General features: G+C 31.8%; 12 protein-coding genes and 2 long non-coding RNA genes across 21 annotated transcripts; 6 read left to right on the forward strand and 8 right to left on the reverse strand.

The window, feature by feature from the left end:
- Nucleotides 1-1,018: 1,018 nt before the first annotated feature.
- Nucleotides 1,019-9,375, reverse strand: LOC130451568 (uncharacterized). Its single transcript, XM_056790667.1, has 7 exons — nucleotides 9,335-9,375; nucleotides 8,935-9,091; nucleotides 7,551-7,643; nucleotides 6,254-6,603; nucleotides 6,013-6,111; nucleotides 3,195-5,955; nucleotides 1,019-1,225 (listed from the first exon to the last, which is right to left on the reverse strand). Exons 1-6 carry the CDS (start codon nucleotides 9,356-9,358, stop codon nucleotides 5,506-5,508), a joined length of 1,173 nt encoding a protein of 390 aa, XP_056646645.1. The 5' UTR covers nucleotides 9,359-9,375; the 3' UTR covers nucleotides 1,019-1,225; nucleotides 3,195-5,505.
- A 2,367-nt stretch (nucleotides 9,376-11,742) lies between these two features.
- Nucleotides 11,743-15,242, reverse strand: LOC130451569 (elongation factor G, mitochondrial). The gene is made up of 6 exons (XM_056790668.1): nucleotides 14,856-15,242; nucleotides 14,450-14,804; nucleotides 13,680-14,384; nucleotides 13,219-13,622; nucleotides 12,795-13,158; nucleotides 11,743-12,242 (listed from the first exon to the last, which is right to left on the reverse strand). Exons 1-6 carry the CDS (start codon nucleotides 14,907-14,909, stop codon nucleotides 11,893-11,895), a joined length of 2,232 nt encoding a protein of 743 aa, XP_056646646.1. The 5' UTR covers nucleotides 14,910-15,242; the 3' UTR covers nucleotides 11,743-11,892.
- Nucleotides 15,243-15,686: 444 nt separating this feature from the next.
- On the forward strand, nucleotides 15,687-20,560 carry LOC130451570 (uncharacterized). Its single transcript, XR_008910754.1, has 2 exons — nucleotides 15,687-15,833; nucleotides 18,315-20,560. It is a non-coding gene; the product is annotated as an uncharacterized LOC130451570 (long non-coding RNA).
- Nucleotides 20,561-22,649: 2,089 nt separating this feature from the next.
- On the reverse strand, nucleotides 22,650-45,727 carry LOC130451573 (serine/threonine-protein kinase 26). Of its 2 annotated transcripts, none has more exons than XM_056790671.1 (9): nucleotides 45,308-45,727; nucleotides 30,056-30,280; nucleotides 29,778-29,994; nucleotides 27,981-28,273; nucleotides 27,784-27,929; nucleotides 27,526-27,727; nucleotides 27,184-27,471; nucleotides 24,667-24,872; nucleotides 22,650-24,568 (listed from the first exon to the last, which is right to left on the reverse strand). In XM_056790671.1, exons 1-9 carry the CDS (start codon nucleotides 45,320-45,322, stop codon nucleotides 24,556-24,558), a joined length of 1,605 nt encoding a protein of 534 aa, XP_056646649.1. In that variant the 5' UTR covers nucleotides 45,323-45,727; the 3' UTR covers nucleotides 22,650-24,555. The 2 variants fall into 2 exon arrangements, with proteins under 2 accessions (XP_056646649.1, XP_056646648.1); XM_056790670.1 differs by lacking the exon at nucleotides 45,308-45,727 and adding an exon at nucleotides 43,078-43,503.
- A 120-nt stretch (nucleotides 45,728-45,847) lies between these two features.
- On the forward strand, nucleotides 45,848-46,870 carry LOC130451575 (pre-mRNA-splicing factor SPF27). The gene is made up of 2 exons (XM_056790673.1): nucleotides 45,848-46,141; nucleotides 46,204-46,870. The coding sequence occupies exons 1-2, from the start codon at nucleotides 46,067-46,069 to the stop codon at nucleotides 46,786-46,788; spliced, it is 660 nt and encodes a 219-aa protein (XP_056646651.1). The 5' UTR covers nucleotides 45,848-46,066; the 3' UTR covers nucleotides 46,789-46,870.
- On the reverse strand, nucleotides 46,862-55,742 carry LOC130451574 (mRNA cap guanine-N7 methyltransferase). The gene is made up of 4 exons (XM_056790672.1): nucleotides 55,162-55,742; nucleotides 54,822-55,109; nucleotides 53,276-53,737; nucleotides 46,862-47,022 (listed from the first exon to the last, which is right to left on the reverse strand). Exons 1-4 carry the CDS (start codon nucleotides 55,640-55,642, stop codon nucleotides 46,946-46,948), a joined length of 1,308 nt encoding a protein of 435 aa, XP_056646650.1. The 5' UTR covers nucleotides 55,643-55,742; the 3' UTR covers nucleotides 46,862-46,945.
- On the forward strand, nucleotides 55,736-59,587 carry LOC130451571 (nonsense-mediated mRNA decay factor SMG8). The gene is made up of 10 exons (XM_056790669.1): nucleotides 55,736-55,833; nucleotides 55,891-56,089; nucleotides 56,143-56,278; nucleotides 56,324-56,610; nucleotides 56,662-56,874; nucleotides 56,930-57,206; nucleotides 57,340-57,736; nucleotides 57,790-58,110; nucleotides 58,174-58,580; nucleotides 59,263-59,587. The coding sequence occupies exons 2-10, from the start codon at nucleotides 56,049-56,051 to the stop codon at nucleotides 59,446-59,448; spliced, it is 2,265 nt and encodes a 754-aa protein (XP_056646647.1). The 5' UTR covers nucleotides 55,736-55,833; nucleotides 55,891-56,048; the 3' UTR covers nucleotides 59,449-59,587.
- A 585-nt stretch (nucleotides 59,588-60,172) lies between these two features.
- On the forward strand, nucleotides 60,173-76,060 carry LOC130451576 (putative sodium-dependent multivitamin transporter). 3 transcript variants are annotated; one of them, XM_056790675.1, is made up of 10 exons: nucleotides 60,173-60,495; nucleotides 64,828-64,972; nucleotides 65,026-65,247; nucleotides 65,456-65,612; nucleotides 67,216-67,399; nucleotides 69,834-70,104; nucleotides 71,837-71,983; nucleotides 73,105-73,329; nucleotides 73,386-73,543; nucleotides 75,404-76,060. In XM_056790675.1, the coding sequence occupies exons 2-10, from the start codon at nucleotides 64,853-64,855 to the stop codon at nucleotides 75,669-75,671; spliced, it is 1,752 nt and encodes a 583-aa protein (XP_056646653.1). In that variant the 5' UTR covers nucleotides 60,173-60,495; nucleotides 64,828-64,852; the 3' UTR covers nucleotides 75,672-76,060. The 3 variants fall into 3 exon arrangements, with proteins under 3 accessions (XP_056646653.1, XP_056646654.1, XP_056646655.1); XM_056790676.1 differs by lacking the exon at nucleotides 60,173-60,495 and adding an exon at nucleotides 60,551-60,581; XM_056790677.1 differs by lacking the exons at nucleotides 60,173-60,495; nucleotides 64,828-64,972 and having other exon boundaries at nucleotides 65,443-65,612.
- Nucleotides 76,061-86,753: 10,693 nt separating this feature from the next.
- On the forward strand, nucleotides 86,754-91,632 carry LOC130451577 (uncharacterized). Of its 2 annotated transcripts, XR_008910756.1 has the most exons (4): nucleotides 86,770-87,315; nucleotides 87,375-88,000; nucleotides 88,350-88,548; nucleotides 88,602-88,920. It is a non-coding gene; the product is annotated as an uncharacterized LOC130451577 (long non-coding RNA). The 2 variants fall into 2 exon arrangements; XR_008910755.1 differs by having other exon boundaries at nucleotides 86,754-88,000; nucleotides 88,350-91,632.
- A 20,549-nt stretch (nucleotides 91,633-112,181) lies between these two features.
- Nucleotides 112,182-115,425, reverse strand: LOC130450904 (45 kDa calcium-binding protein). Its single transcript, XM_056789614.1, has 4 exons — nucleotides 114,667-115,425; nucleotides 113,725-113,981; nucleotides 113,468-113,674; nucleotides 112,182-112,654 (listed from the first exon to the last, which is right to left on the reverse strand). Exons 1-4 carry the CDS (start codon nucleotides 114,978-114,980, stop codon nucleotides 112,365-112,367), a joined length of 1,068 nt encoding a protein of 355 aa, XP_056645592.1. The 5' UTR covers nucleotides 114,981-115,425; the 3' UTR covers nucleotides 112,182-112,364.
- Nucleotides 115,426-118,649: 3,224 nt separating this feature from the next.
- Nucleotides 118,650-120,323, reverse strand: LOC130450830 (inhibitor of growth protein 5). Of its 4 annotated transcripts, none has more exons than XM_056789480.1 (6): nucleotides 120,184-120,323; nucleotides 119,943-120,133; nucleotides 119,735-119,891; nucleotides 119,510-119,683; nucleotides 119,232-119,380; nucleotides 118,650-118,995 (listed from the first exon to the last, which is right to left on the reverse strand). In XM_056789480.1, exons 1-6 carry the CDS (start codon nucleotides 120,218-120,220, stop codon nucleotides 118,894-118,896), a joined length of 810 nt encoding a protein of 269 aa, XP_056645458.1. In that variant the 5' UTR covers nucleotides 120,221-120,323; the 3' UTR covers nucleotides 118,650-118,893. The 4 variants fall into 4 exon arrangements, with proteins under 4 accessions (XP_056645458.1, XP_056645457.1, XP_056645456.1 ...); XM_056789479.1 differs by having other exon boundaries at nucleotides 119,232-119,383; XM_056789478.1 differs by having other exon boundaries at nucleotides 119,504-119,683.
- A 308-nt stretch (nucleotides 120,324-120,631) lies between these two features.
- Nucleotides 120,632-125,796, forward strand: LOC130450829 (protein DDI1 homolog 2). Its single transcript, XM_056789476.1, has 5 exons — nucleotides 120,632-121,446; nucleotides 121,860-122,027; nucleotides 122,084-122,338; nucleotides 122,393-122,815; nucleotides 124,953-125,796. The coding sequence occupies exons 1-5, from the start codon at nucleotides 121,194-121,196 to the stop codon at nucleotides 125,135-125,137; spliced, it is 1,284 nt and encodes a 427-aa protein (XP_056645454.1). The 5' UTR covers nucleotides 120,632-121,193; the 3' UTR covers nucleotides 125,138-125,796.
- A 10,591-nt stretch (nucleotides 125,797-136,387) lies between these two features.
- On the reverse strand, nucleotides 136,388-138,415 carry LOC130450621 (uncharacterized). The gene has a single exon (XM_056789113.1). The coding sequence runs from the start codon at nucleotides 138,413-138,415 to the stop codon at nucleotides 136,388-136,390; it is 2,028 nt and encodes a 675-aa protein (XP_056645091.1).
- A 1-nt stretch (nucleotide 138,416) lies between these two features.
- Nucleotides 138,417-140,152, reverse strand: LOC130450622 (phosphatidylinositol 3-kinase 3-like). Its single transcript, XM_056789114.1, has 2 exons — nucleotides 139,464-140,152; nucleotides 138,417-138,867 (listed from the first exon to the last, which is right to left on the reverse strand). The coding sequence occupies exons 1-2, from the start codon at nucleotides 140,150-140,152 to the stop codon at nucleotides 138,417-138,419; spliced, it is 1,140 nt and encodes a 379-aa protein (XP_056645092.1).
- Nucleotides 140,153-144,179: the final 4,027 nt, after the last annotated feature.

Below are 144,179 nucleotides of genomic sequence, written 5' to 3' on the forward strand. Positions count from 1 at the left end.
AGCAAAATTAAGTCTTTGAACCATAATGAACAATTTTGTATTTCATGTGAACTTCTAATTCATTCCAAGAATTTAGCATTATGATATGCCCTAATAGTCCAAACATACTTTATATTATCAGCAAAACGTAAAATTATATCCAGGACTAGAGTGATTTCCGAATCTGCTTTTACTAATATTTTTTTTCATCCCTTCCTCTTATCCTTTTGCAATTTTGAGAACAACTTGATTTTGATCTCCGTCTTTCTTTATTCAACTGATCCCATTCGTAATACTGTTGCGATAATGCTTCAGCAACTCTTCTAGCGGCACATTCAGGTTTTTTCAGCTTCTGTTGCAATTGCTCTTTACCTGTTTAACAAAAATATTTTAAAACTACTACTACAGTGTCATTGACTGTAGGTAAAGAAAAAATTAGTTACTTAAAAAAGCAATTTATGGTATTAAAATTTGAGAAATAAGTTAACAATCTTCATTAGGTCTGATTTTCTTTAAACTTTGTAAAAAATTATTCGGAATAATTTACATTAATGTTTACAGCTGACTGTATGTCCAGAAGTCAAGATATTTCTTTATATAGACTTTTTTAGTCTAAAAATTGAATCTTTGAAGGGGTAAATTGAGAAATTTGTTTTAAATCTACTAACCGGTTTGATTAATGATATATTTTGAGAGTGATTATAAGACATTTTATCTTAACCCTCGCCCACTTTCCAAAACTATCCCTTGTGTATAGGAAAATATTCATACATACATACATGAAATGAATATATAAACAAATATAATCATTTTTTAGATATTAATATGTGTATAAATAAAAAAATCGAAATAATTTATTATACTGAGATATAGATGTTGAGTTACCTATTAAAACAGCCATTTCATTAGCAATTTCTTGCAATGTTTCATTTTCCCTGTTTGCTTCCTTCAATTCTTTTCTCATCAAACGTATAGCTGCCAATTCACAGACCTTTGATTTTTTTATATCATTATATTTTTCTTTAGAAATTCTTTCTAGGCGTGCGATGTGTTCTCTTGCTGCATTCAATTCATTCTGTAAGTCTTTAACTTTCGCCTTGTAACAACTAGTTTCGCAAAATACACCTTCTATGGAATTCTTCAATTCCGATTGCATTTTATTTAATCTAATATCCGCAGAAGCTATTAGGTTGTCCTTTTTTTGTATCTCAGCTCTCATAGTTGCCAAAGCTTTGTTCATATTTGACTAAAAGGAAGTTTAAAACATCAGAATTTAATTCTCTTTGAATTGAGCTTTGTTTGAATTGAGTTTGTGGTAAAAATTAATTCAAAATTTTTGAAAAATAAATTGTTTTTTGTTTCGATTAAAACACACTTCGTTACTACTTGAGAATAGGAGATAAAGCAAAATATTCCCACTTCTGTTATGGAAATATATTGTAAACTGATTAAAGAGAAGTAATTTTTTCTTAAAATACTTATAGTTTATATAAACTGTTCATAAATCTCCTTGTACAGGATGATTAATTAGTGTGATAAAGTTCAATGCCTCCTTTTATCCTTGCATATTTGGAATCAGCTTGAATTCACCATTATAATAATTTGAGGTTGTGTTGTGTTTTACGGGGTATTTGAAAAGTTATAACCAATCGGATCTTGCATGGTTTGAGAAAAAAAATAGTTCTTAATAGTTTATACACAACTTTTATTATAATTTTTTTCAATTCTTTGATTATTATTTATTTACGATTCAAAGTAATTCAAATATACAACAAAAATGGTTTGATAGTTTTGATGATCCTGCGAGATGTAATTTTTTTTATTGTCAGGATCATTTTAATGTAAGTAAGATTCAAATTTAACTCATTTTAATAATTTATAGAAATAAAATTTATTATGCTTTCAATTTTCAACGTGATCATTTAATAATGTTAGAACTTTACCTATAAAAAGTTTATTCACCAACTAATAAAAAAAACTGTATTATAACAGCTCACGCTACGTTGCCGGCAACGATAACCTCGTGATTATCAAGCAGACAACTGCTCAATGTTTTGATTAAACCTATGACGTTACAACTAAAAACGAATAAGACTGATTTCCTTATGTAGTTAAAAATTTGGAATTTTTGCGATTTTCAATAAAATATTGGAATATTATTTTTTCACTATTAATTAAATATTCTATTTTCTCACATTATTTCATATCATTATAAAATAAACAATGTGATATAAATTCAAAAATGAAGATCTGTTGCGATCAAAGCATTTAAATAGTAGTAAAAATTATGGAAAATTATTTATATCGTTAATATTCATTGCATCTGATACAGGGTGAATCAAAATACTAATACATTACTTTCTTGGTTTTCATAAATCACCCTGTATTTTATCTGAGTATCGAAAAATACTACCAACATACTTCTTTTTTATCAATAATTCCCTATAGATACATAAAATTATCAGAGATATTGAAATATTTTTCTTTTTCTATTCGAATTCAATTATATGCTATTCGAATGCTTTGGCCGCAACAGATCTTCATTTTTTAATTTCTCTTACATCGTACAGGGTTTTGAAATTGTTACGATTTTTATGGAAAATGGGTTTTCAAATACCCGGTAGAACATAACACAACCCCATATTATTATAATGGGAAAGTCAAGCTGATTCCAAATTTGCAATAAAATATAGGATGATTCATTTAAAAAAATGTAACTTTGATAAGGTAGTAAGTATGTAAGTAATAAGTAATTTAAATTTATTTTAGACTGTTACATTATTAACAAGGTTGTTTAAAGTAGGACATGTTCGTATTTAAGTAACAAATATAGGTACTAATCAGAATCATGTTGAATGCACAATATATCCTAGATAGATATATAACGACAAAAATCATACTTCGTTCGAAAAAGGATAGTTTGGGTCTCTGTGTAATAAGTATTTGAAGAAACAGGGTATCTAAAAGCCTCGAAAACCGAGAAAAAGTCGGGAATTTGGCAGAGCCGAAAAAAACCGGGGAGTAAGCCAACAAGACATGGCAAACTGGTGTTGGTATAGCTCAAAAACCTTCCGACTAATGTCGAAAATCGTATTATCCAATCGAAACATATTGAACCTCGTAACTGTACCCTTACATACATAAGATTGTATATATGACTCACGTTGTTACTTCAGGTATAAATTATAAATTACTAGTTTTTGTATCAAACTTACTTGGATCTCATCTTTGTTCTTTATTAGACCATCTATTTGTTTAAGAAGCATCTTGGCATTGTTTTCTTGGTCAATTATATAAGACTGTAGATCCATCACTTGCTTTTTCAGCAAATCTTTTTCTTTTTGTATCACCGATGCTGCTTCTACTTGGGCTTTTAAAGACTCATTTTCGCATTTAACATTTAACTGTGATTCATACTGTTGTTTATACATGTTTCTTTCTTTCGCTAAATTTTCCAAATATTTGCATTTAAGCTGAAGGTTTTCGTAGTCGATCTGTACATGAATTAAATCGTTCAATTTTATTTGTAATTTATCTCTTTCCACCAATAAAACTTCTACTTCTTTAGCTTGCGCTCTTAAGCTGTCCATCTCATCTTGCATAATATCTAAAAATAAGGTATATGAAAATAATGAATACTTCTTAAAGGTTAATTCCCACTCCATTTACTGTAGATGTGACAAAAATGACAGCATTTAATCAATCAATCAAAACTCCTTTTGCAGTAGGACAATGCAAGCATGCACACATTAACCAAGAACTTACACCTTCACATATTCCGATGACCTTGATACATTATATTCTTTAAAAAGCAACTATATACTGTAGTTGAACTTTTTTTGATTAAATTATTCCAATTTTTCAGTTATCTATGTTCATAAAGTAATTATGATATATCTACATATATGCTTACAAATATTCTAGACAAGTCTAGCAAATAGTTTATGTTACAAAATTAATGAGCTAGCGCGTGAAGGCTGTGAATCTACCTCGCTAAAACTTTGACCTATTGATCTATTGTATACCCCAGACTATTCGCCAGTCAGATAGCAACGACTTTGCAAAGGGAGCTACCTGTCTGAGGGATGCTTGAATTAACAACCGTAGTCTTTGTTTATGCCTCGCACTCCAAAAAAAGTCGGCGGTTTCCTTTAGTTCCTTAGAGAAACGACTCCCGGCTTCGGGAGTTTCTCCGATGTTTTTCAGACAGTAGTTCACTGAGCTTACGGTGCAAGTCCAATTAGTGGAATAGGAAAGAAATCTCTTCGTTTGTTTAAGACCTCGGGTGCATGTTTTTGGTTTCTTCTCGATTTCTCACTTTTGCATGACCATGACTTAAAAGCTTTTTGGGTTGTGGGACTATGAAAGGAGTTGTCTCGCCTTTCTTTGCCAGGTGATCACACCTACGTTAGAGTAAATTTGTTGTTTGCTTCTAGTGAGTTCAAAGATTGAATGCTCTGCTATCTGATAGGATGAATATCTTTGCATTGCGGTAGTTACGTTGCGCCCAACGAGCCGCGCATGTAAGAATAGCGTATGTTTCCACATGTAAAATGAAAGGTTCTGATCTCATTGGAATAACTTCCTGGACCATATATTCCTGCCCCTGCTTGTCCACTTTCCATTTTCGAACCATCAGTTCCAATATTAATGATCCTCGTGGGAATGCAATCTCTGCAATTGTCTATTGCTGTCGACTTGTAAAACATAGTTTCACATAGACTTCTTACATTTCTTCCGAACGCTGAGGTGCTCAGTCAGGTCTCCTAGCTTCATGTTCTGTTTCTTGTATGCCTTTATTGTCCACTTTATGGCTTCACTTTATATGAAGATCTTCAAAAGAAACAAATCTAAAATGATTCGTAGTTCTGCCGTGGAACATGACCGTGTAGCGCCTGTTACCTCAAGGCAGGTTACCCTATGCTACTTATCTATGATTTTTTCCCTAATTTTGGTTTTCATTCTTGAATGAAAACTCTCCTATGAAAGCTACATATCTTATGATAGGTCGCACAATGAATTCGTACATTTAGTTCAACATTTTGGTTTTAAGCCCCTCGTTCTCCTCTGACAATTACGCAGCAGTTGTATAAAGCACTTCATGCCTTATGTCTTACTGCTTGAAGATATTGTCTCCATGTTGGTCGCTGATCGTAGGTTACTTCGAGAAATTAAATAAATATTTGAATTAAGAGCTAATTCTACCACGTCCATTCTAGTGAATGGAACTAAGGTGATCTTTGAGGGGTTTATGGTCAAACCTTCATTGACATACCAAATCGATTGCAATTGTAAGATTGCAGTTGATATCATCATGTTTACCCCACACAATTAACGCTAGGTCATCGGCGTATCCCCAGACTGCATGTTCTTTTTTGATTAGATTTTTGAGCAGATGATTGACTACTAATATCAAAAAGATGATATTCACCATAATTGTCCAGCCTTTTACATCCAGCTAGAAGGACTATATAATGTTAATATAAAATAGCAGTAAACAGTGTGTTCAATCATCAATATCAAATTCTAAAAGTAGAAGAGGTATTGATTAAACAAAATTAAATTTTTCGATTGTTTGCTGATAATTTGAAGTAAACTTTTACCAAATTTCTTCTGTAAAGCATCTCTCTCCGCAGTTACACTTTCTAATTCACTTTCAAGTACAACACATCTCGATTGGATTTTTTTGGTATCATAATATGGGGAATTCTCTTTTTGTAACATCCTTAGCTGTCCTCTCAGCTCTTCTGCTTTAGTTGCTTTCTTTTTATATTCAACTAGTTGAGTTTCCAGTTCATTAATTTGTTCCATCTTTTTCTGTACTTCTTCTCGTTCTGCTAACATGTTATCGATCAACAATGAGTTGTTTTTAGAAGTTTCTAGATCTTTGGCTGCAATATCGCTATATTTTGCCAATCGCCTTTCGAGTATTTTCACTTTATTTGCTAAAGCTCCACATGTTTCCCTTTGTTGATCCTGTAAATATAATAAACTAAATAAATGCACAACATTTTTGGCATTTCAATATCTCACTGATCTAGTGGTTTCCTGAATTTGTCTCTCTAAAGCAGCTTGCTCCTTTTGGAAGTTTTTTATATTGTCTTTTTGTTCTTGGCACACATATTCCAAAGCCTAGAAAAAAATCAGAACTTACTATGTATATTTAAAGCAAAAAAAATCATACTAATTGACAAACATTTAGGATATTACCAATATCTGAGGTCCTTTTTTTACTAAAAATTATGATAAACATTATTATGGATAGGATGCAAACCTTTAACTTATCCTGAATATCTCTATATACTTCAGATGTGTTCTTAGTATCCTGAGATATTGCCTCCACTTTAACAGATCTTGTATATCCTAGAGGTAGAGGGGAAGTTGATGTTCCTTTAACAACATATTTGCTGATGGGTTCACTTCTTCTAGTCGCCTTATTCACCAGATCAGATTCAGTTTGAAAAGCTGTACATTTAACCGAATTCATATCATACTGACAAACTATGTTAGTTTTGGGTATCGCTGTTATTAGACCTTTTTCAGCTGTAGTCACTTCAAATCCTTCATTTTTGTCAGCATATTCAAATTCTTTAGCTTTTATTCTTGGATGGACTACAAGTGAACCTAGAGATAATGTAAGTTAATTGAAGAAATTGAAAATCATGTGAATAAATGAAAAATGTAGACTTAAGTGAAAAGAATTAGGAAAATGTGATAACCTAAAAAGGAATCAGGACAATGTTTTTTCAATTGCTTATTGTTGATATTTCAACATCAACATATCTTGGCTTCTGGTGCTACTTCCTCAATGTTGCTTTTTCCTGTTTCTTTTAAGGTAACTGAAGAAGAGGTCGTTCTTCTAACAATCTAATTTACTGTCCAAAAATTATTTAGTTTCTTTTTATAAAAAAATTCAAGAAATTTTGATAGGCAATAAAACAAATAAAAAGTTGAGAAAAACTAGTAAAGGAGTAAACTGAATTGGTAGGAAACAGAAAAAAACATTGACGTGAAAACCCAAAAGAAAAATCTGAATAATTTGAAATTATTTTTGTTCTTAATGATATTGTGTAACATGTTAGATAGGGAAAGCTTCCTTAAATAAAAATATTCATTTTAAAAACAACAAAATAAAGAGACCAGATAGGATTCTATGAAGGAAGGAAGTATCAAGAACCAGAAAATATCTAGCAAGAGTAGAAAGTCAAAAAATACCCAGTTTACAAGTCCAAAACCCACAAAAAAAACAAAGGTGACAAAATTAAACCACAAATAGTGATGGAGCTGGTAAAAATAAGAAGCAGGCAATATGAAGAAAGCCCCAAAGAAAATAGATTCTACAGAAAGAAAAAATAAGAGTTGTAATTACAGATATATATTCAGAAAGCACAGAAATGCGGTGTAGAGCCTTAAAAGTATCAAATATCTAAAAAAATAAAGAGAATTCTCGCTTTATATTCTCATTTCATTAAATATTAATGTTTTACTATTAGTGAATATTATTTTCATTTAATTATTCAAAATTGAAGACATAAATTATCAGAAAATGAAAAAGATTATAACTAATTTACCTTCATAACTGGAATCAGGAAGGGTAGCTGCTCTTGGGCTAATTTTAGAATGTTGAACACCATCTGAAGTAGTGCAAGCACAAGGTTTCTTGTCTGAAGTAAAAAATTCAATCAGTTATGCGAGTTAGCAATAAATTACTCAATTTCAATACAAATAGTTTATTTGGAGTATACTACATTTTTGATACTTCAGCTGGAATTTCTGGAACCGTTGATGACATTCATACCAAACACACTTCCTACTACAGTAGCGTTGCCAGGATTTTGAAATGGGGGAAGTTGACCAGAGATTATGGGGCTCTGCCTATTCTAAGTGGCAGTAAAAGAGGAATAAGGGAACACAGGAAAATGCCAGCTAGAGGGTAATGGGAGCGATGCGATTAAAGACAAAACTAAAGCTTCTATTTACACGGGCACTTTCTGCACGCTGCCATCATATTTCTCTGCAGCGCTAATCTCACAAGTGCCACGTGTTGTGTGACTACGGAATTTTGTCGATTTTTTGATCCGCGCTTAGAAAAAATACGAAATTTTGTGGACCAGCTATATGTGAAGTCATACGTATCAATTTTGAGTCTATGTGCGTATAATTTCGTTACAAGCAGATTCAGTATATCATTTCATTAAATTTAAAAATGGTAGAAGTCAGATGATCAAAGCTTATTAAGCTCTGATTACTGTAGGTCCAATTACCCTATGATTTTAATTTTTTTTAGGTGCCAAAATGACAAGAAAAAGGAAACACGCTATTACGAAAACGTCTTGGACCACTGAATCCTCAGAAAATTCTGTCAAAAAAACTTCGGCGTGGCGATACATCAGTATGAGATTAAGATTAATTAAATCCATCGATACTAGCTACAAATGCCCGCCAAAGCTAGGAAAGCCTTATTTGTTACACCATGGCTGAAACATACTTGGATTCAATAAAACCGAAGTGAATCGGTTCATTGAAAATTCGAAAAATGTCTTTTCGTCGTCTAGTATTTACAATATGGATGAAACTGGCGTAACGACGGTCCAAGAAAAAATTGGTGCTCCGCGGCACACTGGGCTTCTTCTTCTTCAACTGCCTGCTTTACTAGCTTCGATCCAATTCTAAACAGCGGTGTTTTTCGAGAACTGCAGTCGGCTGTCTCCGATGAAAGAATGGTGCTCACCAAGGTCTCTGGATGAAGCTTCTGCTTCAACACAATTTCCCAAGTACTGCGGGATTACTCGAAACGAGGAGGAGGGCACTCAAAAAAATATATGCTCAGCATCTTTGTTCACGGCACTAGACGGGCACTCGGGAAACGTGTCGTACAAGTATTCCTTGAAGCACCCATGCCCTGATATCATCTGAGTCAAGTAATAATTAATAAAATAATAAAAAATATTTTACCTTCGGGCAATTTATCTTCAAAAAAATGTTCATTCTTATCAAGCTTGTCCTGCATAGTCTGAGTCATTTCTAATAAATTATTTCTATGTTTAAAGTAATTCTCATCATCACATACACATACTAAGTCGTAGTATCCAACACACATACAGCCCTGAATCTGTAAATATATTTAAATATAATGGCAATTAAGGGAAAAGATACCTTGAAAAAAACGGAAACAGTTCATATGATTAATTGAGAACCGAGGACATGGGTTGAGACATCATAATAATAATAATAAATTAGAAATAGAAAAAAAATTATTAACAAAAGACTAATCCAGACAAATAATGTCCATATGGAGTGATAGATTGAATAAAAAAATATATTCTGAAAATATTATATAAACAAAATTACTTACAGCTTTTATACTAACATAACCCATTTGTTTTTGCTGGAATAGAAAACTACATGTTAGTAATGATCAACATAAATCAAATAGGACATCACCAATTGTAAAAACTGTTTCATCTTTTGAGGAGTTTGATTCCTTGACATAAAAAAATTCCATAGCTTCTTCAGATTTCTGGCTAATTCTGTTTTTGATTGAAGAGATAGAGCTTGTAATATTGCCGCGCTCAATTGCCCGCACTAAAATATAACCATAATAGAACTTTTCTAGAAATTAATCAAAATAAAAAACTTACTTTTTCTATATCGCTTTTAACAACATCTAAAATTTGTCGCCTTCTATCTTCAACAATGAAATTCCAACTTCTTAAGTCTTCACTGGAGTTATATGTTTTGAGTCTTCCCTCTGATCGCCTTTTCAATGTTTTTGGGGGAATTTTATTCAAAATATAATTTAAATTTTGATCAACATAAGACATACTGTAATTTATATTTTGCACTGTACAATTTAAATTTCTAAAGCAATACTCTGCAATTAGGAACAATTACTTAAGCCCGGATGTATGAAAGATATTATTTGACATATTTGGTAATAACATTATCTCACACATATGTCAAATATTCCAAAGTCGAATATTAAATTTTCCATTGTATTGATCTATTATTGAAATGATCGATTTTTCTTATTATGCGCCACCATTAATTTTGAAGAATATTCACATACTCCACCACTGCTCTATGAATAATAAAATAAATACCAACATTTGATATAAAGTCCTAACCTAATTCAATTTGTTTGTATTTTACAACTGAAACGTGACGTCACGGCCGTCATATTGTTATAGTTCACTTTCCAAAAAAAGTTTGTGAGGTTTATGTATTCTTTAAAGTTATTTAAAAAGTGTTTAATTAGCTTACTGTTTACTGTATGAGATGGTAATGTGTTTTGTGCGAGAAGGTATTTTTTTGAAAAATTTATCAAAGAAAATACGAAAAATTCACAATTCGCTAAACATATATAACATCGTCAACGCAGTTAAGACTGTTTGGAAAGTTATCCCTGACCTGCACTAACAATGGCGGTGTGTGACAACACTCCTGTAGTCAATTTCCACCATATATGTTATACTTCTATATGGACAATTTAAACGGCAAGGAATATCCTACTATCAAGGTGATGACAATATACTATTTTCTCTCTCGTTCCAGATACATGGCTCAGGTTGCGCATGCATGAAAATGCGCAGAACCGAGCTGGAACCTTCTGTATACAGTTTTTATGAGTGGAAGCTGTTCCGATTAAGGAAGACAGAATGGTAACGATTTTTCTAAGGGAGGGTTGGATAATACCGCGCCCTTAAAAGCATATAGCTATAATTTTCGACTAGTGCATATCAGATCAACTCAGGCTAAAATTTTATTATAAGAGGTTACCTGGCAATCAATTTTAAATACAGTATTTATTTTGTACAACACCTATATAAAAATAAAGGAAGAAAAATAAAATTTATGAGAGCAGGGCATTACCAAACTGGTTTGAGAATAGCGTGCCCCGGTTTGATAATACCGCGATACATAGGTCAATCAACATTTATTTCGGCATAATTCACAGCCATTGTAGGTACATAACTAGGTATAATGCTTATCTTAACATTAATCGTAACAGAAGTCGCAAATATAATTTTCTGCCGTTTCTTTTCCACTGCATTCTTTGTGGATCCAGATTGAACAAGAGCAGCAACGAAACCAGACTTCATTATTACGTTCAAATTCACCACATAATTTACATATGTCATTAGTATTCTCATTTTCTTTGTCTGAACTTATCTCATCTTCATCGTCGTCATTACATAATTGTGCAAGGGGAATATCCTCGCTGCTTTCTTCACTGCTAGAAATTAACACTCTTCTCTTCACAGATTTTTTGACACGAGCAAAAAACACATTCGTTTTAAACCGCTACTGCACAATACTATAATAGTGAAAGAAAAGTGTTTTGGAACGTGCATAGACAAGATCTAGATACCCAACTACTCGTTTTTTACCCCACCCGTCAATGGCGCCCTATAAACGCGCAGTCTCGTTATTTAATAGCCAGACCTCGTAGTTTGCACTTCCAGATAGTCCATTTTTGTGTTCTAGTTTTTTTATTAAACCTTTGAAGCTATCTTTTTTATAAATTTTGGTTTCACTGCAACTATACTTGAATATTCTTAAATTTCATGTAGTTCCTTTTTTCCACATATTTTATCTATTTTTGTACATATTTTCCTCTTTATATTCCATTTAATATTGTTGCACCCATGCTATTCTTTTTCCCTTTTTAGTGAAGATCTTAGGTTCACATATTTTGTCTGGTTCCCATTAATTTTCATACTTTTCTGCAATCAGTTTGACATAAGCCATAAAAAACAAAGATGTGTAATTTTTTATCAAATAGTGTATTTTATATCACATTATTTACAAATAACAGTTTAAAAAAAATTCAATCGAAGAATTGCTATATAGAATTTCTTCTATATTTTCACAACATTACAATAAATAATTTTTGCCAGATTCACACTACCATTAGTTCTTTTTCTTCTTCTTATCTTTCTCTGGTGATAAACCCATAGAGTTCTGATATTCTGCTATGATACTTTCCTGCACTTCTGGTAAACAAGGGGAATACCTACAGTACTCCATGGTGAACTCCCCTTTTCCTTGTGTACTAGATCTTAATTCTCCAGCATAACCAAACATATCATTTAAGGGAACTTCAGCGTGTAGAATAAACCAACCCTCAGTTCCTTCGGTACTTGTTACTATACCATGTCTTTTGTTTATTTGAGCTATCACTGCTCCTTGAAATTCTTCAGGAGCAGTAATTTCAACTGACATAATCGGCTCCAATATTTGCCAAGTGCCTTTATCAAAAGCTGAAGTTCAAAAAGAAACAATCAAATTTTCATTTGAAATTGTCATCACCAAGAAATTACATTATAAATGGTTTTCAGAATTATGTACGTTAATTTCTGTAGTTAGAGTAAATATCAAAAGTTTATTTACTAAACATTATGGGAGATATAATCCGGTAGAAGGAATTGAGAGTCTGATTTTCCTCAACTGTTGTAGATATAAAATAGTTTTCATTGAACTAATCAAAAGGTACACATGTACCTACTTAGTAGAAAATGTGATGTGATAACCTTCATTTACCAAACAGAATTTCCCCTCATATAGCCTGAATTAGAATGGATAGATAATGAAATGAAATTAATTATTCTAATTCCTTATAATCACTCCCAAAATATAAAGTTAATTAAATAAAACTATTAGGTATATATTTGACAAAATCATTTAACCACTTTGTATTGTATTTTCAGTACATATTTCAGTAATAAAAGTTAATATACATAATTCTGAACCATGTTGTATGAAATATTAAACAAACATTGTTATAATTTATAAAAACAAATTCAAATACATACTATCTCTTATGGCTCCTTGAGCTGCTAAGAAAAACGAATATTCACTAGAATCCACCATGTGATGGGCTCCATCTATTAGCCTAAATTTCAAACCAGATAGTTTCTGACCAGCCAGCAACCCTTTCTCAGCCATGGATAAGAAACCTCTTTTAACTCCAGGAACATACTGTTTAGGAATATTAGTACCGACTGTCTCGTCAACGAATTCTAGTAGTGTATTTTTGTGTGGAGGAAGTGGTTCTAGTACACCTATAACTTTGGCATATTGTCCTTGACCACCAGATTGCTTCTTATGAAAATAATCAAATTCGCAGGGAAATATAAGAGTTTCTCTAAAAGCTACCTTTGGTTTTCCCAGAGTAACCTGAAATAAAAGATTACTTTATAGAAAATATCCAATAAAACAGTTTATATAAACACTTACAGGGCAGTTGTACTCCCGTTCCATTCTCTGGGCATAAATTTCCAAATGCAATTCTCCCATACCAGATACAATTGTTTCTCTACTGTCGTCATCATAATAATAGTGAAAAGTAGGATCTTCCTTTGTGAACCTACCTATAGCTTTTGAAAAATTATCCCTATCCTTGGAATTTGTTGGATTAATAGACATGGAAACAACAGGTTCAGGTACGTAAATAGATTCAAGAGCAAGGTTCAGTTTAAGGTCTGTCACAAATGTATCTCCACTTGCACAATCCACTCCAAACAAAGCAAAAATATCTCCAGCATAAACTTCATTAACATCTTCCATATTGTTGGAATGTAAACGTATCAAACGAGCAACTCTTACTTTCTTTTGAGTTCGTACATTATAGATATTATCACCTAGAATGCAAATAAAACATTTACTAAGAAATATTATCTCTCAAATGAAAATCCTACCCTTCTGAAGTTTTCCTTGATAACACCTCATGTAAGTTAGTTGTCCAAAACGACCTGCTTCTAATTTGAATGCCAAGGAAACAAAAGGTTTGTTGCCATTTCTTGAAGAATCTAACAAAATTTTTTGGGATTCTTCCCCTTCTTTTTCTTTGAGAGCATAATTTTCAACTTCTCCAGGGTTAGGTAAAAAGTCAACAACCCCATCTAACAAAGGCTGTACTCCTTTATTTTTTAAAGCTGTGCCCACAAAAACAGGAGTAAAAGTTCTTTTAAGACAAGATCTACGTATAGCTGCTTTAATATCATCTTGTTTGAAAGGTTTTTCTTCTAAATATAGTTCTCCAAAAGCATCGTCACAATTGGATAAATGTTCTATCAACTCATGTCTTCTTTCATCACTTTCAACTCTCATATCTTTAGGTATTTCATCATAACAAACTTGTTCTCCAAATTTTCCATCAAAATAGATTGATTTTTCACCAACTAAATCAATGATACCTTTACAATTTGTTTCCACACCTATTGGGAGTTGAACAAAAGCAGCATGATGATTCATTTTTGATCTCATTTGAGAAAGAACTCTATAAGGATTTGCCCCTAATCGGTCTAATTTATTAATGAATGCTAAACAAGGTACATTGTAACGTTTCATTTGTCTATTCACAGTTAAAGATTGACTTTGTACTCCTCCTACTGCACATAAAACTAAAATAGAAAAAAAAACATATAAATGGACATATAAGGACAAAGATGATTATATAAATGTCTACCTAAAATAGCACCATCTAATACTCTTAATGCTCTTTCTACTTCTACGGTGAAGTCAACATGACCTGGAGTGTCTATTATATTAATATTATGATCTTTCCATAATGTATAAGTAGCAGCTGACTGAATCGTAATTCCTCTCTGCCTTTCTAATTCCATAGAGTCCATTGTAGCGCCTACATTATCTTTTCCTTTAACTTCATGCATGGTTTCAATTCGCCCAGTATAGTAAAGTATACGTTCGGTTAAAGTTGTTTTACCAGAATCTATGTGAGCCGAAATACCTATGTTTCTAATTCTTTCCAGTGATTTCTGTTCTGCATATTTAGCGTACTTACACATACATTTATGATTGTTCTAAAATGTGATTTTGTAATGAAAGGTTCAATAGTTCAATACAATACTTACCTTGATTGATTTTGAAATGCTTTTTAAAACGTGGCTATGTGTTATCCGATTCATTTTCAAGAAATTTATGTGGCTATGTTATTTAATATTATGTTGGAAATAATTTTATTTTGGACACATTTAGTTTTACTCCTTACTTACTAAAGGAGCGATTACACTACCGAATTTGCCGTCAAGCTTACATGCGAGCAAGCCAGCTAGTTGTACAATAATGAAGACCCGAAATAAGTTTACTTGCGGATTATTTAAAATCTGCTCTTCAGCTAGCCAACATGATGACATTGGGAAAGTTTACTATCTGATACTAATCAAGACAGCTGATAGAACGTAAAATCGTTTAATGTAATCGACCCTTTAGTAATCAGTGCCGGTTGTCAGTTGTCATCTAAATTGAGGTTGATATTTTCTTCTTCTATTTTTTAAATGGTAATGCCTCTACATAATCAACTAATAAATATCTCACTTTAACCATTGTTTTTAAACCTCATATTATGTTTTTATTAATTGAGTATCAACATAAAAACAGTCAAACATTAAACGTGTTCGTAGTATGTAAGTTTATAATTATTACAGCAGAATAACGTAACTTTTGGTTTGGTTTGCTAAGCAACGTCTGGACTTCAATGAACCAAATTCATAGCCATGTCGTCTTCTGTAGAGATTCTTAATAAGGGGCCATATTTTTATACTAAGCCCATTGTATAAAGAATAGGATAGTACGTTAACCTTATAAGGATATCATTTGACGAGGTGGACGCCACCAATAGATGGCAGTGGAGAGTGGGCGTCCACAGCACATCTTTTCTTACTGTACGTCGTAGCTTGAATTACGTGTTTTCTTAGCTTTGGTTGCCCCAAAAAACATATGGCGCCAAAATGATTTAAAATATTACATTCAACCCTTAAGTTGTGTTGTAAAGTTTCTTATTTTGGGTTGCAAGTTGCAATTTGAGTTCAATGTTGTACCGTGTTCGTTGTGTTAGTATTGAGTTTCGTTGGTTGTGCATTTAGATTATTTCGGGTGTTTTTTCTGATGAGTTTATTTGTATTATGGTCGCATTGCATATTATACGAGTACAATGATTTACTACAAATTCCAAATCTATTCAATCTTATAAATTTATCAAAAGTACTTGAATCATACCTAAATTTAAACTTAGGAAGTCATCTTTATAGTAAAGACAAACAGAATAGAATAAAACATTTTTGAAAATATTCACAAAATAAACACAACTAACTAACCGAATACAGAGGACTGCACTTTAATATTTCACAAAAATTGAAATAGTATTTTTTGTTATTTTTTTATGTTTATGAACAAAGCACATAATAAAAAGGTAATGCGTCTGTGTGTTTATATTTGGAAATTATCCTGTCAATGAGGCAAAAATTTTACCTGTTCAATGGTATATAGACTGTTTTTTTATCACATATTATAATATGGTTATAATACTATATTCTATGCCATAACAGATTGACAAAATAGTAATAATTAGGGAGACAATTATAATTTCCTCCATTCTCAAGTTATACATGAAAATTATGCTTTTGTTTTATCCAGCATAGAATTTTTGAATGAAATAATATCAAATACTAGTTTTATTTGAATACAAATTTACTATAGACATGTACCAACAAATCTTCGATACGACGTTTCGTGCCTTCACGAGGCAAACATATAGGTTTTTAATGAGGATATGCTTAGTTATTTAATTATTAGTCAATTTAAGCGAAATAGCACACTTTTATCTCGAATAACTAACATCACTAATGATTATTCTTAAATACATTTTTGTCGTAGATACTCATTTTGATTTTATCAAAAAATGTACTGAGAGCTTTACTTTAAACATTACCTGGTGTTTTCGATAAAAAAAGAACTTTTTTAACCAATGTAATGTCCCTCCATAATATAATCACCATTTTTGTCCTCGTATCTATTAAGGGTAAGAATATAGTAATGCCATATACCATCTTACCATTGTTCAATATTTTCAATAAAAATGAATTTTAGTTTCAATTTTATTATATATATTGCAAAAAACACATTTAACAACAGATAATTTTATTTGCTAGTAAGTACCCGCTTTTATGACCATACATACTTGGCTCAGATAAGTAGACCTTTGCCTGCTTATACCATTAAACAAACAGATGGTTTTGTAAGCATTTATGGTCTATGGTCTCATTGTAAAATATAATTTCTGAAAGTTGAAGGTAGTAACAAGTTCCATAAGTATATTTTTCCATTCGCACATTATGAATGAATTTATGATCCCAACAAATATTGATGTTAGTTATTTATTCCATGATTTACCTATCTATAACTTCCTACAGTGATAATAGAAACAGCCTATTTAAAACTATAGAACAAATTAATTATTTTTAAAAAATGTTACGTATAAAAAATCCTGGAGAAGAGCAATTTACATTTTCAACTGTAGTAGTTGGTGTTTGTTTTGTAACGTTATAACTATATTAAATATGACACCTTGGGTATATTTTTTAATGGTATATATTTTTTGTATTGCACTTTAATAGGTTATAATTTCAAAAATATATGACTCATGCTTGATTTACCTATAACAGATTTGTGAATAAAATCATATTGTTAAATTATACCAGTAGTAATATAAATATATTTAACTCAAGAATGAGGACAGCTTCAACATTTCTATATTATTTTGTGGTCAATCTAAAAAATATAAATAGATAATACAATAAATAGTATTAATATATTAATAATAATATTAATAAATAATATTTTCGATTATTATAACTTTTGGCTCACCAATGTGAAACCAAGATCGGTCCTGGGTTAGTTGGTACACTTATCAATAAGGATGAGGCTATTGTATACATATCTTTACACAATGATAAAACTGACAAAACGATTATAAGTAGGTATTTTAGTAGTAGGTGATAGGACAATTTTTTTCTTTATTAGAAAGTTTTTTCATTTATTGGTCTTATCCAAATTTTCGCATTGATCCGTAACTTTCTATACAGAGCCAATGAATATAATATTTCTAATAAAATCAGATTATTTAAATATCTTTGGTACGTATATACTTATTTGCATATTTTTTATTTCTGGTTTTGTTACAATTCTTTGGAATGGTCTTTTTTGTTTGATTTTAAAAACCCTTATTAAAAATAAGTATGAGAGTGTTTTTACCGTTGTTGTGAGCATACCAAGAAATTTCAATGATGTGTAGTTGTTTTTGAGAATGATACACAGGTATGGAATTGTCTTAACACAATTCGGGAAAATTCTGTCATTCTGACGATGATATGACACAATTAGGGGAATTCCAAATAAGGGTACTACTAGTCGTTATTCCATTTATGCCCGTTATTGAAATGAAATAAATTCAAGTTTTTGAACATAAAAAAATACTACTTTACCATAACCATTACAATAAATATGTATGTTAACATTGATGTTCCTTATTTCAGGTAATGCTGTTTTGGCGGTAGGAAGCAGTCATTGCAAGAAAAAAATGAACGGTTGAGAAAGGAACTAACCAATGCTAGGAAAAAAGTCAATAACCTGAATACTCAATTGAGGGCTACAACAAAAGGAATATGAAAACGCAACTCTCTGCGAACGTTTTGTTTGGAGAAGGAACGAATTTTAGAAAATCTCTTGTGAATATGCAATTGCGACATAAGATGAAATCCCCATGGTTACTATCTGAAAAGAAAACAATTTCCGTTGCAAACGTGGATTTAGTAAAAAAATTTTTATCCACCTTACTTTAAAGGCGGATACGATGCGGCTTACGAGAAGAAATGTATTCTGGTGTTCGAGAAATGTCTATTAAGAGGAATCTTGAGTACAACATGAAAACAGATTTAATTGAGGGTTTCGAAGATCTGGGTGAGTTTGGAAGAAAGCCTTTTCCTGTCAGTGAAGCTCTAGTTCTCATGATCTGAGGAATCTATAGCAACTGGAAAATTCCTTTTGCCTTTTTTGTATCGAATGGTGATGTGTCATATGCTTCTTTATGGTGTATAATTACCAAGGCATTGGAAAAACTTAAGTGAGACAAAACTAGACACTATATGCATAGATGTGATTTATCAACTACCAATCAGAAACTCGTAAAGCATTTGGGGGTTAACAAAAACCAACCTTATTTTTTTCATAATGAGAAAAAATATTATGCTTTTTTGATGCTCCCCATCTGTTGAAATACGTTAGAAACAGTTTTTTGAACAATAGTTTCATGTTTAATGGGCAGTTCATATGTTTTTCTGACATTCGAAAAGTTTATGATCTTGATAAAAGGAGCAAAACAGGAGAGGCCTTATTAAAACTGACTGATAAGCACATCAATTCGAATTCTTTCGAAAAAATGAAGGTTAAATTAGCTGCCCAATTGTTGAGTCACAGTGTTTATTCTGCCATAATGACATCTTTGGAAACTGGTGAACTTATTTCAAGTACAGCTAAAAACACTGCTAACTTTGTTCTAACCATGAACAATTTATTCGATGCCCTGAATAGTACACGTTTACATTCAACAAAGCCCTGTAATCCGTGTTCTGAGCGATATGAATCCAGAAGTGCTAGCAGCTTTAAGCTCAGGATATGATTTATTGGAAAATCTATACAAAGCTGGAAAAAAGGTAATTTGACCAGACCTGATAGCTTTGATGATATTCTTCTCACCAATAACTCCGTTAAATAATTTGCAAGTGATCAAAAAAGTGAAGGTTTCAATTATTTATTCACAGGTAGACTAATTCAAGATCCACTTGAAAATCACTTTTCTGATTTTCGTCAAAGAGTAGGGTATAACAGAAACCCAACAGTGAAAGCATTTCAAGCTGTATTTAAAATAAATATTGTCGCCAATTTAATGAGGCCACCTAGAAGTGCTACTGCAGACAGTCAACTGGATGATGATGATGATAATATACTGCTTTTACCAACAGATGACAATGAAGCACTCGCTTCATTAAATTTTGAAGAAGAATCATCATCTGAACAAACGGATTCATCCACCAATTCAATTTCTTCCGAGGTACATTCAAATGATATTGCGACGTTAGAAATTTGTTCTGTAATATATTTTGGGGGTTATTTAATTAAAAAATATTTAGATCACTTCGATTGCAAAGACTGTAAAGTCAGTTTAGAAGCTTCTGATGACATAAACAGTGGACAAGAGCTTCTATATTCTATAAGAATAGATTCTACATGTAATACATTTTTGGGGTTTTACAGTCTTCTTAACGGTGATTCTGGTTGTTTAGTGGATTTTGTCCATTTCTTTCTGTGGTCAAAAGAGCTACTTTGTATATATTTTCTTGATAACACATAGTCGAAATGGGTCGAGTACTGGTTATAAAAAAAATAATTTCCAGAAAACAAAAATATTAGAATGTGAATAATGTTCCGAAGCAACACTATCATACTTTTTAACAAACATTTTGAGAATTTGAAAAAGTTTTTAAATTACAATAAATTTACTTAATTTGTTAGCCAATCGAATTTCCCACTAACAATGTTGTAGCTGTAAAATGCACAAGGAATATATACAGGACCGTACTACTTGTAGTTTCTGATAATTTTTTCAAACGCTCAGTCTATAATTATTATTTTATATCAACAATTTCATAAAAAGTGTAGTTATTATTGTTACTTTATTTAATATTTCTGTTCGATATTTTCTAATAAATTCATTTACTAAAAATTTTAGTGTTTTATTTAGTTATCTAATATGAAGGATGCAATTACCTTAGAGCAAAAATCCGTGATTCCTGACGTTTATGCCAAAATCTAACATTTTTTTTTATTTACATTCATTTATTTCAATTTATTCATAATGTACTTCATAATTTCACATTGTATTGAAAATACAAAATTTGAACTCATCCTAATCTATTTATATTGAAATCCGTCTGTTTACAATTTAACTGAAAGTCCAAGCATTAGGCAATGCCATAAAATGTTTATTGCCCAACCGAGCTCTGACCTGTTAGAACCTTCATGCTAAAAAATTATCATCTAGGTATCTTTAGAATTATAAGCAACAAATAGATTTAGTAAGTTCCGAATATCGACAACAGCATTTCTTCAAGAAAGGACATATTGCACAATTTAAGAATTCTACAAAGTCATTAATTGAATTATTAGTACGATATTGTATTATGATACATTTAGTATATTTAATCTCGTTACGTTTAAAATATTAGTATAGTTAGAACTTTTTACAAGTTATTGTTTTTGATTTTATCAAATATATTAATACAGTAGGTACGAAAGCGGAACATAATCAAAAATATTTTTTCCAGGAAGAAAGGGGAAAATGGCTAAATCACATAAATTAACTGAAAGTTAAAAAAAACATACAAAATAGCCAGGATTTATTTTTTCGCCTCTACAAAATATCATCAAAATATGAATGTTTCAAAAATACATTCATGACTGAGGTTCTGAAATCGCAAATTCATATTATTTCAGTCACCAAAGGAAAGTATATATATTTTATATACCTTCGTGCAAGGATCCTTCTTTCTAACCCAAATTTAAGAGATTAACAAATTAATAAAAAATTATTTGTTTCATTTGCTAGTGCTACACGAACTCATTACAAAAATCTTTTTTTTATACATTGAAATAGGTGACAAATAAATAGTACCGAGATTAAGTTTCACTTCACATTTAGTTGAGATCTTTCCAAAAAAAAATTATTTGTTGAAAATAGTGCTGTTTTATTTCAGATGGCACTAAACTACGGGTCATTTTTATAAAGAACGGGCGTAAAGCAACTACATGGCATGCAAAATTGCCTCAAATGGTTTTAACATTGTCACTGTTCTACTATCCTATTCTTTATACAATGCTGAAACTGTTTACATTTTTTTACTGTTTCATCTTTGAAAAAAATAGCTGGTTTAGAAAGTAATGACGGATAATAAAAGAGATATTTATTAAACTGCATCTGCACTCGCGCAAAAAGCACCCGCGAAGCATGAGTGTGGATCCGATTCGCGTATTCTTCGCGGCTCGTTCCCCGAAAATTGTCGGTTTTTGTCCCGCGAAAGAGTTCGCAGGAGCGAAGCACGCTCAAACATGACAAGAATCCACATTCGCGGGTTACTTAATCGCAATTGCAACAGACGGTTGTGTTTTCGACACTACAGATAAACTTGGAATGAGAAAATTACAAGACGAGCATACGCGTCAAAAGCGCGAACTATATTGTGAGCCCGGCGCAAACCTGTGAGTGTAGATTGTTCTGCGCTGTTATTCCCGCGATGATTCGCTTGCTAGTGTTAATGAGCTATTATAATGAAACTATTTACATTTTTTTATCGTTTCATTTAAAATAAGACTTGATTGAGAAAGAAGTGATGGATAATTAAAAACGTGAATTTCATGAAAACATCAAGTTTAGAGGCTTGTACTATCTCGCTGTTTCGTTTTACGGCTTGGCCGCAATGGATACTTTTTTATATGTCCATGATCGAAGTGATGGCTGATGCCTATAGCTAAATGCCATTGAGCTATAGAAATTTAGAAATACAATATCAGAGTTTTTTTTTTAATGGAAAATCTTTGTACCCCTCGGTGGAGGGCCCAAACTTTCAGGGAACTCTTTTTGGACACTAGCAACAAAATGGGACAGAAAAAAATCACCCTATATCTTCTGGTGTAGTGATAGAGCCTTTCGAGTGGTAGTTGAATTTAGGAATAAATAAATATTTGTTAAACAGTGTAACTATTTATTGATATATATATATATATATATATATATATATATATATATATATATATTTACACATCTAAAAAAATACATTGCAAGAAAAAATATTATCTTAATAATAGAATATAGTTCAATCTAGATATACATATATACAATGGATCCCAAGAGGACATGGCATAACTTTTTACTCCATCATGAAAAACATTATTTCTATAATAATTGTTATTAAACTAAAAGAATCATGAAAATTCGAAAACTTACCGAGGAAAATTCTAATTAAAAATTTGAAACTTTTAAAATTTTTTTCTAGTTACTAAATCCAAGTGAACAAGAAACATCTTCAACTATGGAAAGTTTTCAAGTTTGTGCTCTAAAATTGGAACGTTTTCAACTATTTTTATTAAAAGATTGTAATATTATCAAGAGTTTTGGTAATCAGGCAGTTTTTCGTAATACAACGTTTGTCATTATTACTTTCTTTATAGATATTGTGGATAGAATGTTTTAACAATATTTTTTACTTATCCATTACAGTACGCGTACACCAAATCCGTCATCGACCGAAGTATGGTCGGGCGTCGTCGGCCGATTAAACCAAACCTATGTAAAAGTTGCATGAAAGTTCAGTTACCACGGATAAGTAAAAGTTATACTTGAAAAAGGAATTTTCGATGTGCAACGAATTAAAGCCATCTATTATTATACCTCAAATGAATTACATTTAATAATTTGGACGGCAGTAAGGACGACATATCATGGAAGGACGTGCAGGTGTCATCAGATGAGGATGATGACATATACAACGACTGCACTAATAATAGATGAAATGCATAATTTTAAAAAATTTTAGTATTACAATATTGTGCATTTATTTTCAATGGAATACTGAAAATTATGGAGGCAGAATTAGAAATTTATGCAATTTTTCTTAATTAGTAATTATAACAAAATAGAAATCTGCTAGTAGATGTTGTTACGAAAAATTTCCTATGTTTAAAAGTCAAATAAAATCCGTAATGGAAGTGAAATACCTGTTACTACCATTGGTAAACTGAATACACTGTTTTACTATCCCACTAAACCAGCACTCACAATTACACTGCTTGGTCCTTCGAGCCGGATATGAAGGACTCGAAAGACCAAACAGTGTTATTGTAAGTGTTAAGTGGACTGGTGTAAAAAGTGTGTTCAAAGTAAATATATGAATGTATTATAGAGCATATGAAAATTATTTAAAATTGAAAAATTTACAATTGCTAAGAAATGTTATGAAAAGTTTCCTATTTCAGAAATCAAATAAAATAACATTCATAATAAATAATCAATAATCTGCAATAAAGTTGAGCTACTGCTAGTACTGTTGGTATACTGAAAACATTGTTTTACTACTCCACTACACCAACCCTCATTATTATTATACTGTCTGGTCCTTGGAGCCGGATATGAAGGACTTGAAGGATCAGTGTAAATCTGTAATTGTTCCATACAACATAACAAAACTGTTTAATATTGAAGAATTAACAACATAACACATATTACATAAAGTAATGTTTTTGAGAGAATTTAGTATTATGAGATGCAAATGACATTATCGACATATTTGACTTTTATAAAAATGTACCAAAACATCAAATACTGTAAGTGATTATAGTGAAACACTGCGAATAATACTCAAAAAATTATGTAAGTAGATTTAGACATCAAGTAAAAGTGATTGACAAGATAGAATTGTCTATGAAAAGTGAACAATCGTGGCGGTGGTTGTAGGACTAAGAGGTGGGTGTTAATATTCATTCAACTATTTTTCTATATGAAAGTTTCGCTTAAAATTTACCAGTAATAAGCTCAATAGGTATAAGATATTGTCATGTAAATGGTAAGTATTTATTTTTCTTAACGACGTGGAATAACAAGAGAATTTACTTTCCAAATCAACAAATACAAATTTATCAAATTGCAACTTCAACAAAACTCCCTTCCTACAAAGTATCCCTGAAACAAAAGGAAATGTCAAATGGTCTCTAATTAGTGAAATTACTGAATTATGATATTTTGTTAAATGAACTTCTAATTTCGGAAATTCAAATTACCTAACAACTTTATCTAACACCCCCTTAAGCCTTTGTTCAGAAATTGATGGCACCAACTTTTGCACCAATTCACAGATGAATACTTCACTTATACCAGGACTTGTTTTTTCAGCTATTTCAAAGGCATTTTCTAGTTCTTCTATTGCATCACTAGATTTGTGAGACGCCTCTGCTGATCGTCTATTGTATTGATGCTTCCTCTGCAACTAAAAACAAATAAGCAAATATAAATCGGTTTAATTGAAAAGGTGTTTTCTTAACCATTCAGTTCAATGCTTGAAATTTAACATTTAATATTTCCAAAAGCGAATAACAATCGATATTATGAAAAAGAATAAAATTAACACATAATTAGTTACTTTATTAATACTTTTACGGCTGGTTTCATAATCCCACCCTAACTGGCACTTTAGCTGAAAGTTCCTTTACGGTCGGTTTCATAATCCCATTCTAATTGGCACTTTAACTAAAGGCTCCTTTAGATTAAAGGGCTCTTTAACTTAGTTGTTAAAGTGGTCCCATAATCGATTTTTAACGGTCTGTCATATAAAGGCTCCTTTAAGATGTTAAAAGAAAATTGTATTTTTAAATTTTCTGACAGGTACCTTTTCCAATATGTGTTGTTAAAAAAAGAAACAAAATGAAACGTGGAAGTGTGATGCATTTGGATATACATTGGGCTCAATTGTGCCACTGCTTTACATACTCTTGCGACACCTACTAAATCTCCAGTTATTAATATTCATAAGTCAGTAGAAGTTGTATAATAGGTTAAATACTGCCACCCCTTAAATAACATAGTACAATAAAATAACAATTTATTAATTGTGGGAATCATATATGGTGTGTTACCTATTTGTAGTGGGCATAGTTAATCGAAATTTTTGCTATGTCTATTCATTTTTCGTTTTCGGACAATTATATTTTTCTTTTCGGATAAGCTTGAGCTAAAACTGAACATAATATCTAGCCATTGTGCCATAAACCTTTTATTTAAAAAAAAACGCCTGATTGAGCTTAGAATTCAAATATATGTTTGCATTTGACGTTTGCCGCTTAAGGAGATTGTAATGTGCTAAAGTGGATCATTTCCGACTTTACCTTAAAGTGCAAATTAAAAGAACATTTAAGCTAAACAGCAATCAATACTATGTAGAACATAAATCTTCAAAACAATAAAGAGACAAATTAAAGAAAAATTTGAGGCTTTTAGTGTCTACAATTGAGTCTACATGCTTATCTAAACACATTAAAAAGCATGACTGCAAATTGCTAGAGATTTTGACTTGGCATATTTTACTATACAACCAAGAGGCCATTTCTAAATTATTATGAGTTCATGATTTTTTTACTACAACCTCTCTCCTGTCAACACGTTGTCAAGTTTGTAATATTCCCTCTAGCGAATTTTTCCACATTTTTAATTTTTACATCTAAAAATAATCAAACTAAACATCACTCCACCCTTTTTTTAAAATTTTCATTAAGCATGAACTGGCCGACGAATATATACTTTATGTTTACTTTGAGGTTTTGTATATGTGATAGTAGAAACAGAAAAAAATATGGGAAATCATGAGGAATAGAAAAGTTAGTGAATAATTGATAAGCATAGTTAAGAATATACATAAGGAAACAGAGAATGTAGTACGAGTATTCAGGAAGATGACACAAGTAATTTTGTAATTGATGGAGACAAAGGGACGTTTTAAGCCCGTTATTGTTTCTCTTAATTATGTACGAAATATCTAAAGAATTCAACGAAGAAAAGAAAAAAAGATATAAGATATAACAGACTAAGACCAATCTGAATAAACTAACCTATTAACCTAATAATATACAAAAAAAGCGACAGAATACAGAAGAACAAATCAGAAAAAAAATGTGCAAATACAAGAGCTGGAAAAGAAGAGTGTTAACAATCTAAAGTATCTAGGGGCAAAGGTAAGACCAAATGGAAGAATTGACGAAGAGGTAGCCAAAAGGGCAAATAAGACAATAACCACACATGTAGAGTATTTTTCAGGAAAAAAGTGATAAAACGTACAAAAACGGAAATCTACGATCAGTACTACTGCCATTGATGATGTATGATTGCAAATCGTGGGTTTCAACCAACAAACTTAAACAGAAAATAACGTGCTAAATTAAATGTCCGAGAAAAATAGTGGGGGTGGTAAGACTAGATAAAATAAGGAAAGAAATAATTAGACGTGAATTAAATGTACTGAGCGCACTGCAAAAAATCAAACAAAAGTTGAGATTTAGACATATAGAGAATGAAGGAAAACAAGAGAGTAAAGGTGATAAGGGAAACTGAAAAAAAATTAGGTAGACCTAGAAGGAAATAGAATACTGAAATAGCAAACAACATAGTAAAAAGAGAACTGAATTTGAAATGTGCTAAACATGAAGCAAATGGATAAGAAATATCACCTCTACACCTCACAGTGCCAATTTATGAATGACCTTTTCTAGTTATCTTATAACACATTTGGGACAGTATGCTAGACTTACTTCTGATATAATTGGATAAATGAATGCGCCCAATACTGGCGCCCTACTCTCGATCTTTCCGCTATAATTTGAATGTTCTCTCGAGCCGGGTTTTCTGTTAACCTTCTTTTCTGCAGATATACTGTCTCCTCGATGATCTAATGGACTCAATTCCCGAGATATTCTCTTCTCCTTCTCTTTGATGTCAGTCCTTTCACGTTCTTTTTCTCTTTCGCTCTCCTTTTCTCTATCTCTGTCCTTGTCTTTTCTATTGTCTAACGAGGATTGTACTACAGGCGATTTTAAGGACTAAAAAGAAATTGAAATAAGAAAAATCTTAATGGATTACTAATAGGGTCTCACCAGGTTGGCTTTTTCTGGTTTATAATGATTGAGATTAGAGTCAGTCGGTGGAGATTTGCTTAACATGGGTCCTGAACCGTTTTGAACTTTGTTACCAGATTTGTGGTTTGGAGACGGTATTTCATCCAAAGGCAATTTCATGTTTCCTTTTACTGTCATTATCCACGGATCGTCTAGATCGCCATCTTGTTTTGGCTCCTCTCTGTAACAGAACAATAATTAACATATTTTCGAGTATGGATAAAAATTATTACTTACGAATCAGAATTCTCGGATTCAGTCTCAGATTCTTCATTTCTTGTACACCTCCACTTCTTATATCTGTCAATTAGATCTATTAAGTAAGAATTTTTCTTAGCTTTCCTGATAAATGGGTATTTTAGTAATTCTTTTGCAGTTGGTCTCTAAAAAAAATTAATATTAAAAAAGGTACTACTGAATTAAATTAAACTTACATTTTCAGGATCCTTATTTAAGCACGCTTCCACGAAATCCTTGAACTGTTTACTGTAACTGCCGGTCAATTGAGGTGGATTATTTTTCGGGATAAGGAAGAGAACCCTCATTGGATGCAATTCGGAATTGGGCGGTTCACCTTTTGCAAGTTCTATGGCTGTGATACCCAAACTCCATATATCGGCTTTGGAATCATATGCAGACTGTTTAATCACCTCTGGAGCCATCCAAAAGGGAGTACCGACGAAAGTGTTCCGTTTACTTGTTGTGTTAGTTAGTTGACCAGCCACACCTACAAAAATATAATAATAGTAATAAGACGACCGAAATAAAAACATATTACCAAAATCATGAGGTATAACAAATAAATCTAAAGCAGTTAAAAAAATTAATTGAAGTGAAAACTTTTTAATCCTGTTGACAAGGAAATCTAAAATTGTTTTTTGTAATACTATAATTAAAACAGAGCAGGAACAAGAAATAATTTATAATATTGAAATAAAATTTGTCACAGAAGCTAAAATAGAAATACATATTAGAAAAAAAAACTAGTAATGTAAAAATAACCCAAAGAATAAGTAAGGTAACAATGGATAAATAATTCCAATATAGAATCGGGACACAATTAATTCAATAAAGACAACAGTACTAAGCACGAGTGGAAAATTGTATCCAAGGGTAATAATGAAACCAGATTCAGATATAAGTCAAATAGACATGGACACAATCATTATAATGAGATAAATATTAGGAAAAGGATAGAAAAGGCAGAGAATAAAAAAATAGATCATTTAGTAATACCTGTCATTTTTCAGATAAAAATCCTGTATAAAGTTAGGTGTTACACAACTAATGTCAAATCGTTATTCAAATGTATTTCTAAATATTCAAAAACATTTCTCAGGGTTGGTTGTTGTCAAGATATGATCTATATAAATAAACGAGTCCATCCTCTTCCAATTATGTACATAAATGAGTAAATTTTATATTTTTAGACCTATTTGACTGAGTAAAATGAGGAACTCTACATGTGGCATCAAAAAATATGATTCATTCTTTAAAAAACAAAATGTAATGTAATGGAAAACTGAATTTAAGTTGGATGTGAATACATAAAAATACTTTAAGAGGTCAAATCTCAAATTTAGAAAGTCATTAGTACTTTGGGTCTCTTCTCACATACATTTTGATAACTTTTTGAAAAATTTGGAGATTATAGTTGACTTTGAAGTAAGCTCAAACGAATTATCATGATCTTGATTGACTAGCCTTTTTAGAATAAGGTGAGCCATAAAGACTCAAATGTTTGTTTCAGTGTCAGTCGTAGTTCCAAGTTTCAACGTCATTATCAATTCTGTATGAAGATTTCCTTTTCGTATTGGTCAAACATGTGTACAGTAAATTTCTTTTGTTTTTGAGTTAGCAAGACATCCTTAACTAATCACTTTTCAGTTTTAAATTACTCATAGGGTTTGTAAATCTTTTTAAAGGTGATATATTGTCACCATAAACAGATTTCACTATTTCGTAAGCTCTTTCGCACTTTTTTAACTAGTCTTTCGCACTTTTTAACTCAAAAAAAGCTTAATGTCTCACAACAGACACTATAAACAGGATGCAACTAAAGCGGTTATAGTAGCAAACTGGTTCAAATTTGTCACTGCTTATCTCAAGACATGGGGGTACGAGTTATACTAGTTGCAATAAAAATAATATTAATAATTATTGCTAAGGAAATTTGATCGTTTTATTTTTTGTTCACACCTCGTTAGTTATCAAAAATGAAAAATATCTACCAAAATCGGCAAGTTTGACATCTCCCATCTCGCTCAATAGTACATTGGCAGCTTTAATGTCTCTATGTAGTTTCCTTTCGCTGTGTAAATAGTCCAGCCCTTTTAAAACTTCTCTTAAAATAATGGCTATGTGCATCTCTTCAAAATTTCCTGCTTTCATCAGATCTAATGCCGAACCACCGCCCAAGTATTCCATTATAATCCAAAGTTTTGTACCCTAAAACAAAATAACATCAGTGATGTCACAAAAATTATTATTAAAAAAGTTGGGCGTTTACCTTCAGGTAAGATCCATAATATTTTGTAACGAATGGACTATCGCACTGCGACAGTACCATAATCTCTTGCTGTATGTCTTCGATTTCATCTTCAGCTTCTTCCAAGTCGATGATTTTGATAGCAACAACTTGCGTAGTTCGATTGTCAATACCTTTGAAAACTTCTCCAAAAGAACCTTTTCCGATTCTCTCTTGTTTTGTGAATATCAATTCTGGATCGACCTTCTGCAATAAAAAAACAGGAAGATAATATTTTATAATCAATATATAATATATATTATATTATATATAATAAATAACATCTATTGGAGTTGCCTGTAAAATGTCCGTCCTCATGCTGAAGATGTTGGGAAATATATTTCAGCCATTTTGGATGTTTAGTTTCTGTTTGGCCATCATATAAGTGAGTCGTTGCTACTGGACGACCATCAGATCAAGGTTAGCGAGATAAAAGAGGCTATTGGCATATTAGAAGAAGGCATTTGCCATATACTGACTGAAAAATCAAGCGTAAACTGTCTGCGCTTTTGCTCACTTTGGACCAAAAGCACATTCGAATGAACATTGCATAGGCGACGAAGTTTAAGAAAAATAAGTCGGATAACTCTGAAACTAACAAATATGGAGATTAATTAGGAAAATTCATGGAGCAGTGAAAGTTGGGAATAATGAGAACTATGAAATTAAGAATATATTAGAAAATGAGGATATAGTAAACACAAAACACACAAAAGAATGAAAAAACGACGACAGGGAATAAGAATTGCAGAATGGAGATCGAACGAAAAAATATTGCCAGGAAAAAATAGATATGTCTCTACATATCTATTTTTCTATGTCTAAGTACGTGACTGGAACAAACGTATGCAGAACATAAAAAAATGGAGAACAATAGATACGGTATAAACGTAATAAACTGTAAATAAGTAGTTATAAATTGTGGACCGACTTTCCACAGAATACAGACTCAAAAGAGCTCAATTTGAGCGGCTACAATTATAAATAGAATGAATAATCTTATATATATTATCAAGTTAATGTTTTACATTTTTGAGTCACTCACAGATAAGGGAAATAATCATTTATGTTAATTAACAAAAGAGTCTAAGCGATTGAAGTTTTAGATTGCACGCTATTGAAAATATTAGTAAACATTTCTGAGTAGACAGCTTTGTTAATGGTAGTAAGTTATATAGGTTGATGAGGGGTAGTTTTTAGTTCTTTATACATTTTATTGGGCTGTATTTAGTTTATATTTTGTTTTTTGAAAGAATAGTTCTAATCGTCTTAACAACTACCCTGACTGAATGAGATCCCCTCTTATATCTAAAGGTGGGAGATGCATTCACCACTTGTTCTATATTGAGAACATTTTTTCTCTGTTCTAGGAATATGCCTCACATCCATGTTGGTTATTTATCTAAGCCTTATTAAGTATAGATTTGAATAAATTTGGAGACGCACTGTATAAGTACAATGACATCATTACTCGATCACATAAACTAAAAGATATACGTTTATCAATCAAAATAGATATCAACAATTTGTTGAACTATCAGATATTTCGTAAAAAAATAACAATTTGTTTACGTTGTTCGATATAGTAAAATCGGCAAACTTTTCGAAAGTTGGTTACTAGTAAACAGCATCCTTATAAAGGTAAATATTTATACTACTGGTTATTAGATATTTAAAGTTTACGTTGAATCTATTAGTCATCAAATTTATATTTATTATTTTTTTATACACAAATTGACGTAAGATATAGGAAAGTGTGACATCCGCACAACAGGTTTACACAATATAAAGTAGCAAAATAAATTAGCTAACAAAAAATTATTAAATCATTCTTAATATTCCATCACATAGCAAGATCGCCGTGTGATGGGTTCACTATAACTTCTTTTGTTTAACAGGCGGCGGTAGTTGTTTTTAAAATACCACTGTATTAAGTTTCAAGTTTGGAGACGACATGTTGTTTAGTATTTGTTTGGCGGCCAACAATGGTGAACATTTTCTGTGAATTTGTAAACATGGGAAAAATTGGTCATCGTTTTTTGACGCAATACTTTTATTTGAAAGAAACAAAAGAACAAGGAAAAGGACAAAACTACAAAAAAAAAACGTTGCCCCTGTATAATATGGAAATAGATTCCAAAGAAGACGTAGAAGATGTGAAAAGTAATAGAAAAATGTGATAAGAAAGAAGAAATTTTAATAAAAAGATTCAAATATTGATAGGAATAGACAGAACGAATAAAAATTATCATAACTACAAAAAAAACGTTACCCCCTGTATAATATAAGAAAAAAGAAATTGTAACAAAAATGCAGATATTGATAGGAATAGACAAAAATGTGCGCGATTTTCATGCTGATTTTTTCCTCGAATGTACACCTAAAAAGGAGAAACTTAGAGGCCTCTATCTAGCGGTATTCTTATCAGTAGACCATCGTTTTTCAATAAAATAGATATTTTTTCTTAGAAAACATATATTATAGTGTTTTATAAAATATCTAAGTTGAGTTAATAGATAAATATAAGTTAAGACCAAATAACTTTTTTTCTCTTAAATATGTATAGGGTTTCTATTGAAAAAAAATGCCGTTATGTAGAGGTTTCTAAGTTACATTGAGATACAAATTATTGAAAATAACATTGGTAACATTTTTTCCCGAGGCTGGATTTGGTCATCATCAAATATTTAGAACCGTCTCCTTTTTAGATGTATTTTTGAGGAAAAAATCTGCCCAATAATTGTTTCTCCACGTAAAGAATAAAGTCGTTTCATAAATACTCAAAATTCTTTTTCATCTATATTTGTCTTTATATGAGTATTAAAACTGATCAGATTTTGAAAAATTTTGACATCAGAAACATATGGTCACTGCAACGAACTTTTTGTAAAACTCAAATTTCCTCGTTTAAGATTGAGTATCCAAAATTATACTGATTGAATTTTTAAAATTAAATTATTACTATACTATTATCTCGGTTGTGTATAGCAAAAATATTAAATCAATAAACATTTCAAATTTAATATTACAAAATTATAAAATACTTAAAGCTATGTCAAAAAATGTTAGAAAACAATGAGTAACTTGATAAGATATCATTCATATGAAGGCTTATATTAAAAATGATGACATTCCTGATTTCCAAGGATATAATACAATGTGTCGAAAATGATATATTATGAATGTTTTTGTGGGTCCACGTGTAAGTGAAATATGAACGAATTGTCCAGATCTTTTTCTCGTCTGTTTAAAGTCCAACTAATATGTTCAAAAAAACGACAGTGTCATTATAACATTATAACATTATAACATTATAACAGTAGTTTACACATTTTGACTTTTATCTATCGTAATTAAACCTAACACTACTTTTTTCCCTTTAATCAAATAATTCTCTCAACTACCCTACGTCTCCAAAGGACGGCTCATTTTTATTATGGACTTAATCCAAGGCGGAAGAAATCGAGGCGAGGGATGAGATGAATGAAACAAATTTTTCTCCCGAGAACTCTGAGCAAACAGGGACTTTGAACCTACTATAGTCTATTTTTATATACGAGAGAGTAATAAAACCTACTTCCTAATCCAAAACGTAGTACAGTCATTTGAAATATTACAAAATAATCTAAATATTTCTAAAAATTTTCATAAATGTACTTGAGCTCATACGAATTTTCGGGATTTTATTGGTATTTTATAACCATAAGCTGTACAGAATAAAAGAAAAAGGTTTGGAATGATCAAAAGCCCTGTCTATTAAAGATTAAATAACCTTATCATAAGATCTATAAATATCTATTTGCTAATAAAAGCGACAAATTTCATCGAAAATACGTTTTTAGGATTTTTCTTACAGTAAGGTTGTCTATTCTTAAAAACCGCTTGACATGATACAAGGCGCAATATTCCTTGATGAAGGCATGCGCAGATGAAGTTCAGTTGATTGTTTCATGCAAGATCTCGCACTTGCAATTTTATCGATTTGGTGCCATTTTTATTGCATGCAAGCTGCAATTCTAGGGAAAATCTAGTTCCTTTTGGCTTAGCAACCAACCTGTCTATCCGGCTCTAGAAGTAATACAACGGCAGATATATTGACAGTGATCCTCTCTCTGACCACTTTTCCACTTCGTTACTTTCTCATTATTATTTTATTTTTATTCTCATTTGAAATCAGCCACAAAATATTGAACAAAAATTTAGATTAGGAATATGTTTACTTTTATTAATGGAATTTTTGTTAGTGGCAGCCATAATGCAATAGCAAGAGACTTAAATAATGTGAAGCGACGTGCAATATTCACCTATGCAATATTTTGACCCTGCATGAAATGGCATGCAATTCTTCAAAGTGAGTTGAATTTAGCACGTGATTTGGGGTTATCAAAGCAACAGTCTGAACTTCTTGAGACAAAAATTACGACCTTTAGAAAAAGAAATGCTACATTTTCTGCATTTTACAGTATGGAAAATTCTTTGTCTGCTTGTACGGATATTGATGGTCTAATAAAGGAACTTGATATTGAGCATAATCCCAGTAAGTGGCGCCTATTTATTGACTTCTCTACATACAGTTTGAAAGCAGTGTTCTTACACAATGGAAATTTAAAACCGTCTATACCGGTCGCTCATTCTGTGAAGAAGAAGAAGAAAGTTATGAAAATATTCACTCGCTTTTAGACAAAATTAACTACAACAAGACAGTTTAAGTGGCAGGTATGTGCTGAAGGTGATTGGAATTTTAATTGCACTTTAGGGAGGGTTTACGAAACAGCTATTTTCTCTGTCCATGGGGCAGTTGGTCAGTAGATCAACAGTATGTGAAAAAAAGCTCACCAGACAGGAAAATAGAGCATGGAAGGCATTTGTTAGTGTAGTGAGGGGATTTTTGGGCAACAATATGGATCCAAACTACCAACAGTTAGTTGATGAACTTCTAGACGCCTACAAATCCCTTGGTACTCGAATGTAATTGAAAAATCATTCTTTCCATTCCTATCTGACATTTTTTCTCGAAAATTTGGGAGCTGTCAGTGATGAGCAGGGTAAAAGATGTCACCAAAATATTAGAACAATGGAAATTCGGTATCAAGGACGATGGGATTCGGCCATGATGGGTGATTACTGTTGGTTTTTAAAAAGAGAAAGTGCAACCCCTCATAAAAGGAAAAAGTAGAGCTGATTGAAATTTAAAGTGATTTTTTGTTTTTAATAGATGTGAGGCATGTTTATTAGATGTAAACTATAAATATTGTTAATATACACGATTTAAAAATTATTTTTTTAATAAATATTAAATATTCTACCAATGAATATGGTTCTATGAATGTAACTTAAAAACCTTATGTGTTACAATTATTTTTATCATATTTTGTATTTGTATAGGTCCATTTTATCACAATTTATGCTATTCATTCTTGTGTTACTACAAAAAAATTTTTTTGTCAACACGTGTAATTAATAAATTTCAGTATACACAAGAAAACTGTGTATACTAGTGTAATTAGAAGATTACCATCCCGAAACCTATCGTTATACCGTATATGTTCTAGTTGTAAAAATTCTCAAATACTATTAGGACATTTTGTTAGCAATAATATAAATAAAAAACTAATTCAAAATATTACGGTATATAGAAGTTTCGTGATAATCGCAATAACCTTCGCAATCCAAATGACTTTCTCTGTAAACGACACCAGTAGAACACCATCGCTTCCTTCGGATAGCTGAGGGTGTTTAAATTATAAAATATGCAATGTCAACAACTATGACATTTACAACCGTGTATATATAATCGTGAATAAATTAAATTCATTACGCCACGATTTTTGAAGTATAAGCTACACTTTTATATAGATTTAACCTTTCTAGTTTTTGAAACGTGAGGTTTATCTAAAAAATATTTGCAATATTCGAGGCGGATTCATGTAACCTTCACGTATCGCAATAAATTAAAAATTAAATATAATAAAATAATGATATGAAAAAATATTTTTATATATAAGATCAGTATACAGCATCAAAAAAATTCAAAGTATATACAATACGGTTCAATTTTAGAATGTATTTTCAATAACTTTTAACAATTAAATAAAATGTTCAAAATGACCACCATTCACTTCTTGACAATGACCGAGGCTATTTTGGAATTCTCGTTCATTTTGTATGATCTCAAGGGTTATTTTGTTAATTTTTTCCGTTATCCTAACTTTTATATCAACAATATTGTCTAGTCTATTAAAATATACTTTAGAAATAATCAGGTAGGTATTTTCGTATCTGTTCGGCTAAACATCAGGAAGAAATCTTTGAAAATACCAAAATATTAATCAAAAAGCCAAATAAATAATTGATATGAATTTAATTATTCAAAGTTACTAAAAGACGTCAACACAATATTTGTCCGAGACTCAAAGAATATGTTGTGGTAATAAAACAAGAACTCAAAAGGAGGTTTGTGAAATTTTTAATAATAAATACCCTGATCAACACGTTAGCAAAATGCAAAAAGTTTTGTGAAATTAGACATGTAAAAAATATTGAAAAACCAGGTAGAAATATTCAATTTACTGATTAAAAAAAGTTAGATGTATTTCTAGAGATTGAGGAAAAGTAAACTCGAGAACTTGACGCCGACAATGATGTAAGTCATCTATTTTGAGAGGAAAAAAATACTACCCCTACAAAGTTCTATTGGTTCAGGATTTGAATGAAGATAATCCTGGTATAAGGCAAGAATTCTGTGAATTGATAGTGGACAGAATGAAAGCAGATTTGCAGTTCATAAACAAAATAGTTTTTTCTGATGAAGCGATGTTTCATTTGAACGGAACAGTTAACAAACACAACTATAGATATGGGATCAGAGAAAACCCTCACTGGATGTGTGAGGCTCAAACTCAATATTCTAAAAAAGTGAGTGTTTGGGCTGATATCATTAATAATAAAATTACTAGCCCTTATTTTTTGAGGGCACAGTTAAATGGTGAGGTTTATCTAGATTTTTTTATTAACTTCTTAGTGCCTACATTACAAAAACTTAATCATCCAAATGAGATAGATCTATTTACTACCAATAAGACGGAGCTCCGCCGCATTTTGCACGTACAGTTAGAAATTATTTAAACGAGGTTTTTCCCAATAGATGGATTGGAAAACGTGGAACGATCGAATAGCCGGCTAGATCCCCCGATTTGACTCGTCTCGATTACTTTTTATCGGGCTATTCTAAAGTATATTTTAATAGAACAGACAATATTGCTGATTTGAAAGTTAGAATAATGGAAAAAATTAACAAAATAACCCTTGAGGTCATCCAAAATGTTGTACGAGAATTCCAAAATCGCCTCGGTTATTGTCAGTTATGATTGTAACAAATTTAAGAAACTATATATTGCTGAACAGAAAACTAACATCCCTTTTCAACAAGATGCCACACCCCTCTCTTTCTTATTTAAAATTTTATTCAGAAGGGGTGCTGGAGGGGGATAATATTTGCATACTGTAAATTGTCAATTTAAAAATAAAAATCGACCTATTCTAGGTTTTTTTCACATAGTACAACGACCGAATTGTATATATGAAGCATTTAAAATGCAAAACAAAAAACATACACACAATGGTCGACGGATCGGATAAGACAGTTAACTAAAGATAAAAACAAAAATACATGAATACAAAATTTAAAGAGATCGTGAAAGCTTCGAATCAATGAATTTCAAATTTATAGAAAAGAAATCAACGAAAAATCATGGAAAATGGACTACCTCATAGCAAACTTCAGGGAAAAGCCAAAATTATTTTATGGAGCACTGAAACAAATAAAAAAAAGGAGGCGGTGGTAAACTCGTCGCCAAGATTACTTGCTCGACGAATCCGATATGTAAATTGGTCACCCAAATTTAAAGTTTCATTCAATCCCTCCAGGTTTTTCTATCGGAACCAAAAAGATATTTTTGCAGAAGGAACATTTATATAATAGTACCTAAATAGTTGGTTTAGTTTATTGTTACTAATATTAAAACTTGTAAGTGGATAGTTTTTTACCTTTTCAAGGAGAACATATTTTGGTCTATACCTGCAGCAGGTGGGTAGTCTGGAAAACGCCGGCGACGAATTTAATTGTCATTAGTAGCAATCCTTTTCGAATTGTAGTGAAGGGATTACACCTTGGCGACCAATTTAAATCCGTCGGAAAAAGAAATACAATTGATGAATACGAAAGACAAGGATGGAAATATAGTCACTAAGAAAGTTAAAATAATGGAGAAATGGAGGATTTTTAACGTTGTGTATAGAAAATATCCTTTTATAGGGGGTCATATCTTCAACCAGCATCATGGCTGGTTGAAGCTGACCTAACCATTGCCGTTGGTCCGAATTTCCATTGTTCTGGTGTCTGGCGGAACCTTTCACCGTGCTCATCACTGACAGGAAAAACTAATATATGTCATGATATTCGGCAAACAAGCCTAGGAATCTTAAACTTCTCTTCGTAGTTTGCATCTATATTGTTACACAAAAATCCTATCACGGTTTTTGGTTCTAGAGTTTGGGATTCTCACTGTTTCAATAGCAAATACAAACCTATTGATATAGAAATGGGTCCAATGAGAGAAAGGATAGAAAATTGAAAAATCGATTGATCATTTCGATAGCAAATGCGAAACATTCTTTCAATTCTTGTGTTAATTGTAGCTTGTATGGATGCAGTTTCAGATTAAAGCTCAAAATTCGTTATAAACATTGTTGTGACAACTGTAAGACAGTCATGTCAAAGTTCGGCCCGCGGGCCGCTTCCGGCTCCTGGGCATTATCAATTAGGCCCGCGATCGCAATGGGACACAGAAAAAAGAATCGTACTCTCAAGTCTACGGATGTTTATAAGTAATTTCAAGGGCAGCGCGTGCCTATACAAGCGAGAGAGAAAGACAGTATCGCCATCTCTTAGCAGCAAGCGGAAATATCCCATTATTTTTGTCGAGAACGATAGAATCTTCCACACGCTTCGAGCCTAGACTAGAACCTTCCTTAACCATATAAAACGAGTGCGTCGGCGCGACGTAAGTCAATTCAGTCGGATAATCGAAGCGATACGGTTGGAGGATTTTAATTGTACTGCAAAGTAGTGATGAATCGATGTTTACTAAAGCTTATACAGAGAGAAGATGCCCTGAAATCAAGTTTTATTATTGCATTAGAAATCGCGAAAAGATCAAAACCTTTCACTGATGATGATTTTATTAAAGACTGTATGTTGAAAGTTGTTGATGTTTCATTTCCATCTCGAAAGTCAATAATTCAAATTATTTCGCTCTCAAGAAACACTGTTGCTTCAAGAATAAATGATTTATCTCAAAATTTAGTTCTTCAACTGAAGGAGAAAATTGACGAATTTACAAACTGGCTGTTGACGAGAGCACTGATACTGTCGATACAGCTCAACTTGCTGTTTTTATACGAGACATTAACAGTAACTTTGAAATAACCGAAGAACTATTAAAGTGCGTCCCATCGACAGGTACTACAACAGCAAATGATATTTATTCTGCAATTGAGCATTAAAATTGTAAATTTTATAAGGAGCAGAGGACTAAATCACCGACAGTTCAGGCAATGATTACAAGATTTGGACGAAAAGTTTTCTGATGTCCCTTATTTCACCGAAGTTCGTTGGCTCAATCGAGGAGTAATCTTAGAAAGATTTTTTGCATTACGTAATACTATTCAAGCTTTCGTGTTAGAAAAAGGCAAACCAATTGATTATGACAATGGCTGGTGGATTGATTGTGCCTTTTTGGTAGATATGAATAAACACTTGACTGATCTGAATATAAAGTTACAGGGTAAAAACCAGATTCGATACTCAAATGTATTCATATATTCAAGCTTTTGAAACAAAGTTGAGGCTGTTGGAAAATCAGGTAAAAAATCAAACTTTGGACCATTTCCCTCCTTTAAAATCATTTGACACAGTGAACCAAAAAAAATTGAATGAATATTCTCAACTTTTGCAAAATTTGATTATGGAATTCAACAATCGTTTTGAACACTTTCACAAAATGAATTAAATGGAATTCTTAATTTTCAACAATCCATTATTTTGAAGTTTCACAGGCACCACTTCATTTGCAAATGGAGTTGATAGATCTTCAATCGGAGAGTATTTTGAAAGAAAAATTTAATGAGATTAACGCTCTTATATTTTATACACAATATTTCAAGAGTTTGGATAATTACCCGAAATTAAAAAAGCATACAGCACGCATTCTCTGCATGTTTGGTAGCATCTATTTATTTGAGCAGATGTCATGGAAATAAATAAGAACAAATATCGCACAAGACTTACGAACAAACATCTCCAATCAATTCTTAAAATAATTACAACGAATATGATACCTGACATCAATGAGCTTGTCAAAAACAAAAGAAGTCAGTCAGGTATCTGGATCCTCCAGCTCAACATAATTACCTACCACTTTTATAACTTTGATATGATTTTTAACAACCGTATATTATATCCTTATATAATTTAATAAATAAAATGTTATAATAATTCAGTTCATTTTTTTTATTTTCAATCTGGCCCCCCTACGAATTCAAAATTTAATATATGGCCCCCTGCAAAATTGATTTTGACACCTCTGTTGTAAGACAGACAATTTCTTTTAAGTTGGAATTTTTGGAACCAAGTTATCGTCGTCAGAGACTTAAGGTGAAACAGTGTTAGGGTGAATTTTGCTGGCCCAAAGATTGGTTTCAACCAAGATCTCAAAGAGCTTGCTGAACGTTTAAAACCATAAAATATTAGAATATTGAAGCTTCAATAAACAAAGTGAACATTGGAAACCGACATTATTTATGAGACACCCTCTATATTTGGAAGATATTAGCATTATAAAAATCATTGTTTAAACTGTGTTACAGAAATCGTGTAGGCCAGTGTTATTACTGTCACCATGTCAGCAGACTTTCCATTCATCACGTTTTACCATTAGACCGTTACACAAAGCTATCTAATAGAAAAAAGGCCATAAATAAAGCAATACATACCACAATACCGTAGGTACTTATTATGATTCATTTTACCATTGAAACCACAATAGTATGTTCCGTTATATAACGATTTCGTTGAATCAGGAACTATTTTTAAATAATATGATCAATGAAGAGTTAATTGAGATATAATAATATCTCTTTTTATTGACATCAGTTTATTTTATTCTATTTGTAAATTGATAAAACCTATATATCTCAGTAAACTGAGAAACTATTATGAAGGAATGTATACTACTGGTCAAAAGTTTTTACCCATCTCATAATAAATTGATCCCGCGGTCAACTGGACCTGTAAAGGTCTATACTAGTTGCGTCCGGTTTGAACATTTTCTCATCTACGGGCTAAGGTTAGGTCATATAATTTCAATCAATTACTTTAAATTTATCTCCATCCATGGTAGTTATCCTAATATGATTAATAAGTTAGTTATGTGTATTTTACTTAAGCTCCAGGTAAGAAAGTGGTTAACCATATTTAGATATCGATAATCCTTGGAGTTATAATTAGTTTACAAAAGTATTCAGTACCACGATTCTTGAAAGGTTTTCTTTATACGTGGGACAAGTTAAAACTGGCTGTCTGATTTGTTTATTATTCTTCAATTGTAAATTATTTCTTCGGTGTTTATGATTATAACTTACTCCCAGTTAGCTCTGTTAGACTCAAGAACGTGCTGTGATTTATACTTTTTAGACTAAGACATCTTTTTGTGTAGTTTGTATTCAATGATTTTCAAACTTCTCGACCCATTTTCCAATCGAGTGCTTGGCGCATCATTTAAGTGACGAAATTAGCGAATATTGCAGAACATACCTCCCGTGTCCCTCCGAATAGTTGTGTTCACATAATAAGAAATACGAAGGTGACATTTTTTTTGAGACAGCTTGTATATTTAGTTTTCAGAGGAATTAGTAAAGCGAGTGTGTTCGTATTTAGTGCGCAATTATGTAACTCAAATAATTTGATGATGATTGAACATGTTAAAAATATAAACAAAATTAGATTTGTCATTATTTCTCAATAAAATTAGCTAAAGACCGCCCCTGCCTCTTCATAATACTTATACCAGATAGATATTTCCTCTAGAGGAAAAAAATACAAGTTGTTCTTGTTCCTACCGATTGTTTGAATTTGGAAATTCTGGTTAATTGAATCTATGTATATAATATTAAATCCGTTTGTCTTGCCGGAAATCGCGACTTACGACGATACTATAATTGTTGATTGACTAAGATCCGGCTTACATATATATTAATTGGTAAGAGAAGATAAGGTTTATCAAGATTATTTGGATATAAGGAATTATAACAAGTTAGATAAGACTAAAATAAAACTAAACTAAATATTTGACAGAACAGCAAATTAAACATCAATTTCATAATATCTGTTTTATTCCAAATATTACCACATACTTTATGCTTAGTAAGCATGTTTTTACAAACAAATTTGTTATACGAATATTGGGAAGTAGCTTGTTTGGATAATTTAGTCCTGTGGAAAAAATATAAGTTTTCAGTGTATTATAATAATGAATATAAAGGGTAATTCATAAAAAATATAATGCACAACATACTTATATCCTATTGTTTGTAGCAGTAAAATATTCTGCATAGTATGTATCACAATAATTCAATGTACAATATAAAAACCAGAAATATGATGAGAAGATGAAAGCAATGCCAACAGAAATGAACTAACGTGAGGAAAATGCCTACAAAACTATCCAGGAAAATAGATCATAGAATCCAAAGTCTGCTGCTGTTAAATAAATCATTATTACAGAATACGGTATGAAAATTAAAATGAAAAACGTGTGGGGAAAGAAAGAGATAAACCAGGAAATATCTTTATCTCACATAAATGTATAAGCTGCTACTTTGATAGTTTGCATAGATAAACGAGATAAAATAATATGGAGAAAGAATACAAATTGTGAACAACTTACTCTTGATATCCGACGTGTCCTATTTGCAGCTGTTCGTAAAGCAGATAATTCCACAATTCCGTTAAAAGACCATGAAACTGGTCTTGCTATGGTCTTACCATTGCTTCGAAAATATTCTATTGGTCCATTCGTGGCAACTTTAATGGAGTGATTTTGAGGACGTACCGGATTATTGAACATTGGATATATTTTACAGTCAAAAACACTATGGATCGAAAATATCAACTAATTTTAGAAAAACAGCGACGCATATCTTAGTATAGTCACACTTTTACTATCACCACCAATAATCTATCTACCAAAACTAAACAAAGCTAATACAGTGGAAAAACGATCAACACAGTCAAAATTTTAAACAAGATTATATGTAACTTATCACTTAAATGTGCAAAAAACTTCTAATGTATGAGAAAAGTATGTAGAATATCAGTTTTAAGTGATACATATGTAGGTAATTAAAAAATGAGATTAAGTAGATTATTATCAGAAAGTCCTCACATCATTATCAGACTAGATTACACTATAAACAACTATGGCGACAAAAAAGTTATGAATACAATAAAGTAACATCGTTTGTGATTTCTAAAACTTTGCACATGAATCATATGTTTTGAAACTTTAACAGCAACAAGAAGCAGTACATATTCAAACCATATTTTAGCATCTAACATTAGAAACAATCCAAAAACCATATTAACAAGAAAACTCATTGCGACATGTTGATAGATTCATATTCCAAATCATCATACCACTAATTTCAATTATTTGAGAGAATATTCATGTTTATTAAATCATGAGTGCTTCATGTCAAGTATTGTTATCAGTTACGCATTTCAGGGACTATACTATATGTCATTTAGCTATGATTGAAACAATAATTATTTTGTTAGTGTCACTTCAGTTTGGTGTGTGCACTGCTAAATTTTTTTTCCAATGATTATTTGTTTTATTTATAAGTGCATTAGATAAATATTTAACATATTGATGATGAATGTGTCAGAGTTGCTCTTACAAGGGAGAAGAAGTATGTATTACATGGCGAATTTGATTCTTGTGCATCAGTTGTTAATTAATCCCATAGTTTTAATGTTTATAGAAACTATATTGCAGGTACAAGAGACATTAAACACAATAGTCAACAAAAACAAAGTTATCAATTGAAAATTTTCAGAAATAATTAATTTGTTTTATTTGACCAATAAAAACTTGTGATCCATATTCACATAATAATCCTAATGATGATAAAGAAAAACTTAGAGCATATTGTTCTATCAGAATGATTCCAAAACTTGAAAACAAGCATACCCAGATAAATGCAAGCAGTTATAAAAATATGATTAACTCAAAGTAACAATAGTAAGGGCCGATCAATCTGTCATTTAGACAACCGTGATATATGAATGTAAAACATGGATACCTGCAAAAATAGTAGAGAACTGGAAAGCAAAAATTATTTTTTGAGAAATTCAATTGCAAAAACTAGGTATGAGATGAATAATAAATAGGGGAAAAGGTGAGAATTAAATAGGAAACCTAACACAGTAAATGTAGTTGTACTACGAAGTCTACTATTTTAACTTCAAATTAAAAATAGAATATGAATATTTATGGTGGTGAGATAATTATTAGGAATTTTCAATATTCGCAACCATTGTGTATTACAAATTTGTTGAAACTTATAAACTTGAATCAGAATCAAATATCAAAATTTTAGTAAATTATTACTGCCGAGGTTAAGTGTGGAAATGTTAAATATATTGAAAAATCTCAATGTTAAAAAGTAATAAACTAAAATGAATATAATTATCAAAAGCCAAAGGTTATTTTTCACTATATAGGTATCTGTCTGGTTTATTCACTAACTCTATAAATATTTTTTTAATATTAATGACCTTATATCGTTTTTAGCTGTATCCATAGAGTTGCAGAAGAAATTTAATTTTATATTAAAAATAAATTAATCATGCCAATAAGATTCGATTTTTTTCTTTGCATTTTCTTTTTTACAGATTTCTCAGAATGTAGATTTCCTCTTATAACTATTTTACTTATTACCAAATCATAATTTTAATGTTAAATGAAGGATTGAATTGAAAGTGGGACATGAAGATGGGATTTGAAAATATCTTGAGTTATAAGAATTATTATGGTTGCTTAAAGGATTTAATAATGCAATTTATGTTCAGAAACGATGTGACACGCATCTAGTAAATAATAATTTATCACTTACCTCATTAAAGGCCATATCTGAAGGTAGGTAGCTCGGTAGTTCGATGGCCTTTCACCCAAAAGATGTCAAACACAATATTTTTTTCTTTATGAAATATTTATAGAAAAGATCGAACTACTTATATAAGTCAACACTCATCCCTCGAACAGATCCTAATTTCTATGCGATTCATTTGGCAAAAGACCCATTTGTAAACAACAAAAAATTTACATTCCTCAGGTGAGCTAAGTGAACACACCTTTTGACTAATCACAACGGAATTAAACACTATAATAGTACTCAGGAATGTATGAATGTTAATGAGATAAGGAACTTAATTATTTAATAATGAGATTTACGACGATTTTCACTTATTTTCCAGAAACATTTGACATTTCACACATAACACTTGTCAGAAGAAGCCATATGCATTTTGCATTCTATGACATTACGAGATGTCATAACATAACATGACAAGAACTTTAGATTTCTGTAGTCAGTCATGGTAGATAAACATAATACAAGAAACAATGACGTCATTATATTAATATATATAAAAATAATTCGGTAAAAAAATGATTTGTTTCAAAAATGAAAACTAATTTGATAAATTCTAGACTAGAAGATGAAAAGTTTCTATTTTTATACTTAATTCATAATTACACAAGAAATTTTGGAATATTTGTGAAAGAAGAAGATAACCTTTTTTCTCTATGTTAATTATGAATATTTGGAAAATTAACAAACTTAAATCTTGTAAGACTAATTTTATCCCAAAAAATGGCTGGAGAAGTTGTAGTAGATGCTTTACCATATATTGATCAAGGTTATGATGAACCAGGAGTCAGAGAAGCGGTAAGTTATAAGAAATAGAAATATTGTAAACTACTACATTTTGTTTCCCTCTTAATTTCAAGGCATTTGCTATGGTTGAAGAGGAATGTCGAAGATATCGACCAACAAAAAATTACTTGGAACATTTACCTCCTCTCAACATATCCTCTTTCGAAACACCAATCATGCATAATGAATTTGAAAGGTTACAGAACAGATTACCAATGGAAACACTATCTATGAAACGTTATGAACTACCACCACCACCAAGTGGAAAATTAAATGAAGTAGGAGCTTGGAATGAATGTGTTGATAATTCCCAAGCACAGTTGGAGCACCAAGCAGTTAGAATTTTAAACTTGGAACTTATGTTAGAATATTGTTGTCCAGCCTGGAAAAGGTATCTACAAACTCTAGCTGACTCAGAGAAAATAGCTTCCAAGAAGTTGATGGAATTAAGACGACAATTACAACAAGTAAATTGGCAGAGAAAATCGTTGCAAACAAAAGGTGGAGATCAATTAAAGGCGCTAGAAGCTAAATGGGTGGCTCTGGTGTCTCATAATTATGAAATAGAGCAAGCGTGTGTCATGACTGAAGAGTATTTAGCTCAAATCAAACAAAATCCTAATATTCACTGTAAACTTCACGAATCAATCAGTAATTGATACTATTTTTTTTATTCTCAAATAATTGTGTGTCTAAATGTATAATTTGGAGATATGATAGAAAATAAAAGAATTTATTTTACTTTTTTATATATTTTATTTCAAAATCTATAAACCAACAAATGATAATTCAAATTATAAAATAGTATATAATCTATCAGATGTTGTAAACAGGAGTACCATCTTTATTCCAAGTATGTTTCACTTTTTCAAATGCCATTGTAATGTAAAGAGCTGAAATACAACATATATAAGAAATATTTGTATAAAAATGGATTGAAGATATATCAAATTCTCCATAATGTATGTTTTATCGAAAAAAATTTAATCTTATTCTTGACATATTTTGGAATTTATCGTAATTCCACACTGATACTATTAAATGTAATAATACATACAAAATAATAAATAAATAAATATCTCTATTTAGCACTTGGCAACTTATAACTAAATTAGAAACATTACAAAATCAACTTTGATTGCATAAATATGTAAACAGCTGTTTACTAAATTTATATACATTTGGTACATTTTTAACATAATCACTCAATTCATTAAAAGAGCGAAGCCCTTCATAAAACAGTGTTTTTTGCAATGCTGAGGTTCGTACAATGTCGTGATTATAGTTTTGTTTGGATCCAACATAATTATGAAACTGCAGTCGTTTCTTTATGTATGCATTTAAATACTCTAGCATTAGGTTATGTTCAATATTATATATTAAAAGGAGATTCGCTGTTTTATTGTTCTGCTCAACAGTTAGCCAATTTAGAGTTTCAAGCATGTAGTCAATTGGTGTATATTTATTAGAATTTAACAAAATGCGCATGATTTTGTTCTGTTGTATTTGTAATTAACGCACCTCCTCCGTGTTGCAAGAAATTAATACTTAGCTACAATATGTAAAGTGATGCAAAATTATCGTTTTATATATCATCATTCTAGTCCATTCAGAAACACAATAAGATATTCTACTGAAAAACCCTATTTTTTACCTAATTTCTTACATAAATAATCAACATGAATTGAAAAATTTAATTGTGGATCTAAAATGACACCCAAATATTTAATTTCGTTAACAAATTCAAATTCTATAGGATAAAGACAAATTTAGATTATAAAATTTTTTACAATTTATAGCTGAGCCCACCACCATACATTTTGATTTTGAGGAGTTTACTTTTAATCTATTCTGACACAACAATTTATACAATATCTTAAGTTCATCATTTAAAATATTTACAATTTCTAAGTAGTTTTGCCCAAACACTGATATAAGGGTATCATCAGCAAATAAATTAAGGAAACAATTTTTTAAAGCCATATGAAGATCATTAATATATATTATAAACAAAAATGGTCCCAGGACACTTCCCTGGGGTTTGTTTTATGAAATCTGTTTTCTAAGTAGTTATTCACACCATAGTGTTCCAGTTTTCTTATAAAAATTCGATGGTCAATTGTCTCAAAAGCACGCTGATGTCAACAAAAACAGCAATCACTAAATCACCCATGTTTATTTTTTCTCGCCAATTTGCACACACGTACTGAATCGCTGACTCACAGGAATGCTGACTCCTAAAACCTGACTGTCTCATAAACAACCAGTTACTTTTTTCGAAGTACTCCCTAAGTTGATTAAAGATGATGTTTCAATGATCTTATCTACAGCTGGTAAAAGATTAATAGGCCTAAACTCTGAAGGTTTCTTTGGTTTATTTACTTTTGGGATAAGTGTTATCACACTAGTTTTTAGGTCATGTGGTATTTTTCCGGTGGTGATTGAGACATTAATCAAGTATAAAAGGGGATATCCAATTACACAGAATAATTGCTTTACTAGTTTAATATTCAAGCTGTCATCGCTCGAACCTTTATTTTTTAAGCCATATATAACTTTTCTTAACAGAGACAAATTTATGGTCTCCAAATGGGAAAAGTATGTTTCGGTATTAAAATCTTGGCTTTCCCAATTTTCATACTCTATACTCTCTGAAACTTCATGCAACGAGTGAAAAGAATTCATTGAAGTTTTCATCTACATAGCTGTTGTACTGTTCAAAATCTATTTCCATGAAATCAGTAGATTGTTTCTTTGTTCCAGTTAATTCCTTCAGCGTTCTCCACAACCTTTTGCTGTCCCCTTTACAGTTGTCAATATTTTGTTCATAATGTGGTGTTTTGTTTTTTCTAATCGCTGACACAACTTCATTTCTATATTTTTATGTTGTATCTGTTTAGTATCATGTGTCATCCAAGTGCACTTTTTAGGGTTAATTTTATTTACTGGTGCAATTTTATCTAAAACCTCTTCAATATTTTTCATAAAGTCTGCATAGATGACATCTACATCTACAGCGGTGTAGTTCCACATTTTTCCTATTAGTTCATTGATAACATTGAATATATTATCGTCATTCAGATTTCTACTGTAATATGGCTGTTTCTCCTCTGACCTTCTATTTACCTCAATATTTACTCCAATAATTTCATGATCACTTATGCTAGGGAAATTTCTCTGAACCTCCTGCATATTAAAGTCATTGGTTATTATATAATCAATTAACAAAGACGAGGTATTTGTTCTCCTAGTCTCCTTGGTTACTACTTGTTTAAATCCTGAACTTTGAATAATGTTTCACACTCTTCTTGTGTCACTGTTGTTTTTTTGCCATTCAATGTTTATGTCTCCCAGAAATACTGCTATTTGCTTATGTAATAATTCATCACCCAATTTATCTTCTAAATATTATAGGAAAACAGCCGAACTTGCGTTTGGGTACCTGTAGAATGCACCAATTAAAACAATTTTTTGTAACAGTTTCAATTCCACCACAAGTGACCAAAAACTATAGTCAACAGAGTCATTAAGCACAACAAATAATCCAAAACAGTTCATTGCATAAATAACCACTCCGCCAGTATGCCTAATGTTAGATCTACTGCATGATGCAGTATATCCTTCGGTATTAAATTCATTTTCCTCAATATCTGGAGTCAAATGTGTTTCACTTACACAACACACTATAGACTTTCTATCATCCAGCAACTGGCGCAGTTCGTCGAGGTACGACATGAGACCCTGTATGTTTATGTGCAAAATTAAGCCTTCTTTTTTTGAGTATCATCTGTTTTTAAGTTTAGCTGCTAGATATACTGTGTTTTTGTTTTGAGTATGTCTATTGCCTTTTTATGCGATAAACACCGGTTATCAAAAACTGTGTGATCATATTTAATATCCTTGATATTCAGAACATCACAAGCATATCTACAGTTTGTACATTCTTTTATTTCTGACTGGCATTCATCACTTTTATGAGTTTTGTTACCCAGTGGACAGACAACGGCTTCTTGACGACAAACATCAGCTTTATGTCCATATTTCCAGCATTTATAGCATCTAAGAACTCCCAGATGCTCATAAACTCAACAAGAATCCCAATCCAAATACACTCTTCTGCACTTTAACAGGATTTTAAAAACTTCCGGCGACACTTCCAATAAAACATTAAGCTTATTGGCGCTTTTCGATTTAAATTTTTTTAAGAGCTCTACTTCCACGTTTAGAGCATTTTTAAGGCTATTTTGGCTTTTTATTTTCTGACTAAATACATCTTTTTCCTTAATATATTCATCTCGAACACCAACAATTGTAATTTTCGGATTTATCATTTTAGGAATTTCAACATCATAATTTGCCGAAAGTTCCGCCACTGCTTTATTTTGAAGTATTTACAAAGATTTGTTATCACCGCATTCCACAACAATACACCCATTGCCGGCAGTTTTCACCTTGTTTACTTCAATTGATAAGTCTGAAGGCTTTATTTTTTTCTCCAAAACATTTTTTGTTGTAGCACTATCCTGATTTGCATTTTTTGGTCGAATTATTAATGACGGATTCCTTTTTACCACGTTCGACCATTGTTCATTCCTGTTAACTGAAGTCGGATTTCCCATGTTTTTTATAATTTCTTTTGTGTTTTCCCTGCATTCTTCGATTTGTTATTCCAATCTCGACAAATTTTTAGTAACATCCAGGTTAATTTTAACTCTGTCAACGCACTCATCACAAAACCAAAAGAGTTATCTGCACTCGTTTATTATTTTTAAAAACTGATCTTTTATTCTAGCACAATGTACATGATAATTTTTACTACACAACTTACACGCAATCTGTTTATTATTCACGATAAAATTATCTCCGCAGGACGCACAGACGTGCGTACCGCTCGACTGCATGTCTTATGTACCACTGTATATAATATAATACTATTGTTTATACTAAAGTGATAGATAATCTTCGATTCGATTAATGAAATAACGTGAATCAGCAATAGTCGCTATCAACAAAGTTATATATGTATAAATTATATGACGGCTACAACTGCTAATAAAGGAGTCATCAGAAGGTTAAAAATGCTAGTTCAAGTAGAATAAGGAAAAAATATACAGGGATAAGTATGTTAAAATTGGTATTGAACTGAATATTTATTTAGAACTGACTATTAGATAATACTTAAAGACCTCTTGAGCCAAATTTTTATACCCCTAAATTTAATTCTAAACTTGAAAATGTGTTTTTTGAAACTGTTGTGTTTCACGGTTTGCTATAAAAATTGAGGAAAGTGTCTGTTGTAAAAAAAAAACCGATTTTCTTCAGATTTTAGATATTATTTTTATTTTTCAATAATTTTTAGGTTATGAAATCATCAGATTTCTAAAACTTTTCTGCTCTATTTTGAAACTTTAGAGTTTCCCATGTTCAAGTTAACGTATTCTGACAACAAAGTGTAAATGAAATTAATACAATAATTATTAATTTATTATTATATGGCCCAAAATTACAATAATTGAAGTTCTTATAGTTCTTAATATAATATTATCAATCTTCGACGCCATCTTTAGATCATCATCAGATAGTAAAAGCTTTTTATACATAAGATGAAATCCTAGAGTCTCTTTGGACCTTTTGGTGCGGTTTGAACTCTTTTGTTCAGGTAATGTACCAGAAACATGAGAAAATGGTTCATTCAACTTTTGAAAAAGTTCTAGTTTGAAACTGACAAGGCATTTGAAAAAAAAAATATGGATAAATAGAGGTTATTGGAGATCTGCCAAATATGACTTTCATAATATAAAGTATTATCGAGAAATAGAAAAAATTCTAGGCCCAATTTTGATACCCAAAATCAGATATAAAACAGGGTGGTTTTCTAATAAAAAAGGCACCTCCATAAATTTTTAAAATTTTTTTGGCACAAACCGTAAAGTAAGAAAGTTTTTTGAGTTTAGGGGTCTAAAAATTTGGCTCCAGAGGTCTTTACATGTGTCCTTTTTGATAGCTTAATACGCATAAATATAGAGACAATTTTAACACATTCATCCCGCTATATCCTTTATTCAAAATTTCATTTAAAAGTTTTGTCAGGTAATCTGTTATATACATAAGACAAATACATTCTTGGGGGAACTGGGCCGATCCTTGGAGCTCTTAGATTCTCTTATTACAGTATATCACTTTTTATGGTCTCTAATGATCTTTTTTCTACATATTTTTATAAATCTTGATAACATTTAGTTTCTTTCATTCTGGTCTATTCTCTTATATTGTTGACCTTGTATATAACATTGATTATTCAATTTTTTAATGTCTCACTTGGTCTTCCTCCATTATTCTTAGTCATATTCTTGGTAAACTTTCCTTTATCTCTTTTAGTTTCTAATTCACTACCTTTTTATATTCATTTTTATCTTTCAACTTCTATTAAAAATACCAAAAATAATTTTAGAAAAATATACATTCATTTTATTCTCCTCCATTTGTTTATAGTATTTGATAACATAAGCAGTGTGATAAATTAATTATGATTAAGCATGTATCAAGTTTAAATTTGATAAAGTAAATAAAGTAGACACCAATAGAGTTAAGTAGTATTAAGTCGATACCACACGATGCGTCCGAAGCTTCCAACGTTGAACACTGGAATGATTGGATGCTTCATGCAGTTGTAGTGTGCATATCATTTGACGGATGTTTTGCTTCCAACTATGGCATTTGGAACGTTGGCCAAGGAAAGTCGGTTTTTCTGACCTATGACAAAGGAGTTCCCAAATTGGAACACTTTTGGTACAACTACACACACTTCTTGTCCTCTTTTGTGAGAATGCTATGTGTTTTGTATGAAAAACTGAAGTTGTCAGTATCATCCAGTATATTTTAGAAGAATTTATATCTGTTGTGTGCCGCTCATCACATTTTTGCCACATTTTCGTAAGTTTAGATAAGGATTCAGCCTTCGAACAATGTTCAGCCAACTTTGGAAGGTGAATGTTGACAGCCTTCCTTCCAATGTTCAGCAATATGTTGAAAGGTGAATGTTGGCACAAACATTGGACGCATCATGTAGTACCAGCTTTAGATGTTCTCTTTCAACTCATGTATGCATACTTTATTTATTAAATTATATATTAATGAAACACTTACACGTGACTTCCCATTCTGATTTAGATAAGGTTCCAATTGTTATGTCATCTCTTCTATGTTGTTTAAGAAATTCCTCGGCATGTTGATAATCTGAAGGATCTGTTCCAACCAAATTTGAGTTATTTGTAAACGGATAAATTTGTAAACTTCTCATATTACTTAACAAATGTCTTCCTTCATCTTTCCATCTTTGGAAATAATCATGAAATTTTTCAGCTTTCACTAGTTTTAAACCAAACCTTTTTGCTAGTTTAACTAGGGTAGGAAAATGAACTAAAAATTCTGGACAATTTACAACACCGTCAAGTTGGAAATTGTATTTAGCACCAAATAAAGGAGGCTTGTTAATGTCAAAATCAATTGAAACTTCGTAAACATTGTTTCCAAAAGTATTGCTTTGGGCCCTCTTGGCCCTAGCAACAATTTCATTAGCATCAGGTATTGTGGCTATGAAATATCCGCCTAAAAAGTAATTTAATTTTGTTCTATATAAATAATAAAAACAGGAGAATGAAAAATGTACAGTGTAACCACAATGTGCTGAGTTGACAAGTGTAAAACTAAAAGAAATTGTAGATCTGAGTTTTCTGAAACCATTTTAGTAAATAATCTGTTTTTAACTCTTCCTTTTATACTGGAAATAGATCTCTTTTCTATTAAAATGGAATAACAAGAGACATAAATATGTCTAAAGGGTTTCAGTTATCAGTATTATGATTTTTTTAAGGGAAACCAAAATTTGTGTAAATAGCACCAGAAGCTTCCTAAATCTTTTCAAATTTTACAAATTAAAATGGAGTGCTCAGAAATGGCATTGGATGTGGTTATCTCAAAAAAGTGTTTAACTCACTTTTTAAGCCCTGTTTGTTGTCATTTCCAGTAGATTCTAGGCTAAGGATTGAACTACCTGGGTTAAGACATTCTACTGCATTTTGCAATATGCACTCTGCATATTGGGAAAGGCTTTCAAAACTGCAATGGAAAGCAAACTGGCAGCTAACTACAACAACTTTATGTTAACCAACCCTAGAGAGGAATCAGTGGGCTTTCTAAAAAGAAGGGACACACATTTTTTTTAATAAATGAAAAAACTGATAGAAATATATAATTTTGGATAAAAGGTAAGATCTACTATAAACCCCATTATAATATTTTATACAATAGATCATTTTACAAGTGGCACTTTTTTTATAATAACAAATAAAAAATATTTTCTTAAAAATTATCAATCTGGCTATATACTAAGTGACAAAACTGTAGAATTACAGTCAAAATGAGTTCCAAGCAGGATTAAACCTGTCAAATCAGACACATATTTAAATAGAAAATTTTCACAGAATAATCACGAGAAATTTAATTTCATTAAGAAAACCATATAATAAATATTTTATTTGTTGACGTTCAGTTCCAAAATATGAAAACACAAGTCAACTAAATTTCTGTTGTGAATCTACAGAAAATAAAATTACCAAAATCTCTTAAATCTTGTGAGGTTTGAGATCATCTGTAAAAATAGTAAATTATTTCTTGCAAAGGATTGAACTACCTGGGTTAAGACATTCTGCTGCATTTCGCAACATGCACTCTGCTTGGGGAAGGCTTTCAAAACTGTAATGGAAAGCGAACTGGCAGCTAACTAAATCAACTTTTGTTGATGGATCTGAATACTTTTCACGTAGTCTCATTCTAGTGCTATCACCAGCTATATATTCAATAGAATAAATACTTGGACCCCTCTCCCTACTGAAACGACTTTTCATATCAGTGTATCTAGCTTTACACTGCTCAAGTGACACATCGGCTATATCACTGCAAATAAGATGAGTTATACTCCCTAAAATAAAATTTCATTCATATAATATTTATTTCATTTTAATCCAATCTACCTTTTTTCCATTTTAGTAAGTCTCCTCCTTTACCGCAACACATATCGTGTACTCTGATAGGTGCATTGTGTTTCTTGGTATCCTTAATTTTCGTTAAATATTCATTAATAAGCATACTTTTTATCCAATTATGGAAATTTCTCAAGTAGACAATACGAGACTTTAACCTTTCTTGTATTCCCTTTTCTTCCAGCTTATTGTAATGATTTGCTACAACGTCTGCATAACCTTTATGCAGTTTAGGCTTGATAATTTCTTCATCTTCCAGTTTCCTCTTAAGGGTCTTAATTGGAGTGGTTTCTTTATCAACTGATTTTGAAGATTCACCCTCCATTTCCTCATTTTTGTAAAATTCTGGTTCCTTACACACTTCTTTATCATTTTCAGAAGTTTGGTAATTATTTATTTCTTGATAATTTCGTGAATCCGCATCAGCAGCTACAATCACTAAGGCCTGTTCCAATTCATTAATTTCAGTCATATTTCTATTTATAAGTTATTATATAAACTAAAATATTTATAGTGAATACGTTTTTATTCGAACAGTTTACGTACTTATATAAAAAGCTACTAAATAGGTTATATCTTATGTCATTTATATAGCGTTATTTCTTGAGGTGCGTTTTAATGTTAATAAATTTATGGTTATAAGAAATATTATTTCAATTCAAGGTAGTACGTAACTCAGTCAGTTTCGATGATCTTATTAATTTTATAGATTTTTTTCAGATTTTATCACTTTATAAAATGTGATTTTATATTACTTTAATCAACAGAAACCAAAAAAACGCGCTTATTTGACAAAACTGTCAGACAGTTTTATTTGGAGGTTATAATTTAGTATCAACATTAGAAAAGTTTACAATTATTAAAATTATACATCGAAAATGCGAAACACATTTTTTCTTCCAAATTTAGATCAACTTTTGTAAGTATTATATAACTTTTAACTCAATTATTTCAATCCAGCTCTGTCTTCAGTGATGTTTCCGGCATCTCGTGTGATAAAATTGTTGTCGTTTCAATAATTGGAAAATCTTCCTACAACTCTTTGGGATTAAAAGTTAAATCAATTGGACGGGTGATTTCTTCTAAGGAATATGCTAATGGACAAGAGGTACGTTCAACTATTAGAAAATAGTGTTTTTATTGTTTTTTTTAGTGTGTTATCGAGGGTTCTTATGATGAAGAAAATCAAATAGTTTACCTGCATATGTGTACTCCCCTGGATGCAGATTATTTTGTAAAGGAATATTCTAATATATCAAAGAAATGTGAAATATTGTGCGGCTGTGATGATTTCTTAGCAGTATATGATGAAATTAAAAGTATATTTGCTAGATATTTAGTTCTGCTGTTTCACATTAGTCACATTGTTATATTATCTCATCCAGTATGCAATGTAGATACCAATTATATTCAGTATTTTAAAGCTGTAGATTTATTGAGGTAAGTAATACTTCTAGATTTTAAATTTCAAATTTAATTAGTCATTTTTAGTCAAAAAGTATTCGAGAAGATAGTGGATATTTTAAAATCTATAGATACAATAAGTCAAGAATGGGTATCTGCTGGTAGATTCTGTACTCCTAGGTTAATATTCTATTTTGAAAAATGTCCTTCAAACATTACCAATATCAAAAAATTAGAACATAATTTGGAAGACAAAATTTATTTTGTACTAAAGAAAACTAGGATTATAAGCACTTCAGGGTAAAATATAAGAAACTATATAGTTTGATTATTCTATATTGAGGTGTGATTTAAGGTGTTCCTTGTTTTCGATTCCACCCAATAACGAATTTGTCTATATAGAAGAGGAATTAGGACCTTATGATAAACTAGGAAATATGGTTAGAAACCTCCTAATGGATTGTCAACCTGGCGGCGCTTTGCAACTCGAAGTTCCATATTCTAGTCAGCCAAATGGAGGTAAAAATTTCAAAAAATTCATGCACGTACACATACAACAAGCAAGAACTAAAGGTTTTGACGATACAGTCAGTTCTGGCAGACATCAGCATTCACAAAATACTCATTTTGAGGTTTGATACATTTTTATTAAAAATAAAATGATTTAAAAAGAAATATTTTGTTTTTATCATTTCAAATAACATTTAATTTTTTCCTTAAATATCTAATAAATTAGTGATAATCATTATTTTTAAACTGTTTCAGCTTCCAGTCTTGAAACAATGGATAGAAGCTACAAAAGCAATTTACAAATTCATGTCAAAATGTAAATTAGTGAATTCGCTATGTACTGATACTCGTTTTTCAGAACAACGTTGTTTGAAAGTCCTTCCGCTAGCACTAGCACGATATCAAGAAGGCTTACCATCTCATTATGCCAAAGCAGAACATAAAGCTCGATTGTCAGTGGCATTGTCTTTATTTAAAGCACAAGCACGTGGTCCTGTTTTTGACAGATATGCTGCACAGCTAGAAATGGATTGTAAAATTCATTGGAAAAATGGTAGGCAGCAGTGCGAAGTTGCTTCTCTAACTGGTAATCCCTGTAAACTCATAAAACATTCCAGTGATCAGGAACATATGAGTGGATTCATATATAAAGGTAGCTCCATCAAACTGTTTCAGTCAAAAAATTTTTGTTATGGTTGATTTCAGCTATTTGTGATTGTGGTCGCAAAGTAGGGGCCCGTGAAGATCCTTATAAGGAAAAACAAGCCAACTACACATTTTACCAACAAATTTCAAAAGAATGTCAGTGTTCAAAATTAGAAAGAATCCAGTTTCCAGTACTTCAATCGACTTCAAAATTTGCTTCTGAAACTGATGAAATTTCATCATCATCAGAAAAATGTCTAGATGATTCTGAAAGTTCATCTAAAATGTTAACATTAAATTCCCCTATTGGAATGTTACCTTCATATTCTTCATGGTCTTTGGTATGCTTAGGAGCATCCTCTTTATATAGTCACAATTTAGGTAGGAAGATTATAAAACAAAACAATAAAACAAAACTATAAATGAAAATCTTCTCTGTTTTAGGTCTGTCGGAATCGCATCATCCAGGTTTTCTTAGTTCCACAAACTACCTACTACCGTGGGATGTTACTGTATTCTCGGAATCAAAACAAAATTGGCCACATGTCAACAAATATACAATAAGAGGAAGAAGAGGGCGTTCATCTGGCAGCTTACCCCAATTTACTGTTAAAGTATTTATTGGTGTTGAATACGAATGTTCATCAGGACACAGATTTATGTTGTCAAGTCCAGACAGGATGTTAAAAGCAATGTCTGGGGGTATAGTAAAAGATACAGGATACAAAGTGGCTGAAAGTGATATGCCCCTTTATTTCCCATGTGCCTGTAGAGCTGGTAAATTGGCTCAGTTGATGAGGTTGCATGTTGTAACACCAAAGGCTCCTGTACATTGTACTTTGAATCCAAAGGTAGTACTTTTACTTTTAAAACTAGGTTAGAAATAGTGAGGGACATGCTTTCTTTTTGCATTTTCTTATTTAATTGCTTTAGTTTTTGTTTCCCTTCTCCTAACTTTGTGATTCTTTATTTTTACACCTGTTTAATCTCACAAACAACTAGTTTTAAGGGAAACGTTACTACATATATGAATTTCTTTCAAAGTGCCTTATAATTGTTTACAGATGGTGTTATTCAAAATAATCCACAAAAAGCATGTCCAAATAAAATGGCTGTAGTAATGAAATAATTAAGAAAACTGTAAATCTACTTGAATAGTTTGTATTATGAATTTACTATTATAATTATTGTGATTATTTATCAATATTCAATGGAAAATTGGTATTAAAATACTACATTAAAATAATTTAAACAACTTATTTTTACAATAACTGGGATGACTTTGCAGTTAAAATATGTTGATATATAAATAAAAAGATCTAATACAAGGACTATACAACCTCCTACAAGAAAGAAAAACCAAATTCTCCTTCTGTACTTCCCAGAGTTATCGACCAACATTTTCCCACTTCCTATCAACCTCAACATCAATATCGTGATGTTGAAAATATATAATACAAGTAAAATTGATGATAGCAATAGCAAAGAAAAAAGCTCGAAGCTATTTACCTAATGTGATGTTCATGAATGTAGGTTCAACCTGCGACTGGTGCTCCTGTTTTCATACCTACCCTTAATGGTCCAACGAAATTGACACAATCCGCTTACTGGATCATGCGACTTCCTTATGTCTACATCTCAGAAAAAGAACATTATGGTGTGAATCCAGCTGCTAGATTATTACAAGGAGTTTTCGGAGTAACTGAAATGGATCAATGAATTAATAGAATCATAAAAAATAACGTATGAAATTGTGGACTTAATTGTGTATTTAAATTGATAAATTTAATTGTTGTTTTTATTAGTTCTCTCCGTGGGACTCTTTATTAAAAATATAATATACAATAGTTAATCTAAATTATACTTACTTTATTTAACAGTCTATTTACACTAATCTTGTACGCCATATTTAAGCATGTAAATATTCTTCTTAATAAAAATTTTTACTCCAATTTTCTTCAAAACCTTGTACAACTTCAGTTACCGATGTCTTGTATCTTGATTTTTTTCATTATTAGCTGTCAAAATTTGTTTTTACTGTCCTTTTAAACTTAACCTTCAAATGTTTTTCATTCGCGACCATAAAGACACTAAATCCCTTGTAAATCTGTAGTCTACAAATCTAATCAATTTCCACCCAAAATACACGGTATAATGAAAAAATTAGTAAATTGTTTTAACAATTGCCTCGTAGCTATAAATTTTAAATGTATCTGTAACAGTTTCTTATTCAAAATAACTGAATTTTCCTTTTCAATTCATTTTTGCTGACAATACATTAAACATTTTTCTGAGTAATTTCATTTAATCGGGTAATTTATGAAATTTCACTCAATTCCCATACTATGCTAACGATTTGGCAACTCAGTCAAATTATAACAAAATATATCATACTACCTATAAAAACTTTATTGTTTGTTAAAATGATATTCTCAAATTTTCATTTAGTTATTATTTGACGTACCCTGTACAATGAAAAAATTAATTATTTGATTTATTAACCCAACCCAAGATATTTCATTTTTGCGAACAAATTTTACGGGGCGTATATTGTAAACGTGAGTGCGTCCCTGTGCTCGAGCACATGGTAGAATGACCCACATTTATAGTGGTTGTAATTCCTAATCAATTCATTGTGGTTCGTTCTGTGATGTGTATTGTTTTAATCGAAAAATTTTTAGTATAATTGTAGACAAGGAGAAATTTAGAAATGTATTTTATATTTAAAAATTTTTAAAATATTTATTCATCTTATTTATAATATAAGTAAGTATGTTTAGAATCTTCAAAAATAGAATAGCGGCAAATATAACCTCAAAATAAAAGGTGTTATCGACGTTGTCACGTTTCAGGTAAACTGGTTCCTATTTATTAGTGCATTTAATTGTAAAAACGGTTGATGAGAGAAAATGAACAGTATCGTAATTTAAACTATTTATTTTTTTCATAATACATATGTTGAAATGTCAAAAAACATGAAAATGATGTTCAAAATATTAGCCCGCCTTTTGCAGTTGAAATTATATCCCTTTTTTACATTTGATGGCCAAATTTATCTTGAAAATAATCATTTTTATATTTTCTTTAGTTCGTGGTTCATTTACTACCTTCAAATTTGTTTCTAAAGAGGTTTTCAATTTATTAGATTTCTTATTAATCTTTTTCAGATTCTATTTAACATGTTTACATTTTCCGACTACAAATAGACCAGTTTTTTTACTTTTTAATGTTGATTGTCGGCGTCAAAATTCTATATTTTCAACCTTGGAGCATGTAATTATAATGTTTATTGAATATTATTTGCATCATAATTTGAAGACGAAGCGCGGGGTGTTACAAATAAAAATTTGAAAAATTTAATGGATAACCATAAAATAAAAACAATTATAAATAAATGAAAATAAATCAGTTACGATTTTTTCCCCAGACGTTTATTTTTGTTATTGATCCCACTCGACCACCAAAACCTAACCTTGAAAACTTCATACTTTAACATTGTTATTAACAACGAAACGTTTTAAGAAATTCATATCTTTATTTTAAAACCGATTTCATAAACACAATTTACGTTAATAATGTTTCCTAATCATTTTATGATTTCATATTAGATTTTAAAGTGTATACAAATCGTCTGAAACAATTGTATGTTTGACATAAATTGTAACAATGAGCAATAAAGTTTAATTTGGTGGATAACGGTAATCCTAGAATATAAATCTTAATTTAAATACTACTTTATTTTTTTCCACATAGAGACCTTTTTTTTCTTGTTGATCTCATTGTATTTATTAGTAAAAATGTGGCCTCCTTAGATTATTATTTCACCCTCTCAGTATCTATGTATATATCTACCTATGTAACGGAAAATTTGAAATAGATTTTACCCCACTTTCAAACGTCAGATTAAATTAAAATTTGCACACTTATAAAGGACCGATGATATGATAATTTAATAAATTATTACCACTACCAAATACCGTTTATTACTTCACAAATATTCCTCCTAATCATTCTTAATTTTATTTTAGTTTCAATTATGGTTTTGTTTTTATAATCCACATTATATGCGTTAGTTATTTTGCCAAATAACCTTTTATTTTTATTATAACTTTGTTCAAATAAAGCAACATTTAAGGAAGAAGATTGTTAAACAGTTTCAACAAATTTATTTATATAGTGTCTATAAAGTTGATTATTCTAATTTTTTATCTTTAATTTAAATCGCAATTAGCATATTATAGTAATTATAATCGTATTATATATTTAATAAGATAAGTTTAGGTTACTAAAAATTACATGAATCACTTCCACCATATTCTCCAGATATGGAGTCTAGTTGCTGTTTTCTATTACTAAAGTTTATAAAAAACAGATATTATGAAAAAACGAATTATCTAATTCCATTAACGTTTAAATATGTGTTTTGAAAATTCTGGTACGGAAACGCAAAAAAATAATGAAAAAGAAAAATAAATTTTTGTATATTTATGACTTGATAATCATGTTTATTTACACTATAAGTAGTAGTAAAACAATTTATAAATCTGGTACGAGTGGCAAGGTCAGTTTAATCATTTTTATTAGATACTATTTATACAGGAAAGTAATCAAGGCCATCGAGATTTTGATGCGGTATAGGTTAAAATGGTGATGTCTTTCAGCAAACTCCTCGTAATGTTGTTCAAGGTCTCCAAATATTTTCCTTTTACCCATCTCGGAAGTCGGGGCTGTATACCGAGTGAATGAGCATATTGTCGTGGTGAAGCCTCCAAGAATCCTTGATCTCAGCTTGAAGTGGTTGACTCTTTGTTACCGTACAGGATGAATAAGAAAAATGCATCCTTGAGGATAAAAAGTCACGCGAAAAGGTGATGTCTAATAATAATAATTTGCTGTTTCCTCTTGCCAGAGATTAATGATAATCTGATGGCTAACAAAGATTGAGTTTTGAACTTTAAAAACTACAAGAAGAATGTGAATAAGGATCCGAACCCTCGGTGCGACAATTGCAAAAAGTATCAGTAAACATCAGAGACAATACTGTTTATCTGCACAATAATAATCAAGTGCGCCACATCATTCATCAGAAAATGGCAAACAAGTTCGGTTTTCTCAATACCTATATACCGTATTACAAGTACCAGTCGGAGAAGCTTGAAAATCAAAACTTTGGGTCCATTATCACCGATAGACAGTGAATAAATAACAGACTTGATATAGTTGATGATCGCGGATCTTACAATGAGCTTAGAAACGACATTTGAATTATTGTGTTATAGAAAACTCAAATTTAGCAATATATTTGGTTTCTCTGGCATTTATAGTTACTTCACAATTCATTATCATAATTCGAATAAATAGGACACTCCACTCGTTTTCCTCGTGGTGACTCGGTAAGATACGTCATCAGCGCGAATCGCCTGGCTAGAGAATTAGTTCGTTCAAATAACTACACCAAATAAAGTCTGCCAAAAGGAGAGAAAATACGGAAACAGTAGTGTATTGCAGTAGAATTTGACCTCCCTGCGATACCTTTGATTTTCAAAAACTTAACGACACTGTTGATTTCGACCTATAGCATTTTACAGAAATCAAAGCTGGTCCTTCGCTTCGTAGATGCATCCAATAGCTTGCAGCCTCAAGCATTTGCAACACAATGGTGACATTAGACACTTTGTACCACAGATATCTTTTCGTTACAAATGAAAGTAATATGGCACGATGTCTGATGAACCTTATGTTCAGTGTAAATCCGACTTTCACTTCCTTCTTCAGCTGCACGTATCCTATTGAATTATCGCCATAAGTATAAACACATTTTCAACTAAAAAATTGTTTTTCTTATATATACTGGTTTATCGCATTTAACGATATTGTACAGTATAAAATTTATGGGCTAAAGATAAAAAAGGCGTATTATTACTATTAATAATAATGAACAACACCTTGAAAATAATTGATAAAAAATTGAAACTCATTACAAATCGTAAATAACTACTATAATCAACTATTTGTCGTAAAAATAGCGAATAGTCACCCTATCCAGCAGTATTTTGTAAAACCGGTCGGCCGCTCTTCTACACAATCGATGCTGATGACGTAGTAACTATTTCGAACGTATCTTGGGCGGAATAAAATTTATCTAGACTTTCAAAGTTCATAAATTTGTTAATACTAATCCTATCGACTTAAAGTGAACAGCAGTATTCTTATTAAATAAAGTTGTGTCTAGAGAATATACTTTTTTTGAATTTACCAAGCCATTGAGTTTGAACAGATGTGGCACAGCAAAAATGTGGAAATAGTCTCAGTTATTATGTGTTGGAGTGTTGCCTCTCCCCATATTCTCATATTGTGTCCGTTGACTTCTGCTCTCAAATGGAAAGTTTGTTTGTCATTAACCATCTATCGTCTGGTTTTGGACTCACAAAACTCAACACCTTAATGCGAATCTGTTAACAAGCGGAATCTGTACAGTTTCATACGCAAACGTGACAGAAATCACGCCAGACAGTTGTCGAAGAAATGTTCCCTACCAGCATGTCGAGTGGATTTTTGCGGGCTGCGGGGGAAAATTTGGCGGATATGTCTTCATTTTCCACACGGGGACGACCTGAATATTTTCTTCTACAGAGATAGCCTGTATTACTAAATGGCTTATACTATCTTCACGTTGTATGGAAATCACAAATTTCTATCTAGTAAATCATATATCAAAAACGCTTTCTGTTGTGCAAACGCCATATGTCTAAACTTTTACAAATTTCTATTTTGTTGATATAGCGAGCTATTTTGCTACATTGAATGATTTTTTTTTAAATACACCATATTCAATCAGATAAATTAGAAGAAGTGGGACGATGTTAATTAGAAAATGCCCCAGTAGGGAAACTTAGTATAATGGAAACAACAGACATAACTAAAGACGTTATAGCCCCATCTTCCATTGATATGTCTAAACTTACAAATTTCTATTTTGTTGATATAGTAATCGATTTTAGAGCTTAAGGTTCTCAAAGTTAAATTACATTTATTCATTATCGGCTATAAAAAATTTATTGATTCCAAAATGAAATCTATAACAACCTCTTTGTACAGTTTCAGCTACTTAAATTACTTGAACATGGCTAAGCAAATTTCATTTGGTGTGTGGGACTATGTGGTCATAGCTATAGTTTTAGCAACCTCCTCAATCATAGGAATTTATTTTAGATGTACCGGAGGCAAACAAAAAACTACAAAAGTAAGAAAATTTCAACTTTTCCATATAAAATTGAAGTTTTATATTTATTTCAGGAGTACTTACTTGCTGATAAAAATATGTCTATAACTCCTGTAGCATTCTCTTTAATGGCGTCATTCATGTCTGCGATCACGTTGCTGGGAGTGTCAAGTGAAAACTATTCATTTGGTCTACAGTTTATTGTTATTAATATCTCCTACGGCATTTTTACGTTTATAGCCGCTTATCTTTACCTACCAGTATTCTTTAAATTACAAGCAACTAGTGCTTATGAGGTTAGTGAACTATATAAGTTTTTTTCTTGCAAATCAGCTTTTTCACATGATAGGAAATAAGCCATCCTCATATTATTAGAGTATGTTTATTTACAATCACAATATCAACCCTTATGTCAGTATTCAATCGTTACAAGGTTGTTTAATAGCCTGGGTACAAGACATCCAGATGTGACGATGATTTTTTGATTCTAGTATGAATTTTCAGTATTTAGAAAAAAGGTTTGGGAAAACTGCAAGATTGGCAGCGTCCTTGTCGTATACTTTACAAATGACTTTATATATGGGAGTGGTTTTGTATGCCCCTGCACTTGTGCTAGAAGCCCTTACTGGTATTACAAAAATAACCGCAATTTTATCAGTAGGTATGATTTTTTTTATTTTCAAAAATTAAAAATGAAGTACATGCCGTTGGCCATATCAGAAGAACGGATTAAATTATAGCTTTTGAGAAAAAATTTGAAAAAAGTGGCGCCGAGAAACACTTGGAAATTATTTTTAAGGTCCACCACTAGAGGGTGTATTTGAAAATATAAAATTGAGAAAGCAAATTTTTTCAAAATTTTTCGCATTTTTCATTTTACAAGTTTTCCTCAAATTGGAGGTGATAGATAGTGGAAATCTTGTTATGAAATAATGTCTTTGAGCCCGTTTCTGCTTAGCCGATTTTGATAAACTTGATGTTGTTTGAAATAGTTAAAACCGCATGTCGATATCTTTTTTTCTGTCCGAGATATCTTAAGAAATGTGTAATCAATGAGATGTTGCAATATTAGGTGTCTGGTATAACAGTCAATCCACGTCAAAAGTCATAAAAAATCATGGCATGAGAATGTTTGCGATTTAATTCCATTTCTTGACCAATATGAATGTTTCAAGTATCTGTAAACAACTCAAATGGCACTCGTGTGACAACACGTTCTGAGTACGTTTACTTTTAAAAATTGCAAACTTTATGATGGCAATGTCAGATTTGACAGTAGCAACCCGTATTAGGCTGGTAAATTTAAAATTTATTGTGGATAGAAAGCTCTTTCATTGGAATCCTTCAGTAATATGAATATAAAGTGCCACTTTATATACGAATTTTTCCCAAAGCTATAATTTAATCTGTTCTTGAGAAATGACCAACATGCGTTTTTAGTTTCCCACCCTGTACTAAGACAATATTTACGTATAAAGTTTATAATATAAATATATATTATTATTTATTAACTTTTTACCAGCATTATTGTGGAATATAGGTACATAGGAATATTTCACTGATGTTCCTCTGCAATATTTTCAGATCTGTTGTGGTCCTCTGAATTTAGCCTTATTTTCGAAGCTTGGAGATTGAATATTTTATGTATTTGTTTGTTAGTGACATAGATTGTCCTCCGATTGTCAGATTCTACATTAACCTCATAAATTTCAGATGTTTATGTCACTTCATTAAACAGACCATAGTTTGGACCGTTTAGGTCCAAAGAACGATATTGGCGCAGTGTTTCGGCCATTTCTTCGCATTTATGATCCTCGTATCCATGCTACTGTAACTTCACTAGTGTTTAGATCACATACACACAATTCCATACTAGTTCCTGTCTAGTCTCAACTGAATCGAGATCTTTTATCGCTTTTTGACTATCAGTGAAGAACGATATGTTCTTTACTGCCTTTTGATTACTTCCACACAGTACTACTTTGCCTTTCAGCTAGGTTGCTTCCACTTATATGGGGTGGAGTATTTAAGAATTAAAACTGATCTATCTGTTAGTTTTAGATGTATAACTTTGATATATGACATCAGAAACATGACAACAATTAATGATATAATCATCCTAGTGAAAGTCAAACCACCTTCTTATTCTGTACATTATAGTTCTGTACTCTCCTTGTTCGAAAATTTGAAGAGGTGGTGGAATTAGTATTATGACGAATCCGTGTTAAAATGAAATGGTGTCAAAACACGTTTTTCATTTTTAGGTATAGTTTGTACTTTTTACTCCACATTAGGAGGAATGAAGGCTGTTCTAATAACGGACGTATTCCAGTCTCTTCTCATGTTTGTAGCCATATTCAGTGTCATCATCTATGGATGGATAGAAGAAGGAAGTTTGGCGGAAATCTGGAGGATAGCCGAAGAATACAATCGAACCACTCTCTCTAAGTAAGTTTAAAGATACAAATATGGAACCCTATAAATAAATTTACATTATATTTTATTTATTATCCAAGTGTTATCATTTAATTTCACAGTTTAGAACAAAATAACTCCTTTATATCGTCCTGGATAAACCTCTAAATAACATGTGCTCTAGTTTTGTGATTTTTGCTTATATTTAAAGCTTTATAAACTTTACATTTACAGTCATCACGTGATTACCAACTCTCACATCCCTCGTTTTGAAGAATGACCGTTATTTAAAGTAGGTACGCCTGAAGTACATTTAGAGAAGTTGCTAAGTATAAATACTTGGTTTGGAGTAAATGTTGACTCTAGAAATGTTTTATTGCTCATTAAAACACAGATTTGTTACAGAGTATCAAGTATAACAGTTATTTAACAAAAAAACACAAGAAATATTACAGATTTCATGAAGCAGACTTATATTCTCAGTTGTGGGATTAAGGGGAACGTCTCGGATAAGATTTCGGTATTCCTATGATCTTGATACAGCCTAAGAATCATTCTGATGATTTCTCTTATGTAGTAAATTTTTCACACAATGAAAATACTCCTCGACCTACGTATAAACTTCGGTAGAATCTACAAGTGGAAGTTAATTTGAGGAAATTTGCGCCAAAGTTGCTTTCTCAAAAAAGCTCAGTGGTACAACACGCAGTCTAAATTTATCAAAACAAGGATCGGATTATTGCTTCAAGTTTGATAGAAGATTATAGAACAAGAGGAAGTGATATATTATCATTCTTTGCAAAAAGAACAACTTCTCAACTCAAACGACATCGTGAAACATTAGTTTAATGGAATACAAATCTACTGATGGGAGAAATTTAATTAATAGTTGCGAAAGAAAATTAAATTACGTTTCATTGCACAATGATTATCAATTTGTATCAGAACAAAAAAAGAATATGAAAATGTTGAATCAGTTTTGGCAAAAATTCATTTATTGGGGCCGGATTGTGCTGATTTGCAAATAGTCACCTTTTTACTTGTCAAAAAAATTGATACTTTTGTCTGTAGGATAGTGGAGCAACTCCATTGGGAAGAAGATATTTGGCGTTTAAGAAATTCCTTAACTATCGGCAAATACAGCGAACTAAAGAAGCCGTTATTATCTAAAAATATCAAGTTATGTGTGATCCTATAAGTCATTGAAGCTTTCGACAACAGAGAAGAACATTTTCTGAGCTTAGAATGGAAAAGTTTGAATACCTGATGGTTCTCAAATACAATTATCATCAATCAAGTTATGCCGATTTTGTAGTCGAACATTTCTTAGATAACCATAAAGCAAAACATGTTGACACGCTTCTAGGAGTAGATAAGCGTATTAAAGTCTTCACAGTAATCTGGATACATTTCCAAATAATATAGGAAACTGTAATGAGTAACATGATCCAAAAATAATGGAGGCGAGATATCATATGATGATAGATCACCGATGGTCTATAAAAAGAAATTGTTGGCCAAAAAATTATATCAAAAGGTCTAATAAGAAGTGTTTTATAGGAATATAATTTCTTCTTCTCTAGATCCCTTTATGCCCATTTTTTCCACTATTTCCGATCCTTTGCAACTTCATTCATTTGCTGTATTATTTTCCCCTTCCTTTCTCCTTCCCCCTTCCTGTGCTACTTGTTGTAACCAAGTTTTTTGTCATTTTTCTTATTAGGCTTGGTGGTGTGTGATTGGCTTTTCTTACTCTGTTCGCTGTCTCTATATCTATTCTTCTGTCTTATGTATTCCCAGGTATTCAATTGGGTTCACTCTATATATTCTTTGATCTTTCATCCCCATGTACTCTTTTTTGATATTCACTTCCTTGCCATTTCTCTATCTATTGTATTCTTCCCTCTGTTCTATTTTCCTTTCTATCAAACTTCTTAATATGTATATTTTCCTTTGTTTCCCTTTTCTATATGCACTTTATAGGAAAATTCGACTTTTTTCTCTCTTTCTACTTTTTAAATAAAAATTGATATAAATATATCTGTATAATATAAATTTCTTCAATTTCTTAGACCTTTTCATTTGTTTTTGTTGATAAATAATCTTTATTCTAGGTCTCTTCTGAAACATCAATATTTCCACCTGTTTCAAAAACTAAAAGACCTAAATTCAAGACGATTTATCACCAAAAAAATATCCGTACATTTTCCGATTTTCATATAGTGAGAAGGAAATGAAAATTTTATTAAAAATCAGAGCAAATCTTCCAAAATCATTGATCGTTTTATGAATTTTTAGTATAAATATGTTCGAAATCAATCTTATACCAAAAGTAACAAAACCATTGATGACCAATATCAAATCTAAAACTTTATTATCCATATTTTTTTCATTTTAACGAATCTAGTGTTTACCAGAATAGATTTAGTACCATACCTAACTCTTCAGTAACTATCAATTATTTTAGTTTTGATCCGGATCCAACTGAGAGGCATTCCTGGTTTACTCTAATCATCGGTGGTGGAGTGACATACCTATCTCTCTATGGCGTAAATCAAACACAAGTTCAACGTTACCTGACAGTAAAAGACTTAAAAACTGCACAAAAGGCGTTGTGGTTGAACTGGCCGATTTTAACTTGTCTTAGCTTGAGTACTTCATTTTCGGGCTTAGTAATTTTTTCAAGATACTATAACTGTGATCCCATTACAACTCAACAAATCGAATCTGCAGATCAGGTATTACTCGCTTTAAATTAAGTTTACAATAACCCTCTGCTGACATATTGTTTGTTGAACGATACGAGGGCGGTTTGACGAAGTGTATTCACTGTTAATTTTTCAATATAATATTTCTACTCCACACACTAAGTCTAACAAGTTTCTAATTTTTCCATACCGTCCATCCACCTTTCGGAAGTTGTCTTTGCCATCAACTCTTCAGTTGTCTGAAATTACATTCAAATTCAGAAACTAGAGAACCAGATCAAGTGAATATAGCAGATGAGGCAACAATACTTTTCCTTTTACAAATGATCTGATTTCATTCAAATTGAGCTGACATCATAAAATTCCCCTGTCAATACAAAAGTGGAATAAAATAAACAATAACCTAAACTGTTCAAATTATCAGGAATTTTATGCAAAAGGAAATACTTCTTATTTTTTTTCCTATGAGAACCCGGGCCTCCTCAACAATCGACTGCCAATCCTTTCTGTCCTGAGCATGATGCAAAGTCGAACGCTTAACTGGATCAGGTCCTCGTCCTCCAACCAGTGAATTCACGGTCTTCCTCTCAGTCGCCGTCCTCCAGGAACTCGATACATGGCTCTGCTCGAGTATCGATTAAGAGACATTCTATCTACGTGTCCCAGCCACCTCAGACGCACTTCCCGGATGAACGCCACCATGCAAAGGAACGCTATAAATAATTCATGACGCAGTTCGACTAATTTTACTTTAAGAATAGCAGACAAATGGGCAAGTGCATTGTCGGGATTGAACAACACTCTTTTTCAAAACATTGGCATATTATTGAGTAATTGTCGTTCACCTTTTTTGTTTAGGATCAATAAAAATGACAAAGACCCCAAAACACTGTAGTCATTACTTTATTGATCAGAAAAACAGTTTTTGCTTTCTTGAGAGTAGATTTCTTGAATGTTGTCCATTGTTTCGATTGCTCATGTCATGCCATAAACTGTTACACATATACAAGGCTCACACCTTTGTTCTAGGGATGTCCCTGATTTAGGGAATCTTTTCCTCTGCAGAGGTGAGGTTGTAGTGTTAGAATGGTTTTTTTGCCAGTATTTTCTATCTATGGCTGGTGGAATTAAATTTAGGAGCTTGAGAAAGAAAAGAAAATTATGATACAAAGCGCAGTTGGGTAGTATTAAATAGGTAGAAGGGCGGGTACAGCTGCGATGGTATTATCCCTATCGTCAATCATTTGACTGATAAAAAGTTAATCGGGTCGAAGGGAAAAAAATCTGTCGTTACCGATGGGAGCCCCAAAACACTCATGACTTTATTCGGTTTTTGCTTTCTTGGAAGCACATTTCTTAACGTCCAGTGTTCAGACTGTTATTTTGTTTCTTGGTTATAATGATAGTAATATGACCAATTTTAAAAGTAGAGATAAATTTATGTAACTGTTCCTTGTTTTCTTTAATTGTAAAAAATGAATTTTCAATCAACACTTGAAATTCTCTAACAACGAAAACAATTTTCTTTATATGAATAATAAAACTACTATATCTGTCATTTTTATGCAAAATTTTGACAGATGACATAAAAAACATGGCGGAAACTATCAATATAAACACCGTAGCGTAAGTGTTATCAACCTCTTGAAAGTCACTGTTACGTCCTAACCACCCTCATATTATCTAAAATGAAACATTGTTTCAGAGCATGACTTTTTTTTTAAACGTTCTATAGTGAAAATTAATCCTCCCCGATTTTTAGCTTCTACCATACTATGTTGTGGATACTATGGGACATATACCAGGGTTATCTGGATTGTTTGTGGCCGGTATATTTAGTGCCTCATTATCTACCATATCTGCAGCTCTTAACAGTTTGGCAGCTATTACAGTTGAAGATTATATCAAAGTAAGTTTACTCGTAGACGGATTTCATACTATTGAGTTTTTTAAACAATTGGAATTTCATTTATATTTTGTGGTATTATGTTCAACCGTATTTCGTTATTTTAAACAGGTATATTCGAGTGACAGACTAAAGTTTTTTCTACAACTATAAATAATAATAATAATGAAGTGAAGTTGAAATACAAATAAAGGATCTACTTCGTGCGCAAAGTCTCTATCTCCTTGCTCTCCCTGGATGTCTTTTCGAACACCCCCGGGGAAAGCGCATTTCTTTAATACCTACCTCTTTTTGTTGCATTTTTGACATTGAGTATAGTGCATGATCTTCGAGTACGATAAGATTCTTTCTCTTAAGAGGGGTTTGATGTGTTGTTTACCGTAGTTTCCAACCCCCTACTCAAAAAATTTTTCCAGGTCTTTTTCCATTAGACTTTTGATGAAACCATCGCGTATGGGAATAACGGAGACCGGTAATATACTCGTGAGTAAGATGAAATTGTCGCTCTAAAGAGGGATTTGATGTGTCGCATACTCTTAGTCTCCAACCACATATTCATAAGGCTGTCTCTGTTGGAAATAGTAACAAAAGTTCACGAGCTGCTTGGCGACATCTATGTTCATTTATTGTAACACAATGGTTGTATTGTCTTTGTTTTCTTTCTTTTTTGGTAGTCAGTTAATAAACACATTCAATAGCGTCAACACGTTGTTTGTTTTTCAGTACCTTTTTTCAACGTTTTACCCAAAACTAAATTAGTTATCTGCTCAAATAAATTAGTAATAACAATAGTCTCCAGGTCTTTCTCCATTAGACTTTTAATGATAACATCAGGTACAGGATTGGACACTTTTTACTAACTCATCTACTATGTCATTCCTCTGGAAACTAGAATTTATAGGAACCCTCACTAGTTTCACCAATTGATTATGTATTAAGAGCGATAGAAACATTTGTTCTGAGTTATACAGCTAAGCTTTTTCACATTTTTTCTACAATCACTTGAATGAAACTATTTTTGAATCACTTTGTAATCTTTGAACTTTTCTATTTGAATGGATAAATTTCGTGTGAAAAAATTGAAAAATGTTTTAAATACCTGGTAATTTATTTTTTTATTTCAGCCTCTATATTTTTCAATGCGCAAAACCCAATTAACCGAAACAGTGGTAGCTGTTCAACTCAAAGTGATATCACTTATTTTTGGTGGAATATGCTTAGCAGTAGCATTTTTAGCTCAATTCTTGGGTGGTCTTCTGCAAGCTGCCTTAACAATTTTCGGTGTAGTAGGTGGGCCACTTCTTGGTTTATTTTCATTAGGAATGTTTACAACAGTCGCTAACGAAACAGTGAGTTTTGGGTACCTTATAGATCCATAATCTTGATTAATTCAATCACTTTGCAGGGATCAGTATGTGGTTTAATAGCTGGAGTTGGTTTCGCATTATGGATGGCTCTTGGTGCAAAACCTGCAGTTCCTCTACCTAGAAGTATACAAGGCTGTGAAAATGCTGATGCTTTACTTAATGCCACTTTAAATGCTGTTTCAGACAAACCTGAAAAGTAAGTTTCTTTTTCCAATTTAGGTGTTTATACTTGACAATTGAGTACAGTGAGGGATCGATAAAAGAACATAATCCGTTCCAATGTTAAGTTCTTTAACCGATCACTGATCTACCATATATGGCATTGAAAATTCGTTCTGGAGATTCCAAAAATCAAGTATATCATATATAAGAATAATTTCTTCATTTAATACAAATATAATAATCACAGATATTTACTCTTGCTGATTAATCAGTCGTTTTCCTCTCTTTCGGTGTTAAAGAACATGTCCGTTATGAATTATTTTTGACGACTTTCAAGAAATAATTGATAGCAATGTTATTATAGAGATCTGCAAGCCCATTGAGATCAGCTTGGTTTAGGTGTCATTTTAAGGGCGTTGCCCTGACATCCTTCCACATCTTCAAAAGATCTTTAATGGCAGAGGTCGGCATTGCTGGTCTTTCGGCTTTTTTGTGTTCTTCATTCAAGATATTTTGGAAAATGTCAAATTGTTCTATCTAAAGTCATTTTTGCTTCAAAACAGCGCATGAGCTCAGATTAAATACTACAGATGTCTCATTCGGAGAAAAGGAGAAAAATTTAAATATCCGAGGTCAGCGTTTCGAGGGAAATCAAAGCAGAAATATATTTGACACGTAATTAATATGGGACATTAGTGAACAATTTCTTGAAACTTGTAATAACTTGATCCATTAGCTGAATCAGTGAAGTCGAATTCGGAGATAAAAACTGCACTGTCAGCCAGGGAAAGTCTATCAGCAACTTTGGATGCTCTGGTGCGTTGTCCAAGAGCAGCAATGCTTTCAATGGGAAATCATTGGTATCAAGGTAATCTTTGATGCAAGGGGCACAAACTTCAAATAGCCACTTTTTGAAAAGAACCTGCATGACCGATCACCTCTGATTAGATCTCCACATCACAGGCAGTTTTCTCTTGATTATTAATATTTTTTAAATGCTCTAGGATTTTCAGAGTGATGAACGAGACGTAGTTTAAGCTTCATACCACCACTAGTGTTATCTCCCAAAAGTAACGTCAATCGGTCTTTCATGGGTTTATGCCCAAGAACACTTCTCTCATCTTTTGTGATGTAGGTATGGTTCGGCATTCGCAAAAAACAAACCAGTTGTATTGCTATTAAATATTGGTTGTGGACAATACCCTTCTTTTTCAATATATTCTTGGAATTTAAGATGGAACTTCAGTGTCATCTTTATCTGCATTAGTAGACTCACCATGCACCACATATTTAATGCCAGATAGCCATACTAGTTACATTTATTTTAATTAGCCCAAACTAAAACTGCGGCTTGAGTCTTCTTGATAATATCTTTGTATTTTTGTCCAGCAACATCAGTCATTCTTATTAAATCCCATAATATTGTCAGATTTTCCGTTTTTTATAAGGCGTTTAGAAAATCACAAGGGTAAAAACCAACTGTGGTACAAAACTAAAACGTGTCGTCACACATTACTGCACGCCTTGTGATGCCTCATTGGTACGTAGTATGAATGATGAACCGAGAAGTTTCCGTTAGAATTGGTTTTGGTTCGTTATCCAATTATTGTTCATTTTCTGAACACAAAAATCTTTCCTGAAAGTGTGCGTTGTCCGATTTGTTCGCTGTCTGAACTGTTCGTTAACCGATCACCGTCCAGGAATCTACAGGCAACCCAAAGACTGCATATTCTATACGTTTTATAATAAACTAACTTTATTAAAAAATTTATGTTTAATTCTATTTTATTAGACAGAGGGAAGGTAGATTTAGGTTAGGGTCTTCTACTAATACAAATTGTACATTGTATTAAAATTTGTAAACTAAAAAATTGTATGTTTTATTTATTTTTAGGACTTACTTATGGATACATCGAGTGTCGTATTTATACAACGGCGTATTTGGACTGGTAATTACATTCGTAATTGGAATCGTTCTCAGTTTTGTAATCAACAGATATTCAACACAAACTAAAATTCACGATCCAAATTTGTTCATACCGCCATTAGCTAGAAAATTAAGGAAAAAATATGGGGAAACTATCAATCTTGCTAATATGGATCTTGCCGTATCGAATTCTAGAGAATATTTAAAAAACGGCCATAAAGCCGAGTTTATATAGTTAATTTTTTGATGATTTTAATTTTTAAGTTGTATACACGGAGTCAAAAGAAATTAGTTGGTTTTTAAGTTTCTTATGGGCTTTTCAGCAACTATGTATCGGGTTAATAACTGATAATTTCACAAAAATTGTTTATATATTTGAATAAACAGCTATAATCTTCACAAAAGAAGCTCCCCTACAATAGATATTTAAAAAAATCTCTCAAATCTAAAATTTTTTCACTAAAAAAATCTTGAAAGGTTCAGTTGGTTGATACTAAAATTTCGTTCCAGATAATTCTCGTTTTCTATTATATTTTGTTGAATTATGTTGAAAGTTATGGATAGGTAATCGTGATTATTAAGTTTTATATTTATAAATGAAATACACAGTGTTTAACATTCATATATTAAGTCTTTATTTTAAAAGACTACGTTTTCGAGAAGCGTCCTCACGCTTGAAAGAGTCGGTTTGTACTAACTAAAAACTAATAATAAAATATTTACAATGAGGTCTAAGCCTCTCCTTAAGAATCGTAAAATTACAGATGTTTTACTAAAATATATGCATTACTCCGAAAAGTGAAAGAGTCCTTTGTGTGACCCATGTGTCCGGGGTCATAAAACAGAGGCAGGACTTACTTTTCCTTTTCCAAAATATCTTTCAACTAAATGTTAAGTTTCCTTAAACATAAAATCTAAGCATAATGTTAAAATACTAAAATAAAAAATAATTTGTAAAATAGGATTCAATTTTGCACAGAGAAATTCAACACGCCCCCTCAAAAATGAATCCCTTACATAAAAACAAACTTGTAAAAATACAGTCTACATAATAATTTACAACTAAAATCCTAAGTATTAAGTACTCCATACATTTCTTACAATATTATCTTTACTTGAATAAAAACCGTAATGACCCTTCTCTCAACGTAGTCCATCAACTTATATGACTCTACCTGGTCCAACATTTGTTGCTTAAGGGTTTAAGGGAAAACCCAACGTCTTATGGGAAAACCTTACCAGACCAATTTACAATAGTGTTACAAAAAAAAATTCTTAAAAACTATTTCAAGTCCATTTTTGTTCTGAACTCCATAAATTTTGCCCCTGTCAGTGATTTAGTCAATACATCGGCTATCTGCTGATCTGTAGGCATATAAATTAATTTGATTAGTCCCTTTTCTACTTTATCACGAGAATAGTGATATTTTATATCGATATGTTTCGATCTTTTGTGACTTGATGGATTATTTGCAATACTTATGCATCCATTGTTATCTTCATATATTATTATAGGACCTGATATAATTATTTTTATACTCTCTGCTAGTGATCGCAACCACAGAGCTTCTCGTGGAGCCTCATACAAAGCCATATATTCAGCTTCCGGAGTGGAGCCTGCCGCTTCGTAGCCCAACAGATAGTACAATTTTCGTATAATTTAAAAAGATAACCCGTCGTACTTTAATCTATCATTTATTCTATCATTAATATCACCCGCCCAATCAGCATCAGCATATCCACTTATTATATTTTTATAATGACTTCTAGTATATACTAATTTTAAATCGATTGTGCCCTTTAAATATCTTAAGATTCTTTTTAAATATTGCCATAATTTAATATTATTTTTGTTCATATATCTACTAACAATATTGACTGAAAAACTCAGATCTGGGCGAGTACAAATCATTAAATACATCAAACAACCAATAATACTTCGACATGGCTTATTACAATTTTTATCTAAATTTAAAGCTTCATAATCTATTTTGTTTTCAAGAGGACTATTTTCTGGATCACAATCTTGCATCTTAAATTTTTCTAGAACTAATTTTACATACGTACTTTGATCTAATGTTATGACTGACTCTGTTCTGGAAACTCTTATACGTAGAAATAATCTTATTTCTTTAAGACCTACCATTTGAAATTTATGCATTAAATATTCTTTTAAACTATTCATCGTATCTTTATTCAGAGTGGCAATAACAAGATCATCAACATATAGTACGACATAAATATTTCTGGAAATATCCTCCAAATCTAAGATATAAATGCACCGATCTACTGGAGAATTTTGAAAATTCATTGATTTTAAAGTTTTGTCAAATACACTGGATATCGTTTATAACAACCTCGGTTATAACGACGTATCGGTTATAGCGACCATATTTTCCGGACCCGTGATTCTACAAGCCTTAGCTTAGCATTTTTGATCGGAAATAACGACCTCGGTTATAACGACTGATCGGTTATAACAACTCATTTTGGTAAGACCCACCAAATTAAAAGATCGGTTTTAGCGACGCCGTTCCTGTAATTCATAAGGAGACATTGTCTACAAAAGCCTTTATTTTTCTAGGAAACCCCTTTTGATAGAAAATCAGGTTTTAAACTGGTGAGGACTTTTCTGGGTGTTTACCAGTAATTCATAAGGAGAAAATTGCGTACAAAAATCCCTAATTTTTCTAGGAAACCTTTTTCGATCGGGTTTTGAAGTGGTGGGGACTTTTCTGACTGTTCACTCTTTGCTTATGTAGTTTAACTTTAACATTCAAAGGTGCAACTCTGTGTGGTAACTTGTGAACATCATGTTTAAAAGAAAAACTTTTACGTTGGAGGAGAAATACCTCATTTGCTGCCGTCTAGAGAATGGAGAAACGAACGTCAGCCTAGCAAAAGAATTAGAGGTGAGTCACTCTACAATATCATCCATTTGGAAAAAAAGAGATGAGATAAAAGACATTGTTCAAAAAGGGGATTCATTAAAAAAAAAGAAACTCCGTAATTCCACTAACGAGAATGTGGATCAGTTACTTTTGAAATGGTTCAAAATCCAACGCAGTCGTAATATTCCGATCTCTGGCCCAATTCTGCTAGCAAAAGCGAATGATTTTTTAAAATCTATCCCCCGTAGTTCCAGGGAATCGGAAGAAATTATTTCCAGAAGTTGGGTCCAACGGTTTTGCGTTAGGCATGCTATTGTTTTTAAAAAACTTAGTGGGGAAGCCGCGGGAGTCCCATCGGCAACATCTGATGATTGGCTATCCAAAGTTTGGCCTACTATTCGAGAAGGCTACAGTGATAGTGACGTATTCAACGCTGATGAGACAGGTTTATTTTATAAACTTACGCCTGACCGTACCCTTCACTTCAAAGGAGAAAGAAAGGATAACTGTTTTAGTTGCTGCAAACATGAGTGGATCAGAAAAACGTAAGCTTTTCGTGGTAGGAAAGTCTAAGAACCCGCGTTGCTTCAAAAATGTAAAAAATTTGCCAGTCGATTATTACAATAACCAGAAAGCCTGGATGATAACCGATCTGTTCAATAAATTCCTTTTAGACTGGGACAAGGAATTGAAGAAAAAGCGCAGAAAGATTTTGCTACTCATCGATAATTGCCCTTCTCATATTAATTTGAGAGATTTTGAATTTATAAAGGTTGTATTTTTACCACCTAACACAACGTCCGTTCTCCAGCCAATGGACTAAGGGATAATACAGAAGATTAATACCAATTTCAGAAAGCAGCTTGTTTTACGGTTTCTTCAAGATGTGGAGGAAAATCGGGAAACAAAAATTAGCATCCTTGATGCTATTATAATGGTCCACCAAGCTTGGGAAGATGTACCTGCGACAACAATCACAAATTGTTTCAAACATTCTGGTGTGCTGGGAAATCAAAATGAGGAACAACCGTCAGAACCAGCCGAAACTAACGCACTGGATGAACCTGAGTTTTTGCCGTGGTCCGAATCCTTAGAACTGCCAACCTTAATAAATAAAGATGTCTTAGCAGACTATGCAAAAATTGACGAGGGTCTCCACACGGAACAAGATATTAGTGATGAGGACCAATGAACTTGACGCCGATATTGAAACCGACAATGGAGAAGAGGATGAAGAAGAACAACTTGACATCCCACCGTTAACCGACGCATTGAGGGCGGCACAACTTTTGAAGAAATTTGTGATGTGTGACAATCAATTTTGTACTCAGAATATAAAATCTGGACTTGATGAAATCGAAAAAAAAAATTCGCGCGAGTTTTATCTAAAAAAATGTAAAAAACAAAAAGTTATTACCGATTACTTTTCAGCTCGAAATTGATTTTCCTTTTATTTATGTTAATTATTTTAAAAAATTAAGTTTTATATCATTATCAATAAAAAATTCTATTATTATTATGTTGACAATGTGTAATTGATTTAACAAAATTCCTATTTCACATTTGCTTAATGTAGATGTCATGATCGGTTATAACGACGATCGGCTATAGCGACCAAATGTGCCTGGTCCATTGAAGGTCGTTATAAACGATATCCAGTATACCTCAAACCAACACCGGGCTGCCTGCTTCAAACCATAAAGTGCTTTGTTTAATTTACAGACCTGACCCTTTTTACATTGAACGCCCTCAGGTACTCTCATAAAAATTTCTTCTTTTAATTTGCCATTCAAAAATGCTGTTTTTACATCCATATGGTGTAGTAACAGATTATTCTGGTTGGCAAAAGCGACAATGAATCTAAAACTAGATATTCTAGAAACTGGCGCAAAAGTTTCGTCATAGTCTACCATATATTCCTGACTAAAACCTCTTGCTACTAAACGAGCTTTATATTTACAAGGACTATCAAATTCATTATTCTTAATTGTAAATACCCATTTACAGTCTACAATATTTTTATCAGTAGGTCTTGGTACTAATGTCCAAGTATTATTTGTATCAAGTGAATTAAGTTCACTTTCAATAGCTTGTTCCCATTGAACTCTATCCGACCTATTTTTAATTTCATCAAATGACTTCGGTACAGCACTTATTATTATTTGAGCTGATAACATACATTCTTCTGGACTACCAGATTCATCATATGATATTTTAGGAAGACCTCTGATCCTTTCACTCCTCCGACGACTGGCGTCAAAATCACTATTTTCTATTTCTAATCTTGGAAATTTATTTCTGGGATCACAGAGTACATCTGATTTCTCATTATCAGATTCATTACCTGGTTTATCATTACCAGTTTTACATACACTATCTGATTTCTCAATATCAGATACATTATCTGATTTATCATCATCAGATTTATATACACTATCTGATTTCTCAATATCAGATTTATTGAAACTATCTGGTTCATCATTACCAGATTTATTTTCCATCACTGAAACTTCAAATGAATCAGTTTCATTTGCGGAACCCTTATTTGTTTTGTCAGATTTTATACCTGGCCGAGACACCAAATAATTTGTCTCGTCCACAATAACATCCCTTACAACGGCATGTTTATGAGATTCTACATCCCATACTCTGTAACCATTTGGTTCATAACCAACCAGTACACCTTTCCAAGATTTATTATCGAATTTAGTTTTATTGAGTTTATCATGTACATATACAGTAGAACCAAATACTTTTAAATATTTAAACAAAGGCTTTTTGCTATGCCACAACTCATAAGGTGTCTTCATTATTTTTAATGCTCTACTCGGAATAATATTATCAAGTAAGTTGCTGTTAAAATTGCATCACCCCAGAAAACTTTATCTAAACAAGATCCAGCTATCATTGACCGAGCTTTTTCTGTAATTGTTCTAACCATACGTTCAGCAGCGCCATTTAATTGGGGAGTTCACGAAACTGTTAAATGATAAGTTATGCCTTTATTTTTACAGTAATCTTTCATATCGTTTGATAAATATTCTCTACCGTTATCTATGTATAAGTAATTTAATTTGAGATTGAAATGTGATTCACTTTTCGCGACAAAATCTTTAAATACTGAAAACACCTCTGATTTATGTTTAAGCAAATATACTACACAATAATGAGTATAATGATCAAGAAATAAGACAAAATAATTTTTATCATTTAGTGCCGTCGGAGTGATTGGACCACATACATCAGAATGTACAATAAACAATGGTCTTCTTACATGATCTCGATTTTTAACTTTATTGAAAGGTAATCGAGTTTGCTTGCCATTAATACAAGCTTCACATATCTTATCAATCGGATTAATTTCTTTTATTTCTTCAAAATTGTCTATCATATTATGTATCTTTAATTTTACAAATTTATCCTTACTTATATGACCTAATCTCTTATGCCAAATGTCATAATTTATTTTCTTATTGTCGAGTATTTTGACGACAGAATTTATTTCGTAATTTTCAATAGTAAAGTTTATTTGCGTCAAACTATTTAGTGGCTTACCTTGCATGATAAGTGTACCATTTTTACTTATCTTTACTCCATGCTGATCGAACAAGATGACCATGCCTGACTTTTGGAGCTTGGAAACCGACAGTAGATTGTATGGGACTTCTGGACTGTAAAGAACTTCTCCAATTGTCACCTTTACGTCTTTGTTGGTTGTCACATTAATTGAACCTCGTTTGGTTGCTGAAATGTACTGCTCGCTCTTGGCAACCAAAATTTTAATTGGTGTTTCAAGTGGCTCAAATGTTCTGGCGATGTCTTCTCTGTTTATAATATGATCGGATGCTCCGGAATCTAGCAAGAAAACAATTTTATTTTGATTTGTTCCAATTAATTTATTTCCACCAGCCATAAAAGTGATAGCTTGCGAATTCGGTTCCACTGATTGAGCAATTTGAGCAGCCTTATTTGTTTTTCGTTCGTTGTACTCTTGGTTTTTCTTAAAGTAAATGCAATATCTTCTTATATGTCCTATGCGGCCACACTGATAGCATTTTGTTTTATTTTTACTTTTAAAAGAGTTTTTAAAATTCTTGGATGGCTTGTGACCATTCTTAAATTTTGATTTTCCATTATAATTTGATCTCCGGAAGGGAAACTTCTTTTCACTCGATTTATCACTATTTTCGGCAACTAATATTTTTGTACTAGTATCACGATTTTGTCCTTTCACTTTAATTTCGTGATTCAATAAACGCGATTTTACAAAGTCTAAATCTAGTTGATCTTCACGTAATGTTTCGATTGCAATAGATACTGCTTCATACGATGATGGAAGTGTTTTTAATAAACTAAGTACTTTACCTGCTTCATCTATTATTGATCCAGACGCTAGCAGATCATTTACGTACGTATCAAAAATTGAAAAGTGTTCTCTTAGTGGCATATCAGGCGCTAATTTTAATTCTGAAAGTCTTTGATTCATCATCATTTGTGTTGGAAGACTTTTTCGATCATATACAGAATCTAATTTTTCAAAAATATTCTTAGCATATGTCACATCCGTAAAATGAAGCAACGAGTCCGCCAAAAGCGAACCGACAATACTATGGGCAACGTCATTCTTTTTATTCCATTTATCATTTGGAAACACAGGAATTTTTTCGTCAATAATGCTGAGTATATGGTGCTCTTTAGTAGTCATAGAGGCGGTTCAGGCAGACAGGCAGACATCCGGTCCAGCCGCTCTGACCGCAGCGCTAACCGCAAGTCGAAAGCAGTGATAACAGCGTTTACTATACTAAGTGTAAACCTTCTAATTAAGATACATTAATTAATCAATTTATTTAATTAAACAATTTAATTGCGGTGGAACTGAAAGTTTTAGACTTTTGTGTTTGAAGGATTTTGATAATTTTAGCACATCGCGCGTCAAGCATCGTAGATAATGAAGGTCTTTCGTGACAGTAAGATCCGCATTCGATAATGAATATACTTAATTGTCCGCTCTGTATATAAAATAAATATACATTTATCATGCAAACTGTGGGTATAATGAATTATATTCCGCCTTGTCTGGCCTGTATGATAACGGCGAAAAGGGTGTAGTTACTAGATTATCCAGGTCGTCGAAAAAGTTACTAAACACTCTGTATAAATAATATTAAGAATTGTGCATTTGTTGTTGAAGTGTATAAAAATTATTTTATCACAAAGCCACAAAGGACGATAAGACCAACGGTCCGTGCTGAAAAACACTTTATTCGGGTCGACGAAGTGAAAGTAGACCGTGTCTTTTTGGAAAAACAAACAGGTGCGTGTGAACAGGAGCCATTCTGAAGCATGTTTAAAAAGGTAAGTCACTTTGTTATGCATTCACAAGTATTTAACGCTTTTACTATTTATGTATCGAATATGTCTAATAAAATAATATTTTTACTGTCAATGGCTACAGAACCATTACACACACAGTTGTAGTGAGATTAGTGGTGTAGTTTATTTTAAAGGTACATGGTGGGGCAACGGCAATAGAATCGGAGTAATAGAGATTTTTACACCTCCTAAACAATAGGTAATAAAATTTTTGTTATTTATGAAAAATATAGTTTCTCCTACTAACAAGACAGCCTTGACGATTCGATATAAAATCGAGAAGCAACATCATCCAATTACTGGTAAAACTAACGTTTTATCAAAATTTACTATTTTTCTTGGTCTTCGCGATATTTTTTCTAAATTCCGTGAAAGTGTGTTTTTAACATATCTATTGAGGAATGAGCGTCTAAAAACCTCTCTCGAAACATATCTAACCGCAAGTCGAAAGCAGTGACAACAGCGTTTACTATACTACGTGTAAACCTTCTAATTAAGATACATTAATTAATCAATTTATTTAATTAAACAATTTAATTGCGGTGGAACTGAAAGTTTTAGACTTTTGTGTTTGAAGGATTTTGATAATTTTAGCAAAAAATGTTACGAATAATCACCTATTATATAATTTTGCATACAAGGTGGTAAAAAGTTTTTAGAAATTATGTAGTAATAGTTGATACAATATTCCGAGATCTTCCTTGGCTATAATTTGATTTTCTTGATCATACACTAAAAAGGCGTAAATAAAAACGTACAATGAATAGTCCGTTTCCACAGCACCTAGGCGGTAGGACTAACGATGCGCTGTATTTAATCTTTAACGTGGCAAATACATCCCCAGTAGGCCTACGAACCACTAGTTATTGCTGAATCATGTCTAGACTTTGCAGCATCTTTTCATGGCTCTTCATGAGTAGCATCTTTTAATGGCTCTTATAAATTAATGACTCTTAAATAAACTAAGCTATCACTAATTGGTGGCATCTTTTCTTGACTACTATTTGTTGGCGTCTTTTTGTGACTGTTTTAATGAGTATAAATGTAGAGTAGCATCTTTTAATGGCTCTTATAAATTAATGACTCTTAGATAAACTAAGCTATCACTAATTGGTGGCATCTTTTCTTGGCTACTATTTATTGGCATCTTTTTGTGGCTGAGTCTCCGAGATGATTCAGCAACATATCTTTTAATCATTATAAATGTAAACTTATAATATTGCACCTTGATTTAAATGGAGACTTTAAATAATTTTTCAAATTCTGTTTAATAATTTTAAAAATACTTATGTACTTTGATGAAAGGGTATAAGGAAGGGATAGGAAGGAAATAGCTATGAAAACAGCTGATATTTAATACAGCTAGCATGTTAAATCGAATGTTTCCGCAGAATAGCTATGAACTGACCTCTCAACCTCACTCTGTTTTTCTTAGGTGGATAACTTTACAAAAATACTACTTAAAAAAGATTACCAATACTAGATGCATTGCCGTTTGTATCCATAAGGAACAGAGTCATAGTTTTCAATTCGTTTCCGTTTAGTAAAAGTGGTGCGGAATACTTTAGTTACCTCTTTGGTGACGACAGAATGGTTGGTATTTCTTAATATATTTCGAGTAGTTACGTACTCTTCGGTGGCATCGTTAAGGACCATATCTTTTAATTTATCGAAATTTACTTGTTTATGTGTGCTATAATTAAGTGTTATCCCTTTAACTTTTATAATATCAATGGTTTTATCTTTATCTGTTGAATAAACCCTATAAACATAGAGCTTAGGGCCGCCTGAGACAAAGTCTGTAATATAACTGTATTCAGCTAGCTCGTCCGTCATCTCGCCGAGATAGCTTCCAATGGGGAATTATTGTGAGTGAATTGAGATAATTCGACACAATGACAAATTCGAAATTAAATTCGCAAAGAGGAATAACTCCTTTTAATGGACAGAATTATAGTATTTGGAAGAAGAGAGTGCGCATACTGTTGAAAGAGAGTAGTAATAGAGGCGGTTCAGGCAGACAGGCAGACATCCGGTCCAGCCGCTCTGACCGCAGCCCAAACCGCATGTCGAAAGCAGTGATAACAGCGTTTACTATACTACGTGTAAACCTTCTAATTAAGATACATTAATTAATCAATTTATTTAATTAAACAATTTAATTGCGGTGGAACTGAAAGTTTTAGACTTTTGTGTTTGAAGGATTTTGATAATTTTAGCACATCGCGCGTCAAGCATCGTAGATAATGAAGGTCTTTCGTGACAGTAAGATCCGCATTCGATAATGAATATACTTAATTGTCCGCTCTGTATATAAAATAAATATACATTTATCATGCAAACTGTGGGTATAATGAATTATATTCCGCCTTGTCTGGCCTGTATGATAACGGCGAAAAGGGTGTAGTTACTAGATTATCCAGGTCGTCGAAAAAGTTACTAAACACTCTGTATAAATAATATTAAGAATTGTGCATTTGTTGTTGAAGTGTATAAAAATTATTTTATCACAAAGCCACAAAGGACGATAAGACCAACGGTTCGTGCTGAAAAACACTTTATTCGGGTCGACGAAGTGAAAGTAGACCGTGTCTTTTTGGAAAAACAAACAGGTGCGTGTGAACAGGAGCCATTCTGAAGCATGTTTAAAAAGGTAAGTCACTTTGTTAGGCTTTCACAAGTATTTAACGCTTTTACTATTTATGTATCGTAATATTGTAAGATCCGACGAGAGCCGCGAGCAAGGGTTGATAGAGAATTATGAGATCTTATTGTTCGATCGATCGTAAAATATAAAAAAGAATATTTTAACACTCTGTATATAAATTATAACTCTTGTATCATTCGAAAAAATGTAAAAATATAGCGAAAGTGATAACAATATATACGTATTTATCATGTTTGAAAAAATATACCTTTTGTGGTTTTTTTCATTCGAAATAAAACTATGGTCAAAAGTTGATGCCTTGAAACTTCAGCTTGCTAATAATCCATTTTTGTGGTTTTCACTTCCGTATGACTTTGCAGCGCACAGAAATGCAGTTTTTATTTCAAGGGCAGCCTAGAAATGATATTTTAAATTTTAAAATTAATCTTTTACAAAGATAACAGTTGCGATTTATATAAAGCATTTTGTTTTTCAAAACAGGAACGCTAATAGAAACGTTATCATATTCTAGGTTTTATGAACAGTTTACTTCAAAAAGAAGGGTCGTTGTTTTTTTCCACAACTTGTTGGTATCATATAGATGTTTTTTAAAATGACTAAAACTAGGAACATATTGTTCCATACGCTAAAAGTTTTTACCATTTGTGCAACGTGATAAATATGTATTACAGGGTGATATATTTAAAATGCCTTATTTAATTGAAAATACCCATGTGAGATGTTGCCAAGTAGTGAGAGCACAAGTTATTGAGGTTTCGTTTCCTATGTACTAAAGTGTAGTAGAGTTGTATAAATCTGAAAAAACAGGATTTTTATTTATTGCGACTATGGGAGGTAAGCATGTCATAAAAAAGTCTGCTGAGCTTTTATTGTTTTTTCAGATAGAATAGTACCAAATAGTATTAAAAATCCTGTTGTGATACGTCACAACGGAGAGAAAAAATATCGTAAGTAAAGAAAAAAGTTAAGGAAATAGAAAGTTAAATTTTATTTTTTTCTTTTTCAGGCACATAGACGCATGAGGCAGCGCTTGAAAGAAATGATTCGTATAGAACTGTGTGACGATTTGCCAACAGGGTCACACTTTCTATCTCACGAGTCTTTCACCATATGGACCGGGGGCAACTACACCCTGATGTAGAATTATCTTACATTAAGGGTGGTTTAGGTTTTATTGTGTTTATTAAAAGGATAGAAGTCTAAAATGAGATTGATGTTGTATTCTTTCTCTAGAGATAATCATCCTATATTAAAAATCTGTAGAGTTTACTCAATCTTGAAGCAACCACAGGGTAAATGAAACTGTAGACAATCTTAAAAGATCCATTTTGTATCTATAATATATAGTACATCATAAAAGGATAACGCTAACTTGTGTAACTTTTGACGTAGCGATTTGTGGACATAAACTATATAAAAGTAAATACATATGCATATAACTATAAACATGATGACTTCGGTAACACGGGTGCTGCACCGAACCCCTTTTAAGAAACAAGGAGTAAGAAAACAAATACATTAAACGAGGAGTACACCAAATAGATTATGAAAATAAGGCAGTGACACATTTTAGAAACTTGTGGAAAATGACGAAGGAATTTTTAGGAGACCCAAAGTTTTAACTTTAGAGCTGTAAGTTTTTGTACCTTTTTGTAGTTATAATATTTTACACAGTCTTACCTAATAATATAAATAATGAAAAGTCTTCATCATATGTGAGATGTTGCCAAGTGCTTGGGTTGCGAGATAGATGTGTTGAGGTTTCGTTTCCGTATACATTTTCTGAGTGGTAGTCCAAATCATATATATCGGTTTAGGGGTCATCGTGTTTATTCTTTCTCTATATAGACATCCTATATTAAAATTTTGTAATAGAATACAGAAGCAGATGGTGTTTTTTCAAAAATACACGAATTCTCAACAAAAAATACAACGAAAAATGTGTGGTGCTACCTATTTAAAATAGTTGTTTTCATTCCAGCAAGTCAATAACTCAACATTAGATGGTCAAAATGCACATGAGATATCAAAGAAAAATAATAGTAATAAATAATAATCAGTGAGTGTTATAGAAAAAACCTCAGATAATCATTTATAAAATCAAAAGTGCCGTAAACAACTCTTGTGGCTTATAAAAGCTGCTGATATCTTTTAAAGCTTATTAAATTAGAAGTGACCATGTAAGTGTAATCAACTTTATATTATTGGTAAAATTAATGAATTATGTTTTTAGGAACGAGTTTGTAGAAAAATTTAAGAAATCGGCTACATACCAGCTGGCACCGGTAGGTACCCGCTGGGTCTTTTGTGCCCCCGACCCCTTTGTGGTAATTAAAAATAGATGTAGGTCGTTTTATAATATTTTTAAACCGAAAATTTAACATATTTTTTGCAGGGTGTCTGGTTCGACATAACGCGTAAGTAAACAAGAGGTTTTAAAATAAAATTAGTATGTTAAAAACGTACCTTTTTTACAGCGAGCCAACGGAATTGTAAGTACTCAAAATGTAAAACCGATCCAAAAATCATCGATTTTCTTTTTTTCTAGTGTATCAACGGCATCAGGACTTTTGGTCCTAAATGACCCGTGAGTTTCTAATCTTCAATTTTATATTAAAACAGAAATAATTATTTCATATTCTTTTTTCAGAGATCTGATGAGAACTTCGCCGGTTGTAAGTATTTAATATATAAAACTTTATGAAATTTTATATTTTGTATGTACTAATCTGTAGTAACATTTTTTCAGATGGAAACATAAAAATAAAAAATAGAGTTTTTCTTGTTTTTAATTACCCTCGCCCAGTACTTAACCAAAGTCCTTTATTCCCCCATTATCCTGAGGGTGAAGTAGTCAAGTTTTATAGAAATTTGATGAAAGTGTCTACCTCCCCGCTTGGTCACCCTTGGACAACTTTTTATGTTGACTAACAGACACAACTTACCAAATATTATTCATAAATTAACATAAATGAATTAAATGTAAGCTTTTAACGGTCTATTTTATTCTAAAATAATTTTAAAAGACTACAGTTTCAACTGCTAAAAATAAGTAGTGGTGTTTATTTTGAAAAGTGTTCATAAAATGTAAAATTGTATTAAATATAATTATTTGTAGCGATGATATGTTGAAGTTGTTGGGAGAGCCGGTCCTCTACGAGTAAGTTATTAATACACAAATATTTATATCATTACATTTAAATTCTGATATAGAATATACGAGATATCCGACCTGAAATGATAATACGTTTTAAAAAAAGAATAAAAACAGAATAATCATTTTTTAGCTGTGAAGTTCTGACTAGCGCGTCAGAAGACGAAAATTATTAGAGGAAATGCATTTCATTTCTAAACAGTGTATATTCTTCCTCTATTATTTTAATAACACAATAATAGCCACTTTCATCCAATCAACCCAGTTATCCCTCTAACATTAGAAAATTGAAAGAAAAAAGCCCTAGAAAAAATATGTCAAGTTTGTAAAAATGTTTTATTTTAAAAACACTATAAGTATTTTCGAAAAATTAAACTGAAACAAAAAAATGAACAACCAACTTAGCTATCCCCTCTAACATTAGAAAATTGAGAAATCATAATAGAAAAGAAAAAATCCCTAGAAAATTATGTCAAAATTTGTAAATTTTTTATTTTAAAAAGCGCTATAATTATTTCGAAAAACTGAAACAAAAAATGAGCAAGGCATGAATTGTTTTTTCTAAAACTATTTTATATTCCGTTGAAAAATAAGGTTAACATTGACAGATAGTTACCAGAAGCATGAGTGAAAACTATTAAAAAGTATATGTTACAAATACCCGCTTATTTTCCACAATAAGGTATGTTATTCCTCTCTAGGGAGCGGTGGTACATATGTCTCCTCATCCCTTGGAATGGAGTATTCTCGCTCTACACTTTCCCGTATCTTTACCACCCCCGACAGAAGAAAGACACCACCTGCTCACTGGTTTCTATTGCTAAGATTAAATACTGCAAGTCAGGTACGTGTCAGATACATGTCAGGTATGTGTCAGATATACGTCAGGTGTACGTCAGTCAGGTACGACAGCTTACACGTCACAGCTTTGGCAGAAGCGACAGCTTACGTGGTACAGCGTTGCTAGAAGCGACAGCGTCGTTAGATGGGTCAGCTTACGTGTCACAGCGTCGTTAGATGGGTCAGCTTACGTGTCACAGCGTCGTCAGATGGGTCAGCTTACACGTTACAGTGTCGTCAGATGGGTCAAATAACGTTGACAGCTATGACAGATAACGTTGACAGGTGTCACATCGTCGTCAGATGCGTCAGCTTACGCGTCGTCAGGTACGTATCAGGTACGTGTTAGGTACGTGTCAGGTACGTGTCAGATACGCGTCAGGTACGTGTCAGATACGCGTCAGGTATGTGTCAGATATACGTCAGGTGTACGTCAGTCAGGTACGTGTCAGTGGAAAGGCAGATATCAATGCTGTAAATAGAACTTCACTCGCATATAATGTTCATTTAATATCAGGATGTCAGATAAGCAACAGGTGCCAAAGCTTGCTAAAGCTGTTCGAGAAAAGTATAATTTACTTAAAAGGTCTGAACGTGGCCATGAAGAACAGCTTCAACGTATATTTAAACCTGTGACAGAACCACTTGAAACTATATTATCAAATCAAGACGGACATATACAACACGTAACAGAACAACCAAATCACGATTTACAGGATATAGAGCAGCCACCATCAAATCAATACAGTGTTACATGCAACGACAATGATTCGATATATGGACCTGTGCTTCAAAATAGAGAATTCAATGACGAAAATATAATTGTAGACAACAAAATATTTAAAAATACACCCGGCTTACAACAGCTAGTGTTTTGCAGAACCCCGCGAGCTTTTACCATCACCGATTTGCAACTATATAGGCAAATATTGGAACTGTCGGGGTACATAGAGATTCAAGAGGGTTTTTAAAACATCAACAACGATCAACTAAATTTGATGAGATTATTAAGCCTCTATGTAAGAACAATTGCCGTAGAAAAGTGAGGAAATATCCAAGACAAACTACGTGGCTCCAAGGTTGGACAGACCCGAACGTACTTGTTGATCGTCTAAAACAGCTCAACAGAGAAGATGACGAATTCCATCAAATAATTCACGAACTTAAGACAGCAGGTATCATCGAATAAAAATAAGTTGAATTCCGTTCTACAGCGAAGATGCCAAATGGACCAAATAATCTCGTAAACACACTTAAATATCTAAACAAAGAAGAAGAATTTGGGAAATAATTGAGAAGCTCAGGCGAGCAGACATAATCGAATAAAAGACATTTCCAAAGGCTCTGGTAGTCATTTCAAGACGAACCGTTCTAGAGTGAAGATGCCTATTTGTGCTTGGGGGAAAGCGTGTAACTGCAGCGACTGCGGATTAAGTTTTTGTTCTTTTTGTCAGAAAAAAGAAGTATACCAGCACGATGAAGAGTACAATTGTGACCGGAAAGGAATCGAATATTACAAGTTCACAGCTTGGTGTAAAGAGTGTTGGTTCAAGAAAAAAAGTTCTATATATTAAGCAGCTCATTCGCGCGTACCCCATTTTTGTCTTACCTCTTGTAGTGAATAGACGTATATTATGGAAAAATTTATAATAATTAAAGATGAATCACAAACATGTAAACGCTTTGGTGTATCAGCCAGAGCTTTGGAGTTTAGAATTAAAGAGATCTCAGAAGATGCCGATCCAGTAGCATGGGTAAAAGAGGCTATCAACCAAATTGTTCGTAAAGGAACTGAAGAATTGTCGCCCGAAGCTTATGTAGGCTTCACTTTCTGCTCCAAAGACCTCGCTAAAGGACAAGGATGGATTAATTTCAAGAAAGCCAAAGATGTGTCTATTAATGACGTGTGGGATACTATATCTTCCATCTATCAATCCAACTCAACGGGATTTAGCACAGAAACATTTTGTTTGAAAATTACTTCAGTAAAACTCTAATAGTGTTTAGATAAAAATGTTCATATTGTATTATTTTGTAAAAATTTATTTATTAATAAAATATTTTTCTCGATTTACATTGTTTTACTTTGCACCATTTTCTAAAACCACCTCTAAATATTAATTATCCTATATTACAAGTTTTACATTAATGAATAATTATAGCAATTTTATAAAAGTTTTCGGTATTATACTTAGCTTTTTAAGTTTATGCAGTACCTTTTTAATTATAAATCATTTTTCAATGAGGATTTCAAATTATTATAATTTTCTTAACTAGCAACAACTTTAAACTATAATTTTGCACTGAGAAGAATAATCATAATTTTCTTATCACTATTTTATGCTTGTCACGCTACTTTTCAGACAATTTATTCAACTTTCTTCACTAATTATGCAATGTCATCTAAGATTGTGCAATACCTTTTTAGAGAGTTTTCAATAAACTTTTCAAATGAAATTTTTCAAATAATTTTCTTTTCACTATTTTATGCTTGTCACGCCGCTTTTCAGACATTTTCACTAATTATGCAATGTTATCTAAAATTGCGCAATACCTTTTTAGAGATAAGAGTTTTCAATAAAAACTGTTCAAATTATCACCATTTTTCTTATCTATGTTTATATGCAAGCGCGTCACTTTACCACCATATACTTAATTTGAAATATCTTTCACGTATTTTTAAAATTTTCTCAATTTTTAGTTTTAGCCACTAGCATTCAATAGAATAGCTTTTATTTTGGAAAGGAGATTCCACATTAATCATAACAGCTGATAAAGCCAGACGTTATCGAAATCATAAAAGTGAGGTTATCTAACCACACGCTGGTTTAAGCGTTTCAAACTCGAAAAATTACACCCATATCTTTATAAATGATTCACTGTACTAATTCCCTGATTAAAAAATACAAATCATATGTTAAGAACCTCAAAAAGACAAATCATATGTTAAGAACCTCGGAAAAAGATATTTTCTCTTGAGAAGATCACGTGACAGCATTCAAGCCACGCCCACAAATTTTCTCTATTTAAAGCAGGTCACAGAGCTGCTAAGCCTCTTTTCTCTCTAGCTCTCGTGACGTTTCAGACGTGCTCTTGCGGTAAGTCTAAAATAATTTTTGATTGTGAGTTTTCGACTTTTGAAAAATTTTTGGAATTTTTGATTATCGAACATTTTTAGGATTTTTTGAGTTTTGTCGAAAAACTTTTCTTTTTTCACTATTGTGTTTTTCATTTTTTTATCTTGACTTATTTATAGAATTTGTTACTGTTTGAAATAATGGAAAAGTTTTTGGTAACCAAAAATATTGTTAAGAAAGTTCGTAAATTTGGTTTAACAGGTAGACATATAGAGTTTAAGATTCGCCCGGCTCCCGAAGTCTATGATCTATTAAAATGGATCAAAGACGGTCTTAAGGGCGTTGTCGCTAGAGTAACTGAAGGAACAGAGTCAAGTGATCAGATCGGTTTTACTTTTTGCTCTAAAGAGTTTACACGTGGCGATGGATGGTTGTCTTTTCGACAGGCTTCACAAATAAAGTTTGAAGATATATGGGATATGATTTCGAAAGTGTACCAGTCTAATTCGTCGGCTTTCGATACCGAAACGTTTTGTCTCGGGGCAACAACTGTAAAAATGCCTAGCGGTAAAGGTAATTTGCGTGGGCGTAAATATAACAACTTTGACGAAGAATGTGCTCGTCGTAGTGGTATTATAACAATAGTTAATAAAGACCACCTATGCCTGGCTAGAGCCATAGTTGTGGCCAAAGCATATGTTGATAATGACCCCGACAAAACGAAGCTTCGTAAAATTACGGGGCTTCAGACGCAAAAAACTCTAGAGCTATTAGAATCTAGTGGTATCGAGATACCCAAAGAGGGTGGTGGTATACCAGAATTGAATAAATTTCAAGAATATTTGACAGACTATACTTTAACTGTTTACAACTATGGTGCAAAAGGTCGTGATGTCGTGTTTGAAGGAATAGGTGGCTGTAAGAAAATTAATTTGCTGTATCACGAAAATCACTATAACGTAATAATTTCTTTAACATCTGCTTTTTGCTGTTCATATTTCTGCGAAAATTCTCACAGCCCCTACACACACAAGACCTCACACCTCTGTGAAAGAAATTGTCCTGCCTGTGAACAAGTTCCACCTTGTACTTTTAGCACAAAAATTGTGCGCACCAACTGTAATCGCTATTTTAGAGGGCAAAATTGTTATGCTTATCACATTCAGACTAAACTCTGCGACCGGGTGGTAGCTTGTACATTATGCCTAAAAACTTTTAGGAAAGATAGAGTACATACATGAGGTGAGATTTTCTGTAAAGTGTGTAGAGAATTTAAACCCTCTCCCCACAACTGTTACATGCCAGTAGATACACATAAACCCACAATGGACGGTACTCTCTTCATATTTTACGACCTCGAGTGTACACAAGAAGAGGTTATGCCTGACGGTACTCATCGACATAACTGTAATTTGTGTGTGTTTGAACAACACTGTGCACTATGTATAGGTACAGATATAAAATGGTGTGATTGTGGTGTTAGATACCAAGTTCTAAAAATAGACCCTATTCTCTATTCAAGAAAATCATCGTAGTTGGTCATGCAGGTGGACTCTACGATAATCAGTTTATGTTAAATCATATAATGACAAAGACAGATCTCACACCTGAACTAATTACACGAGGAACAAAACTATTACAATTAAAAGTGGGTAACGTCAGTTTTATCGACTCGCTAAATTATTTTCCGATGCCTCTAGCAAAGTTACCAAAAGTCTTTGATTTAAAAAATATAAAAAAAGGGTACTTTCCACATTTATTTAATAAAAAAGAAAATTGGAACTATATTGGTCCGTTACCTGCTCTCGAATACTATGACCCTGACAGTTTAAAATATGTTCCAAAATTAGACGAGGAAGAGGATGCTAGAAATCAACTTATATCCTGGCACAAAGGTCTCTCTGTGCAAAACTACGTTTTTGATTTCCAAAAAGAAATCATAGCGTACTGCATTGACGACGTCAGTATTCTCGCTCGCTAATGCTTGAAATTCAGAGATTTGCTTTTAAAAGAAGGAGGGGTGGATCCTTTTACAGAAGCTATTACTCTACCCGGGGCGTGTAATAAGATATTCCGCAGAAATTTTTTGAAGCCAAATACCATCGGTCTGATTCCAAAGAATGGCTATAGGTGTCGGGATAAACAATCAAAGATAGCAATTCAATGGCTGATTTGGGAAGAACGACAGAGAGGTATAAAAATAGAACACGCATCTCGGGGCAGAGAAGTTGTTATTAACGGTCTTAAGTTGGACGGTTACTGTAATACCACACGAGAAGTCTTTGAATTTGAGGGTTGTTACTTTCATGGGTGTCCAAAATGTATTAAATACAAACGTGGCACACCTACCTATGAGGATCCATCCCTCACATATGAACAACGTTATGAAGCAACCTCGGCAAAAAATGAAAAATTAAGACAGTTAGGTTACGAAGTGCTTGTGAAATGGGAGTGTGATTTTCGTCGGGAGATGTCTGAAAATTCTGAAATCAGCAAATATACTGAAAAACACCCTCTCTTTTCACAAACACCTCTGGAGCCTCGTGACGCTTTTTACGGTGGGCGAACAAACGCCACAAAATTATATTATTCTTGTAAGGAAGGGGAGAAAATAAATTATCGGGATATTTGCAGCCTCTATCCGTACATAAACAAATATGGAAAATACCCCATAGGTCATCCAGAGGTTTATGTGGGAGAAGCATGTTATGCTTTAGATCTAAAGACTACAAATGGATTAATTAAATGTAAAGTGTTACCACCTACAAATCTCTATCATCCCGTTCTTCCATATAAAACAAACAATAAATTAATTTTCCCTCTATGCCGTACTTGTTGTGAAAATATGTTAAAGGAAGAGTGTAGTCATGCGGACGAAGAGCGTGCAATTACGGGGACTTGGGTAATGGACGAGGTGACAAAAGCTTTGGAAAAAGGCTATAAAATATTAGATATATATATGAAATTTGGGAATATGAAACGGTACAGTACGATCCTTCCACAAAGTCTGGCGGTCTTTTTGCTGAATATATTTCTAAATTTTTAAAAATAAAACAACAAGCTAGCGGGTGGCCTCCAGAGTGTAAGACTGATGAAGACAAAAAGATGTATATAAAAGAATATTTTGACAGAGAGGGAGTAGAGCTAAACCCCGATGAAATTGAGTACAATTCTGGGCGTAGACAAGTCGGCAAATCTATAATTACTAGCTTCTGGGGAAAACTTGGACAATTAGAGAACCAGAGCAAATGTTCTATTGTTAATGACCCAGCAGAACTATTAGATATTCTGTCACAGCCTTACAAAGAAGTTAACCATATATTCCCAGTTAACGAGAACACTCTCATCGTTAACTGGTCCTTTAAAGATGAGGCATACACTTCTCTACCGACCGTAAATGTTGTTTTGGCAGCCTTCACGACCGCACATGCTAGACTAAAACTATATTCATATCTCGAGAAACTAGGTGATAGAGTAATGTACCACGATACTGATTCTGCTATCTACGTCTCGCGCCCTGGAGATACGTATGAAGTACCCATTGGAAGCTATCTCGGCGAGATGACGGACGAGCTAGCTGAATACAGTTATATTACAGACTTTGTCTCAGGCGGCCCTAAGCTCTATGTTTATAGGGTTTATTCAACAGATAAAGATAAAACCATTGATATTATAAAAGTTAAAGGGATAACACTTAATTATAGCACACATAAACAAGTAAATTTCGATAAATTAAAAGATATGGTCCTTAACGATGCCACCGAAGAGTACGTAACTACTCGAAATATATTAAGAAATACCAACCATTCTGTCGTCACCAAAGAGGTAACTAAAGTATTCCGCACCACTTTTACTAAACGGAAACGAATTGAAAACTATGACTCTGTTCCTTATGGATACAAACGGCAATGCATCTAGTATTGGTAATCTTTTTTAAGTAGTATTTTTGTAAAGTTATCCACCTAAGAAAAACAGAGTGAGGTTGAGAGGTCAGTTCATAGCTATTCTGCGGAAACATTCGATTTAACATGCTAGCTGTATTAAATATCAGCTGTTTTCATAGCTATTTCCTTCCTATCCCTTCCTTATACCCTTTCATCAAAGTACATAAGTATTTTTAAAATTATTAAACAGAATTTGAAAAATTATTTAAAGTCTCCATTTAAATCAAGGTGCAATATTATAAGTTTACATTTATAATGATTAAAAGATATGTTGCTGAATCATCTCGGAGACTCAGCCACAAAAAGATGCCAATAAATAGTAGCCAAGAAAAGATGCCACCAATTAGTGATAGCTTAGTTTATCTAAGAGTCATTAATTTATAAGAGCCATTAAAAGATGCTACTCTACATTTATACTCATTAAAACAGTCACAAAAAGACGCCAACAAATAGTAGTCAAGAAAAGATGCCACCAATTAGTGATAGCTTAGTTTATTTAAGAGTCATTAATTTATAAGAGCCATTAAAAGATGCTACTCATGAAGAGCCATGAAAAGATGCTGCAAAGTCTAGACATGATTCAGCAATAACTAGTGGTTCGTAGGCCTACTGGGGATGTATTTGCCACGTTAAAGATTAAATACAGCGCATCGTTAGTCCTACCGCCTAGGTGCTGTGGAAACGGACTATTCATTGTACGTTTTTATTTACGCCTTTTTAGTGTATGATCAAGAAAATCAAATTATAGCCAAGGAAGATCTCGGAATATTGTATCAACTATTACTACATAATTTCTAAAAACTTTTTACCACCTTGTATGCAAAATTATATAATAGGTGATTATTCGTAACATTTTTTGCTAAAATTATCAAAATCCTTCAAACACAAAAGTCTAAAACTTTCAGTTCCACCGCAATTAAATTGCTTAATTAAATAAATTGATTAATTAATGTATCTTAATTAGAAGGTTTACACGTAGTATAGTAAACGCTGTTGTCACTGCTTTCGACTTGCGGTTAGATATGTTTCGAGAGAGGTTTTTAGACGCTCATTCCTCAATAGATATGTTAAAAACACACTTTCACGGAATTTAGAAAAAATATCGCGAAGACCAAGAAAAATAGTAAATTTTGATAAAACGTTAGTTTTACCAGTAATTGGATGATGTTGCTTCTCGATTTTATATCGAATCGTCAAGGCTGTCTTGTTAGTAGGAGAAACTATATTTTTCATAAATAACAAAAATTTTATTACCTATTGTTTAGGAGGTGTAAAAATCTCTATTACTCCGATTCTATTGCCGTTGCCCCACCATGTACCTTTAAAATAAACTACACCACTAATCTCACTACAACTGTGTGTGTAATGGTTCTGTAGCCATTGACAGTAAAAATATTATTTTATTAGACATATTCGATACATAAATAGTAAAAGCGTTAAATACTTGTGAATGCCTAACAAAGTGACTTACCTTTTTAAACATGCTTCAGAATGGCTCCTGTTCACACGCACCTGTTTGTTTTTCCAAAAAGACACGGTCTACTTTCACTTCGTCGACCCGAATAAAGTGTTTTTCAGCACGGACCGTTGGTCTTATCGTCCTTTGTGGCTTTGTGATAAAATAATTTTTATACACTTCAACAACAAATGCACAATTCTTAATATTATTTATACAGAGTGTTTAGTAACTTTTTCGACGACCTGGATAATCTAGTAACTACACCCTTTTCGCCGTTATCATACAGGCCAGACAAGGCGGAATATAATTCATTATACCCACAGTTTGCATGATAAATGTATATTTATTTTATATACAGAGCGGACAATTAAGTATATTCATTATCGAATGCGGATCTTACTGTCACGAAAGACCTTCATTATCTACGATGCTTGACGCGCGATGTGCTAAAATTATCAAAATCCTTCAAACACAAAAGTCTAAAACTTTCAGTTCCACCGCAATTAAATTGTTTAATTAAATAAATTGATTAATTAATGTATCTTAATTAGAAGGTTTACACTTAGTATAGTAAACGCTGTTATCACTGCTTTCGACTTGCGGTTTGGGCTGCGGTCAGAGCGGCTGGACCGGATGTCTGCCTGTCTGCCTGAACCGCCTCTATGACTACTCTCTTTCAACAGTATGCACACTCTCTTCTTCCAAATACTATAATTCTGTCCATTAAAAGGAGTTATTCCTCTTTGCGAATTTAATTTCGAATTTGTCATTGTGTCGAATTATCTCAATTCACTCACAATAATTCACTTAATATATCTTCTATTTAAAATATTTTTATACACACACTACAATTATCACTTAATTGTGGAATGTCTAACAAGTACTTTTACAAGTTTGATTTCGATCACAAATTATTATTTAAGTTCACTATTTTCACGATTTAATTATTCAAGTTATCTGGGCCCATAACCTGTTGAAAGTTATGGATAGGTAATCGTGATTATTAGGTTTTATATTTATAAATGAAATACACAGTGTTTAACATTCATATATTAAGTCTTTATTTTAAAAGACTACGTTTTCGAGAAGCGTCCTCACGCTTGAAAGAGTCGGTTTGTACTAACTAAAAACTAATAATAAAATATTTACAATGAGGTCTAAGCCTCTCCTTAAGAATCGTAAAATTACAGATGTTTTACTAAAATATATGCATTACTCCGAAAAGTGAAAGAGTCCTTTGTGTGACCCATGTGTCCGGGGTCATAAAACAGAGGCAGGACTTACTTTTCCTTTTCCAAAATATCTTTCAACTAAATGTTAAGTTTCCTTAAACATAAAATCTAAGCATAATGTTAAAATACTAAAATAAAAAATAATTTGTAAAATAGGATTCAATTTTGCTCAGAGAAATTCAACAAATTATAACAGAATCTTTTTGGTTCCACTTATTCCTTTCCATTTATTGAAAAAAATATTCGGAGAGAGGGAGTTTCCCTCCTTTGCTCCTCCAAAGCTTTCACAAATCTATAAATGAACATAGATAAACCAAGACGATATGAAGATGGTTTGAAGAAAGAGTTAATTTAAAGTAAATAATTCTTTTTTCCATGTAATCTCCAATTTTTTCCATCTATCCAAAACTACAGCTGCACATACTCTTTATTGAACGAACTCTTGGAATACTAATCAAGATAATTAATTTAGTGAGCATGACATTGGAGTAAACTACAAGCAAAAACAAGGTAATCCACTTCGTTGTTGTTCAACATAAGTTGGGTTGCGAGGGTTGCCTTTTAAGTTTCTACAATCGAGCAATAGGTGGCGCTACTGTATTTGTGAACATTGACGTTTGTTATTGCGAAGAAAGTAAGTTGTTGATAGTTAACATTTGAAAGAAATAAATTTGTGTAAAAATGGAAATCACCCGTGAAAGCTTATACGTTGGATGATTTTTTATAATTTTAAAAAAGGCCTTTTTCAAAAACAATGAGAATAGCTTCGTATAACTTTTGATAATGAAACATCATCAGAGAAGACCGTTTACAATTGGTTTGCAAAATTTGTGACTTATAGGCAGATAGAGGCATCTCTTATGATATGTCAGACGGCAATACAATCAATTTTACTCAAACATTTAGTTGTGAGAAGATATCCCAGCTCCCATAAATCAAGTCAAATAGTATTCAAAGGAGAAAAACATCGAATTAATTTCTCATTACCTACATTTGCCTGATTTATCGCCTAATGACTTTTTCTTCTTTCCCAATGTCAAACAAAAGATAAGGGGACAGCGATTTTCATCGCCTCCAGAAGCGTTAACGACTTTCAAAAGCATGTTTATATGATATTTGCTTCAGAGGAGAAAAATATTTCCAGAATCAACTTGAGCGTATGCAAAAGTGTGTAGACCTCATAGGCGAATATTTCGAAAAGCAATAAAACATTTCATTTCGAACTCAATCGTTTCCGTTTTACTTTTTATAGAATGTTAAAATGTCACCCTCGTATTAGAAGCTGTTGTGAGGAAAAGTCATATCAATACTACAGGGACTATTTATCAACAGAAACATCAATGTAGTACTGTTAAATAGATAGCAAATAGAAATACAGAAGTGAAAGCAAGAGAACACGAACTACATATAAATAAATAAAATACTAAAAATATAATAATAATTGGGAATTCGCAAATACCTACAAGCCATGTATCAATAAAAAAAGTGGATAATGAAAACGAATACTGTTGTGTCAAAATAACCCAATTTCAATATTTAGGAGTAACAATTACAAATAAAAATAAAGAGAACCAAAAGGGGTAAGAAAATTAGGTAGGAAATCAACGCCATAAAAGCAGTGTTAAATTCCAAAATATTATCAAGACCAACGAAAACTAGAGTTTCTAAAACAGTTATTTGCCCAACTGCTTCGAACTATGGATATTATCGACTGCAAGAGTGGGAGGGGAAAATACTGAGAAAAATCTTTGAACGAATTTAATCTGATGAAAGGGACTGGAGGAGAACAGATAAAGAAATATTGGTCGTTTACGATCAACCATCAATTACCCAGGTATTTAGGGCGCACGTAATTTATTTATACACTTACATTAAACCATTATCTTTTACTAAACTATTCACAAACACCTTATATATAATTTATTTATATTCGCCGTTTTATGACTTAAATTATTTTCTAACTGCTACAGTTGCTAGAGCCTCATTTATATTCACTAAATACAAGGGCATTGATCTTATTAACATTTTAAAACTGAGCACTTCCCGGATAATATTTACCTAGCTTTTCCTTGGTTTCTTGAATTATAAGATATAATTTTCAATTCAAGAAACAACGATAACAGTTTTTTATAGGATTATTAAAATTAAAATATCTGTCAAATTTATGTGAAATTTTGACGGATGACATCAGAAACATGGCGAAAGCTAACAATGAATTCATATATGTAATACGTCTATATGGACAGTTTCTATAAGGTGAAGATGTTCCGACTAAGGAAGACAGAATGGCAACGATTTCTCTACCCCCCAGGTTCCAGTTCGGTTCTTCACATTCTCAAGCATGCGCAGTATAGATAAAGTGTCTCGAACGAGAGGGAAAATATTGTCGGTATCGTAACGTAGGGACGTTTTTTCCCATACCAACTGTCCCTATGGGAGTATTACATATATGAATGAATATACGAAAGGGATATTGTTCCTTATACTACAGTCGTATAAATATTAAAAATCATGAAAAAATTAACTCACGAACCTAAAGTCATGAAAATAAAAGTTTCTGTAGATTAAGTTTTAAACTTACAAGATAAACGATAAAAGAAAGCGACGTTCAGAAACTGAGCAATATTTTGTTTTAGGTTAGGATTCGCGATCAACTGATAGTTGATCTAACTGATCCAAAATTATAGTTCTCGAAAAACCTTTAAGACATAAGTTATACCTTTATTTGAAAATAATTATAATCTTGTACTTATTTGGACTATTTTGTGTACTTAGAATGTACTAAAACTTGTTTATATCACTATTAAAATACTTAATAGGATCTGAAAAGATCAAATATTTTTTTTCAAATTAAAGAAAGAATTCCATATTATTGGTTACATTTTAAAAAATACTGAACACGTTGATTCCTACCACTACACCAATAATTACACTATCTGGTCTGTCGAGTCTCGTTCATATCCGGCTCGAAGCACCAGACAATCTTTTTGTTACTGTTGGTGTAGTGATTACTATGTTCAGTATGTTATATAGGTGATATACCAACTTCATTGTTATTTTGGCTCAAAGTCATAGATATTTATTCATACTTATTTAAAAAACATTCTTTGTCTAAAAATTTCAAAAAAATTTAGAAATTTATGATAATATACTGTGTTCAGTATATACAGGGTACTTTTAAACAAAAATTGCTGTAGGCAATGTTCATTAGCATCTGTGATGTGTGAAGTTTAAAATAGGAGCTTTGTAAAAATCCAGAGGATCTTGTTCGGTTGCCGTCAAGGGCCTTGGATGTGGAGGTTGTTATGTAAAAACTGTGGAAAAGCATGCATGGTCCACATACAGTTTTATGTCATGAAAGAGGTAACTTCAATATGAAGGTCATTTTCTATAAAATACCCCACCAGTCAACCGAATAAAAATGGCCCTAATAAACAATCGATAATTCTATGACGTGGTATGAATTTTTATCGAAATGGATACTATTAGCCTAATAATAAAATTTTTTTAGGCCCGTCTGACAATTTAACACCATTGGATTTATTATCCCCACAACTCCATTGTTCACATTTTCAACCAAATCGCCGAATAAAATTTCACAACCCTCAGTCAAGTTGCATCAAATTGTCCCTAGAGTTAACAATTGAATCTATTTCTATGATCCTGAATAAAACCTTTCAGTTGAAGATTGTTATTAAAAACAATTCACACCCTGTCACACCTTATTAATGAAAAAATAACATATGAAGGGAACAGGGGAAAGCGGCGATAGTCCATCCGGACGAATTTGGAGAACTTTGAAAATATGGGTTTACTAACTCGTTAGATGGTAAAATTTAAGGAAAAAAAGTCGCAAAAAATATGTTTAGTAAATAATGTGTTTATTATTACAAAAAATGAAAATGAAATAAACATTAATTCAAAACTAGTGACGTAACATAAAAGAAAAAAAGTTTTATCCTGGACTCATGCCACTTTTCCCCAGCATCAAACTAATCTGTTGGTGGGTCATCCATGTTGTAATATTCGTTTCTTCTATAATATAAATAAAAGAAATTTATACAGGTTCTTCTATACTTTTATTATATTAGAAGTAAAACTACACAAAATGACTTGAATCTGAAAAGTAACCATTTTTTTTTTGACATAATAATCATCCTTGCCAACTTAATTGCTGGGTTACGTTCAGTAATTTTTTACAACACTACCCCTTAAACCAGCAATTAATTTAGACCAATATTTTTAGTACAAAAAATATGCTTGGGATTATGCAGCCCTTTTGTTAAAAGATCTGCTACCATTTTTTCAGTAGGCATGTATTTAATTTCAACCAAATTTTTTTTCAATTACTTCCCTTACAAAATGGTACTTAGTGTCTATATGTTTAGTTCTGTTATGGTAAACAGGGTTTTTTAACAATTTTTGTGCACTTTGGCTGTCATTGAAAAGAATTACGGGCTTAGTCTCACAAAACTCATTTAAAAAACCATTAACAAATATGGCTTCTTTACATGCTTCAGTAATGGCGATATACTCGGACTCGGTACTAGAAAGTGCAACACAAGATTGTTTCTTGGATTCCCAAGAGATTGGAGCATTACTCATTTTTAGAACGAATCCTGAATATGATTTCCTGTCATTTATATCATTTGAGAAATCTGCATCTACATAACCATACAAATTTTTGTCTGATTTACAAAAAATTAGGCTTTTGTCCAAGGTCCCTTTTAAGTATTTTAATACCCGTTTTGCATGTTTCCAGTGCTCAATACTGAAACTTGAATTAAATTGACTCAAATAACTAATACTAAATGATATATCTGGTCTTGTATGGACTGCCAAGTACATTAATGAACCAATTAAATTCTGATACGGTACATTCGGTTTTTCATTAGAATTTTAAACCGACTTCAATAGGAGTCAAAACCGTTTTAGCATCACCTAACTTGAAACGCTCTAATAATTCTAAAATATAGTCCCTCTGATTAACTTTAATCATATTGTTTTGTTTGTCAAAATCAATATTTAAACCTAAAAAATATTTGATTGGCCCCAAGTCTTTAATTTTAAATTGTTTTGACAATTCCTATTTGAGGTTGGTTTTAAAAACTGAGGAATTTGAACAAATTAAAAAATCATCAACATAAAGGGCCACTAGAATTATAAATTTGTCCTTGTTTTGGAAAAATATACATGGTTCAAAACTTGATTGCTGAAAACCTAAGTCTTTTAGACATTTTTTACTTTAATATTCCAAATTCTGGAGGATTGTTTTAACCCATATATAGCCTTTTTTAATAAACATACTTTATTTTCATTATTTTTTAGAATAAACCCCTCAGGTTGCACCATGTAAATATCTTCATCCAAGTTTCCGTTTAAAAATGCAGTTTCTACGTCTAAGTGGTCAATATCTAAACTTAATTCTACAGATAAAGCAAACAATATTCTTATTGTAGAGTATCTAACTACAGGTGAAAAAGTTTCAAAATAATCTATACCAAAGGTTTGTGTGAAACCCTTTGCAACTAGCCGTGCTTTATATCGTATTTCATTATTTGAATTCCTTTTTAAACAAAACACCCACTTATTTTGCACAACATTTTTGTTTGATGGACGGTCTACTAAAATCCATGCCTCATTTTTCATTAATGATTCGTACTCTCATTCCATTGCTTTTTCCCAATTTCTTCGGTCACTTCTAGACATCGCTTCATCTACGGTCTTTGGATCTTGCATTTCATTATAAGTTTCCTTATTCATCACATTGTATGAAATGTAACCTTCATAATTTCTTTTCTTTGACACCCTTCCTGATCTGGTTACAATTTCTTGATCATTAATTTCCTCAAAGTTTTCACCTCCAGTTTCTTCTGGAATTTCATTTTCTTCTTCATTGATATTATTATTTGATCCTCCACCTTCTTCATTTATGTCACTATCATCCACTCCATGTTTAGTTTTTGTTTGTAGGTCAACAGTAATTGCTGAATCAGGATCTGAGTTGCCAGTTTCAGCCTTACAATTATTTATATTTTTAAAAGGTTGATTCAGAAATTCATTAAATTTTACATTACGACTTATAATAATTTTATCTGTATCTGTATCTAGAATTCTATAAGCTTTACTATTTTCACTGTATCCCACCATAATACCTGTTTTTGCTCTTTTCTCTAGTTTAGATCTTTTTTCTTTTGGAATGTAAACAAAAGCCTGAGAACCAAATGTAATGAAATATGATAAATCAGGTTTCTTTCCGACCCATAACTCATAAGGTGTCTTTTCTTTACTTTTAGTATGTAGTCCATTAGAAAATTAGTTAGCAGTTGTTACTGCTTCCCCCCAATATTTATGGGGTAAATTAGCATCTAATAACATACACCTTGCCGATTCCATCAATGTTCTATTTTTCCTCTCCGACACACCATTTTGCTCTGGACAATATGGTGCAGTCGACCGAAAGCTTATACCAAAACTTTTGAGTAGCTTCTGCACAGCTACCCCTGTATATTCCCCTCCATTATCACTTCTAAATGTTTTTGGATAGACCCCAAAAATATTTTTGACTTCTAGAATGAATTCCTTTAGTTTAATATATACTTCATCTTTAGATTCTAATAAATAAAGTGTGGTATATCTTGAAAAATCATCAAATCATCAAAGTCAAAAAATATTTCTTTTTACCAACAGTAGGGGTTCTCATAGGTCCACATTAAATCAAGAACTTTAAACGTCTTACTTTCTGATTTTTTAGGAAAAGATTTCCTCATTAATTTACCTTCAATACAAGTGACACATTGTTTTTTCTGACCACAATCATTTATTTTTATGCCAATAGCTAAATCTTTACTTACTATCATTTTTATATCATCAGGGCTTCTGTGACCTAAACGTCTATGCCATGTATGTATACAATTATTGATTTCCTCACACGTTTTTACAATATTTACTTTTTCTGAAAACATGTTTAATTTATATAAACCATTACAGTATTTTCCTGTGGCTATAATAGAATTATTAATTTCTATATAACAATTACAATCATCAAACTTTATGTTATAACCAGCTTTTGTAATTTTAGACACCGATAACAGATTATTGCTTAGCTCAGGTACAAATAAAACATCTTTAAATTTTAAACTTATGCATTTACCTGAAATTTCTGTTTTTACTAAAATATCACCTTTACCTTTGACTTGCATTTCCTGTCCATTTGCAACTATAATTTTATTTAACTTTGAATAGTCCAATTTAATAAATAATTCTGGATTATTTGACATGCGACTTGTAGCCCCTGAATCAATATACCATTCTAGATTATTTTTACTGTTACAGGAAACATTGAAACAAAAAACTGAGTCAGACAACTCATCACCTTCAACAGTTACTTTGGCATGTTGCTTTCCGTTATTTCTGTCTTTCTTCATGAAAAAACAATCTTTTTTGTAGTGACCTTTTCTATGACAATAATAACATTCTATTTTTTCTTTCATCTCCTTCGAAAACTTTTTATTTGTGTTTAATGCCGTCTCTGTTGAACTGGTATCTTCTTTTCTTTTATACTCATCCATTAGTTTTCCCTTTACATATTCAAGAGTCAATTCATCATCTGGCCTAGCATCTAATGCTGTTACTAATGTGGAATAACTTTCTGGCAATCCACCTAACAATAATGCAGCTACATGGAAATCCTTAATAGTCTCACCAACTCCTCGTAGTCTTTCAACTAATTCTAGTATTTCTTTAATGTATTCATGCATTGGTTTATTTTCAAGTCTAGACTGATACAGCTTTCTCAATAAATACAACTTGTTACTTAAATTATTTCTTTCATGTACCTTTTGCAGTTCATTCCAGATTTCTTTCGCATTCTTGCATTTATAAATGTGTGCTATCTGATTGTCTTCGATACTTAATGAAATTGTAGCTTGTGCTTTTTCATCTTTACGTTTCCATTCAACAGATGGTTCATTTGGTATTGCCTCTTCTACAACAGACCAATTTCCTTCTCGTGTAAGCAACATTTTAATTCTAAATTTCCAATTTTGATAATTGTTGTTGTCTAATCTGGCGAAAGTAAACTTTACACTTTCAGATTCCATTTCTGCTTTTAATTTGCTTTACAAGCCAAGCCGGCACGCCTTATTTTTTAGGTTAGCTTTTATACTTTACTTTGAAATTCACTGAAGCTTATTAAATCTGGCCTGGGCCCATAACCTGTTGTAATATTCGTTTCTTCTATAATATAAATAAAAGAAATTTATACAGGTTCTTCTATACTTTTATTATATTAGAAGTAAAACTACACAAAATGACTTGAATCTGAAAAGTAACCATTTTTTTTTTGTTTTTTGACATAATAATCATCCTTGCCAACTTAATTGCTGGGTTACGTTCAGTAATTTTTTACAACAATCCACAAATTCGTCGTCTGTTCTTGAGGTTGTTCAGCAAATGGTAATTTTTGATAAAACAACCTGGCTTCTGCTCTCTCAAGGAATGATGTCAGATCTTGCAAATCCTTCCATTTGGGTATTTTAACAGGGATGGGACCCTGATAAAGTTTTATCAGCGTTTTTTCTTCCGTTTTCTGGTTTCCTTCTTGTTTTTTTCTTAGGCTCTAAAAGCGGACTCTGGTCGAACTTAGAACTATTATATAGGCCCATAAATGCGGATTTGTGGAAAACTAAGCGGGGATTCTCATGAGAAAACTTCAGCCTCCTGATAGGCCGAGTCTGGAAGGGGCACATCGTTGGATAAAGCGGCGAAAAAAATGTGCTCCAATTTTGAAAATAAAAATTTTTCCACAATCAATGACCTCAAATGGTGTAGGTTTCACACGGCAATTTCTTAATTCGTCTCTCCAGTCATCTGGTACCTCAGTGTAAGCTTTTTGGTTTACAAGGCTCATGTCTCGATCGCACTCGAGGTATGAATACCCTCTGATCGGAAATATTACTTTCACAGTATCAAAACGGTTTTATTTTAGTAACCAAGTAATGCACGAATCGAATAACCGTAAAGTTTTTATTTTGTCCTGATTACGAATCACAAAAAATTGCAAGTTCTTTTACTTCCATGGACAGGATCTTGTAAAAGAAGTGATACAGCATGGAACAGACTTAGTCAGATCCTTTCTTAGCAACAGATTCATAGTAGGTGTAACATACAGATCTTGAATTTGACAAAATATGAATATTGAAACTAATGAAGTCTAGTTGATATTTATAGTAAACATCATTGGTTGTGATATTTGGGCATGGCAAATTTTTTTGGAAATCCATGGTGATATTTTCCATAGTCAGAGACTTTGCGGCACGTTTGCGGTAATTTTGCTTTAGATTATAAAATGACTTTCTTAGATGAAGCTCCTTTTCACGATTTTTTCCCCCAAATCATTGCTTGCAATCTTCCTCGTTTTATCATCCGGGATGGAATTCAATTTTAGAGTAAGTGAAGATATGTCACCTTTCAAGGTATCACACGTACTGCACGTGTCTTTGCGTGGTTAGCCAAACGATATATTAAAGTTGCTTTCAAAATTCCTTGAAAATTTTGGTAGGAAACTTTATCATCAGTGTTGCGATCAGAATACATTTTGTGTAGTTTGACTATATTTAGATCTTCGACCAGGTAATTTTTTTTGGAGTCTGCCAAGGAATAATGAGATTTTCGCCTCCTAATGAACTCAATCACTTTCCGTTTTGTGTCCTCTGAAAGTCTGTGAGGTCGTGTGTTGTGTTTTCCACGCATATCGACAGGTGCTTTCCCAGTTAAAAGCAACGACTCCCTTACGTATCTAGCTCGACGCCCTGTGATTCCGTGTAAAGATAAAAAAGCCTTCATACATACTGGAACATCACGAGTTATTCCATCTTCAATCAGTCGGACACGATAACTAAATGAGGCATTATTAAGCCTTGATTCAGCTTCATTTTTCCGCATAACAGGAAGAACAGTGATGAGACCACCAAGAAGAGTTTTGTTTGTCAGTGTTACCTAGAACAAAAAAAAAATAACTAATTAGATCAGTAAGGTAAGTTGTTATTGTTACCTAGTTCGTTAAATTCCCGAAGGATTCTACGGCTTTCAGGTTCAGAAACAACAGTAAAACAGCGAAAACGTTTACACAGACAGTCAGATCCAAGTTCATGGGTAATGGCACGCAAAATTTTCATTACATCTCGCCCTCTACCTGTTTTTGTGCGTTTCTTCGTTTCTCTGTTTGATGAACTGGCTTCATTTTCACTTGACACTGAATAGTCACTATCCATTGTGTACAAAACTGTAAATACTATACCAAATAAACCTAAAGCGGTTTTTACCATTTAACGATTTCATTATCTGATAATAACCACAAAATGGCATAAAATAATACTGCATGCGGAGTTTCGTATAAAAATGGACTACTGCTGTTTTCCCGTGCACCCTTCATATATTTATGGGAATTCTTTTGAAACACCCTGTATAAAATGAATAAGAGAGTAGAATTACAATGGGTATAGGTAATTGAATTCGCGTTAAACCTACACTATATAAGGATGGATTTTCTAAAATCTAACTAATTTTGGGTGAATGTAAAGTAGAAATATTTTTATTTTTCAAAAATCCTCTATTTTCATTTTTTCAATTGTATGTACCGAGTTTTAGGAAGTATTATTTTGTATGTAATGAGGTTGCAAACTAGAAGAATTTTGATAAAAAAAGTGTTATAGAATATGATAATTATAACAATGTTATTTTGAAAAAAGTCAAAAGTTTTTATAAAAATCAAAGTCAATAGAACAAATTTAATATACAATTGTTTTTCAATCTGACTTTACCAGTGCCTAAAATGTTTAAATATAATTCCAATATCCACTTGGCAGCATATACGTGAGACCCCCTATCCATTTATTAGTTTTCAACCCTTATTTAGGATCTGGAATTTTGGCCATCTACTGCCGTTATTGGGAAAATCCTCGATTCTTTTACAAGATTTTCTAACTTTAGTTACATTTCTAATTTATTGCTGTAAGCAGAAATGATTTCTTGAAAGGTCATAAGGTACATAAGCTTTACAGTACTGTAAAGCTCTCAAAAATATTGGGAACTAAAAAAAATGATAATTAAATCATTGAAATAATACAAAATTTTCCATTCATTATTCTAAAGAAAATTTTTAATACTTCGCTATCTCCTTGCAATACTTTGATAAACAACTCAACCAGTTCACTAATCCATCTACCTTTCGATTGACGTTGTTGTAGTTTTATTATTAATTTGGGATACACGAACGTGTTCTGCGCAATCTTTCGATAATCTACGTTATAATCTCGGCGGTTTAAACAGTATGGCCTCATTTAACTGGTGAAGTTCTCTGGATTCAGTCCAGCGCAACATGCGTTGGTTGGATACCGAGTAAACGCTATAATATAATAGTTTGTGTATGATTTTATGCAAGATGGAAGTTATTTTGAATTTAATAAGTACGAAGAGTTTTTGTAAATGATTACACAAAAAAAATACGAGGAACGCATCAGGTGATTGGTATGCGTAATAGGCAACTGCGCATCTCCCTCGCGCCCTTCCAACAGGTTATTTTTCGTTGAGTTGAAATCACATGAACAAGGATGTCGCTATTGATTCTCCCGTGTGAATTCCAAACGCATTAGAAACATAAAACATCGATGAAAAAATGTATTGTCTCCAAAAAAAAATCCTTACTAGTTTTTTATTATTAGTATGTCAGGGATGTCTCAAAGGAATCAGCCCTTGTACAATATACAGTCGAGCATAAACATTTCTGAATCATTTAGGTAGTGGAAATAGTTTTAGAACTTAGAGTTTTAAATTGGAATTTCTGGAATCGTTGATGATATTCAATTAAACAACTCGCAATTACACTGTCTGACGCGCGTTTCGATAATCAACTTATCGTCCTCAGAGACTGAAAGTAAGCAGTGTGCTTAGTATACTTCATCCACATACTTAAAGTAACTTTGTACTTGTTTTTTATTACTTAGAGGAACTGTAATTTATAAGGCTACTTAGTTACTGAGCGTACTTTTTCTTTGTAAGTACTAATTATACAGGGTGTCAAGGTATTCAAAAATCAAACTAGTTAGTTAGTTGACATAACTTTTATTCAACATTAAACTATTTTACAAAAATAAAAAAACGACAATTCCAATGAGGTTGATTAAATTCCCATAATATAAAAAAATTGCTTTTTAAAGGAATCCTGACAGTTTTCCCTTCGAATAATGATTTCAATAAACTAATTCACTTTTAGACAGCAATTCCTAGTATCAAAATTCATCGTGAAAACTTCTGGCAGTATCTACCATTTTGGATTTCAAAAACAAATCCGGATGTGCGAGGATTTCATCTAAAGACAACATTTGATCGTGATCGTTATCAGCTAACGCCAAAAGAGCTTCCGCCTCGTGTTCGCTGTGCCTAGGACTTTGCGGTGCTACATAATGCAACAATTCTCTTCTGTCTGCTTTACCATCACCGTTTAGATCTATAGTCTTACGGAATTCCGCTCTACGTTCGTTTTCATCTTGTCTCACAATTAACGTTTCATCGCCGTTACCTAAAATTTATACAGTATTAAAAACAAATTTACGAAACTTAATTTCATTCTTTTTCCGTGTTTTAAAGACAGCCTAGAGATCAATTGGTCAATTGGAAAAGATCTCATTGCCAACAAACATCTGTGAATAGAAAACATTTCCCACGACTATTCGCTGCTACTTTAATCAATATCAACAGGAATCTATCCGATCGATCATGAACGCGTTCTTCGGAAAATTCCATCCGAAGATGATCAGGATACTACTATGCTAATAACTTAATCGTGAATTATTTACAGCAAAGCGTTTCATTGCTGCGCCATCTAGAGGAAATTTGATTGTAGAACCTGGGAAAACCGTTGGAACCAATAAAACAGAATCATCCAGTGATTCAGATATCAATGAGCCAGTGACTAATGACGATTCAGGCGCTGATTCTACGGAAGTTGAAGCTTATGACGAAAGAGCGGAAACGGAATAATTTGAGCTAGAAAGGAATAAAATTTCTGCTGTTCTAGTGCAAAACGTTGATGAAGAAAAAAATTAGATTCGACTTCAATTAGTGAACGAACTCAAAAAAGATTTTAAAGTTAATTGGTAAAGAGTTCGCGTTTTACAGATCCCAATAGTTTAAAAAATAGAAGTTGTTTATGCACCACGTATTTGCCCCAGAAGTTGAATTATACACTGGAGTTCAATTAATACGTAAGTAAACAACAGTCGTGATAAACCTAACTGTTCCACTTTATTCAAATTCCACTTTATCAGAATGAAGTGGGAATATCAATTTTAAAGTTCTAGATATAAATATATATAAAAATTATTCTTCATACCTTCAGTTTGCAAAACAGCAAATTCATTTTCCGTTAATAATTCATCGCCATCTCTATCAAATTTATCGAAAAGTTCGTCTACTAGCACTAACTGGTTAGTTACACTGGATTCTGGATGAGTAAATGATAAAAATTCCTCCAGAGTAAGTGAATCCGGATTAGATCTAGCAGCTTCCATCCAAGATGCTTTATCTCTCATAATTTTTTCTAAAAAAAAACTACCTTCAAAATGTGACATAATCTAACAAGGCTTATACCTTTCAATGATCTTTGTAGTCCTTTGTGTCTACGTTCATCGTGATCATCGACGTATTTATTGCTAAAACCCCTTTTTTTCAAAAAATAAGTGTGGTATTCTTTCCAAGTTATTACCCCATTTTGAGGACTCACGTCAATCTTTTTGAAAAGATCTAAATTTGTGCTTACAGCTATGAAAATGTGCTCGACTATTTTCCGTCTTATCCACTGAGCTAGTTCTCTAGAATCGAGCTTTTTATTTCTATCTTTATCAGCCCTGAACAATTTTTAAAAAAGGTGTATTAATAAAGATCCTATTTTATGTTTACACTTCACTGTATATAAGGTGTGATAAAAAAAATACTGTAATCACTTACAATTCATATATTTCAAATGGCATGGCCTCTAATGTGTTGAGAGAAGAAATTACAAGTTTGGACTCGTTTTGGCTTGTAAGTCTGTTAGAAAAAGTACCAAAGAAGCGTACGAAATGTTAAAATATGTTCATTGTAATAATATAATAACTTTGAAGACTGTTTATAAGTGGTATCAATAATTTAATAATGCAAACATGCGAGAGCTTCGTGAGGGACTTTAAATCGCGTACGGAGCAGATGCATTTGCAGATGATTTTCCACTGATTGGTAAGAAGATCGTGCATAAAATTAATTTCATTCAAAATTAATGTCGCCCTGATACAAAAATTTAGCGTTTATTATATCTGTTGTTTTACATTCCAATGTGTGTTAGGTTTAAGTAGGTTATACTTTTTGACTAGGTATCGCTGATCTGCCTACTTTTACTAAAGAAAAAAATTGAGAAAACCAAAGGCAGTACTTCATTTCAATATTCTTGTTACTTTTTATATAATTCACGTACTTTTGATCAAACCTCGTATATTGAAAACCTTAACTCATTCAAATATATATTTAACTTAACATATAATTGTCATATTTACTCACTTTTGAAAAACTTCCATTAGTATTTTAGTGCTATCTTTATTTGTGTATTCTTCATCGTTCGAGTTTACAAGATATTCGTTTCTTTCCACAAATTCTTGCCCTCCCTTTTTGTCCGTATTAAAATTACTATTTTTTATTCTAATTTCGAATGAATCTTCAGGATCGAGTTTCAAATCCTTCACGATTTTTATGTTTTGCTTTAAAGGTACTGCTAACATCCAAATCATAAAGAAAAACGCCAAATAACACAACACTGGTACGGTATACGACCACCGCAAACAATCCAGATATCTTATTTTTTTAATTATATTCATTATAGAATTGTTTTAAAAATTAATAACATTTTTTATCATATATTCATTACTATCACGTTTGGGAACATATTTTTTGAAAGGGATTATATAGTTTCTTACTACAACGTACATTTTTAAGATCGTCGAAAAATGTGTATTTTTATGACAGATCGATATTGCGCAATGCTTGGCAATCACGCAGGTGCTGAACGACGTTCAAAACTTTTATAGCATTTCCCTTAAATTTTTTGTTGACTTTTTGTAAATTAATAATATAGATACAGTTGATTAAAAAAATATAAAACATGAAAAGAGAAGTGTAAACTAATGAAACTAAAGTCATGATCTTACTTTGGTTACAACAGAACGATATTAGAAATGAAATAAAATGCAACAAGATCATACTTGGATATAGAGATGGAAGCGAAAATGGAGATTTACAATAATAACGATACGAATAATGTCAGATGCATGTCATATATGTAATACTATTGTATAAAGAATAGGATAGTAGAACAGTGACAATGTTAAAACCATTTGAGGCAATTTTGCACGCCATCTAGTTACTTACTTTAACGCTCGTTCTTCATAAAAATGACCCCTAGCTTAGTGCCATCTGAAATAAACAGCACTATTTTCAACAAATAATTTTTTTTGGAAATATCCCAACTAAATGTGAAGTTTTCTTTATCTTCGAAATTCGAACCGACAGTACATTGTTGCCGATTTTACTTTTTATTACGACAGTGACACAAATTACCTATTCGATAGGAATCTTTACAATAGATAGATAGGGCGTATTTTGAAATGTCATGTTTCTAATAATGTAATAGCATGTATTCATCTCGAACCGAAAATAAACTTAATCTCAATACTAATAATTTGTCACCAATTTCAATGTATAAAAAAATATTTTTGTAATGAATTCGTGTAGCACTAGCAAATGAAACAAATAATTTTCTATTAATCTGTTAATCACTTAAATTTGGGATAGAAAGAAGGATCCTTGCACAAAGGTATATAAAATATATATACTTTCCTTTGGTGACTGAAATAATATGAATTTGCGATTTCAGAACTTCGGTCATGAATGTATTTTTGAAACATTCATATTTTGATGATATTTTATAGAGGCGAAAAAATAAGTCCTGGCTATTTTGTATGTTTTTTTTAACTTTCAGTTAATTTACAATACAATATCGTACTAATAATTCAATTAATGACATTGTAGAATTCATCAATTGTGCAATATGTCCTTTCTTGAAGAAATGCCGTCATCGATATTCGGAACTTCGAATGGCTAACAAATTAAGTAAATTTATTGTAATTTAAAAACTTTTTCAAAATCTCAAAATGTTTGTTAAAAAGTATGATAGTGTTGCTTCGGAACATTATTCACATTCTAAGATTTTTGTTTTCTGGAAATATATACAAAGTAGCTCTTAATTTTGACCACAGAAAGAAATGGACAAAATCCACTAAACAACTTGAATCTCCATTAAGAAGACTATAAAACCCCAAAAATGTAGAATCTATTCTTATAGAATATAAGAAGCTCTTGTCCACTGTTTATGTCATCAGAAGCTTCTAAACTGACTTTACAGTCTTTGCAATCGAAGCGATCTAAACATTTTTTAATTAAATAACCCCCAAAATATACTTCAGAACAATTTTCTAACGTCGCAATATCATTTGAAATGGACGAATTATCTTTTTTTCTCCACTGCCATCTATTGGTGGCGTCTACCTCGTCAAATGATATCCTCATAAGGTTAACCTACTATCCTATTCTTTATACAATGGTAATTCGATTATATGGACAGTTCTTATGGAAAAAACGTCTCTACGTTACGGTGCCGACAGTATTTATTTTCTGTCTCGTTCTAGACACTTTATCTATATTCCGCATGCTTTATGCGTGCAAAAGATGCGCAGAACTAACTGAAGCGCTCGAGGGAGAGAGAACGATACACTATTTGTTTCACTTAGTCGGAACACTCATAGAAACTGTCCATATAGGAGTATGAAGCTAAGGTGAACATAAGATGAAGACGGAAGAAACCAAGGAATCTTTCAAGAGATTAAAGAACAATAATGCAGTGAACAGAACGGAAATGTCAATTCGGTGAACAATAGCCATTTTGTCTATTGGTAACGCTGGTGCAGAAATCATAACTAGGATTATAATAAAAAAGAAGAATGTAAGTGGGTCGTACTGGTTCACACATCGGTTGGTTTCGCATAGTACGCATGACCATTCTCCCCTCTTCTTAATAAAAAAGATATTTGAATAAATGTTATTATACTCAATTGTTTTTTGTGTTGTATTTTATTTCTTGTATTAACATTTTTTATTTAATTATATATAATTTCTTAAGTGTTCGTTTGAGCTGTATTATGTCATAATTTTTATGAATTTCTAATTAAATATATAATTCAAACAATAGTTTGTTCATTACAACCAATAATTCTGAGAAAAAAATATAAATATTGTCTATCCAGAGAAAAATTTGTACGTTATGACCCTTAGTTCATAAGGGTCATAGTTAAAAATAAGCTCTGTAATGTATAATTTGAAAACTTTGAGATTATTTAATGTATTTCCTCTATTACTAATATTTTCAAAGCTAGAATTAACGAAAAATTCCGATTTTTCTAACAAAAAAAATCGTATGTTTAAAAAATCATAACATTTAATTTCGGTTAAAGTCATAGGAAATTAAAATTTTTATCTTTAACTACATGACTCATGAAAAATGTTCACTATTTTTCAATGAATTTTCAAAAAACTTTTCAATTAATAAAAATGAAATTTGAATTTATTATAACGTGATAAACATATCTAACATTGAAATTCATAACTTTTTGATAAATATCAGTAATAATTAAAAAAGGCCATAGATGTGTAAAATCAAGTTCTATAATTTTGAAGTTTTTACAAAACTAAATTCTTAGAAAATCTATTTCACACACTTCAAAATAACTTGCATAGAAAATCAAGGAAACCAAATTCTCATTTTTGGATAAGTTTTCTTGAACTACATACAAAGCCATTGATGCTGTTTCTATCCTAATAGACTTTTCTTTAACAACTCTTGCATTAAATTGATTAAATTTGCAGTCTCTTCCAGTAGAACATTCCTATGCTAATCTATTTTAGTATCTCCTTAGATGTATTGGATTGAAAAATATAACTTCAGTAATATTCACTAGGTCTCCTCAAAATCGTTCCTCTTTGAGATTAGTAAGCTGTGGGTTACTACCCTTTCCATTAAACATTATTCAGAGTTATTAAAATTTTTTGGAATCTACCCTCTCAATAACAAAATAAGGATTCCACATTCCAAACTCCAATTTAGGTCTTACATACATTGTTATAATTTCCTCAGATGTGTTTTTTGTAATATGAGTATAACTGGATTAATTCTTGTTATTCAATCTATACCAACATTGGGGATTGTTGCAGCCAATACAATCATCAGAGTTTAAAGGAATTGGATGAGGTTCTTTACCAGTCTCATAAATTCAAGATATAATTTAATTTCATCTGTATCTGACAGTGAAAATCACCCTACAAATTATGGATCCTTTCAAAACAAATATAGTGTTTATCTGATCTAGAAACATCCCCCTTATTTAATATTTGACAAAAAATTATGTGGTGGTAAAAATACTCAATATATAATGTGTAAAAAGTTTATTAAGAGAACAATAAGACTTTGCTACTCTTATATATCAACATATATATATATAAATATATATAACAATAATATATTTAAAGATAAAAAAAGTATATAAAAAAATTATGATCAATAGGATCTATATGATAAATATTAAATAAATTACATGCAATTTGAGACACATCATAAATCATATCTTATCTTAATTCAGCACAAAGACAATATGGGATGGCAGCATATTTAGTATGATACCATCACTTTTTCTTTCTATCTTGAGTACATTTTGGACAATACCATTTTCCTTTTGGTTTTGTTGTCAATCCAACACATGCAAAATGGAACCATTCAATAGGACACTAAAAATATATATTTAATAAATAGTGATTCAATCAACATTTTGACTTCTACTTAATCATTATTTAAGAATTTTCCTTGATTAGAATGATAGTTGCTTCACTGTATTTTGTTCAATAATATACTTCAATTTTGTTAATAAACAATAAGTTTACAATTTTAAATAATTTGTATTATTTTTCACATATTAATAGTTTATTATCTTAATCTATAAAATTTTATATAAATCAATACTTACATCTGGATTGTCACAACCTATCATTTCTCCATAAGATACTTGATGGCATAGACAGTAAGTAGGTTCATTGGGATCAACGGGCATGTCTAAAACGTCACTAGGATGGGCTATACCAGCTAAACCTGGCAATACAGCAGCAACAGCTTCAGCTACTAGAATAAAATTTATTTAAGATTCTCTTATTCAGTTTCAAAATGAAGTGTGATGATGTATGGAGTAGCAGTTTTGTAAAATATGTAGTATGGAATGAAGAAGCATGAGATAATACGAACCCTCACCTGCCGCAACTTTTGCACCACTAGCTGCAGTTCCTCCTGATGTACCACCTCCTCCTGCACCTTTTTGTTTCTTTTTTTTACTTCCCTTAACTGTACCTGTAGAATCTTCTTCACTGGAATTACCAGGTCGTTTCTTTTTATCCATTTTCCCATCTTTTATTTTTTTCCTACCTCCTAAAATAACACATACAATATTTTATATTTAAAAATATATATTATACAAACTTTTGCCAACAGTAGGTTCCTCTTGATTACGTGCGTTCAATGCTTTATCCTGGATCTCAGACTCAAATCTTGCCAGGTCGTTATCTAACCTACGAATATGTTTATCAACTAATTCATATGTTTGTATTGCTAATTGTACTTTATCATCTCCGTATTCCTAAAAAAAGGAAGTAAAAAACATACTGGTGAGTTAATGAACATATTTTACCTTAGCCTTATTAAATAAACCTTGAATTTTGTCTAACCGTTCTTTTTTTTGATCGCTAGTGAGCGTTTTTTGATTTCTAAGGTATTCATCTGCTAGAGAATCAATATTTTTCATCAAGCCCTGTGCTCTCGAGTCCAATTCCCTCATTAAAGTAAAGTTGCGTTGTAATTCCACAGGTAAATGTTCCAAGCCTAAAAGTAATTAATAAAAATCGTGTAATAATATAAAAAAAATTACTTACTATCCAGGTAATGTTCTAAATAAAGAGCAGAAGTCATTTTTTTCTTATTTTAGAAATGTAAATGTTAAAATATAATGTGTTAGAACACATTTATATAAAAAGTTTTAAAACTGCATTATAAATTATTTGGATGCCTTCATTCTGAAATATACTTCAGAATACTAGTCAATGATAATGACGTCATGAATACGACGTCACTTTAAATTATTACACCGGCATAATTGTACTGATGAGAAAAGTAAAATAGTGACTTATTTGCTGTATATTTAAAATATTGATGCAGCAACAAAATAAATAAATAATTCTGAGAGTTGAAGGAAATAACATGTCAAGTTAACGTAACGGCTCAGTGTGTTTCAGAAAGAGTAAACATTATGGCGTCGATTTGTAACGTCATTTCCACTGCCTAGTATCCGGTATCCGTAGATTTCGAATTAAGTTGAAAATCCTAGACTGCTTGTCACTGTCATTTCGCTAAAAGGAATGTGTTCCGATGAAATCATTGTTTACTGTATCTATATTTCCTTCATCTATTTTAATGTACTCTAACTTACAGAAAGTTTAATAAGAAATTATCCTATCTTTGATACCTCATTATTTCAAGAATTTTTGATGTTTATATTCTGATGAAAACAGAACGTACCCCTTTCTCATTCTGGCGATGTATAAGACCTCTAACAAAACAGTTCGTGCAACGTGAAGTATGGGGTTAATAACCTTGTGATTTTGGTTGATTTCACTGTTTTGAGGTACGATTTCCCACAAACATTAGAAAAAATATCCACAATAAGTTATTTTTGTAAGGGTCAATTTGCAAGTCATTCTACATTGATTCATTGGTCGAACAAAGCGTTTTCAAAGACGTTGTCATTGTTTAGCATAAATTGTTATTAAAGTGTATAGCTTTCAGACAATGAACATATGAGAAGAAAAATTTTTAGTTAATTTAATTACACAGTGCTAACTAACGTTTAAAAATAAACCCTTGCTGCTGGATATTATACTAGAAAATGAAGATAAAAGTTACTACTTTGACTGATTTTATATTTGATTTGGACGTATCTGAAGATTTAGAATTAGAAAATTTCAAAGCGTTTTGTGAGATCGAATCTGGTTTTCCGGCTTCTGAAATTGCAATAGCTTTTAATGGTAGGCCATTGATGGAAAACAAGAAGTCACTGAAAGAGCTCGGAATTAAGGATGGAGATAGTGTTACTCTTCAACATATTCAAAGTAGTTCCCAACTAAGTCTAGATCAATCTGGTAAGTGAAAATACTTTTGTTTAACTCATATATTATACAAAATATTGAAATATCTTTCACTATTGATTTATTTATAATTCTGTATTTTTGATGTATGCATGCTATTCAAAGGGGCTTTACTAATTAGTATATTTTGAAAAAATATTTGTGCCAATTATAAAATTTTTCTATTAAAAAAAAACATATTTATTTCAATATCAAGTGCAGTATTCACAGAATTCTAAAAATAGAGAAATTTACTTCTATAAGTAAAGATTTGTAAATTTTGATATTAACAGATACTCATTTCATTTTGAGATAATTTATTAGTTTCTTAAATTATCATTTTCACATAATTTCATATATTTAGAGTTGAATATTAATTTTCACACTTAATTATTTAAACTATTTTACATATTTAACAAATATTTTAGCAAATTTTGACTTCAGCAATATTGAAATTCCAAATAGTACAAGAAATAGGCAGGTTGAAGATGATCCTGTGCTCATTAAAGAAATGTTCTTGGCAAATCCTGATCAACTTGCTCTTTTAAAGCAGAATAATCCTAGATTAGCAGATGCTCTCTTAAGTGGTAACATAAGTGAGTAAAAAAACTTGGATTGTGTTATGTGCTTTTACATTTTTTTTATATTCAAGACACATTTGCAACAGTCCTGCAAGAACAAGTTAGAGCTAGACAAGAGCGAGAGGAACAGAGACTGAGGATGCTCAAAGCTGATCCCTTTGATACAGAGGCACAGCGCCTCATTGCTGAGGAAATACGTCAAAAAAATATTGAAGCTAATATGGAAGCAGCTATGGAATATAATCCTGAATCTTTCGGCACCGTTGTTATGCTTTATATAAATTGTAGAGTGAATGGATATCCAGTTACTGCATTCATAGATTCAGGTTAGTATATTTTTTAAACAACATTCACTATTTGTTGTAATGACTTTTTTATAGGTGCACAGACCACAATAATGTCAAGCCGTTGTGCAGAACGTTGTAACTTGATGCGACTTGTAGATACACGATGGGCAGGAATAGCTAAGGGAGTAGGTGTACAAAAAATTATAGGAAGAATCCACATGGTACAAATTCAAATAGAGAACGTCTTCCTCACAACTAGTTTTTCTGTATTAGAAGACCAACCTATGGACATGCTGCTTGGGTTGGATATGTTGAAAAGGCATCAGTGTTGCATCGATCTCAAAGATAATGTTTTGCGAATTGGAACCACTGGCACAGAAACTAGATTTCTACCAGAGAGTGAACTGCCGGATTGTGCAAGACTGAGTAGTATATCAGAAGAAGATGTGGCGCTGAGGTCCAGGAAGGAGTTTGAGGACAAAGAGTTGCAGACTGCTATCAAAAATAGCCAACAAGGTTAATATTATATTTATATCACAATCAAATTAGTTTTAAATACATACAAGGTGGTCCAAAATGATGTACATTAAAACTCACAAAGTTCTTATTTGGGAATGATTATTAGACTTTTTTATAATTAATTTCATGTTACCATTTATCCCATCCTGTATGAATACAGGGTACTTTAAGGATTGAGGTTTATTATATCACATTTTCATTTATAGTAAGTAGATTTATATCTTGGAGATTAAATAAATTGAAAATAAAAATGTACATCTTAAATTTTTACAACTGAGAGCAAGTCTGCAAATTCGCTGGTAGAAGGATGTTGAGGCGGACCTGATCCAGCTAGGGGTTTGACGTTAGAGGCACCATGCTCAGGACAGAAAGGATTTGCAGTCAATTGTTGAGAAGGTTCTGCTTCTCAAAGGACCGTAGGGCCGTTTAAAGAATTTTATAAACAAAACTAATATTTGAAGAAAGAAGGTTTTCTAAAGTGTTGTATGCCCCTTATTCTTAAGTTTTACAAAAATGTGTACATTAAGAAGTACATGCATATTCCTGGACATATTGCTCACTCTATTAAGTAACATACAGGATTTTGGACTACCTTGTATGAGTAAGAAGTTAATAGGATAGGATAGGCACTTGTTATGAATTTCTTTCTCTAGTTAAATTGAATATAGTAAAGGCTTTATAATACCTCTGAAATTATCCTTATAGTATGTTTTTTACTTTATTTTAACTCATATAAATTATACTCAATGATGAGTTAGTTTATAGGTTTTCTGTAGTAAACTACAGATAATATCTGCAAAATTTTACAGACTATTTTAGTCATCGCCCTGAATATGAATGGTACAGAGGGATTTATAAAAGTAGTAATGTGCTGGGATGTCATTATTATATCACATATGCCAAAAAATTTATATTTGCTTCAATTTTCCTTTGTGGAATAATTTTCTATTGAACTTGTTGATTATTTTGTCCAATAAGCAGTTTTTAATTTTGTTTGGATTGGTAAAAATGTAAAATCTTTATTTTCCATATCTATTTCAATCATTTCTAGTATTTTTTGAAATGACTAAACATTTCTTGCATATTTAATGAGTTTTAAACAAATAAATCGAACAGTAGTTTCGGAGATCTTGGATAAGTGTATAACTCATAGATAAATAAATCAATTTGATTAGGGCTTACATCACATTGCAATCCATGCTGGCTTTCCTAAGTTAAATATCCTCTCCTATAAGTTTCTTGTCCAAAACGAGGTATTCTAAAAGTGGTTGAACTGGAAATTTTCCCTGCGTTCTTCAGTTTCTACTAGGCCTATTTTTCATCATGTGCCCCTTGATAGTCCAGTGCCTTCTAAGGAAGCCTGTGAGGAATTGTAGTTTGTGTTGGAAGCTCATAACCCATGGATATTGAGTATTTTATTATTAATTTGCAACCTTTGGTAGATTTTGAAATCAAATCAAGGCAGCATATTACTTTTTATTTTCAGAACCCCTAAACTAAGCAAATTGTATTCCCTATATAACCATAACTAACCTAACCTATTTTCAGAGAGAAAAAGATTCCAAGAAAACCGATCCAATTCCTCCCTACCACTCCATCCAAGAATAAAACAAAGGAGAAACATAAAAATTCAAACTGACATCTATCAAATATAATTTCAATAAACGTACGAAATTTTCAAATTCTCGTTTTTGTGTCTTCATTCTACAAAACAGAAGCACGAAGATTGACTGTGTCAATCAAAACAGTATAAAAATTTTTAGTGGACGATTTGGTAAGTTTGTCAGCAAGATGTAAATTATAACTTTGTCTAACGATGTTGAAAAAATTTAGTATTTTTGATATGACTGTTCTCTATCTTCTCCATTTTTTGTCAATTATTGGGGAACACTAAATTTTTCAAAAAAAAAGAAATAATAGCAGACAGTTTGAAAAATACCCTGGAAAACTAACAAACAGCTTGTAGGTATAGCAATACAATATAAACAAATATAGATATTCCACTTATTATGCAAAATTTAATAGAATAGTGTTAAAATTTATCCTTCTAATACAAATTTGCACTTGTAAGTTGATGTTTTTATTCTAGTAAAATTTTTTGATTTTAATTTTAAGGTGATTTCGTTATTTTCAGCTGTTGCTGCCTCTTCAAGTCAAATTAATACAAATGTTCCTATAGAATCATTTCCCGAAACTGATGTTAATGATTTGATCAGTATGGGTTTTAGCAGAGATCAAGTGATATTTGAATTAAGACGTTTCAACGGCGATAAAACTCAAGCAACTGCCGCACTTTTTGCAAAATCGTTGAAATTTTAAGTTAAATCTTATGTGTGAGAGTGAATGTATTGAGAATGTTAAAATAATTTGTATTCACATGAAAGGCATATCGCTTTAATTGCAGAATCTATTCAAATATTATGATAATTGGTTGATTATTAGAAAAATGAGACAAAAATACTAGGTTGTGGTCCTTATGTGAAATCTGCATAAAAATTTCAATTTGGATTAGGAAAAGTGTTGCCTCGATTTACTGTAATCAACTATAGAACTATTAAATTTTCAAGGGTAACGCAACAATAAATAGCATAGATTTATTATTAATTTGTTGAAGACACTGGAAAAGTGGAAAGATAGTTATAATTGTGCACTTTTTGAATTTACACAGTTTTTGTTGAAATTATACTGATTTTTACTGCTCTGCACCTTTATTGTTCCATAATATCTCTCCTACCTCAATCCGAACCCACTGGTTCAAACTAACTTTTCCATATCGGCTAATTTCTGTTCGAAATCAGAATCAGTTAATCTCTTATTCAAAAATTCATCACTCTCCATTTTTAACAAAAACTGTATAGTCGAATTGTTATTTGAATTACTAAGTGTGGTTTTTTTAATATGATCACTTTAATGGATTGCAATTATTCGGGGGTTTTATAGGGGAGGTAAAAATTGTATAAAGAAATTTTTTATACAAACTTTGTCTTTTATTTCTAACCCACTGTAAGAAAAATTTTTGACGCCATATAATTTTTTCGTTCTAATCTATAATGATTATAGAATTTTTCACAATCTGAGAAGTTAATATATGAGATGCAATAGAATTCTACTTTTTTATCTTAACAGGATCGGATTAAGTATGGTCCCAACGCATTTATCTGTGTCAGTTCGTCAGCCATGGAACTGTATTATGTAGTTCGATAGTATCTTAAAATGTCTACCAAACAGCGCATTAACCCGTGCGGGCAAAAATGATAATTAAAAGTGTTTACTTAAAGTTATTAAAGTGAGGCCACGAAAAATACTTTTCATTGAAAGAGACAGCTTTAACGAACATACCAGAAAATACAGCTTGGAAAACTGTGAATAATTCGATAGCCTATAAAAAAACATGAAATGGTGTACCCAACTGCATTGATTTCTTCCAAGTAGACTTAATTCGCCGCAATCTTTATGGAATGTATAAATAACAAAAAGTGGCAACGTTATTGTCACTTTCACGGAGACTGTTCCAGGAAACTGATATATTGCTTACTCTATTAAGTAACATACAGGATTTTGGACTACCTTGTATGAGTAAGAAGTTAATAGGATAGGATAGGCACTTGTTATGAATTTCTTTCTCTAGTTAAATTGAATATAGTAAAGGCTTTATAATACCTCTGAAATTATCCTTATAGTATGTTTGTTACTTTAACTCATATAAATTATACTCAATAATGAGTTAGTTAATAGGTTTTCTAAGATTTATGGAATGTATAAATAACAAAAAGTGTCGAACGTTATTGTCACTTTCACTGAGACTGTTTCAGGAAACTGATATATTGCTCACTCTATTAAGTAACATACAGGATTTTGGACTACCTTGTATGAGTAAGAAGTTAATAGGATAGGATAGGCACTTGTTATGAATTTCTTTCTCTAGTTAAATTGAATATAGTAAAGGCTTTATAATACCTCTGAAATTATCCTTATAGTATGTTTGTTCCTTTATTTTAACTCATATAAATTATACTCAATAATGAGTTAGTTTATAGGTTTTCTAAGGTTATGGAATGTATAAATAACAAAAAGTGTCGACATTATTGTCACTTTCACGGAGACTGTTCCAGGAAACTGATGGTGATATTAATTGTTCCACAACAACAGATTTAATTGAGGGTTTCGAAGATCTGGGCGAGTTTGGAAGAAAGCCTTTCCCTGCCATTGAAGTTCTAGTTCTCAAGATCTGAGAAATCTATAGCAACTGGAAAATTCCTATTGCCTTATTTGTATCGAATGGTGGGGTGTCATATGCTTCTTTATGGTGTATAATTACCAAGGCATTGGAAAAACTTAGTGAGACAAAACTAGATATAGGCATAGTATGTGATTTATCAACTACCAATCAGAAACTCATAAAGCATTTGGGGGTTAACAAAACCAACCTTATTTTTTTCATAATGAGAAAAAATATTATGCTTTTTTGATGCTGCCCATCTGTTGAAATGCGTTAGAAACAATTTTTTGAACAATAGTTTCATATTAATGGGTAGTTCATATTTTTTTCTGACATTCGAAAAGTTTAATCTTGATAAAAGGAGCAAAACAGGAAAGGCTTTATTGAAACTGACTGATAGGCAAAACAATCCGAATTCTTTCGAAAAAATGAAGGTTAAATTATTATTGAGTCAGTGTTTATTCTGTCATAATGACATCTTTGGAAACTGTTGAACTTATTTCAAGTACAGCTAAAAACATGGCTAACTTTGTTCTAACCATGAACAATTTATTCGATGCCCTGAATAGTACACGTTTACATTCAACAAAACCCTGTAATCGTGTTTTGAGCGATATGAATCCAGAAGTGCTAGTAGCTTTAAGCTCAGGATATGATTTATTGGAAAATCTATACAAAGTTGGAAAAAAGGGAATTTGACCAGACTTGATAGCTTTGATGGTTTTCTTCTCACCATTAACTCCGTTAAACAATTTGCAAGTGATCAAAAAAATGGAGGTTTCAATTATTTATTCACAGGCAGACTAATTCAAGATCCACTTGAAAATCAATTTTCTGATTTTCGTCAAAGAGTAGGGTATAACAGAAACCCAACAGTGAAATCATTTGGAGCTGTATTTAAGATAAATATTGTCGCCAATTTAATGAGGTCACCTAGAAGTGCTAATGCAGGCAGTCAACTGGATGATGATGATAATATACTGCTTTTACCAACAGATGACAATGAAGCACTGCTTCATTAAATGTTGAAGAAGAATCATCATCTGAACAAACGGATTCATCCACCAATTCAATTTCTTCCGAGGTACATTCAAATGATATTGCGACGTTAGAAATTTGTTCTGTAGTATATTTTGGGGGTTATTTAATTAAAAAATATTTAGATCACTTCGATTGCAAAGACTGTAAAGTCAGTTTAGAAGCTTCTGATGACATAAACAGTGGACAAGAGCTTCTTATATTCTATAAGAATTATTATTTAAATGATAAGTGTGTATTGAAAACTCCAACAACATTATTGAAAAATTTCACCATGATAGTACTTAATAGCTTCGACAAAAATATAGGGAAAATTTCAGATAATAAAATAATATTAAATTTGAAAAAGAAAATTGTTGGAAAAATAGAAAAAATTCTTCCTGAGTGGTATGCAACAAATGCAATCTGTTGTAGCCATAGGAAATACATTTTCAATTTATTATTGCGAACTCAGATTTTCAAATACATATTGTAAAACTTTTTCAAGTTCATTAAAAACTAGACAAACTAAAAAAATTATAAATTATCAATAATTCAGCATAAATGAACAACCAATATATTTTGTATGTTTCTTATGGTATATTATTTCTGTTTTTTTTTTTTGGTAAATCAATACACAATCTTTTTTATGTCAACGTTTTGGTAGCGTTGATCCAGCTACCGTTATGAAGAATAATGTTTTATAAAATTGTTGGTCCCTAGCTGACATTAATGAAAAAATTCGAAAACTAGTACATCAAAATATTATATATTGATATATATATATATATATATATATATATATATATATATATATATATATATATATATATAATAAGATGGTTTAAGACTGATGCAAAAAATTGTCGTACATTTTTCAAGGTCCATTTACAGTAGATTATATTTTCGATAAAAGGTGAATATTGAAATATTTGTATGGATTGTGGTTTGATATTCAACAACAAAAAGAATAATGAATAACCAATAATACTCAACGTTTTTATCTACAGGTGTTTCAATAGTAAATATGACCCAAGAATATCTAGAGGTCATCGCGAGTACATTCTACATGTATGTACAACATTTTTGGGCTTTTATAGTCTTCTTAACGGAGATTCAGGTTGTTTAGTGGATTTTGTCCATTTCTTTCTGTGGTCAAAATTAAGAGCTACTTTGTATATATTTTCTTGATAACACATTGTCCAAATGGGTCGGGTACTGGTTATAAAAAAAATAATTTCCAGAAAACAAAAATCTTAGAATGTGAATAATGTTCCGAAGCAACACTATCATACTTTTTCACAAACATTTTGAGAATTTGAAAAAGTTTTCAAATTACAATAAATTTACTCAATTTGTTGGCTATTCGAAGTTCCGAATATCGATGACGGCATTTCTTCAAGAAAGGACATATTGCACAATTGAAGAATTTTACAATGTCATTAATTGAATTATTAGTACGATATTGTATTATGATACATTTAGTATATTTCATCTCGTTACGTTTAAAATATTAGTATAGTTAGAACTTTTTACAAGTTATTGTTTTTGATTTTATCAAATATATTAATACAGTACGAAAGCGGAAAGGGGAAAATGGCTAAATCACATAAATTAACTGAAAGTTAAAAAAAACATACAAAATAGCCAGGACTTATTTTTTCGCCTCTACAAAATATCATCAAAATATGAATGTTTCAAAAATACATTCATGACTGAGGTTCTGAAATCGCAAATTCATATTATTTCAGTCACCAAAGGAAAGTATATATATTTTATATACCTTCGTGCAAGGATCCTTCTTTCTATCCCAAATTTAAGAGATTAACAGATTAATAGAAAATTATTTGTTTCATTTGCTAGTGCTACACGAATTCATTACAAAAATATTTTTTTTATACATTGAAATTGGTGACAAATAATTAGTATTGAGATTAAGTTTATTTTCGGTTCGAGATGAATACATGCTATTACATTATTAGAAACATGACATTTCAAAATACGCCCTATCTATCTATTGTAAAGATTCCTATCGAATAGGTAATTTGTGTCACTGTCGTAATAAAAAGTAAAATCGGCAACAATGTACTGTCGGTTCGAATTTCGAAGATAAAGAAAAATTCACATTTAGCTGCGATCTTTCCAAAAAAATTTATTTGTTGAAAATAGTGCTGTTTATTTCAGATGGCACTAAGCTAGGGGTCATTTTTATGAAGAACGAGCGTTAAAGTAAGTAACTAGATGGCGTGCAAAATTGCCTCAAATGGTTTTAACATTGTCACTGTTCTACTATCCTATTCTTTATACAATGGTAATACAATAACTATTCTACATGTGGGGTCAGAAGATTGATGGTTACCAGAATGTATGTTTTTAGCAGCCAAGAATATTTCGAATTGTAGCCTGGATTATCTATGAGAAACAACCATTGTAGTTCACAAAGATTGTTTTCAAAATAAATTAATGTTGAATGTTCCACCAAATAGCTGTAATGTGATGGACACCGAAAGAATATCTGGTTTCAATAATGAGGATATTCAATACTTATCCCTTACTTTATGGACAAATTAAATTCCAAACCTAAACCTTCAATAAGAAAACTTGGATATAATATAAATAACAAGTTTTAAAAAAGATTTTCAATTGTTAATATTTTTTTGAGAGTCTATTTTTTTCTTTGCTTAGACCATATTTATAGTTTTTGTTTGATTATTTATCATAATCATCAACCACATATAGTGGCTTCACAAATATTAAATTGTCCCCATTTCACAGAGTTCTATTCTTATATGGGATAAAACTAATATAATTCCAAAATTCATCTTTTGGAAGTTTTATATAATAATTCTGAAGAATTTTTCTTTTTTTTAGTAAAATCCGTAAAAATCCCTACAAATAAAAAATGGAATAGTAATATAATAAAGCTTTTAGATGAGATATAGTTTTTATATAATTTGAAAAGCCATCTGTTTTAAAGTTCAGACTTTACTTAATTCTCATACATTTTACTTTAATTTACTAAATATCAGTAAAAACACCTAAACCAATAGTAGTGAATAGATAATAAAATTCCTTTCTTATTAAATATATGTGAAACCACTTTCAATTCAAAAAGATAAAATATAATATAATAAGGTTTTTAGATGGGATAATTTTGATAAATTTTTCTCCAATTTCAGTAAAAAACATTTCCAGATCAAAAAAGTGAAATGGATGGTAGCTTTCATAAATTTAATAAATATCAGGTAATCCCTTTTTAGATGGGTTAAAATTAAGATATAATTTGAAAAGTCATCTTGTTTGAGAACTTCCACTTTTAGATCATAAAACGAATATTAATATAACAGTTGCATTTTTAAATGAGATAAAATTTAGATTTGAAACACAATCTCTTTTGAAGTTTCGATACATTAATTTCAATAATTTTTTCATAAATTTAATAAATAGCAATAAGAGCACACATTCAACTGAGAGAAGGAATGCAAGTAATAATAAAATAAAGTTTCATTCTTGGTTAGGATAACATTTGGATATAGTAAAAGGTCACCTCAAAAATAATAGTAAATAGATACCATCCCTTCTATTTCTTATTTACCATCCAACTAGGTATGTCCTCAAATATTACAGCATCTACGGACACTATAAAATACATTTTACACGTTTTCTTTGAAGCTAAAAACAAAAACTATTATATAAAACAGGGATTCTTAAACTGTGGGTCGCAACCCCCAGGGGGGTCGCGAGACTACTGAAAAAGGGTCGCAAAGATCTGATACTTTTCAATCATTATAAATAAAATTTTAAAATTAGTATACACACTACGTACAAATATAAATACAAATAAAAATCATACAAAATACTATTGTATTTTTATTATAACTATTTTTTGAAAAAAGTGGCAATGTAAAACTGTTATGTAGGGCCTATAAAAATGAAAATATGGAAGTAGCATTTAAAATAATAAATACAACGCGCTCCGAGATTTTCAACTGAACGTTTATATGGAGGAGGGGGTTAAAAGATGTAACTTAGTTATATTTCTTGAAAATTATTTATTTCATTTAATTAGATGTTATGAAATGAAAAATAAGCGTTTATAGACACCTACTAGTGAATACAAATTTTACTTGATTTCTAAAGTCGGAAACTGTTCCTGTTTTATGCACACCGAACGTTTTGTTGGTTCTATTGATATCTAGATGGCGCTCATTGTGAAAAATGTAAATTTACACGGTTTTCATTTTATTGTGGTATAAATAGCAACAAAATGATACCTGATATTTTTCCTCTATTTTTTAGATCATTATATTGAAAAGTGTAGAATAAGAAAGATTATTGAACAAGTATTTCTGTTTTTTTTTTGTTTCTATTCTTCAAAAATAAGGTTGTAACGTTGGCGGCACCTAGTGGCGGTCAATATTTCTAAAATTATGAGTAGATTTAGTATCCAAGTTCCCTTTCATAGGTAAAGTTACGTTTTCTCGATCCTAGATGACACCGACTTGACCAAATGGAAAATAATACAGTTTTCCTATTATTATATTCGAAATATCTAGAAAATTATATCTGAAGCTTTCTCTCTATTTTCTGGATGAGTTTATATTGAGAAAACCTGAACCTTGATCAGAAAAAAACGTACATGTAATCGGAGATGGTTACTTATGTTTTACCAAAATTGTTTATTTCAGTTTTCCATAAATTTTGTCTTTTGCACATTTTTAGAAAAAAATAGAGAAATATAGTTATTTTCTTGTTTGTTTTTCTGCAATTTAACAAATTTAACAAATAGCAATTGCTAACGATGATCACTACTAAATAGAAGCAACAGAAAGATGTCTTGATATTTCTGTGGCACTGACTTTTCTCGATATGTATTAGTACGTTTTTCATGAGTGAGATATTATCTGATACTTTACATTTTGTACCATTTTATATCACGTCCTCTTCTTCTTTTTGCATCTTCTCCTCTTGTTAAAGCTCTTTTCACCCCCCTGTTTTCTTCCATTCTGGCTATATGCCCCAACCAACGCAGTCTTTTTGCCTATCTATGCCTGACCATACAACCTTTTAATCTCTGCATTCTTTCTTATTCTCCATTCATCTTGTTGCACTCGTATCCCTCCAAAATTTTTTTTTAACTCTCCTCTCTTCCATGCATTTAGCCTGTTTTCCTCTTATTCATGGTCCAGTATTAACTACCATATAACACCGTAGGTTGTATAACTGTCCTGTAAATTCTTAGCTCCGCTACTTTTGAGATATCTTTGGACCTTAATAGGTGTAACTTACCTATGCTTATTACAAATGTTAATTTTAGTTTGTTTCAATTAAAAAACTGGAAATAAGTGAATTCCATTTTTTGATTTTTTATTTGAATACTTTTTATGAATTTTTTTCTCCATCTATCAGGTTCAGATTAAAAAAAATATCTATTACTGCAATTGACTTTTAGATGTCACTCAACGCGCTAAAATTGGAATTGCTAATTTTTCTGGAATTGAATGCATATAATACAGTAAGTTCGGTTTTATTTCTTCTGTTTTCTTTTCTTATAAAAGTGGTCATATTATCATCTCATGCGTATTTAATTTTGAAAATATTCATCTATAGTTTGTTTTTAAAAATCTGTTGTTCTCAGCCTATTCATAGTTTATTTTTAGATCTACATCTGATCGTTGAAATATTAGTTGTTAAATATGATAAGGCTTTTAGTTTAATTAGAAATTTTTAAGAATTGTGAAAATATTTATGTAAATAATCATGACAGAAGTGTAAAAAATGAGAAGTCGGTATATGAAAATTCTATGAAAAAGAAGTAGACATAGCAATGACTTCTTCAATTCAATTTTTTGATCATTCAAAACTGAATCTATGTTTTTTTCCATTTTTGAGTGTTTTATTCCTAAAGGACCATGGTTGGAAAATGACCGTGTTCTTCAACCACTTTACCCACACGCCTATTTATATCTAAGCGTGAGGAGCGCTGCACGTACTTGTTAACTGTACAGCACTTAGACTGTAGCAGTTGCTGATTTTTGGTAGCACAAAACAGTATTTTAGTATAAGGCTAAAAGACATACGCCACTATGAATAATCTTTTATTTAGCAACTACTTTAGGTCGTAAAGCTACAGTAGTTGGTGCCTTATTGACTTCTGTCGATATAAATTGATACACTTTCAGGATAAAAAGTTATAATAAAATATAACTACACTACACAAAATGTTAAACACAAAACTTGTCCTGCGCCCAAATACAGTAAATAACACTTGAAACGTAAATTGACTTTTTATTTTTAAATGCACTGACAACTCACTGCCATTTTTTTTTGAGATCAGGTAGTCGTAAATTTATTAATCATTTTTGAAAGATCATCGATTCTAAAATCGAATGATCATTCATTGGTTTGAGAATATAATTCTCGAACATATTGGGCCCCTTGAAACTTGAAAAGTTTCAAAATGCTCGATAAATGGGACTGAAATAGCATTAAAATGTTTGTAATCATGTCAATATCGCATGGTAAAAATTAAAAATCGAGAAAGGGAATTCAATGCATTTTATAATATTAAGAAAAATTAACGATTCCTATTGGAAACTACATTCTAGTAACCAATGTAACTACTAAAAAAATGTAAACAACAAGGTGGTTCATATAACTTACAAGCCTATGTTGAGTATCAGTCACTTTTCACCGAGAAGTGACTCATCAGACTCAGGAAAAGGGACTATTTTAGAGATGGCTCTGGTGTATACACCAGTTGCTGTTTTAACTTTTACTACCCTCACATTCCCATCAGGCCCCGGCATCGTTTCGATGATTCTTCCTGTAGACCACTGTAGAGGGGGTAGCATATCCTCTTTAAGAAGAACTAAAGAATCAACTTTCAGATTAGGGAAAGACTTAAGCCACTTTGGTCGATTTTGTAATTGATTCAAGTATTCAGTCGACCAGCGGCGCCAGAATTGTTGTTGTAACTTTGTACATTGTTGCCATAGTGACAGCCGATTTTCAGGGATGGTGGTATTATCTTTTTCAGGAAAGGAAGTTAGGCTAGCGCCGATAAGAAAATGACCTGGGGTCAAACATTCCAAGTCAGAAGGGTCATTACATAATGGTGATATAGGTCTGCTATTTAAAATTGCCTCTATTTGGGCTAGAATTGTAGAGAACTCTTCATATGCTAATTTGGAGTCTCCAAGAATTTTTGACATGAGCTTTTTCGAGCTTTTTATTCCGCTTTCCCATATTCCTCCAAAATGTGGCGCTCTAGGAGGTATGAATTTCCATTTAATTTTGGAATGCGATAAAAAATTTTGAATAGAATCAATATTGTTGGAATAAATTTTGGCAGGTTTGCCACGACGGGAAATGAACCGTTTTAGGGTTAAGATAAAGGCTTCAGTTGATAAAGAAGTAACAGCTTCAATGTGAATAGCTTTAGTGACAAAAATTTCACCAAGGGAGCTTTTCGTAATTTGGAAGATTTTATGAGAAATGGCCCACCAAAGTCCAGTCCTGTTTTTTGAAACGGTCGAACAGGGATGACTCTATCCCGTGGAAGGTCTGCCATAATTTGTGTATATGGCTTAGTTGAAAAACGAAAACACTTATGACAGCTTCAAATAAGCTTTTTGGTAATTTTTAAACCATTTAATGGCCAGAAATTTAGTCGAAAATTGTACAACACTGTTTGAGCTCCAGCGTGTCCAAGCCTTTCATGTTCAGCTTTAATCATTAAGTTGACAGTTATATTTTTTGACGGCAGAAGTAATGGACATTTTTGGTTAAAAGAAAGGTCAGCGTTAGCAAGACGTCCACCGACTCGAAGCATTCCTTTATCGTCTAAAAAAGGTTTCAGCTTATTTATTTGCTTATCAGATAAAATTTTATTCTGTTTAATCTCATTAATTTCCTTTTGAAATTTAGTTTGTTGTAGGGTCTTGATTATAAAGATTTCAGATTTGCTCAATTCGGATACTGTCAAAGGACCAGAAAATTTGTTCGAATTCTTACAATTTCTGATGAACCTATGTACGTACGTCATTGTTCTTTGGAACTTCTTATAACAGGAAAATTTAGAAAATAAAGTTAAAAGAAAATTTTCTTCTGTTGGGGTAGTCATGACGACAGTTTTTGTTTCGGGAATGTCAGAAAGATGAAGGTTTGGGTATGCAAAATTATCAAATTTTGATAAATCGAGAGTGGGATTTGATAGAAATTTCGGTCCATGCCACCAAAGTTTATTAGAAATTAAATTATTTGCGCTAGTGCCACGTGACACCAAATCAGCGGGATTATCGATAGTATTTACATACCTCCATGAATGATCTTTAGGCTTGAATTTTAGCAACTCTGTTGCCTACAAATACTGTCCAACGGCTGGGTTCACCATTACGCCAGCATAAAGCGATCTGGCTGTCGGACCAGAGATTTACAGAAATAATATTAATCTTTGTTTGAAAGTTTTTATAAATTTTGTCCACTAAATTAGACAGTAGGAGCATGGCTGATAATTCTAGCCGAGGAAGTGTAATTGTGGTAGAAACGGGGGATACATGCGATTTTGCCGAAATTAAATTACAGGAAACAGAATTGTCAGAATAAATGGTTCGTAAATACACGCATGCGCCAAAAGCTTTCAGACTCGCGTCTGAGAAACCATGCATTTCGATGAGATTGATAGATTTGTCCAAAAAAATGAATCTTGGAATAGTTAATTGAGATAGCTTAGGAAGATTGTTTACGAATGTATGCCATTTTTCCAGTATGACTGGATCTGATATCTCTGTGTCCCAGTCAAGTTTAGCTTGCCATAATTGTTTGACCAAAAGTTTTCCAGACAATATTATGGGATTATAAAGTCCAAGAGGATCGAAACATCGCGATATGGTTGAGAGAATTTTTCTCTTGGTTGCGGGGAATATTGAAAAGGTAGTGGGGCCAGAAATGTTCAAATTATCAGAAGCTGGGATCCAATTTAGGCCTAGAACTTTATTTTGAGAATTTTCTAAATCAAGACTAATGCATTTTTCAGGATTTTGTAAGAAGGAAGAATTGTTTGAATCAGAAATTTCAGCGAGAACGTTTGAGTTATTTGAGACCCACTTATGTAAATTGAACCCGTGATTTCCTAATACAATTTTTAATTCTTGAATTAATTTTATCAATTCATGTTCAGAATTTGTACCTGAAATTATATCATCCATGTAAGTTTCGGATATGAGGGCGTTTGCCGCTAAAGAGAAATTGGAACTATTATTATTTGCAATCTCTTGCAATACTCTTGTCGCTACAAACGGAGAGAAATTGCAACCATAAGTTAGAGTTGATAACTCAATGCACTGCAGGGGTTGTTGAGGATTTTCTCGCCATAATATATTTTGTAAAAAACGATGTTCTGTGTTTATAGAAATTTGACGAAACATTTTTTGTACGTCAGAAGTTATCGCAAACTTATTTAGCCTGAAACGGCAAAGAATATCGAATAGATCTGGTTGCACCCGGTACCCTTTCAAAGTTATATCATTTAAAGAAACACCTGTTGAGGTAGGGCAACTAGAATCAAAGACAACACGAAGTTTTGTAGATATACTTTGTTCACGAATTACGCATAAGTGTGGGATAAAATATTTTAATTCGTTTTTTGAATTAGTGAGGTTAAGAGTGACATATTTTGCATGTCCCAAGTTTACATATTCAGAAATAAATTTACTATATTCAGAAAATAATTCTGGTTTTTTATGGATTCTATTTTCGAGCGAGAGAAATCGCCTTTTAGCGATCAGAAATGATTCACCGAGTTTATGGTGTTCTTTTTCAGATTTCAACGGGAAATTGACTTGGAACCTGCCGTTTTCCAGAATTTGTGTGGAATTTTGAAAAATAGTTTCCGCTAGTTCCTTGTCAGACGAGAGAATACTCTTAGAAGGAATTTCCTCCTGTTCCCAAAATTTAGAAAGAGATGAACTTAGGTCTTTGTTCGATATAGAAATATGATTACAGCTTGTAAACACGGAATCATTATTTTGAATATTCACGGACTTAAAAGAAGCACTGTTTGGAATAGTTCCAGCAATTATCCAGCCTAAGCTAGTATTTTGTAAACTAGGTAATTTTTTACCGAGATCTATGATACCTGGTGTAAGAAGTTTGTAATATAAATCGGCCCCAACTAGAATGTGAATCTCCGATGGTATGTTAAATTCTGGATTGGTTAGAATAATATCAGTAGGCAGACGTAGCTGTCTTACGTTAATTTTTACTTGTGGTAATTTGCAAGTAATTTTTGGCAATACTGCACAAGGTATTTCAAAGTGTTTGATCGGATTGGAATGTGGAAAGAATTTTAAATGAACCATTTTATTTGTGGTTGATACTGTTTGTGATATGCCGGAAATTTGCAGTGTTTTTTTTTTCAAACGTTTTCAATTGTAGTTTATTTACTAGTTCTTGTGAAACAAATGAGTTTTGGGAACCGTTGTCTAGCAGAATAGTAGTTTTAAATGGGTTATTGTGAGAGTCATACATAATTATTTTAGCCGTAGCTAGAAGCACGTGGCATTCAGTGGATAGAGCAGATAAGGATTGTGTTTGTATAGCAGATACGTTAGAATTATTATCTTGTGAGTTTTCGTTGGTTTCAGCATTATCATAATTCTTCTGTGGTCTAGAAGGATTTTGTCGATTATCAGTAGCCTGGTGAGAATGTGAATTTTCGTCAATTTGACGATTAAAGTTATTATTTCGATTATTTATCGATTTGGTGTGAGGATGTTGACCATTTGTCGTATATACATTGGAGTGATAGATTCTGAGTTGTTATAACGGTTTTGGGAAATAGAACCATTATTATTATTATGTGCATTATCATTTGCACGGAAAGAGTCAGAATGGAGATAAGTATGATGTCTTTTTTGACATATTGAACAAGATTTTAGAGATTTACAATCCCTTATGATGTGGCGACCTCCTAGACAGTTTTTACAGAGATTATTCGAATGTATGAATTTATATTTATCACTGATAGACAAATTTTTAAATGATTCACACGTATAGATACGATGTGAAGCATTTTTACAATAATAACAATCTGATTGACTGTTTGTAGGAATCATAGAATTCACGTGAGCAGTTGTTTTCGAATATTTGGGACTAAACTTTTGTTTAGTATCACTTGAATTAGAAGTAGAAGCTTGAATATTTTGAGTGCGCTCTAGAATACCACTACGTTGTTTCAAAAAATCGAAAAAATTCTCAAGGGACGGGATTTCACCTTGTTTTTTACTTTGTTCAAATAATTTACGAGTTGGTAGATCTAGTTTTTTATCTATCCAGAAAATAAGAATATAATCTAATAACTGTTTTGGATTTAAATTTAGTTTTGACATTGATTGTATAATTTTATACATTTTAGCCGTTATTTCACGTAAAAGCGTAGGGCAAGTTTTGCTCACAGGTTTTTGTTGGTATATTTGATCAATTAAGTTATACAGTAGAACACTTTGATCATCATACCTTTGTTTTAAAGTATCTATTGCTATTTGAAAATTGTCATCACAAAGTTCTAGATCGTCTATCAATTGCAAGGGCTCGTTAGAAAGGGAAGCTTTTAAATATAGCAATTTTTTGATATTTGTTAAGCTATTGTTAGAAATAATCAGATTTTCAAAGAGTTGAATGAATGAAGGCCACTCTGACGTCTGACCCTTAAATTTAGGCAAGGAAATATCAGGTAACTTGACGTCGATATTACAATTATTATTAGTTTGACTCTGAGAGTTTGAATTATCGTTCGATGTCAATTCATCAATCATTCTAGATAGTTCAGAATTAGTTGTGAAGTATTTTTTCTCAACTAAGTCTATGTCTTCGTTATCTGATAATTCATCCTGAGAGTTTTCAATAAGCATTTCAATTTGACCTTGAATATTTTCATATTGTAAGAAATACTTTTCAAGCTTGTCGCGTCTGTTTATACATTCATTCATAAATGCAGTTTCATTTGTAACAGTAGATTGGGAAGTTATCCAGTTATTCATTCTGGTAATAGAAGATTTCACAGATCTTCTCTGTGTTTTTAAATTTTTCAGAGACATTTTTTGGAAATTTCACTTGCAATTGTACGAAATAGAATAGATTGGAATTTTACAATTGAAACTTGAAATTATACTAAATTGAGTTCGAATATTTGGAAATATTAAATGAACTAGCAATATATTGATTTTTTTTAACACACAATGCACTTGGGAAGATTAAAGGTTTGATCCTACCTTGAATACTGGAAGTTACTGCTGCCTAGGGACACAGGAACTTGAATATCTTGAAGGAAGTTGAATTTTCTGTGACAATTGCATATAATCTCGAAGAATAGTATGAAGAAAGACTCTGTAAATACCTATTTTGCTATCCGGCTCGAAGGACCACAAAGATGGTTGGAAAATGACCGTGTTCTTCAACCACTTTACCCACACGCCTATTTATATCTAAGCGTGAGGAGCGCTGCACGTACTTGTTAACTGTACAGCACTTAGACTGTAGCAGTTGCTGATTTTTGGTAGCACAAAACGGTATTTTAGTATAAGGCTAAAAGACATACGCCACTATGAATAATCTTTTATTTAGCAACTACTTTAGGTCGTAAAGCTACATTAGTTGGTGCCTTATTGACTTCTGTCGATATAAATTGATACACTTTCAGGATAAAAAGTTATAATAAAATATGACTACACTACACAAAATGTTAAACACAAAACTTGTCCTGCGCCCAAATACAGTAAATAACACTTGAAACGTAAATTGAATAAAAGAACTATGTTAATTCATCAAGAGAAATTAATTTGACTTTTTATTTTTAAATGCACTGACAACTCACTGCCATTTTTTTTTTGAGATCAGGTAGTCGTAAATTTATTAATCATTTTTGAAAGATCATCGATTCTAAAATCGAATGATCATTCATTGGTTTGAGAATATAATTCTCGAACAGACCAGTAAGTTGCCGGATTCCCCCAGAAGAGTAATACTCATTGGTATCATCCTCAAATAAATCGATGTTCTTTTTAATAATAACAGATGTTACTTATTACCGACCACGGCTTTTATGTTTCGTAATGTGGCGAGAAATTGTATGGTGTTGTTTGGCCATTTATTATATTACATATCTGTTTGGTTTTTGTTTGAAGGGGCAATGATTTATAGGACGGTCCGTATATATACAGAAGGGTAATAAAATGTGTTTATTTAACAGACTTTTGTTAGTAGAATAAATAGAATAGGAAATGTTTAATATATTGACATACATTATTGATCGGGTTTATATCATATAAAACTTATTATCGAAGTTTTTTGAAAATTGTTTGCAAAATATTGAATGACTATGAGTATAGTCTATTTTTATTAATGGGAGAGTAATAAAATGATGAAGCATTTGTAATCCATAGGTGTATTACTTCCTTTAGTTAAAATATTTTTTCAAGTTTTACCTGGAGTATTTTTGTATAACATTTGTATAAATATATTGTATGAGTATATCGGGTGGATACTGATATTTTCTCCCAATTAACCTTGTTATAACTTCCAAACAGCTAAAGGTAGTTACCGGAACGAGTAGATTCAAAAATCAAGAAACCATTAGCAATATGCGCACTTTTACTGTTGGCGGATGTAAATCAGTAGATAAATTATTTAGAAAACCCTGTCTTTGTCTTGTAACTGTTTCATTTTGCTAAAATTTATTTGGTGTATCTTCCTGTAAATGATTCAAAACAGTTGAATATTATGTTGTTTAATTAACTGTCAAAATAGATTGCACACTGTACCTTGCAAGTTGCATCCAAAGTAAATTATTGGTATAGAGTAATAAAACCTCATTAGGTATGCAAAGGGACCACAGAGTGACCCAATGAATATTTAAGCCACTTTCATAGTTTGGCATTGATTTCATTGTAAAATTACGTTTCTTTATCAAGTGCAGGTAGTACCATCCGGGTTGGGGTCAATTTATGGGTTTAGCCTATTGTTATCCATTTACAAACACTGAAAATAGTGTGCCAAAGGCGTGCCGGTAGGGTACTCGTAAAAAGTAATCCCTACACAATATTTCGATATTTACACTTCAGGCCAGAAAACATACTTTTCCTAATTCTCTTACGCAATTCCTTCGAAATCATCGAAAAATCTTTTGTGTCTGGATAAATAAGCGCATATCTTCCCCCTGATTTCGTCGTACCTTAACTACGTAGCTACTCATGATTTAGTCAGAGACATTTCACATATTTCTTGTTCTACTTGTTATAACTGAGTTGGCAGTAAATGAGAGGACAATCAGAATTTTCATAAAATTTCTGCTAACTATGGTTGAAGGCAAAGTGCACAATGCTTTGTTTTCCAATAACTATACTTGAAAATATTATATACCTACGTAGGATCGAGATTATTGCTCTACTTCATCCTACAGCTACGCACGAAACACGAGTTCTCTTCTGCAGTCTAAAGCCGACAATAGCACTCCAGTCAGTCGGGAGTAAAACGTAGACGGTAAAGATCATGCAACTAAGACGACTTCCCTCGTGATCAAGACAGTCTCCCGCTCATTTAGCGTATAAACCACACACAAATATTTTTTCTATCAACCTTAGTTCTCTCATTTACATTGTACATAAGTAAAGTATTTTCATTGTTTAAATTCTGTTATAAAAGTAACTGGCTTTTTAAGAAGAAAAGAATCCTAGACAACCAAGAAATCCCTACATATATGTTGTACCATCACCAAAACTATGAATCAATTAAAGGTTTAAAAATGGAAAACACCATATTATTTAAAAAATGAATTATTTTTTTCTAGATTTTTCTATGAACCCTTAGAATGTTTGTATTGTAATAAAGGTTTTCTGATTTCTAGAAAATGAAATACGAGGAGCGGTGGTTCTGGTAACTTAGATTGGCGTTTTGAAACACTGTTGTTTTATAATACACAGTTATATTAGAAATTTTAAATTGGCATTCTTTGTATATTATTAAGTGTAAAAAATTTACTTTGTCTAAAACATTTAATGACAAGCATCAATGATATGGTTTCTGGTGACGAGTGCATGTATGACACGCGAAGAAGAAAAACTCCATATTATTGTACCATATGCCGTAATAGACCTTAACTTAGATAATTCAATCCAAAATATGATCACCTAACCAAAATATTTTTTATTGATCCTTTTAATGTTTAATTCTAGAAATAGAATGGAAAAAATTGTGGTATTTCACCCAATGAAAATAGCTCTACTCCTGTATAATTTCAATTAGGGTTATTTTAAGGCAGGCACTCAAATAATACGATGTCATCGGTTTACAAAAAGGTGATTAAAAAGTTGGAAGTTGACGCAGCAGACGGCTTCCGAGCTCGTTCAATAAACCAAATTTGTTATCCAACGAAGATAATTGGTTTACAAGGGCATTTGATAAGAGATAAGTCGGATTATGTGTTCGTGTAAGGGCGATGTAGCGCGTCCTTTATCCACGGCTTGCTAGATTTATTAGCTATAAATTGCATCGGACGTATAGTTCGCCACACAAATACCGAACATATTAAAAATGTTTATGTGAAGGGTTGATATTAATTATCATCCTCTAAATAGTATTATTAGTAATACTTCTTTTTTAATGAACACTGGAAAAAAACTTTGTGGGAGAATGGTTTTCTGAAAGTATATCCTTATTAAAAATTTAGTAAAAAATTTAAGTCACGAAACTACTATCTCATTTACATAGATTGTTTTCTCATACGACTCATCGTTTCTGAGTTATAGGCCTTTAAAGCTGCGATGTCATAACTGTTGAACATCGTGTTACTTCCGCTAGGAAAAAATTAAAATGTAGAAAAACTTGATTAGTTAGCCTTATCTTATCAAATAAAAACAAAGAAAAAACCATAATAAATATTCGAAGTGGGCACTTTGCACTTTTACACACTTCAGGAGTCTACGGAGGACATTTCTTTCAACTTGGAAGAGCATTCCAAGGTTCTGCCATATAGCGTCACAATGGAAATTTCTTCTTTCGATCATTTCGATCCTTGTGTTACATATACCAAGCTTCTAAGATATCTTCAGAGAAATGAATCCATTGTAT

This window comes from Diorhabda sublineata, chromosome X (assembly GCF_026230105.1).
Source record: "Diorhabda sublineata isolate icDioSubl1.1 chromosome X, icDioSubl1.1, whole genome shotgun sequence".
Classification (NCBI taxonomy): Eukaryota; Metazoa; Arthropoda; class Insecta; order Coleoptera; family Chrysomelidae; genus Diorhabda; species Diorhabda sublineata.

Excerpts from the sequence above, each read along its gene's own strand:
- LOC130450829 (XM_056789476.1), top strand. The coding sequence starts at position 121,194 with ATGAAGATAAAAGTTACTACTTTGACTGATTTTATATTTGATTTGGAC. Across the intron at positions 122,028-122,083 it reads TCTCTTAAGTGGTAACATAA|ACACATTTGCAACAGTCCTG; the intron begins GTGAGTAAAAAA and ends TTTATATTCAAG. Across the intron at positions 122,339-122,392 it reads TACTGCATTCATAGATTCAG|GTGCACAGACCACAATAATG; the intron begins GTTAGTATATTT and ends ACTTTTTTATAG.
- LOC130450622 (XM_056789114.1), bottom strand. The coding sequence starts at position 140,152 with ATGTCTCTGAAAAATTTAAAAACACAGAGAAGATCTGTGAAATCTTCT. Across the intron at positions 138,868-139,463 it reads CGTGAAATAACGGCTAAAAT|AATCTATCACTCCAATGTAT; the intron begins GTATAAAATTAT and ends ATAACAACTCAG.
- LOC130451574 (XM_056790672.1), bottom strand. The coding sequence starts at position 55,642 with ATGACTGAAATTAATGAATTGGAACAGGCCTTAGTGATTGTAGCTGCT. Across the intron at positions 55,110-55,161 it reads CTTACTAAAATGGAAAAAAG|GGAGTATAACTCATCTTATT; the intron begins GTAGATTGGATT and ends ATTTTATTTTAG. Across the intron at positions 53,738-54,821 it reads AGCAGAATGTCTTAACCCAG|GCGGATATTTCATAGCCACA; the intron begins GTAGTTCAATCC and ends ATTACTTTTTAG.
- LOC130451576 (XM_056790675.1), top strand. The coding sequence starts at position 64,853 with ATGGCTAAGCAAATTTCATTTGGTGTGTGGGACTATGTGGTCATAGCT. Across the intron at positions 67,400-69,833 it reads AATCGAACCACTCTCTCTAA|TTTTGATCCGGATCCAACTG; the intron begins GTAAGTTTAAAG and ends CAATTATTTTAG. Across the intron at positions 71,984-73,104 it reads CAGTTGAAGATTATATCAAA|CCTCTATATTTTTCAATGCG; the intron begins GTAAGTTTACTC and ends TTTTTATTTCAG.
- LOC130451569 (XM_056790668.1), bottom strand. The coding sequence starts at position 14,909 with ATGAATCGGATAACACATAGCCACGTTTTAAAAAGCATTTCAAAATCA. Across the intron at positions 14,805-14,855 it reads GCATTTCAAAATCAATCAAG|AACAATCATAAATGTATGTG; the intron begins GTAAGTATTGTA and ends ATCACATTTTAG. Across the intron at positions 13,159-13,218 it reads AACGGGAGTACAACTGCCCT|GTTACTCTGGGAAAACCAAA; the intron begins GTAAGTGTTTAT and ends CTTTTATTTCAG.
- LOC130451573 (XM_056790670.1), bottom strand. The coding sequence starts at position 43,257 with ATGTTCAATAATCCGGTACGTCCTCAAAATCACTCCATTAAAGTTGCC. Across the intron at positions 27,930-27,980 it reads TAAATAAGGATCCTGAAAAT|AGACCAACTGCAAAAGAATT; the intron begins GTAAGTTTAATT and ends AATTTTTTTTAG. Across the intron at positions 27,728-27,783 it reads GAATCCGAGAATTCTGATTC|AGAGGAGCCAAAACAAGATG; the intron begins GTAAGTAATAAT and ends GTTCTGTTACAG.
- LOC130451575 (XM_056790673.1), top strand. The coding sequence starts at position 46,067 with ATGGCTGGAGAAGTTGTAGTAGATGCTTTACCATATATTGATCAAGGT. Across the intron at positions 46,142-46,203 it reads AACCAGGAGTCAGAGAAGCG|GCATTTGCTATGGTTGAAGA; the intron begins GTAAGTTATAAG and ends CTTAATTTCAAG.
- LOC130450904 (XM_056789614.1), bottom strand. The coding sequence starts at position 114,980 with ATGAATATAATTAAAAAAATAAGATATCTGGATTGTTTGCGGTGGTCG. Across the intron at positions 113,982-114,666 it reads CTAATGGAAGTTTTTCAAAA|GGCTGATAAAGATAGAAATA; the intron begins GTGAGTAAATAT and ends AAAATTGTTCAG. Across the intron at positions 113,675-113,724 it reads ACTACAAAGATCATTGAAAG|AAAAAATTATGAGAGATAAA; the intron begins GTATAAGCCTTG and ends GTTTTTTTTTAG.
- LOC130450621 (XM_056789113.1), bottom strand. The coding sequence starts at position 138,415 with ATGGTTCATTTAAAATTCTTTCCACATTCCAATCCGATCAAACACTTT.
- LOC130450830 (XM_056789477.1), bottom strand. The coding sequence starts at position 120,220 with ATGACTTCTGCTCTTTATTTAGAACATTACCTGGATA. Across the intron at positions 119,892-119,942 it reads GTTTATTTAATAAGGCTAAG|GAATACGGAGATGATAAAGT; the intron begins GTAAAATATGTT and ends TCCTTTTTTTAG. Across the intron at positions 119,384-119,503 it reads AAAAGTTGCGGCAGGTGAGG|TAGCTGAAGCTGTTGCTGCT; the intron begins GTTCGTATTATC and ends ATTTTATTCTAG.
- LOC130451571 (XM_056790669.1), top strand. The coding sequence starts at position 56,049 with ATGCGAAACACATTTTTTCTTCCAAATTTAGATCAACTTTT. Across the intron at positions 56,611-56,661 it reads AAAGCTGTAGATTTATTGAG|TCAAAAAGTATTCGAGAAGA; the intron begins GTAAGTAATACT and ends AGTCATTTTTAG. Across the intron at positions 58,111-58,173 it reads TTTATATAGTCACAATTTAG|GTCTGTCGGAATCGCATCAT; the intron begins GTAGGAAGATTA and ends TCTCTGTTTTAG.
- LOC130451568 (XM_056790667.1), bottom strand. The coding sequence starts at position 9,358 with ATGGGTTATGTTAGTATAAAAGCT. Across the intron at positions 9,092-9,334 it reads GTTATGTTAGTATAAAAGCT|ATTCAGGGCTGTATGTGTGT; the intron begins GTAAGTAATTTT and ends ATATATTTACAG. Across the intron at positions 6,112-6,253 it reads ATATTCAGGATAAGTTAAAG|GCTTTGGAATATGTGTGCCA; the intron begins GTTTGCATCCTA and ends ATTTTTTTCTAG.